The sequence below is a fragment of the Triturus cristatus genome, chromosome 6 (genome assembly GCF_964204655.1).
Source record: "Triturus cristatus chromosome 6, aTriCri1.1, whole genome shotgun sequence".
Lineage (NCBI taxonomy): Eukaryota > Metazoa > Chordata > Amphibia > Caudata > Salamandridae > Triturus > Triturus cristatus.
Genome location: NC_140589.1, coordinates 539354959 through 539499137, shown reverse-complemented (window position 1 = coordinate 539499137; position 144179 = coordinate 539354959).

Here is a 144179-nt window from a genome sequence, read left to right as displayed (position 1 = left end):
CTTCTGACAGATTGCTAAGCATTGGGGTGTCTCATACTGTCTGGTCGACGCACGTTTCGGTGGCCTAATATTCTTCAGTTGCCACCTTCATCAGGACCTGTTGCTACATGAGTTAATCACGGGCAAGGGTGGGGACCTGAATAATCTGAAATTCAATGAAAATAATGTCACTGGACATGATTTGGAAATACCATCTATCAATCCCACAGGAGAATATGCAATTTGTCTCCAACACATCATTAAAAAACCCCTATAACACTGTCGGGTTAGCAATAGCGCTACTGAATTCATTGCTCTCTAAATGGTATTATTAATTTTCTGGGGTATAGAGAGAAGAGAAAGTGAGAAAAAGTAAGCAAAAATAAGAAACAAGTAAGAAAAAAGCCAGGATATGTGAAAGGTTAAATGGAGTGTATAGTCCAGCTTTTTCTCCGTCTGCCCAATTTTCGTTCTGAAAAGTTTATTCACAAGTTACATTTGGTAGATTTTAAAAGGAAAAAGTATAAATCTACCTTGTACCAATCGAGTTGGCTCACTGGTAATAATATAGAGATGTATAGTTTTCTGGATATCACAGGAAATTCACCTTACTGGCTGTTACTGTGAAAAATAATGGTAATTAGCTTGTCTCTTTCTAATGGGTCTCTCATTGCTAGGCCACATAGTGATCCATTATATCTCTACCCAACATACCTCATATTAATCTGAGTCACTCTCAAACTGTGAAGTGAGGCCGTAGGTACGCCACGTAATCAATTTCTGGTGTCTTGTAGTTTAGGAAGGCTTATTACAACCAGGATACCAATATCTTCGGGGAACCTGTATTAAATTATGAAGACTGGGGGTTATTATCTCTGAGATGTCTCAAAAAAGGGAGAGTTAGGTGGATTGTGCTTATTATCAAAAAAAACTTTTTTGATACTCTTCGAATGAGACCTACTTATTCAAGACTGTTCACAGTTTCGTCTTTTCCGGTATTCTCGGTTATTATTCACTTTTTCCTTTATTTGTCTTGATGGATATGGCTGTCTTCATTGAAGGTCAGCATTTGTATCTCAGTGCTTTAGCCAACGCTGGTAAGGAAATCGAAGTGAAAGAAGGGGTAAAAAACAGCTATATTTATTGCTATTTTCCCCAAAGCCAATATGCGCGCATAAGTTTCTCGACTATGATGTACTCTCATTTACCTTGTTTTTATGGGTATCGTCCCCGACATTTTAGGCTATATATCTTAATAGTGGTATTTTGCCTATGTAGGGACGCAGTGCTCGTAAGATTTGGAATAAGTTCGTTCCCTCCTTCCCCGAGATAATCACCGAGGCATAGTTACCTTGTTTTATCATTACGCCTTATTTTGGACCACAAAACTAGTTTTTTGTTTACTACGCAGTTAGTTCTAAAGTAAAAACAAATTATCCATTCCCTAGAATACCGTTAGAAACCCAGTACGGACGAGTTCATCTGAGGATTACTCACCTTTCAGTCACTGGTATATGGTGTTTTCCGGGAAATCCTGGCGTAGTCCTGCTCCTTATGAGTCCTGAGCAACACTGTTGCTTTTTATATACTTTCTGCGCGGAACTGATTATCCGGTAATTGGTTAATTCAAGACACTTGTGGCTCGCTAACGGCAGGCTGTACATAATTTCCCGATGCTTTCCCTCTGCATGGACTTTTTCTGTTAACGTGTCCTCCATCTTGGAATGGTTTACGATGAATGGTGCCCTAATACAACTATGCTCACTCTCATCCGATTAGTATCCACGTTCCGCTGTGGAACCTGTAACGTGGAGTTATATCCATTGCTTTATCTAGGCCTAATGTTAGTTATTGTTATTCACGGCAACCCCCAAGGCGAACGTTGTGTTATTTTCATCGAAAAACGTAAGCGCCATGTTGGTATGGGTCAGTCCTTGTGATCTGTATTTCATACAGGTTTGACTATTTGTTTGCCTCGAAACTAGGTCAACACGATAGATGAGGTGGATACCAGACATATGTTATTAGTCGTAAAATGATTGGTTAACATAGTTACAAGTATCTGTGCCGAATACTACTCGTATTAGGAGTGCTGTTAACCGTAGTATATCTGTACTAGGATTACCTAGTCAGAACCTTTCATTACTGTTTGTTTAGCAACCCCCAAGGCGAACGTAATGTTATTTTAGTCGAAAAACGTAAGCGCCATGTTGGTATGGGTCAGACCATACGATCTGTATTTCATACAATTTGACTATTTGTTTGTTTGGGTCCATAGCCCAGGTTATAAAGATTGTAGTTTATTGATAAACCCAAAACTGGTTAGAATACAGTGTAGGCTATATGAGTAATAAACTGCGTATTAGTAAAGTGGCTTGTTAAGTCATATAGGTGAAATCAAATGCGAGCCAGTGGCACTATGATGTCATGGAGAACTAGTCTCAGTACTTCCATGTTGGAGTAAAAATAAGATGTGGCCAGATATAGAGGCTAAGCCTGACGTGTCCTGGGTGTACACTCCAGTTGTCAACTAAGAATGTAGATATTCTCCCCGAGCATATATTGGCACGTACATATGAGGTGACATCTAGTTGTTGCACCCCCCACAGTATGTCTCATGCAGATCTGTCTACTTTTTCTATTTTAACGTGACTAAACTGTATAAATGTTTGTATGTGTCTGTGTGTTGGTGTATAAGTGGCGGCATGGTTTTGTGAATAGCTATATAAGTGTCTATATGAGTTATTGATTGCTTGTCTCAGTATCTGTATGAGTTCCTGAGTGTTTGTGAGGGTAAGGTGTGTGTGACTCTGTGCATAGATGAGTTAGTGGGTGATTCTATGAGTGGATGTTTTTAAAAGTGCATCTGTGATGGACTGTATGGTTGAGTGAGTGTATGTATGGCTGTGTTATGGATTGAATGTATATCTCAGTGGTACATTTGTGACTAACTACATATGTGAAAGGCAGTATATATGTGTGTAAGAGTATATAAGTGGCTAGATCTGAGAATGTGTGATTGTGACAGTGACTGTATGGATGAGTCTGTGCTTTTGTCAATGATTCTAATAGAGCATAAAAATGTGATACTATTTTTGTGAGCAAGGGAACTTGAGTGTGTATAACTGCATAGGTGAGTAAATGGCAGTGTGATTATTTGTATGAATGACTTGGTGTGAGAGTACCTCTATGGATGATTGGTAGTGTGTGAGTGTCTATATAGGTGTGTGTATAAATTCATATGATACTTTTTTATGGAGTGACTGTAACTATGAGTGACTTTACAGGTGAGTGTGTGGAGGTGTATGAAGACCTAAAAGTTAATATGTTTGTATGCAGTTATTGGTATTGCATTATTTATGAATATGAGAATGACAATCTGTAATTTTGAGGTAGTATATCAAAGGTTTTATAAGGGTGTGAGAAGATGTGGTAATTTATCACATTGATGACGCCATCAGTGATGTCATCAGTGATGTCATTTGAGATGTCATCAGTGATGTCATAAGTGATGTCACTGACCATGTCATGAGTGATGTAATATGTGACGTCATCAGCAGTGGATTGCGGGTGCGCGAGTTATAGTTAGCTAAACTATCTATAACGGGGGAATTTCAATGTTTTTTTACGAGAGAAATGTCCAGCTAACTATAACGTGTGTGAAACCTATGGTTTTTTCAGTGAATTTGCAAGGTTTTTTAAATGCTAATTCCTAACTATAACATGTGTGAAACCTATGGTTTTTTCAGTGAATTTGCAAAGTTTTTTAAATGCTAATTCCTAAATATAATGTGTGTGAAACCTATGTTTTTTCTGTGAATTTCCATGGTTTTTTAAATTCTAATTCCTAACTATAACGTGTGTGAAACCTATGGTTTTTTTCAGTGAATTTGCAAGGTTTTTTAAATGCTAATTCCTAAATATAATGTGTGTGAAACCTATGTTTTTTTTCTGTGAATTTCCATGGTTTTTTAAATTCTAATTCCTAACTATAATGCGTGTGAAACCTACGGTTTTTTCATTGAATTTGCTTGGTTTTTTACATGATTTATTTTCTTTTTATTTTTTTCCTTTAAACACTATGCTACCTATGTATATATTCATGGATTTAATGCATTCTTCAATATAGTATGATTCACCTTTTTTAAATAAATGGTTAGATATAGTTGTATAACATAGTTAATATTATCAACAAACCTTTTTTTTTTTTTTTTTTTTTTTTTTTTTTTTTTTAAATTTTTACCGTGCGCGTACGGTAAGCTTACTGTAAGCACACGCTTCGCTTTATGTACGGTGAGCGTACGTAATATTTATACTCCGTGTGCGCATGCTTACGCAATTTGCGGACGTGTCCGTACTTCCTACGTGACGCGTAAGCGCATGCTTTATACGCGCACGCGCGCACGTTACGCGGAAGTGTACGAGTGTGCCTGTAATGCGCATGCGCGCGTGCGTGTGTCTTTCGTACGCGTATGCGTACATTTACAGTACGCACTCGGTAAGCTTAACGTGCGCGTACGGTTGGTCATGTGATCAAGAAACAACAGTTTTGATTGGTTTAAACTGCTTTCAGTTCCAGAATCTTCCTACACCACACCCATTCCCCTCATTACTGCTTGTGATTTCTTAGGAGAAGGAGCTGAATTGTCTTTGGGATACAATGGCAGAGCAGCAGTCCTCTTCTGAGAGTGAGCAGGGCAGCAGCATCATCAGACAGAGAAGGAGGAAACAGAAGAGTTCTTTTATTTGGGAGTATTTTACATTTCCTGAGGGGCAGAAAAAGGTAAATGCTCCTTTAGTTACCTGCTCACTTTGTGAGCGTGTGTTATCTAGAGGTAATCCAAGGAAGAAGTATTCCTTTGGTAATCACAATATGTTGAGACACCTTAGGGATGTTCATCCAAGGACTTTTGCTCGACATACTGAAGCAAACCCTTCAGTAAGTCACCCAAGCACATCCGCAGAAGCTCAGCCGAGTACATCTTCAGCAGCTCAGCCGAGCACTTCCTCTGCGGTGGGAGCATCACCCTCTTCTGCTCCTGTGGAAAGGAACCCTCGATTTCAGAGGGTAAAAATGAGGTGCACCAGATGTTATGGTCTAATTGTTCATGGGGAGACCAGTATTTCCCTAATAAACAATAAGATAGACCAGTACATCTGTGGTCCTTGTTAATATTCCCATTCTTTCTTTCCTCTGTCCCTGTATTAACACAACGGCTCTTTTAAGAGCCACCCTTACCTCACAACTTTTTTAATTAATTTTTTTTATGCTTTTTTTACCGTGCACCCTTAATTTTCACCCTACAAGGTCCTTGAGGGAGTACAACGGAAATGAGAAAAGCAGAGAGAGGAGAACACAGCAGATTATCAAAGTCAGAATCTCAGAGCTGTACACCTCTCTCCTCTCACCAGAACCAGTAAATGGCAATGTTTCCCTCTCTTTTTTCACACATATACATGTTACTTACAAATCTCAGTGCTTCCCACATTTTTTCAAATGAAATCACACATTTCTATTGGTTGAAAACTTCAACCCTTTTCCAAATGAACCCTTCCCCCAACTTGACTTCTGCCTGCTACCATAGCAACAGCTCATGGAACACTGGTGTGAGCAGAGAGGTCAGAAGTTCAGCACACAATGTTTCTATTCCAAAGAGCAAGAGTGCTTCACCTTTCAAACCTAACAGCAAATCCAAATTAATCTTCTGTGGGAACACAATTTTCTGAACCAATACAAAACATGCTTCTAAAAATGTACACATACAGCCTAGTTTGAACTGTAAAATGGTTTGAATCAGCCAATAGGTTCTTTTTATTTAAAAAAAATATGTATGCCTCCATTTTACAACTGTCTTTCATTTCATATTGCCATTCTACTACAAGACACCTCCTGAGTGCATCCAGATCTCCTTGAAAGATGTTCACAGTGTGGATTGTAGGTCACAGCTATGTCTTCTGGAGTGAAAAGTATGCAGAAAAAAGAGGTATGGTGAGAGACCTTGCTTTGCCAAATGTAGACATTAAATGGATTGGTCAGAGAGGGTTAAAGTGGCACCAATTAATGCCTTTGGTGAAATCTTTTCTACACCTCCAACAGCCTAACCTTATTATTGTGCACTGTGGTGGAAATGACCTAGGCACTTTAACTGGGGTAGGTCTGGAAATGCTTGTTAAGGACACCTTTGTGCAATTAATGTCGCTTTTTCCTCAATCTGCCTTTGTATATTCTAATATATGCCAAAGGTAAAAGTGGAACTGGTCCAACCAATTTTGTCCACAGATTGACAAAGCAAGAAAGCACGTCAACAAATCTATTTCTGCTTTCCTCAGAGACTATGGTATGGGTTCTATATACCACAACAACTTGCATTACAACATGCAAGGCATTTATAGAGGAGACGGTGTACATTTCACTGATGAAGGCAACAGAGTCTTCCTCTTGAACTTTAGACTCTGCATCGGTACTTACTTGTAGGTACCACAAAAAACCACTTCATTAACACAACGGCTCTTTTTAGAGCCCCCTGATATCTAAACACTTAAATTTGATTTTTACTTCTATTTTAAAAAAAAAAAAAAATTCTGCCGTGCGCATACGGTAAGCTTACCGTACGCGCACCCCGTGATTTTTTTAATAAAATTTAAAATGTATTTTTCATACTTTTGGGACCTTCTTGGACCCCCTGACAAACGCTAGGGGATCAGCAACTCTTTTCGTTGCCCCCTTCTCACGTTCTCCACCTTTGCTTATCAGTGTGAGACACACAAAATGGCGGCCGACACTTCCTGATTTCGACCGATTCGAATGTTTACAGTCATGTAACCACCAATCAGAATTAAGCACGCGCACGGCAGCGTGCGCGTACGGTAAGCTTACCGTACGCGCTCGGAGCGCGCTTATAGATATATTTATATTGATTTAAATGCTATTTTCTTAGGAAATACTGAACAGATTTACACCAGACCTGCAAAAGGCACATCCCTGACCTGAGGACTACCTCTCTGCCACATTTCAAGCAATTCTGTTCAGCCGTTCGGGCTGTAGCTTGGACTAAAGGTCCTATGGAAAAATGCATGGGGAAAACGCGTTTTGGGACCCCCCCTTTTTCTCAGCCCCCGCTTGACGAATCCCCCCGAGACTTTCAGGGTAGGAGCTGAGCGGAGCGCCCCACCTATTTTAAAAAAAATTGCGAGGATTCGTCAATCGGTGCCAAAGTTATTCAAAATAGAATGTTGCGGATTTCCTATGGAAACACGGTCCTAACTATAACTATCTACTGGCGACCGCCAGTAGATAATATATATATATATATATATATATATATATATATATATATATATATATATATATATATATATATATATATATATATTTTACACCAATATTGCCCGCAAGCTGTTGGAAGCGCACACTCAGCAAACTAAACCATCCAGGTTCTTCATTCAAGGCAGGAGCTGGAACTGCTTCCATTGGATTGTATCTCGTAGACCTGACGCGTTTCAAGGCTTGTGCCTATCTTCAGAGGTCACTTTTAAAATGACTCGTGCAGTCAATTCTGGTTGATTTACTTCAGCTGGATTCATGCCACGTTCGGTACTGGACCCGGACTTGAATACGGTTCAGCGAACTAAGGCGAAAAACAGCTTGCACTGCTTTCTGGAGCCCACTGTGGGTGAACAATGCTTTTTTAAAACTGTGACATCGTGGCAGTACCTACTATAGGTGATACACTGTTCTGGACTGAACTACTTAATCCATCATGCACTGCGAGCACTGAGCAAGTCCCACTATGGGCGTGGCATGAATCCAGCTGAAGTAAATCAACCAGAATTGACTGCACGAGTCATTTTAAAAGCGACCTCTGAAGATAGGCACAAGCCTTGAAACGCGTCAGGTCTACGAGATACAATCCAATGGAAGCAGTTCCAAGCTCCTGCCTTGAATGAAGAACCTGGATGGTTTAGTTTGCTGAGTGTGCGCTTCCATTAGCTTGCGGGCAATATTGGTGTAAAATATAAAATATATATATATATATATATATATATATATATATATATGTTTATAGAAGTGTATAAAATATATCATAATATAAAAATGTAAGAAACCAACACCAATGTACATGTGAAATATATATCATAAAAATGTATATATATAAATGACAGTTATGTAACATGTTGCAAATAATAGAGAAATATGCGTATGACATAAGTATGTGTATTTTGCAAATAACAGTACACTATGAGCCTCATTACGATCCCGGCCGGGTCGGCTTCTGCGGTGTTGTCGGAAGCGGTCGGCCCAGACCGCCATATTAAAATACATTTGAATGCATAGATTTATGACCGCCGCAGTCCTGCCGACCCCAATAGGAAATTTTGACCGCGATGGTATCAGAATGGACCCTGGTGCCAGTTGGAGTGTGGACCGCCTTACGAAATGCCTGCCCAATTACGATGCGCCTTTCTGAAGACCTGTCTGTGGTGGTCCAACCATCTCAACAGAGCTGGCATTAAGGGAGGGATATACCTCTTCACAGCTACTCACATCTGGTGCAAACATTCAGCGTATTGCGCACATCCTGACACTGCTCTACTAACTCAATTTCCTCCAAATGTGAAACTGTTGTGGTCGCAATGGCTGGTAAGTTACAACACCCACCCTTAGACATTAAATCAACAACAAGTCGATGATCCGCCATTTAAACACAGATAACAGAGAGCATGTATATGTGTCAGTGTTGGTAGGTAATACATCCCAGCTGAACATATACACACAGTCAAGGTCACCTGATTGAACAAACACCTGGGCCACAATGTCCCACATGTTACATAAACCATGGGCCTGTGACTACATACACCCCTTGTGGAGGCAGGAGACTGTGGATAACGCTAGGGGGCATCCTATCAGTGTTACAAATATATCTTGTAGGCCCATGTATGCAACATAACACAATGTATGTTCCCATCACATCTGCATGATTCCCTCTATTTCCAAGTCACTGACAATGTACAGGCACACTCTCAAAAACTCTAATTGTGAGCACATCTCAGAAGCTGCTGTACTAATGTGTGCAATTAAGTGCCACAGAACAACACCTCCACATGATTGACATAGCAATCATCTCCAGTGACACCCACACATTGCTCATAAACTAGGTCCTGTTTTGACACCCAACGTACATCAGTATGAACGTTTCATGTAAGAAAACACAACTTCACTGCTAAAGCACTGTAATGGGTCCTCACAAATCACCCACATGAAAATGGCAAGTCAGGTAAATGGGATTTCCACAAACCAAGCTGTAAAACAATAGAAGTCCACTGTGTAAAGAGAGACTCCTGAAAGCCTAACTGTCCAGGCCACAGTCCATATTGCAACTGCCTCCAAGTCCCCAATTGGAAAGGGCCTGTGGAATTAGTTGGGACCAATGGAATATGTCACACACTGGCATGAGCATGTGGCTAATTTGTAATTTTTAAGTTCATAACAATGAACACAGCAGCAACAGCAGTTGTCATGCATTTAGTATACGTATGTGGAAAAAACACACATGAAAAAGGGTACATGTGCATCCAAAGGACCCATTAGGTATGACTACACAACAACCTACATTTATACAAAAACAAATACCTACTTTACACACATTAGACACATATCCACCCAACATCTCAAGGAGTACTGCAAGTTGAAAGATGTGGGCATTGGCCAAGGCAAGTTTCAATACTTACCGTAGCATAGACCATCCAATGCAATGTCTGCTCCAGTTGAAACTCATCCCACATATACATCAACTGAACATTGACCCTCAGCCTCTGTAACTCCATAACGTGCCCCAATGTCTGACAATACTTACCTACTGAAAAGGATCAGCTATCATACTGAAACAAACACAACTTTAGTTACACATCCCAAATTACACAATAACAACAATTAGCATCATTAGCAATGGCAGGACAAAGGAGTTCAAAACCAAGCAGGTGCTTTATTACAGAGAACAGATTGGTTACCCAAAACAAAGGCCTTTGGCCAGTCTAAGTATCAGCATGTGGGCCAGCATACTGATGTGCCATCCAAACTTGCCTTCCAAAACACTGGCAGGGATGCTGTTAAGATGAGACACACGGCAGAAAAGGTATGTTCAATCCTCGTTTATTCTCACGCAGCATTCACCACCATGACTGCTACAAGGACCAGCAACTGTCATAGAAAACTGGAACTTAGAACGTTGAACAATCGCATGGCCAGCAAGCGGCTGGGGTGCAGAAAGAATCCATGGAAGGTGGGAAAGAGGAGAAAAGGAAAGGTGGAACATGGAGCAAGGATGTGCATAAGACAAATACCATATAACACATCTCCCTCCTATAAAAACAAGACAAAATGAGCTTAAATTACAGAGTCGTGAGATGCAAGAATTCAACAGTCAAAATAATGGTATATGCATTGTTTGACAGCAATAATCAAGTAATAGCAATAGCACATACAATGCAATATAGCAAAACAATACACCTTGAGAAAACTTTCCCCCAACCCCTGAGCGCACAAAACTTCTAGAAGATGGTTGTGTTGATCTGAAACGAACATGAGGAAGGTTATAATAAGGAGTTTACCAGAACAGGAACAGCATTAATGTGGAACATAATCACTGTGCCACCCCGGAGCTCTGTGTGGTCTCGAACTCCTACGGTCACAACTAGACTTGGAGTCAACCATAGGACCTCCTTCCTGTTCGTCCCTTAACAGGGAAGGGTGACACGCAGTCAATCTATCCATGCTCCAAGTGCATCCATCATTCAGGGTAATCACATTCCTGCCCTCCTCAACCACATTCATGGGTTTTGAAAACTGGCTCCCACCACCATGATGGGATACTGATAAATTTGACAAGAACAGTGTTGCCCACCATTAATCTGCACTTCGCAACACCCTGCTTTGCGTACTATTTCCTTTTGTATCTATTTTGGTGAAGTTCTCTAAACCGAATAATTTCCTCCCTTTCCACCCACTTGAGCTCTCCTTCACCCAACCAGTTAGGTGACAACCTTGTACCTGGTAATCTCCCTTTCAAAACCAGGAACAGAGAGATATTGGTAACCAAATTAGGTGTTGTATGATAGGACCACAACATGCTTTGAAGAGCACAAACTGCAGGATTATCAGATACCAGAGACAATTGTAAGCACTACTTACTCATATGATTAACCCTTAAAACCAATCTGTTTGTCCTGGGGCAGTATAAAGCTGTTTTGAAATGGCAAATGGACCTATTCTTCAGGAACTCACGCAACTCCTCGAACATGAACTGTACCCCATTGTCATTTATGAGAGTGCTGGGAACCCCTTCCAACATGAACCCTTCCTTGAGAAAATTAGTAAGGGACCACGTGTTAATTCAATTCACCACCTTTCTCATTATCCAATGGGAGTGATAATCCACCAACACTAGCATAAACCTCCCTTCCCACATGGGTACCTTGAGAGGCCTAATTATGTCTAAACAAACTTATCTCATGGTTTAGAAGGGACAACAACAGGAAATAGAGGTGTTTTCCGAGTGGACCGCGAATTGTCACTGAGGACATATGACAAACAATTTCTGACCGTCTCCTCCACTATAGAATCCATTCTGGGGAACCAATAGGTGACTTTTACCCCAGTCTTGGTCATGCTTCTGCCTGAATGCCGCTCACAGGCGATCACTGCAATCCTAGCCCACTGTTTCTCAGGAGGAACCAACCTGTCTCCTCTCATGACCTTATTGTTAAAAATTCTTAATTCATGTTGCACGATCCAATAATCCTTGAGGCCGTTGCTTAAAGTACCAGGTTTGATGGGCCATCCCTGAATGATCTTACTCTTGACTTATTTGAGGATCTCATCTTCTTTCATCCCGATTCCCACTCCTACTCGACAATTCCTGGGACTTCCATCAAAGTCACAATCTCACCATCCTCAGAATTGGCAGGATCAACACTTTTTTTGCAAGGTAAATGTGAGAGACAATCTTCTACCCAATTCCTGTTGCCAGGCACATTTTCCATGGTAAATTTATACCCTTCTCGGCTTAGAGGTCACTTGGCATCCCTGGTTGTCGTGGTGACCCTTCCTTGGATTGAGAACATGAATATCAAAGGCTTGTTGTCTGTGCGCACTGCAACAGAATGTCCCCACAAATTTATTTTTTAAATTATCAATAGCTTCCCTCCCAACCATTGTGTAGTTACGTTCAGCTTCCCTCAAAGCCCTAGACGCATAAGTCACAACCACTTCCTCACCCACAACAATTTGCGTAAATGCTGCCCCAACACCAATTCCACTCACATCCGTGGTCAAAATTGTCTTACGTGGGTATCACAACAGCCTAAAAAAAGGAGCACTAGCTATAGCATCCTTAATATCCTCAAATGAGTGCAGACAATCCTGTTACCAGAGAAAAGGAACCCCCTCTTTTAAAAGATTCCTTAAGGAAGCTGTTACGTCCGCAAATTCCTGACATACTTAGTCATATATTCTGCCAATGCCAAAAAGGACCTCAACTCATCCTTTTTCCTTGGAGGGGGAGCTTCTCTCACAGCTTTGACAAGATTTAGTTTGGATTGGAAACTATGCCTAGAAATGGTATGCCCCAAGTAGTCTACAGAATCAACCCCAATCCTACATTTATCCTTACTCACAGTGAACCCAGCTTCTTTTAGTGCCTTCAACACCACCCTTAAAGTGATAGCATGATGTTTATCTTTTTTTTAAAATATATTTATTATTTATCCCAGATAACGCAGCGGTTTACGGTACATGTAAAAAAAAAAATAACAAGAAAGCACAGTGTAGCTAAGATCATACAAAAGCTAAGAAAGACGGACCAATGCAAAGGGTAAAACATAACAATGTATGAAATGGTGTATATAAAATAGGATGATTCGCTCATATAGGGGGCATAGAGTATACATTTAAGAGAAAAGAGGAGCATCCATCTCCAAATTTCAAGAGAAGAAAAAAAAAAGATAGCTAGATAGATAACGCAAAGCACCTAAGCTTATTCCATTTATATACATTATTATACATAGCTAATACAAGTCCATACTAAAAAATAGAGTCATCCAGTGATTACATTTTTACAATATGCAAAGATTAACTTGTTTATTAATGGAATTAGCTCCTTTACGTACCTGACTAAGCGAGAAAACAGTTAAGGGGAACCTGATGGTCCTAGTTTTTTTAAAGAGGTGTTAGGTAAGCATAGGACCCCAGATCTTACCGCCACGTTTCTTAGATCTCCGCTCCTTACAATTGTATATAGCGACCTTCAGATTACAGATGTGAAGCATCTGGGTATTCCAACCAGATTAAGAAGGGGGGTCCGAGTCCTTCCACCTTGACACAATCAACAATCGGGCTACTGCCACCGAGATAAAGCAAAAATATTTGTCTGTTCTAACTGTTCCTTCTCATAGTAGCCTAATATCATCATAGTTGACGTAATGGTCACCCCTCTTCCTAATGTTTTTTGCAGAAATATTTCTATCCCCCTTTTTAAGGGGTCTAGTTAGCCACAGTCAAAGAACATATGGATCAGATCTGCGGGATCTTGCCCACATCTCGGACACTGGTCGTTTTCCCCACCCAAAAAGCTTGGCCAGAGTGAAGTACAGATTGAATACCATTTTGTAGAGTTGGGCCTTCAAGTTGGCCAAGAGAAATATCTTTTTGGAAAGAGCGAGTGACATACACAGATCTGTGTCTTCATCGCCTAGCTTGTTAGCCCAGTTAGTTTCTGTTTTTGCTAAGTTGTCCGAAGCAGCTTTTATAAAAATATTATATATATTCTTTATTCTATAGTCTTTATACAGGATGACTTCCAGCAGAGGAATCTTGTCTATTGATGTTATTCCAGTCATAGCAAATCTGAGGTTTCTTTAATTTGAACATGCTTAAAGTGGGACTGTGGATCGATATCATAGTGCTCCTGTAGCTCGGCAAAGGAGATCGTGCCGTCCGTACCCACAATATCCCCTATACTATTAATACCCACTTGCTCACAGAGTTTCCCTATCCCATCATAGCAAGGGGTCAAAATGATTGGTGAGCGCCAAAAGAGTACATCATTATGAAGCCTAGGTATCTTCAACAATCTGCTAGCCTTATGCCATACATTTCATGCGGCTCTAAGGGGCTTAACTCGTGTCTTCCTGTAGTAGCTGGCTTCCAGCTGCCGTAGCAATATCCCACATGCTGCAGTTCATATATAGTTGGGGGGACTTCAGCTTCATGCGTTCCCATATGCCTCTCGTCGCCTTTATCTGCCAAAAACAGAATGCCCATATGTTTTAGCATTGTAGCCTAGTAGTAAAGTTGATTTGGAACCGCCCATCCCCCTTGCTCTTGGGGGTGGTTTAGGAATGTAAGTGAGCATCTAACTATCTGATAGTGCCAAATAAAATTTGAGAATAGTCCCTCAAGTTTTTTAAAGAAGACAGGTTCAGGTTCAAGCGGAATACACCGGAATGAATGGAGTATTTTGGGGAACATTGTCCTTTTGAGGACATTGGACCTGCCGATTATTGAGCGGTGTAGCTTGTCGATTCTTTATAGATCTCTATTGATTGTATCTATCAAAGGAATGATGTTTCTTGCCCAAATAGAACCCACATTCGGAGTTATATCAATCTCAAGATAAGTGGCTGATTTGGTTCTACCAGGATCCTGAAGGGTAATATTCTTAGTGCAGATGATCTTGGTTTTATCAGTATTTAGAAGGTATTCCGAGTGTCTGCCGAATTCCTTGGCCAATAGTTCTACCTGTGTAATTGCCACCTGTGGGTCAGAGGTAATAATAGCTGTCGTCGGCATATGCTAATACCTTAGTGCTATATCCCCTGACCGATACTGGCTTGATCTTCTGATTGAGCAAGATTGTAGCATGATGTTGTTCAGATGATCCATAAATCAAAATCTCGTCCTGAAAGCCAAGGATAATGGCAATTTTCCCCAAGATGCTCTGCATCACATGCTGAAAAACAGCAGCAGCAGTTTTGCCAGGCCAAAGGGAATGCGGTGAAATGTGTATGATAGATCAATAACACTAAAAATCTCCTCTTTACCAATCATGCTGATCATGTTGTTGATGGCAGGGGGGAGAAACCTGTCTACCCAAATGTTTGCATTCAGATCTCCAAGGTCTACAGAGAGACGCAAAACTCTACCTCCTGATTTCTGAGCAACAATGATCAGAGCAAGCCATTGGGAACTTTCAATATGCTCAATAATGCCTTGCAACACTAACTTGTCCAACTCTTCCCTTAACAGTGCTTGCATGAGGTTGGGAATATGCCAAACTTTATGAAATACAGGTACAGCATTATTTTTCAGCGTAATTTTATGCTGGAATCCTTTTAAGTGGCCCCGTTCTTCACTGAACACTTCTGAAAAATTGGAAAATCATCACAAATAGCTTTGAGCTCCTGCTTGCCCTCTTCCAATGCAAATACAGGCTCAGCTTTGTTGGGGTCTAATCTGATACCCAGCTCTTTCTGATGAGCCCACCCCAACAAACAGGACCCCTTTTTAGTCAGATAAACCTTTCCTTGTGTTGACCGATCTTTGAATTTATTTTGCATAGATAACATGCCTTCCAGAGGAATGGGATCCTTGTAGTAACCCAGTGGTTTTATATCGGGGAACATCAATATGTAACTCTAACCATGAAACGTATCCTTAAAGATGTCATAATCAATTAGGATATATGGAGAGCAAGAATCAACAAACACATTGAATTCTACTCCATCAAGAGAAATGTTGCATTTAGGATTATCATTACCGTTGCTCAAAGTGCCCTTATTAATATGAAAGACGTCCATGTTGTTAACTCTATCAGCAACCTCATCTATTGCATGAACATTTTTCTTTTCCACATTTATATTTTTGCAAAATCTGGCAAAATGCCCTCTCTTGTTGCACTTCCCACATACTATGGACCGAGCGGGACAACTTATGTTGTTGGCTAGGTGATTGCCGTTTCCACAACGGAAACACATTAATCTATTGACCGTCTAGCCTCTAAAAATGTATTACCTTGAGGTTCATCTCCTTTCTTGTTTGAGCCACACTCCCTTCCAACCAAATCAGGATCAGGTTTGCTTTTCATCACATGCATAGTCTCACCCCCAATACTTTGTTTATTCTCTCTAATACTTTCAGGTATATGCTCTTAGCAATTTCCACTGCAACCTTAAAGTCAGGACTCCCTGTTAGGAACTTTTCTTGAATTTTTGGATTATTTGTGCAGCGAACGAGCTGATGCCTAATTGGGGAGTCACCCAGAGTACCAAAGTCACATAAGTTGGCAAGACCTCTCAAAACAGTTATGTAAGACGTGACTTTTTCTGTTTTTCCTTGCATTCTGCAAAAAAATGTACGTCTTTTTAATACCACATTCACTTTTCGTCCAAAGTGTCTCTATAATTTCCTCAGAGTTGCAGTGTAAACATCACAAGAGCCTTCTCCTTTTGAATCACTATCGGAATCCAATAAATTCTCATAGACTTTCCTGCCCCGAATACCAATGTTGTGTAAGAGGATATATTGCTTTCTTGAAGGAGAGAATTCTTCTCCCCCAATTGTACTGAGATAAGACACAAAAACTTTTTCCCAGTCTTTCCAGGCTATGGTAGGTTTCCCCACATCATCTATGAAAGGTGGAGGTTGATTCATGTTGGGCGGGGCCATGGTGGATGGAAAAGAAGGTAAAACTATGCTGTTGCAAGGCGTATCCCAATTTAAAGAAAAAAGCAGAAGAATGTTTCACACCGACTAAATTATACGGAATGAAGCTGAAGTGCTGTTAACTGCTGTGCACATCAGCATGGGAAACACAGAACACAGGGCGGTTGACTCCACGAGAGCTTACGAGGGCAAGCCCAACAACAAAGTCTAGGTATGCACCTTCAAGGACTCCTTTAGACTGTACTCGTCAGCAAAACAGGCAAAACTTGTGTTAAAAAAGTAGCCTGTGGCCACATAAATGACATAACTACTACTTGCAGTGCCTATCAATGTGTCATATGTAGTAGAGACAAAGTGCCTGACAACGTGCTGAGTTCTTGAAATCCCAAAGACCAGGCTACATTTTTAATAGAAGCTGTGCCCGTCAGCGTGACAGGTTACAGATATCCAACTGTGAAGCGGGAGGTCCCTGCAAAGGCTCAGGAGGGTAACAGGCAATGCCATAGTTGAGCGGGACGTGCACCATATTTAGTCAGGAAGATGTTTGGGTATGACGCAGTGCTTCCCGAGAGCGTTCCCACCACTGCTCCTCACCTTACAAAGGTCAAGACTACTTCCTCACCGCTTCCACCACAAACCAGCACTGCGGCGATGGTGTGGACACTCCTCCACGCACTGGAACAAAGAATAAGGCAACCATGAGGAGAACAATGTTGGACCTGACAAAGATAGTCTCGGGGAGGAAGCTGGAAATGCTGTCCCTGACCAGCTTATCATTGCCAATGTTAAGATGTGACACGAGGCGGAAAAGGCAAGTTTGATCCTTGTTTATTCTCACACAGCCTCAACCACCACGACCGCAACAAGGACAAGCAACCATCTTAACTGGCAATTAGAACATTGAACAATTGCAAGGCCAGCACCCGGGCGCCACGTAAGAAGAATCCATGGGAGATGGGAATGAGGGGAAAAGGGAAGGTGGAACATGGAGCAAGGATGTACATAAGACAAAGACCTTATAACTGATACCTCCCCTGGAAGGGGCATCTAGTGGGCAGGCCAGGCACTCAAAGGGCACTCAATGATGTAAGTAACTACAATGGGCAGTGTTGGACCTTGGGAGGGCTAGACTCTGGATTGGGAGAGGCAGGTAGGTCTGTGGGAGGGTTGGGTTTGGGAACACTGAATTTCACCATTCTGGGGATTTTGTAAGCAAGGGTATGGAAAGGGGGACACTGGTTTAACTTTTTGATTTTCTTCCCATTAGACGAGCTGCGGTGGGGTGGGGAAGAGGTCCTTTGGGTTTTAGGAGGGGGTGGGGTGGTGTCAGGATGGGTAGTTTTAATATTTGCATGGCCTTGCAGGGTAGGTGGGGATTTAGTATGAGGGTTACAAATGCAAAAAAACAGTTGATGGACAGAATGCAGAAAAATGTCATACATTCACCACAGTACAGAGATCTGGGCCTAAATCCATTCGTTTTTTTGCTCACCATGCGGTTCCAGTTTGAACCCAGCCATATGCAAATCAGTCTTGACCCTGTGCCTCATGGGAACAGTCCAGCCCAAACTGCCAAGCCAGGTCCTCCCTGTACTGGAAACAAGCATCCTCGGACCGGTTGACGGGGGGTGAATGTATGATTCATTAAGCATTCCATCCATCATATCATTATGTAGTACTTTTCGCCATAAGTGCGATAGGTATGCCCAGACGTGGGTCCCTTGCTCACTGTGCCACTGGATTCAAGCTAGCCTGGCTGAATAAGGGTGACATACCCTGAAACCTGTCCCAGGATGCTTGTTTCCGGTCCAGGGAGGACCTGGCTTGACAGTTCGGTCTGGACTGTTCCCATGAGGCACAGGGTCAAGACTGATTTGCATATGGCTGGGTCTAAAATGGGGTGGCATGGTGAGCAAAACAACCATGGATTTATCCCAGATCTCTTGACTGGGGGTGAATGTATGATTCATTCAGCATTCCCTCCATCATTTGTTTGTGTAGCACTTTTCGCCCTATGTGGAATGGGTATGCCCAGACGTGGGTCCCTTGCTCACTGTGCCACTGGATTCAAGCTAGCCTGGCTGAAGAAGGGTGACATACCCTGAAACCGGTCCCAGGATGCTTGTTTCCGGTCGAGGGAGGACCTGGCTTGGCAGTTTGGTCTGGACTGTTCCCATGAGCCACAGGGTCAGAACTGATTTGCATATGGCTGGGTCTAAACTGGGGTGGCATGGTGAGCAAAAGAACGATGCATTTAACCCAGATCTTTTGACTGGGGGTGAATGTATGATTCATTCAGCATTCCATCCATCATTTGTTTGTGTAGCACTTTTCGCCCTATGTGGGATGGGTTGAAGAACCAGAAACCTTATGGGCCTGGCGGCGCTGGGTACGCCTTAATCTCCTGGGTTCTCCTGCTTCAGCTAACAGAGACACGGGGACACTCTGTCGGTGTAAAAGATCAGATTTTATTAGCTGCAGCTAGTACAGTTGTCCTAGAAGTACACGCGTATGTTCTCAGGAGACTGCCACTTCACTCCGTGGTGCACAATCTTTTATAGTACATAGGTGACATATACGTTAACGAAGGATACACCTAAAACATACATGAAAGACCAATAGGAATAGTCTGAAAGTAAGTCAAAGCCTCTAGAAAGAATTGGAAAACAAAAGTATCGAGTAACCCGAAGAAGTCTCTCCTCCAACTGTGTTTGCCACCCCTCCCACAGGTTAAGGTATTAACGTGTCTGTAACTGACTTGCAGGTGGCAAGATACGTTTGTGTGTTTTGGAGGACAGTTGTGAAATGAGAGAATACGAGCAGAGGACAGCGAAGGCCAGAAGATAAGATAAAGTCAGGAGAGATTAGTGTGAACCAACAGATAGTTAAGACAGGGATTAGAAAAACCAGACAGGGATTAGTGTACTCGGCCAGTCTCTAACACCAGCTTTGTAAACAGAGGCAGAAGGCTATTTTGACACGATACTGCAGGAAAAGCAGAAAAGACTTTGTTCGTCACGCTGCCTGAGTGTGGGCAACACAAAATGGCGGCGGAGCACAAAATGGAGGCTCAATACAATCGTGATCGAAAATCGAATTTCCTCAGACCCTCCTTTTGCCAGAACTCAGGCAAGATACACAGACTCACGTTAATCTGAGTCGATGTCGATGGCCATGATGTCATAGAGTTGTTGCTGTAACATCATTCTAATATTCTCTGTTCTTTTTGTCTTAGGTTTTGGGATGCACACAGTAGCACAAAGGTCACAGAGGGCATACAAAGACAACAAGAGAAAACGATGGCTAAAACCATACCAAGGAATGTTAGCACTTTCCAACCCCATTTGGACAGTAGTCCCCAAAACCATCCCAATAACGACCAATCTCCTTCGTCTTGATGAATTGACTCGGAGATTATATGTAATTTAGAGATGGCCTGGTATACTGTCGAAGCATCATCAGGTATATTAATACAGCAACTTGATTTGATCAATTTACAGACTCCACCACGATCTGCAAGAATAACATCGAAGGCAACTCGGTTCTGTAAAGTCATAAGACGATCCGCCTGTAGTTCCGCTATACTATTACTCAAAGCTTCTACAGGGATGTCTATGGTAGTCTCTACAACACAAACCAGTTGTCTCAAATTCCTGCTGTTTGCCATAGGACCCCAAAAAGGAAGAAATCCTTTCAGGAAATCTCCTCCCTCTTGTCCTGCTGTGTCTTTGGAATCAATAATTCCTCTGCCGTATCTGTTTTTATGAAAATTTGAAGAAGCAGTGTATGTAGGGGGAAGAAGAAAAGCTATATAGCAAGTTCCAGAAAAACTAGTCGGCAACCACGTATAGGCTCTATCGTGACAGATGAAATACGTGCCCTGAGATGGCACTAACGGCGGGGAATACTGAGATGAGTGGATGTATGTATGGGAACAAAAACTTTTTCTCTGTTTGGTGTAAGTAGTTTGCCCATTTATTTGCAAACAGAAATTGCCTTGATGAGGTACAGTACAAATTGGTGGAGATTTTCCCTGTTTAACCTTATCACTAAGGCTAGTGATATAATGAGTGACGTTCCAAATAGTATATGCTTTTCTCTCATCAACAGAAATTTTACTATTTTCCATGATTTTAGCCATAGCTACCATTCCCTTTATCAATGAACTATGACTGAAATCTGGTCCACCAATATAAGAACTGACAGGTCGTTTAAATCAGCTTTGATAGTCGTTAGAGAAAATTACAAAATAAGCCCAAGCAGAACCTTCATAAGAGAATGGGAGGACTAAATATGGCATCCCTTTTTCTGTGGTATGAGGCATTAGTCCACACACCCAACAATCGGTTGTATTAATTACTAATTGGTGTTGGTGCAATAACTGGATAAATGAATTATTGTAATATTCGGTTCTTCTAACGAGTTCATGCAGAGGAAGTGTATGAAATAGATGCGGAGAGATAGTAGAATAAGAAGGCACAGTAATAGAAGAAGGGACAACTTTTTGCTGTATAGCATAAACAATCCAACCTATACACGCCAATAAAATACATAATAATATAAAAACACATAAAGTTATACCACAACAACTGTATATTATTTTACAATGATTGTTTTTCATTTTGCTCCTTCTCTCTCTTTCGCCTAATGTAGTTTCCATCTTCTAAATGGATGCTCACGGCAATCTTCCTTAATCACTTGGTCACGATTGTCTGCTGTCCTATGACACTGCAAGTCCTGCAGACCTATTGCCACTACTCAGATCACAACCAAGACTCATACCGTGACCCTGCAACCGGGATAGAAACTACATAGAAGAGAGAATCTCAAGTTTACTTCTTCAGTCTGGGTCTTAAATCGTAATGAGCCTTATCAGGTATAGTCTGATCCTGAAACAATGTTCGTGGATTTGTGGTGTTCAGACGAAAGTGTGGTGGTACAGCTTCTTGGAGAATGTCGTCGTTTTCTTTTTCCGACAATGTTTCATTCAAGCGTGCATCACTAAAAGGTATAAATCGTGCAACTTTCTCGCTTTCAGAGTCATTTATACCCTTGCGGACCCACTGATCAAAGGGCAAAGGCAAAGGAACCTTCTTGCAGTGCACGCCGTGAATCCAGTTTTTCTTTCCTTCAACTTTTACTGCTGTACGAGTAGTCAGGAGAACCTGACGGGGTTCTCTCCAGCGAGGCTCCAAATTTTTCGTCCTTTGGAAATTCTTCACACAAACCCAGTCACCTGGTTGGATGGAATGACCTGAGTCTGTGGAGGCCTCTGGCAAAGTGCTCTGAACCTGTTGATCGAGAACACGCAATTTAGTTGTAAGGTCATGCAAATAATCAATCAACATTGGATATGGCAAGTCTGAATACTTTTTAGGGCGAGGGACTCCCCATATATTAGCTGGGCGTCCGAAAACTATCTCATAAGGGCTAAGTCCCAAACGAGAATGCACAGCCGTTCTGGTGGATAGAAGAGCCAAAGGTAGGGCATCGGGCCAACTAAGGTTTGTACTAGCTTGTATTTTAGCAAGTTTGAGTTTTAGAGTGCCATTATAGCACTCCACCAGACCCGCTGACTGTGGATGGTTTGCCGCATGGAACTTCTGTTTTATACCAAGACCTGCACAAACTTTTTGCATGACTTGGCCCACAAATTCGCTCCCAATGTCACTCCAGACAATGCGCGGCAAACCAAATCTAGGGAAAAACTTTTTTAGAAGTACTTTGGCTGTAGATAAAGCAGTATTGTGTTTCAGGGGGTAAGCCTCTATCCATCTGGAAAAGGCACATACCACCACTAGAACATATTTGAGATTGTTGCATCGTTCCATGTAAATGTAATCGATTTGCAACACCTCAAATGGATAGGTCGGAGGAGCAAAATGACCTGCTGGAGTTGGGGTTCCCTTTCCTGGATTGTACATTAAGCAAATAATGCAATGTTTCACTACATTGTCTGCGCACTTCGGGATTCCTTCGTTTTGCCACACTGGAGCCAGAAGCTTGCATATTCCCTTCGCACTTAGGTGGGCTGGACCATGCGCCATAGTAACTACAGGTAGTACATAGGCATCTGGTAACAGCCAACGTTGGTGCTCGGACAATTCCACCCAACATCCCATCTCATCTAACATTCCTGTACTTTCTTTCCACTTTCTCAATTCTTTCTTTGTAGCCTCTTCTTGAATTGATTTCACACTTTCTACTGTGTCCTCATACATTCCTCTTTCCCTGACCCAATTTGCAGGGCCCGTAACATACATGCGACTTGTAGCATCTCTGGCTGTCTTTTTCGCTACCTCATCCGCAAATGCATTCCCACGACCAACATCGTCAGTAATCTTCTTATGCGCACTACACTTCACAATTGCTATCTGGCGAGGCAAAGCAAGTGACTCAAGGAGGTCAGTCACCAACTGACCATGTTGTATCTTAGTGCCGTGGGAAGTAAGGAATCCCCTTTCTTTCCTCAAACATCCAAAATTGAATGCCACACCAAAAGCTGAGGTTCCGTGTGAGACGGGACGGCACTTTTTGAGTGGTGACGAATATGGCTGAGTTTGGTATCTGCGAACCGCAAATGACGAGTATAGTGGGTGTACGAAGTTTCGCTATGCAGCCACGTATGGTTCGTCTCATTTTTGGGTTTGTTCATCCGAACCCTCGGGTTCCATTTTAGATACAGCATCCATTTTGTTTCTTGCCCTCAGGTAGCCAGCGAACGGGCTTCTTGTCCGCTTTGTGACCCTGGGACTCTCAAGCTAGTACGAAGGACACGTGTTCCTTTGAGGTGACTTTTATGATGAGGGGAATGACACGAGTGAGGCAGATGGCCCCGCTCAAGGCCCATCTTGCCGCTCCGGTCTATTGTTTCAGCCACGCATACATTAGACACAAGGTCTTTGACCCCTCTATCAAGTTTCCTCTATTGCCCTCACACTCTTTTCTAACCTGTTGTGCATCCTTGTCTTTTCCTCGCATCTGTTTTTCGTCCTTCCTCTTAATGTGTTTATGGTTAGGATGGAATGTGTTTATTGCGGAGGGGATATGTTTTTACAGTTGGGAACCGGCAAGACTGTTGTAATTATGTTCCGGCCTCCTGAAACATGAACGCGACCCTTTTGAAGTTTATTGTGGGAACTGAGTTGTAACCTTTGTTCACCATACTGTGCTATGGCCAAAACCTGTATAAAAGGAGCGATCCACTTCTACGAATTTGAAGCAGTCTCCGAGAACCTACACGTTGTGTACTTCTTGTGACTTCTGTATCCCTGCAGTAATAAACGCTGATCTCTGACGTCGCTGGAAGTGTCCCGTGTCTCTGTGTTTGGTACGCCAGAACAGGTAACCCGCGAAGGTTTCAGGTGTTGTTCCCTGGCACCGCTGGGTCTTAAGAATAACCCAGTCCTTCAGTTGGCGCCCAACGTAGGGCGACATCAACGGTACCGGTCCAAAGCCCGACGATCGTGAGGAACTTCGTGTGAAATCTCCGAGGGAAGGTGCACCCCGCTTCATCGATCCAGTTGTCGAAATAAGTGGCCCGACGTCTTTTCCCGCGAAGATCCCCGCCTCCTGACGGCTGCGACGGACCGATGCCCTGACTGTCGACCTGTTTTGGCGCCTGGCGTAGTCCTTTGTACGGCGAGACGATCAACGGGCCTTCCTGGTGACGCCATTGTTCTCTCAGTTAAGTATTTGTGGGTCGCTCCCAGTGTTGCTTTGTTGTTTGCATGGTTCCATAGCATTCGTGGTTCTTAGTTGTTGGGTTTTATTTGACGATTGCAATTGCCAAAAACCGAGGGTCTTGCATTTTTGCGAGGACATCGTAATTCGATAGCCCTTGAAGTTTGTATACTCGGTTAGTGTGCACGATGCCTGGCCGTAGTACTTTGTTTGGGTTTCTCAAATGTTGCAGCATGGATTCCCGGCTGGAGGATTCATGTCCGATACCTCCGGCTGGAACTCCGCTTTACGAGCTCTATAGTCGTCATGGCGTGGGTCCTATCGTATATAATGAATATTGGGTTCGTTACACTAAAAAGGATGGCGTCCTTAGTTGGCCACCTCATGGTAGTTTCGAGACTGCCATTTTAGATAACTTGGAAGCTAAATTATTTAAAAGGAAAGCTAGGCCGGCCATGTTTGATTCCTTCCGGTTATGGCGGAAAGAGGCCAAACAGAAAGAAATCAAACAGAATAAGAAAAATAAACGAGAAGGTGTTATTACGGTGATGCGGAATGCTGAACAGTATCAGTTAGACAAAGATGAGAAAGAGCAGGAAGTTAGTGCTCGGCTCCACCACATGGCAGTGGACAAATGTTATCCGGCGCTACCTTCTACGATCGATAAGACAGGAGAAGAATCGATGGAGGATTCGCTTTTGTCTTATCTGATGAAATCGCCACCTCCCTATGCTCCCGATGTTATGGGTCCCGTTCGTCCACCCCTTCCTCAACCCGCTGTTTTGGCGGCTGCTGGTCAGCCCGCCGTTCCTCCCGTACTCCCGAATCCCCTTGGGCCACAGATCGTACATCCTCTTGTTCCGGCTTCTCTCCCCACTGCGCCTTTCCAAGTCCCTCCTCAGCCTGTCGTTCCCGCTACTCCTGCTGCTGCGTCTACTTCTACTGTTTCCACCCCTATGGCTGCTACGCCTGCATCTTCTTCCTCTTCTCCTTCTGTTCGTAGTCGTCTCTTGACTGCTGTTGCTTCTCTTTATTCTCCGCTCTTTGGGCCGATACTTGGTTCGACTCTTTCAGATGTTGCTCAAAGACGCAGCCAGCTTCCTGATGGTAGGGAACGTGAATCGTTGGTGAAAACGGCACGTAGATGGATTCGTAACCCTGTTAAATACACCCCACGTGTAGTGTTTGAAACGTTTTCTCAGTTTAATGTGCCCACGCAACGATTTGTGTTCGAAGAATTGTGTAAGTCATTGAAAGAGGAGTGGGACGATGATATAGCTGATGATATACCACCTGAGGTTTCCGAGCTACAGCTTCGGTTTGCCACGGGTATAATCGTAGGTGACAAAGTTCGAGAGGCTCTGGAACGCTTGTTATCCTTTTGATGTACAGTGCAACCACGTGCACTGTTTAAGGACACGACCGCGGAATGGATGGCACAACCTGGTCAATATCCTATGCGGGAAGTTCCCCCGGTATGGATGCCAGGTGATGCTGCTGCTAACCCTCCTGTCCCAGGCCATTTCCAGAGAGTGTGGATACACCTCCCTTGGAAGCGATCGGAAGTTTTGCAAGTGAAACAATCCCTACCTGATCCCCGTAAGAATCCTGCGGGTTATTATAAGGAGCTGTCCCAATTGGTGGATGCTACTGTTATGAACCTAGCCGATATTGATATGTTGTTCGGCAATGTGGTGCCTCAGCCGATTTGGGCGAAAATTCGTCACGAGAATCACGTAGCCGAGTTAGGCGGTGACTGGGCTGCCCTTACAGCGGCAGATGCCCGACAGGTCGGTGGGGCTAAACCTGAACAGATTATTGTGGCTTTGCCCCAGAGGATAATTACCCTCATGAAAACGCTTATGCCAGCGATGCGCGTCAATTGGGACAAATTATCAGCGTGCAAGCAAAAGAGGGATGAAAGTGTTTCCGATTTCTTTACGAGATTTGAGGAAGCGTTCATTGATCATAGTGGTCAGGACATGGGTTCCGAGGGTGGTCAGCGGCTGTTCGTTGATAAGTTTGTATCAAATTTGTTGCCTGACCTTAGCAACAAGTTGAAGAATTCTGAGAGTGCGTGGGCTGTTTCTACCACTGCCCAAATATTGGCTACGGCCCAATATTACGAAAATAGAGAAAAAGAGGAAAGTGAGCGTGCAGAAAAGAAAACGAAGGATCTCAAAACTAAGGTCTTGTTGCAGCAAGCCTATCCACCGCGTTCGAATTTCAGTGATACACAGCAGCCAAACAGATCGCAATCACAGTTTTCCAGATCGCAGACGCGAAATGCTTCTCCCGCACCTCGCTTTGTGTTGGGATATAATCAATGCGCATATTGTCGTGGGGAAGGCCATCTGAAGTTTGACTGTCCGGTTCTCCGTGATAGGACCAATGGTGTGTCGGCTCGAGGAGGACGTAGTGGTCCTCAACAGGTTTCTCGTGGTAGAGGTCGTGGAGTTACTCAGAATCAGGCTGACCGTTTTTCAACGTCTGCGGACTCGCAAAATTGTTTCGATCGGCGCGACCTGCCGTCCGGTCGGTCTGCACAGTATCATGTGGATGACTGCTATGTTGGGTGTGATGTTGATGCGGATGGTATCTACTAGGACAGCCATAGACAAAGGAAGGGAGAAGTATCAGTTCCGGTTGATCAGAGAGGGCCTTATGTTGCAGTAGCCACTTTGGGCGTTGTTGAGCCTTTTCTGTTGGACACTGGTGCAGCAAAAAGTTCCATCATGCATTCAAAACTCCCTGGCGCGCCTTTGTCTGGCTTAACGAATGTTTCCGTTGGATTTTCTGGCGCCCCCGATAGCAATCCAGTTTCTAGCCCTTTGCCCCTTACAATTGGGTCTCATGAGCTGGAAGCTCCTTTGATTTTGACTACTGGTTGTGGTGAGAATCTTTTGGGTTTAGATTTGTTGAAAAGGTTACATGCGACTTTGTACTGTTCTCCTACGGGTGTGGAGCTTACGTTGGGTAAGAGCGTGATTTCCCCTATGTATTTATCGATCGACAAGCTCCCATCGGAATTGAGATCTCTTCCAGACTCCTTGTGGGCGACAGGTCCCAATGACGTGGGCCTGTTGGATATACCACCTTATGTTGTCCAACTAAAAGTTGGTGCGCGTTTGCCACGTATACCTCAGTATCGTATTTCCCTTGATGGTGAAAGGGCACTGTTAGCGATCATTTACGATCTGATCGGCAAAGATGTTATTGAGGAGACACGAGGTAATGTGTGCAATAGTCCCGTGTTGCCTATTCTGAAACGAACGGATCCCTCCAAGCCTCCCGTGTATCGTCTAGTTATCGACTTACGGGAGGTAAATAAAGTCGTTGTTCCGCAGTTTCCTGTGGTGCCAGACATTACAGCTTTACTGACTCTGATTCCAGCCACTGCATCATGGTTCTCGGTGATCGATCTGAAGAATGCGTTCTTTAGCATTCCGATTGCTGAGGAAAGCAGAGACTTGTTCGGTTTCTCATTAGGTGGTCGCAGCTTCAGATTCAAACGCGCTCCACAGGGCTACTGTGAGAGTCCATCAATCTACAGCCAAGCTCTTAAGAGTCAACTTGATGCATTTGTGTTACCGGCTGGTGCAGCCTTGATTCAGTACGTTGATGATCTGTTGGTTGCTGCTGACACTGAACAGCTCTGTAGAGCCGCTACAGTGTCCTTGTTACAGCATCTCTGCGCTTTGCATCATAAAGTGTCCCCTTCCAAATTACAATATTGTTGTCAAGAAGTTACCTATCTCGGTCACTTATTGTCAAAGGCGGGAAGAAGGTTGACCCCTGAACGAATTGCAGCAATTGCTCGAATGACTGTGCCAGCAACTCAGAGAGATGTGCGTGCCTTTTTAGGTATCACATCATACTGCAGACAGTGGATCCCGAACTTTTCACTGTTAGCGAAGCCATTGGTAGCTCTCACGTGCAAGGACGTTTCGACTCCTTTGCCTTGGACGGAGGAATGTCAGAAAAGTTTTTCTGAACTACGTGATGCGCTGTGTTCGGCTCCTGTGTTAGGTACTCCTGATTACAGCAAGCCTTTCACATTATACGTCCATGAGAGGGACGGTTGTGCGTTGAGTGTTCTAACGCAACAATTTGGTGATAAGCAGCGTCCGTGTGCATATTTTTCCTCGACCTTAGACCCGGTGGCTAGAGCGTTGCCAAGTTGCTTGAGGGCGACAGCGGCAGCTGCGGCGTCTATTCGGCAGTCCGCAGGTCTGGTCATGGACAATATGCTCATAGTAATGGTTCCGCATGCAGTTGATACGCTCTTGAATCGGACAAAGACTCAACATCTGACGAGTGCAAGGTTGTCTGGTTACGAGCTGACCCTCTTGGCAAGTCATATACAGATCAAGCGTTGTAATGTACTAAATCCGGCGACATTGTTGCCGATTAATATGGAATCAGATGATGTGCTGCCCCATGATTGTTATTTACGGACTGAGGAAGAAACAAAAGGTCGTGTGGACCTGAAAAACACTCCCTTGTCAGATCCCGATGGTACTTTGTATGTGGATGGCTCTTGCTTCAAATTGCCGAATGGCGATGTGACGACTGCGTATGCTGTGGTGACGTTGAGCACGGTGGTGGAAACTGCGAGATTGAACCAGAATTCTGCGCAAGCGGCAGAGTTAATTGCATTGACAAGAGCGTGTGTTCTGTCGAAGGGAAAGCGAGTGAATGTGTTCACTGACAGTCAATATGCATTTGGTGTTGCGCATAACTTTGGAAGATTGTGGAGAGAAAGAGGATATATGACATCGCATGGTACGAAGATCCAACACGGGCATCTCGTGAATGATCTTTTGGATGCACTTACGTTGCCTAAACAAGTGGCGATTGTTAAATGCAGTGCACATCGAAAAGTGACGGATGATGTTGGTCGTGGTAATGCATTTGCGGATGAAATCGCTAAGGAAACGGCTAAGAATATTGCGACTCGAATGTATGTTACGAGTTCAGTAAGGTGGCCGACGGAGACTGGTATGTGTGAAAATACTATTGAGAGTGTGAAAGCAATTCAGAACGAAGCTACTGAAGCCGAAAAGACCAAGTGGAAAGAAAGTACAGGGAAATTGGATATGCATGGATGTTGGGTTGACCTGACGGAATGTCAGAGGTGGATGTTACCAGACGCGTATGTATTAGCTGTTGTGACGATGGCTCATGGGTTGTCACATATTAGTGCGAAAGGAATATGTAAGTTCTTGTCTCCTGTATGGAGGAATGATGGTATCGCTAAGTGTGCCGAAAGAGTGGTTAAGAATTGTATGGTGTGTTTGATGCACAATCCCGGAAAAGGCACCCCCACTCCACCTGGTCATTTCGCTCCTCCTGCCTGTCCCTTTGAGGTTATCCAGCTGGACTTCATCCATATGGAGAGATGCAATAATCTGAAGTATGTTTTGGTTGTGGTTTGCGCGTTCTCCAGATGGATTGAGGCCTATCCTCTTAAAGATAATACTGCCCTGTCCACAGCAAAAATCCTGCTGAAGGAATACTTTCCTAGGTATGGAATGCCGCGGATTGTGTGGTCGGATAATGGAAGTGAGTTTGTGGGAAGTGTAATGAAGAGTGTGTGTAAGGGCCTTGGAATTCGTCAGAAATTCCACGGTGCTAATCATCCTCAGGCAGCGGGTCTGGTTGAAGGGTACAATGGTACCCTGAAGCTGAAACTCGCTAAGATTCAAGCTACGACTAGTCTGTCATGGCCTGATGCCTTGCCTCTGGCTCTCCTATCGACCAGAGCAACCGTACACTCTCGAGTAGGGCTCAGCCCATATGAGATTGTGTTCGGTCGCCCTGCGAATATTTGGGTAGTCCCGAGGCCTAGGGCTTTTGATAGTCTTGAATATCCAATGTTGATCGATTACTTGCATGATTTGACCACTAAACTACGGTTAATTCATCAACAGGTCTTTGAAGCTCTACCAGCGCAGACAGAGGGTCCTGGACACCAGCTCCGGCCAGGAGACTGGGTGGTTACCCGAAACTTTGGTCGAAAGCGTAATTTGGAGCCAAGATTCGTCGGACCCCACCAAGTCTTGTTGACGACGAGGACAGCGGTTCGACTGGAGGGCCGGAAAAATTGGGTGCATGCCAGCCACACAAAGAAGGTACCGATCCCCTTACCAACCGACGGTTGGGTGAGAACTGGGATTTCGGCCGCAGAAACTGAGACTCCTTTGCGCTTTGTGCCATTTAGCGATGCTCAACTTGTGGAGGAGGATTTGTCATTTCCAGATCCACAAGTGGAGTCATCAGTAGCAGAGAACCCAAGGTCCGACTCGTCATCCACTTCATTGAACACTGTTGCGCCAGCTGAACAATTGTTCGTAGAGCAAACTCGACCTGGAAGAAGTCGATACTTTCTTCGTTCAAGGACTAATAAAAATTAACAGTATAGTGGTTTTTTTTATGTTACGAATATTATGGACAATTACATCCTTTCTTTCTGAGTTTTTGTGCTTTCCACTGCTAAGAGACTTGTAATAAAATTGAACGTTTCGAGGAAACCTCGCCATCCGGGTCACCGTAGGGCCGTGCGGGTACTTCTTTCTGTTTAGCAGGTTTCTGACGCTAGGTTGGTTACTTTTGTCGATCTCTGGGAACTCCTGGGGATTGATAATCGCTACTCAGAACGAAGTGCGTCAAGTACGTCACGGACGGTTTGTAGAGGATGGCATTCTCTAAGCTAGTGGACGAAGAAAGGGTGTCAGCACAGAGATCAGAGTTATGGAGGGTTGTACGAACAAAATGTTTTCTGTTTCAGGTGTTTCTATTGTTCCTAACTGTATCTATGTTATGGGTGGGTGGAGTGTATTTCGGAATATCGTTGTTCTTGCCTTCTGTTTCACCTACCTCTTCTCTTAACCTAAGTTCCCTCACCACTGTCTCCCCACATTCCTTTCATCCTTTGCCTCAACATGAGCAGGTTAGACGTGCGGAATTCATGAATAATTCCTTTGTTCAACTCCTACATCAGCATCAGTTGGTGGTGAATACTACCAATTGTTGGGTATGTGGGTTAATGCCACACACCATGGATAGGGGTATTCCGTATTTGGTCCTTCCATACAGTTCCCAGGGTTCAGCTCGAGCATTCCAAACTATGTTCCGCAGTGCACTAGATTCCTACCCCAGTCGAGAGCCACGGTCTGTCAACTTTGGTCCTGGGCCGTACCACAAGCCTTTGGCGATAGCCATAGCAGATCTGGATAGAGATGTTTTTGATGCATCACTCATTCCAGATGAAGAAGTACAGGCCTATAAGGACCTGAGTGAGACTGAGTATAGTACATCAGTGGGTGATAGACAGCTTAAGAGCTCGTCCCCAATATGGATTGTACCGCACCTTGGAAATTTCTGCTTGCAGGGTTTGGGTCGTAATCCGAGAGCACAACTTGGGAACAGTGCTTGCACTGAAACGTATGTCCTACCGATGCTCTCCTCCCCTGTTTTTCTGACTGCTAAGGGCACCTATTTTGTGTGTTATGAACGCGCATATACATGGTTACCCCGCGACTTTTCGGGTACCTGTTATATTGCGAATCTTTTACCTCCGACCTTCACAGTTGCTTCGGACTACCACAAAACTAGAGTCGTGAGAGGCGTCATTAGCAAAGAGGATACTGCTGGTCAAGAAGCAGGAGACTTCTTTAAGGGTTTCTTGCCGTTTTGGGGACCTATGGTTAATAGTAGGAACCTAAGACAGTTGACCCGTGTGGTAGAGTCGACTGCTAATATTACTGCAAATGCCCTTGGTAATCTAACAGCTGAACTACAGGCGGATAGACTCATGACGTTGCAGAACCGTATGGTTCTAGACGTTGTTCTTGCAGATAGAGGGGGTGTGTGTAAAATTATCCATTCGAGTTGTTGCATTTTTATTCCTGACAATGCTCCAACTGTTTACCAAGCCATCTCGAAGTTGCACAAGATTTCCGAGTCCATACACGTGGACGAAGGTAATTGGACGCTCCTAGGATGGTTTTGGGGCCTGATGTCAACCTGGGGTTGGAAGATTCTAATGATCGTAGGGGCTGTTGTAGCGTTTCTGTTTACGTGTTGTCTTTGTGTACAGTGTGGTCCTGCCTTATGTGGCTTATGTGCTGCGACGTGTATAAGGCGGCCATCTGTTACTAAGGAGACATTGATGAATAGAATGATGTTCCAGCAGCAGCTGAACGATCTGATGAATATTGATATAGATTCCGATCTTGACTAGTGCTTGCCTACATGAGGGCAAAAGGAGCGTCTGAGGTTCCGTGTGAGACGGGACGGCACTTTTTGAGTGGTGACGAATATGGCTGAGTTTGGTATCTGCGAACCGCAAATGACGAGTATAGTGGGTGTACGAAGTTTCGCTATGCAGCCACGTATGGTTCGTCTCATTTTTGGGTTTGTTCATCCGAACCCTCGGGTTCCATTTTAGATACAGCATCCATTTTGTTTCTTGCCCTCAGGTAGCCAGCGAACGGGCTTCTTGTCCGCTTCGTGACCCTGCGACTCTCAAGCTAGTACGAAGGACACGTGTTCCTTTGAGGTGACTTTTATGATGAGGGGAATGACACGAGTGAGGCAGATGGCCCCGCTCAAGGCCCATCTTGCCGCTCCGGTCTATTGTTTCAGCCACGCATACATTAGACACGAGGTCTTTGACCCCTCTATCGAGTTTCCTCTATTGCCCTCACACTCTTTTCTAACCTGTTGTGCATCCTTGTCTTTTCCTCGCATCTGTTTTTCGTCCTTCCTCTTAATGTGTTTATGGTTAGGATGGAATGTGTTTATTGCGGAGGGGATATGTTTTTACAGTTGGGAACCGGCAAGACTGTTGTAATTATGTTCCGGCCTCCTGAAACATGAACGCGACCCTTTTGAAGTTTATTGTGGGAACTGAGTTGTAACCTTTGTTCACCATACTGTGCTATGGCCAAAACCTGTATAAAAGGAGCGATCCACTTCTACGAATTTGAAGCAGTCTCCGAGAACCTACACGTTGTGTACTTCTTGTGACTTCTGTATCCCTGCAGTAATAAACGCTGATCTCTGACGTCGCTGGAAGTGTCCCGTGTCTCTGTGTTTGGTACGCCAGAACAGGTAACCCACGAAGGTTTCAGGTGTTGTTCCCTGGCACCGCTGGGTCTTAAGAATAACCCAGTCCTTCAAAGCGTACTGACTATCGGTGTACACGTTCACTCTTTTTCCTTTGGATAACACACACGCTCTGGTCAAAGCTATTAGTTCAGCTGCCTGAGCTGAATTATGTCTGATGCGCGCTGTTTCCACGACTGTATGCAAGGTAGTAACAGCATAGGCGGAAGTTGTTTCTCCATTAGGAAGCTTAAAACAGGAACCATCTACCCATAGCGTTCCATCCGGATACACTAATGGCGTATCTGTTAAGTCAATTCTACCTTTTGTCTCTTCCTCAGTACGGAAGAAACAATCATGTTGTTCTTGAACACCTTTCTCTTCTGGCAGAGGCAACAAAGTAGCTGGTTTCAAAGTATTGCATCGTTTGATTTGCACGTGGCTAGCCAAAAGCGTCAGCTCATATCCAGACAAACTAGCACTCGTAAGATGCTGTGTTTTTGTTCTGTTTAGCAAAATATCCACTGCATGTGGCACCATAACAATGAGAGTATTATCTAGCACCACTCCAGCCGACTGTCGAATAGAAATTGCTGTTACTGCTGTCGCTTTAAGACAACTAGGCAATGCTTTAGCTACTGGATCTAACGTAGCCGAAAAATAGGCACATGGTCGCTGTTTATCTCCAAATCGCTGTGTTAAGACTGACAACGCACAACCTTCTCTTTCATGAACATAGAGCATAAAAGGTTTACTGTAATCAGGAGTACCTAGTACAGGAGCAGAACACAGAGCAGCATGTAAGTCAGTAAAACTCCTCTGACATTCATCAGTCCATGGAAGGGGCTGAGGCGTATCTTTCAAAGTGAGTGCCAACAAAGGTTTGGCCAACAGAGAGAAGTTAGGGATCCACCGCCTACAATAGGAAGTAATGCCCAGAAAGGCACATACCTCTCTTTGTGTGGATGGCACAGACATTTGCGCAATCGCGTGGATACGTTCTGGGGTTAATCGTCTTCCCTCCTTTGATAAGAGATGACCCAAGTAGGTAACCTCTCGACGAACATATTGTAGCTTAGAAGGTGAGACCTTATGATTAAGATTGGATAATTGTCGCAACAATGCAACCGTCACATTCTTACATATATCCTCTGAATCAGCAGTGATTAACAAATCGTCCATGTACTGAATGAGAGCAGCACCAGACGGCAAGGAAAAGGCATCAAGATGACATTTCAAAGCTTGACTCTAAATAGAGGGACTTTCACAATAGCCTTGAGGTGCGCGTTTGAACTGGAAGCTTCGGCCTCCAAGAGAGAAGCCAAAAATATCCCTACTCTCTTCGGCAATGGGAATACTAAAGAAAGCATTTTTCAGATCGATAACAGAAAACCAAATTGCTGTAGAAGGTATCATCGTCAATAGCGCAGTGATATCTGGGACAACAGGAAACTGTGGTACAACAATTTTGTTTACCTCCCGAAGATCAATTACAAAGCGATAAACAGGAGGCTGAGAAGGATCAGTGCGTTTAGGAACAGGAAGAATAGGGCTATTACATATGTTACCTCTCGTTTCCTCAACCACATCTTTCTGAATCAAATCATTTAATGATTTCCAAAAGCGCTCTTTCACCTTCAGTGGAAATTCTATATTGAGGAACACGTGGCAATTCAGCATTGGGCTTGAGAGTAACAACATAAGGTTGAATTTCAAGACAACCAACATCATTTGGACCCGTGGCCCAAAGCGTTGTAGGAAGAGAGAGCAATTCAGATGGGAATTGATCTTTAGACAAATACATTGGGGAAGTCAGTTTCTGTCCTAAAGTAAGATATACACCAGAGGGAGAGCAAGATATCGTTGCATGCAATCTTTTCAATAGATCCAAAACCAATAGATTCTCGCCGCAACCATTCGTTAAGAGAAGCGGAACTTCTAAATCATAAGGACCAATTGAAATAGGCAAAGGGCAAGAAACCGGATTACGAACTGGGGCGCCAGAAAAACCTACAGATACATTTGTTAAGCCAGACAAAGGTGCCCCAGGGAGTTTTGAATGAATAATAGAACTTCTCATCGCACCAGTATCTAAAAGAAATGGCTCTGAAACACCCATTGCAGTGACATTAACATAAGGTCCATTCTGATCTACTGGAATCAACACAACTCCCTTACTTTGTCCATGGCTGTCCTAGTTAGCATGAAGACTTTCATTCTCGCCTTCAACATCACAATCCTCATTGTAATGCTGTGTAGACCGAGCGTTTTGCTGATCAAAGTAGTTCACGGAATTAGAAGGAGGAAGGGAACGCTGTTCTTGGGTCAACATACCTCGCCCTCTACCTCTGTTTGCTGACTGGAGGCCACCACAACCTCGTGGAGCAGATAGTGTGCCATTACGCTGCAATAAAACCGGACAACTATTCTTAAAATGACCTTCCTCTCTACAATAGGCACATTGATTGGGACCTAACAAAGGTCGCGGAATATATGGTTCAGGCTTTTGATACACCCTCTGAAACTGTGGAGGCTGTTGAAACTGGAGCTGAGCATAACGAGGTGGATAAGCCTGTTGTAAGAGAACCTTAGTTTTCAATTCTTTAGTCTTTTTCTCTTGCTTATCCTTTTCTTCTTTATCTCTATTTTCATAATATTGAGCAGTAGCCAATATCTGGGCTGAAGAGGAAACAGCCCATGAACTCTCTGAGTCTTTCAGCTTATGCGATAGCTCGTGAAGCAAATTAAATACGAACGTAATATCTACAAATAATCACTGTCCACCCTCCGTAGTCATGTCCTGACCACTGTGATCAATGAATGTCTCCTCGAAACGAGTGAAGAAATCGGAGACACTCTCATCTTTCTTCTGTTTACACGCGGCTAGTTTATCCCAGTTAACTCTCAAGGCAGGCATCATTGTTTTCATTAATGTAATATTCCTACATGGGAGTTCTGAAATCAAAGCATCGGGCTTCGCACCACCCACTTGGTCTCTATCTGCGGCAATTATAGCATCCCAGTCTCCACCTAATTCTTGGGCATGATTCTCTTTACGAATCCTAGCCCATAACGCTTGTGGGACTATATTCCCCATCAACATATCGATATCTGCTAAATTCATGATGCAGGCATCAACAGTCTGTGACAACTCTTTATAAAAACCTGCAGGGTTCTTACGAGGATCCGGTAGAGACTGTTTAAGAGCCAAAACTTCAGATCTTTTCCAGGGGACATGTACCCATATTCGCTGGAAGTGAGCAGGAATAGCTTGATTAGCACCTGCTGCTGCAACCTCCTTTCTCTATACTGGAGGAACCTCTCTCATTGGGTAATTTTTCAGTGTCAACCTAACTGAGGGATCGGAGTCAGGAAAAGTCTGTGAGGTAAATAAGGTTCTAAAGGTAACAAGTGTCTTTACAGCGTCCTCAACCTTAGAACCCACAATGAGTCCCTTATCAAAATTTGCCTGAATATCTAACAGACCCTGAGGAACCGAACCCAAGTCCATATCCTCCCAACCTTTAACAAGAGTATCACACATAACATTGAAGACATATCTCTGCGTAGGCGCATTCCACTGTGAGAAGGTAGGCATAATGTCGGGTACACTATACCGAGGACCCTTCTCAATCCATTTGCGAGCGAGAGAGTCCAACCTTTCTCGTTCTTCGGAAGCTGGGAACTGACTACGAGACTGTCTTCGAGAAAATGCCGGAGACACATTTAACGCCTCAAAGAAAGGCAATAAAAGACCAGAGACCGTATCTGTAAGTCGTTTACGCATAGACGGAGAATTGGACATAAGGATAGGGGACAAGGTATTAGGCGAACTAACTGAAAAGAAATCAGTAATTACCGAGGAAGCAGATGGCAAAGAAGATGAAGGTAAAGGAGTCGAAGACAAAGCTGGCAGAGGCGGCAATACTTGAGGGGGCAAATGTGGAAGAGCCGGAGCAGGCGGAGGCGCAACTGGCGGCTGATCAGGTTGTAACAACGGGGATGCATTAGCACCTTGTACATAGGGCGGAGGCAATCTCAATAGATGAGACATCAAGGGATCTTCCTCTAAATCCTTTCTTTTATCAGAAGGGGAAGCTGGCAACATCGGATAGCATTTATCTATCGCCATACGATGCTGTCTTTCTGAAATTTCCATCGCATTATCAACTTCATTATTTTTAAGTTGCTGAGCAGCCTGTATAATTGTCATACCCTGTGCTTTCCTATCTCGTTTTTCTTGCTTAATTTTTCTCTATTTGGCTTCCTTACGCCAAAGGCGGAAAGAGTCAAACATTGCCGGCCGGGCTTTTCTTTTAAATAAAATAGTTTCCAAATTATCTAATATGTCAGGCTCAAAACTACCATTTTCTGGCCATTTTAAAACACCATCATTCTTCGTGTATCGGATCCATGTCTCATTAAAGGCAATGGGGCCAACACCATGTTTAGAATAGAGCTCATAAGTGGGAGTTCCAACTGAAGGAATCGGACAAGAGTCCTCCAGCCGGGAATCCCTATTACAACCAAAGCAACAAAGTTTCTTAAACTTAGTCAGACCAGGCATCGTTATTTCACTGGACTGTTCACAAACATCAAGGGGTTAACTCAATTAACACAGCACAAATGTACTTACCCCTTGGCTTCGGTTATTGCAATACCCGAATCAAAGACCCTAAGAACCTAAGAACCAAAGAACCAAAGAACCAAAGAACCAAATGTGGGAGCGACCCACCAATACTTAACTAAGATGTCTTCTTACACCAACAGAGGCCCGTCTATCGTCTCGCTTTACCATACATCACCAAAAAGAGGGCCAAAGCAGGGCGGCAGTCAGGGCAGCAGTCGTCAGTAGCCGTAAGGAAGGAGTAACCACGCTGCAAAAGACCTTCGGACCACTTTCGACATACAGGGGTCGCTTGACGTGGTTCGCCATTCCTCCAGAATTTTCTTGCGGGGATCCTCACAACCTTCAGGCAGAACCACTACCTCTGAAGCCGGCCAACATTGGGCGCCAGTTGAAGAACCAGAAACCTTATGGGCCTGGCGGCGCAGGGTACGCCTTAATCTCCTGGGTTCTCCTGCTTCAGCTAACAGAGACACGGGAACACTCTGTCGGCGTAAAAGATCAGATTTTATTAGCTGCAGCTAGTACAGTTGTCCTAGAAGTACACGCGGTATGTTCTCAAGAGACTGCCACTTTACTCCGTGGCGCACAATCTTTTATAGTACATAGGTGACATATACGTTAACGAAGGACACATATGAAAGACCAATAGGAATAGTCTGAAAGTAAGTCAAAGCCAATAGAAAGAATTGGAAAACAAAAGTATCGAGTAACCCGAAGAAGTCTCTCCTCCAACTGTGTTTGCCACCCCTCCCACAGGTTAAGGTATTAACGCGTCTGTAACTGACATGCAGGTGGCGAGATACGTTCGTGTGTTTTGGAGGACAGTTGTGAAACGAGAGAATACGAGAGAATACGAGCAGAGGACCGCGAAGGCCAGAAGATAAGATGAAGTCAGGAGAGAATAGTGTGAACCAACAGATAGTTAAGACAGGGATTAGAAAAAGCAGACAGGGATTAGTGTACTCGGCCAGTCTCTAACACCAGCTTTGTAAACAGAGGCAGAAGGCTATTTTGAAACGATACTGCAGGAAAAGCAGAAAAGACTTTGTTTGTCGCGCTGCCTGAGTGCGGGCAACACAAAATGGCGGCGGCGCACAAAATGGAGGCTCAATACGATCGTGATCGAAAATCGAATTTCCTCAGGGTATGCCCAGACGTGGGTCTCTTGCTCACAGTGCCACTGGATTCAAGCTAGCCTGGCTGAAGAAGGGTGACATACCCTGAAACCGGTCCCAGGATGCTTGTTTCTGGTCCAGGCAGGACCTGGCTTGGCAGTTCGGTCTGGACTGTTCCCATGAGGCACAGGTTAAAGACTGATTTGCATATGGCTGGGTCTAAACTGGGGTGGCATGGTGAGCAAAACAACAATGTATTTAACCCAGATCTCTTGACTGGGGGTGAATGTATGATTCATTCAGCATTCCGTCCCTCATTTGTTTATGTAGCACTTATCGTCCTATGTGGGATGGGTATGCCCAGACGTGGGTCCCTTACTCACTGTGCCACTGGATTCAAGGTAGCCTGGCTGAAGAAGGGTGACATACCCTGAAACCGGTCCCAGGATACTTGTTTCCGGTCCAGGGAGGACCTGGCTTGGCAGTTCGGTCTAGACTGTTCCCATGAGGCACAGGATTAATACTGATTTGCATATGGCTGGGTCTAAAATGGGGTGGCATGGTGAGCAAAAGAACGATGGATTTAACCCAGATCTCTTGACTGGGTGTGTATGTATGATTCATTCAGCATTCCTTCCATCATTTGTTTGTATAGCACTTTTTGCCCTATGTGGGATGGGTATGCCCAGACGTGGGTCCCGTGCTCACTCTGCCAGAGGATTCAAGCCAGCCTGGCTGAAGAAGGGTGACATACCCTGAAACCGGTCCCAGGATGCTTGCTTCTTGTCCAGGGAGGACCTGACTTGGTTGTTAGGTCTGGACGGTTCCCATGAGGCACAGGTTCAAGACCGATTTGCATATGGCTGGGTCTAAACTGGGGTGGCCTGGTGAGCAAAACAATGATGGATTTAACCCATATCTCTTGACTAGGGGTGAATGTATGATTCATTCAGAATTCCATCCATCATTTGTTTGTGTAGCACTTTTCGCCCTATGCGGGATGGGTATGCCCAAACGTGGGTCACTTGCTCACTGTGCCACTGGATTCAAGCTAGCCTGGCTGAAGAAGGGTGACATACCCTGAAACCGGTCCCAGGATGCTTGTTTCCGGTCCAGGGAGGACCTGGCTTGGCAGTTTAGTCTGGACTGTTCCCATGAGGCACAGGGTCAGGACTGATTTGCATATGGCTGGGTCTAAACTGGGGTGGCATGGTGAGCAAAAGAACGATGGATTTAAACCAGATCATTTGACTGGGTGTGAATGTATCATTCATTCAGCATTCCATCCATCATATGTTTGTGTAGCACTTTTCGCCCTATGTGGGAAGGGTATGCCCAGAAGTGGGTCCCTTGTTCACTGTGCCACTGGATTCAAGCTAGACTGGCTGAAGAAGGATGACATACCCTGAAACTGGTCCCAGGATGCTTGTTTTGGGTCCAGAGAGGACCTGGCTTGGCAGTTCGGTCTGGACTGTTCCCATGAGGCACAGGGTTAAAACTGATTTGCATATGGCTGGGTCTAAAATGGGGTGGCATGGTGAGCAAAAGAACGATGGATTTAACCCAGATCTCTTGTCTGGGATGAATGTATGATTCATTCAGCATTCCGTCCATCATTTGTTTGTGCAGCACTTTTCGCCCTATGTGGGATGGGTATGCCCAGACGTGGGTCCGTTGCTCACTCTGCCACTGAATTCAAGCTGGCCTGGCTGAAGAAGGATGAAATACCCTGAAACCGGTCCCAGGATGGTTGTTTCCGGTCCAGGGAGGACCTGGCTTGGCAGTTTGGTCAGGACTGTTCCCATGAGGCACAGGGTCAAGACTGATTTCCATATGGCTGGGTCTAAACTGGGGTGGCATGGTGAGCAAAAGAACGATGGATTTAACCCAGATCTCTTGACTGGGGGTGAATGTATGATTCATTCAGCATTCCATCCATCATTCGTTTGTGTAGCACTTTTCGCCCTATGTGGGATGGGTATGCCCAGATGTGGGTCCCATGCTCACTGTGCCACTTGATTCAAGCAATCCTGGCTGAAGAAGGGTGACATACCCTGAAACCAGTCCCAGGATGCTTGTTTCCAGTCCAGGGAGGACCTGTCTTGGCAGTTTGGTCTGGACTGTTCCCATGAGGCACAGGGTCAAGACTGATTTGCATATGGCTGGGTCTAAACTGGGGTGGCATGGTGAGTAAAAGAACGATAGATTAAACCCAGATCTCATGACTGGGGGTGAATATATGATTCCTTCAGCATTCTGTCCATCATTTGTTTGTGTAGCACTTTTCGCCCTATGTGGGATGGGTATGCCCAGACGTGGGTCCCTTGTTCACTGTGCCACTGGATTCAAGCTAGCCTGGCTGAAGAAGGGTGACATACCTTGAAACCAGTCCCAGGATGCTTGATTCTTGTCAAGGCAGGACCTGGCTTGGCAGTTTGGTCTGGACTGTTCCCATGAGGCACAGGGTCAAGATTGATTTGCATATGGCTGGGTCTAAACTGGGGTGGCATGGTGAGCAAAAGAACGATGGATTTAACACAGATCTCTTGTCTGGGGGTGAATGTATGATTAATTCAGCATTCTTCCATCATTTGTTTGTGCAGCACTTTTCACCCTATGTGGGATGGGTATGCCCAGACGTGGGTCCCTTGCTCACTTTGCCACTAGATTCAAGCTAGCCTGGCTGAAGAAAGGTGACATACCCTGAAACTGGTCCCAGAATTCTTGTTTTCGGTCCAGGGAGGACCTTTCTTGGCAGTTCTGTCTGGACTGTTCCCATGAGACACATGGGTCAGGACTGATTTGTATATGGCTGGGTCTAAACTGGGGTGGCATGGTGAGCAAAAGAATGATGGATTTAACCCAGATCTCTTGAATAGGGGTGAATGTATGATTCATTCAGCATTCCTTCCATCATTTGTTTGTGAGGCACTTTTCACCCTATGTGGGATTGGTATGCCCAGACGTGGGTCCCTTGCTCACTGTGCCACTGGATTCAAGCGAGCCTGACTTAAGAAGGGTGACATACCCTGAAACCAGTCCCAGGATGTTTGTTTTCGGTCCAGGGAGGGTCTGGTTTGGCAGTTCGGTCTAGACTGTTCCCATGAGGCACAGGGTCAAGACTGATTTACATATGGCTGGGTCTAAACTGGGGTGGCATTGTGAGCAAAACAACAATGGATTTAACCCAGATCTCGTGACTGGGGGTGACTGTATGATTCATGCAGCATTCCGTCCATCATTTGTTTGTGTAGCACTTTTCGCCCTATTTGGGATAGATATGCCCAGACGTGGGTCCCTTGCTCACTGTGCCACTGGATTCAAACTAGTCTGGCTGAAGAAGGGTGACATACCCTGAAACTGGACCCAGGACGCTTGTTTCCAGTCCAGGCAGGACCTGGCTTGGCAGTTTGGTCTGGATTGTTCCGATGAGGCACAGGGTCAAGACTGATTTGCATATGGCTGGGTCTAAACTGGGGTGGCATGGTGAGCAAAAGAACAATGGATTTAACCCAGATCTCTTGACTGAGGGTGAATGTAGGATTCATTCAGCATTCCATCCATCATTTGTTTGTGTAGCACTTTTTGCCCTATGTGGTATGGGTATGTCCAGACGTGGGTCCCTTGTTCACTGTGCCACTGGATTCAAGCTAGACTGGCTAAAGAAGGATGACATACCCTGAAACTGGTCCCAGGATGCTTGTTTTGGGTCCAGAGAGGACCTTGCTTGGCAGTTCGGTCTGGACTGTTCCCATGAGGCACAGGGTTAATACTGATTTGCATATGGCTGGGTCTAAAATGGGGTGGCATGGTGAACAAAAGAATGATGGATTTAACTCAGATCTCTTGTCTGGGGGTGAATGTATGATTCATTCAGCATTCTTCCATCATTTGTTTGTGCAGCACTTTTCGCCCTATGTGGGATGGGTATGCCCAGACGTGGGACCCTTGCTCACTGTGCCACTGAATTCAAGCTGGCCTGGCTGAAGATGGATGAAATACCCTAAAACCGGTCCAAGGATGGTTGTTTCCGGTCCAGGGAGGACCTGGCTTGGCAGTTTGGTCAGGACTGTTCCCATGAGGCACAGGGTCAAGACTGATTTCCATATGGCTGGGTCTAAAATGGGGTGGCATGGTGAGCAAAAGAAAGATGGATTTAACCCAGATCTCTTGTCTGGGGTGAATGTATGATTCATTCTGCATTCTTCCATCATTTGTTTGTGCAGCACTTTTCGCCCTATGTGGGATGGGTATGCCCAGACATGGGTCCGTTACTCACTGTGCCACTGAATTCAAGCTGGCCTGGCTGAAGAAGGATGACATACCCTGAAACCGGTCCCAGGATGGTTGTTTCCGGTCCAGGCAGGACCTGGATTGGCAGGTTGGTCTAGACTGTTCCCATGAGGCACAGGGTCAAGACTGATTTGCATATGGCTGGGTCTAAACTGGGGTGGCATGGTGAGTAAAAGAACGACGGATTTAACCCAGATCTCATGACTGGGGGTGAATGTATGATTCCTTCAACATTCCGTCCATCATTTGTTTGTGTAGCACTTTTCGCCCTATGTGGTATGGGTATGCCCAGACGTGGGTCCCTTGCTCACTTTGCCACTAGATTCAAGCTAGCCTGGCTGAAGAAAGGTGACATACCCTGAAACCAGTCCCAGAATTCCTGTTTACGGTCCAGGGAGGACCTTTCTTGGCAGTTCTGTCTGGACTGTTCCCATGAGGCACATGGGTCAGGACTGATTTGTATATGGCTGGGTCTAAACTGGGGTGGCATGGTGAGCAAAAGAACGATGGATTTAACCCAGATCTCTTGACTAGGGGTGAATATATGATTCATTCAGCATTCCGTCCATCATTTGTTTGTGAGGCGCTTTTCACCCTATGTGGGATTGGTATGCCCAGACGTGGGTCCCTTGCTCACTGTGCCACTGGATTCAAGCTAGCCTGACTTAAGAAGGGTGACATACCCTGAGGCCAGTCCCGGGATGCTTGTTTTCGGTCCAGGGAGGATCTGGATTGGCAGTTCGGTCTATACTGTTCCCATGAGGCACAGGGTCAAGACTGATTTGCATATGGCTGGGTCTAAACTGGGGTGGCATTGTGAGCAAAACAACAATGGATTTAACCCAGATCTCTTGACTGGGGGTGACTGTATGATTCATTCAGCATTCCGTCCATCGTTTGTTTGTGTAGCACTTTTCGCCCTATTTGGGATGGGTATGCCCAGACGTGGGTCCCTTGCTCACTGTGCCACTGGATTCAAGCTAGTCTGGCTGAAGAAGGGTGACATACCCTGAAACTGGACCCAGGACGCTTGTTTCCAGTCCAGGCAGGACCTGGCTTGGCAGTTTGGTCTGGATTGTTCCGATGAGGCACAGGGTCAAGACTGATTTGCATATGGCTGGGTCTAAACTGGGGTGGCATGGTGAGCAAAAGAACGATGGATTTAACCCAGATCTCTTGACTGAGGGTAAATGTAGGATTCATTCAGCATTCCATCCATCATTTGTTTGTGTAGCACTTTTTGCCCTATGTGGGATGGGTATGCCTAGACGTGGGTCCCTTGTTCACTGTGCCACTGGATGCAAGCTAGACTGGCTGAAGAAGGTTGACATACCCTGAAACTGGTCCCAGGATGCTTGTTTTGGGTCCAGAGAGGACCTGGCTTGGCAGTTCGGTCTGGACTGTTCCCATGAGTCACAGGGTTAATACTGATTTGCATATGGCAGGGTCTAAAATGGGGTGGCATGGTGAACAAAAGAATGATGGATTTAACTCAGATCTCTTGTCTGGGTGTGAATGTATGATTCATTCAGCATTCTTCCATCATTTGTTTGTGCAGCACTTTTCGCCCTATGTGGGATGGGTATGCCCAGACGTGGGTCCCTTGCTCACTGTGCCACTTAATTCAAGCTGGCCTGGCTGAAGAAGGATGACATACCCTGAAACCAGTCCTAGGATGCTTGTTTCCGGTCCAGGGAGGACCTGGCTTGGCAGTTTGGTCAGGACTGTTCCCATGAGGCACAGGGTCAAGACTGATTTGCATATGGCTGGGTCTAAACTGGGGTAGCATGGTAAGCAAAACAATGATGGATTTAACTAGGGGTGAATGTATGATTAATTCAGCATTCCATCCCTCATTTGTTTATGTAGCACTTTTCGCCCTATGTGGGATGGGTATGCCCAGACATGGGTCCCTTGCTCACTGTGCCACTGGATTCAAGCTAGCCTGGCTGAAGAAGAGTGACCCACCCTGCAACCGGTCCAAGGATGCTTGTTTCCGGTCCAGGGAGGACCTGCCTTTGGCAGTTCCGTCTGGACTGTTACCATGAGGCACATGGTCAAGACTGATTTGCATATGGCTGGGTCTAAACTGGGGTGGTATGGTGAGCAAAATAACGATGGATTTAACCCAGATCGTTTGACTGGGGGTGAATGTATGATTCATTCAGCATTCCATCCATCATATGTTTGTGTAGCACTTTTCGCCCTATGTGGGATGGGTATGCCCAGACGTGGGTCCCTTGTTCACTGTGCCACTGGATTCAAGCTAGACTGGCTGAAGAAGGATGACATACCCTGAAACTGGTCCCAGGGTGCTTGTTTTTGGTCCAGAGATGACCTGGCTTGGCAGTTCTGTCTGGTCTGTTGCCATGAGGCACAGGGTTAAAACTGATTTGCATATGGCTGGGTCTAAAATGGGGTGGCATGGTGAGCAAAAGAACGATGGATTTAACCCAGATCTCTTGTCTGGGGTGAATGTATGATTCATTCAGCATTCTTCCATCATTTGTTTGTGCAGCACTTTTCGCCCTATGTGGGATGGGTATGCCCAGACGTGGGTCCGTTGCACACTGTGCCACTGAATTCAAGCTGGCCTGGCTGAAGAAGGATGACATACCCTGAAACCGGTCCCAGGATGCTAGTTTCTGGTCCAGGGAGGACCTCGCTTGGCAGTTGGTCAGGACTGTTCCCATGAAGCACAGGGTCAAGACTGATTTGCATATGGCTGGGTCTAAACTGGGGTGGCATTGTTTGTAAAAGAACAATGGATTTAACCCAGATCTCATGACTGGGGGTGAATTTATGATTCCATCAGCATTCCCTCCATCATTTGTTTGTGTAGCACTTTTTGCCCTATGTGGTATGGGTATGCCTAGACGTGGGTCCCTTGCTCACTGTGCCACTGGATTCAAGCTAGCCTGGCTGATGAAGGGTGACCCACCCTGAAACCGGTCCAAGGATGCTTTTTTCCGGTCCAGGGAGGACCTGGCTTGGCAGTTCGGTCTGGACTGTTACCATGAGGCACAGGGTCAAGACTGATTTTCATATGGCTGGGTCTAAACTGGGGTAGCATGGTGAGCAAAAGAATGATGGTTTTAACCCAGATCTCTTGACTGGGGGTGAATGTATGATTCATTCAGCATTCCGTCCATCGTATGTTTGTGTAGCACTTTTCGCCCTATTTGGGATGGGTATGCCCAGATGTGGGTCCCTTGCTCACTGTGCCACTGGATTCAAGCTAGCCTGGCTGAAGAAGGGTGACATACCCTGAAATTGGTCCCAGGATGCTTGTTTCTGGTCCAGGCAGGACCTGGCTTGGCAGTTTGGTCTGGACTGTTCTCATGAGGCAGAGGGTCAAGACTGATTTGCCTATGACTGGGTCTAAACTGGGGTGGCATGGTGAGCAAAAGAACGATGGATTTAACCCAGATCTCTTGACTGGGGGTGAATGTATGATTCATTCAGCATTCCATCCATCATATGTTTGTGTAGCACTTTTCGCCCTATGTGGGATGGGTATGCCCAGATGTGGGTCCCTTGTTCACTGTGCCACTGGATTTAAGCTAGACTGGCTGAAGAAGGATGACATACCCTGAAACTGGTCCCAGGATGCTTGTTTTGGGTCCAGAGAGGATCTGGCTTGGCAGTTCGGTCTGGACTGTTCCCATGAGGCACAGGGTTAAAACTGATTTGCATATGGCTGGGTCTAAAATGGGGTGGCATGGTGAGCAAAAGAAAGATGGATTTAACCCAGATCTCTTGTCTGGGGTGAATGTACGATTCATTCTGCATTCTTCCATCATTTGTTTGTGCAGCACTTTTCGCCCTATGTGGGATGGGTATGCCCAGACGTGGGTCCGTTGCTCACTGTGCCACTGAATTCAAGCTGGCCTGGCTGAAGAAGGATGACATACCCTGAAACCGGTCCCAGGATGGTTGTTTCCGGTCCAGGGAGGACCTGGCTTGGCAGTTTGGTCAGGACTGTTCCCATGAGGCACAGGGTCAAGACTGATTTGCATATGGCTGGGTCCAAACTGGGGTGGCATTGTGAGCAAAAGAACAATGGATTTAACCCAGATCTCTTGACTGGGGGTGAATGTATGATTCCTTCAGCATTCTGTCCATCATTTGTTTGTGTAGCACTTTTCGCCCTATGTGGTATGGGTATGCACTGATGTGGGTCCTTTGCTCACTGTGCCACTGGATTCAAGCTAGCCTGGCTGAAGAAGGTTGATCCACCCTGAAACCGGTCCAAAGATGCTTGTTTTTGGTCCAGGGAGGACCTGGCTTGGCAGTTCGGTCTGGACTGTTCCCATGAGGCACAGGTTCAAGACCAATTTGCATATGGCTGGGTCTAAACTGGGGTGGCATGGTGAGCAAAACAACGATGGGTTTAACCCAGATCTCTTGACTGCGGGTGAATGTATGATTCATTCAGCATTCTGTCCCTCGTTTGTTTATGTAGCACTTTTCGCCCTATGTGGGATGGGTATGCCCAGACGTGGGTCCCTTGCTCACTGTGCCACTGGATTCAAGCTAGCCTGGCTGAAGAAGGGTGACATACCCTGAAACTGGTCCCAGGATGCTTGTTTCCGGTCCAGGGAGGACCTGGCTTGGCAGGTTGGTCTGGACTGTTCCCATGAGGCACAGGATTAATACTGATTTGCATATGGCTGGGTCTAAAATGGGGTGGCATGGTGAGCAAAAGAACGATGGATATAACCCAGATCTCTTGACTGGGGGTGTATGTATGATTCATTCAGCATTCCGTCCATGATTTGTGTGTGTAGCACTTTTCGCCCTATGTGGGATAGGTATGCCCAGACGTGGGTCCCTTGCTCACTGTGCCACTGGATTCAAGCTAGCCTGGCTGAAGAAGGGTGACATACCCTGAAACCGGTCCCACGATGCTTGTTTCCGGTCCAGGGAGGACCTGGCTTGGCAGTTCGGTCTGGACTGTTCCCTTGAGGCACAGGGTCAAGACTGATTTGCATATGGCTGGGTCTAAACAGGGGTGGCATGGTGAGCAAAAGAACGATGGTTTTAACCCAGATCTCTTGACTGGGGGTGAATGTTTGATTCATTCAGAGTTCCGTCCATCATTTGTGTGTGTAGCACTTTCGCCCTATTTGGGATGGGTATGCCCAGACGTGGGTCCCTTGCTCACTGTGCCACTGGATTCAAGCTAGTCTGGCTGAAGAAGGGTGACATACCCTGAAACTGGACCCAGGACGCTTGTTTCCAGTCCAGGCAGGACCTGGCTTGGCAGTTTGGTCTGGATTGTTCCGATGAGGCACAGGGTCAAGACTGATTTGCATATGGCTGGGTCTAAACTGGGGGGGCATGGTGAGCAAAAGATCGATTGATTTAACCCAGATCGTTTGACTGGGGGTGAATGTATGATTCATTCAGCATTCCATCCATCATATGTTTGTGTAGCACTTTTCGCCCTATGTGGGATGGGTATGCCCAGACATGGGTCCCTTGTTCACTGTGCCACTGGATTCAAGCTAGACTGGCTGAAGAAGGATGACATACCCTGAAACTGGTCCCAGGATGCTTGTTTTGGGTCCAGAGAGGACCTGGCTTGGCAGTTCAGTCTGGTCTGTTGCCATGAGGCACAGGGTTAAAACTGATTTGCATATGGCTGGGTCTAAAATGGGGTGGCATGGTGAGCAAAAGAACGATGGATTTAACCCAGATCTCTTGTCTGGGGGTGAATGTATGATTCATTCAGCATTCTTCCATCATTTGTTTGTGCAGCACTTTTCGCCCTATGTGGGATGGGTATGCCCAGACGTGGGTCCCTTGCTCACTGTGCCACTGGTTTCAAGCAATCCTGGCTGAAGAAGGGTGACATACCATGAAACCAGTCCCAGGATGCTTGTTTCCGGTCCAGGGAGGACTTGTCTTGGCAGTATGGTCTGGACTGTTCCCATGAGGCACAGGGTCAAGACGGATTTGCATATGGCTGGGTACAAACTGGGGTGGCATTGTGAGCAAAACAACAATGGATTTAACCCAGATCTCTTGACTGGGGTGAATGTATGATTCAGTCAGCATTCCGTCCATCATTTGTTTGTGTAGCACTTTTCGCCCTATGTGGGATGGGTATGCCCAGACGTGGGTCCCTTGTTCACTGTGCCACTGGATTCAAGCTAGACTGGCTGAAGAAGGATAACATACCCTGAAACTGGTCCCAGGATGCTTGTTTTGGGTCCAGAGAGGACCTGGCTTGGCAGTTCGGTCTGGACTGTTCCCATGAGGCACAGGGTTAATACTGATTTGCATATGGCTGGGTCTAAAATGGGGTGGCATGGTGAACAAAAGAATGATGGATTTAACTCAGATCTCTTGTCTGGAGTGAATGTATGATTCATTCAGCCTTCTTCCATCATTTGTTTGTGCAGCACTTTTCGCCCTATGTGGGATGGGTATGCCCAGACGTGGGACCCTTGCTCACTGTGCCACTGAATTCAAGCTTGCCTGGCCTGGCCTGGCTGAAGAAGGATTACATACCCTGAAACCAGTCCTAAGATGCTTGTTTCCGGTCCAGGGAGGATCTGGCTTGGCAGTTTGGTCAGGACTGTTCCCATGAGGCACAGGGTCAATACTGATATGCATATGGCTCAGTCTAAACTGGGGTGGCATGGTGAGCAAAACAATGATGGATTTAACCCAGATCTCTTGACTGGGGGTGAATGTATGATTCATTCAGCATTCCATCCCTCATTTGTTTATGTAGCACTTTTCGCCCTATGTGGGATGGGTATGCCCAGACGTGGGTCCCTTGCTCACTGTGCCACTGGATTCAAGCTAGCCTGGCTGAAGAAGAGTGACCCACCCTGAAACCGGTCCAAGGATGCTTGTTTCCAGTCCAGGGAGGACCTGCCTTTGGCAGTTCGGTCTGGACTGTTACCATGAGGCACATGGTCAATACTGATTTGCATATGGCTGGGTCTAAACTGGGTTGGCATTGTGAGCAAAACAACAATGGATTTAAGCCAGATCTCTTGACTGGGGGTGAATGTATGATTCATTTAGAATTCCGTCCATCATTTGTTTGTGAGGCACTTTTCACCCTATGTCGGATTGGTAAGCCCAGACGTGGGTCCCTTGCTCACTGTTCCACTGGATTCAAGCTAGCCTAGCTGAAGAAGGATGAAATATCCTGAAACCGGTCCCAGGATGCTTGTTTCTGGTCCAGGGAGGACCTGGCTTGGCAGTTTGGTCTGGACTGTTCCCATGAGGCACAGGTTCAAGACTGATTTGCATATGGCTGGGTCCAAACTGGGGTGGCATGGTGAGCAAAAGAACAATGGATTTAACCCAGATCTCTTGACTGGGGGTGAATGTATGATTCCGTCAGCATTCTGTCCATCATTTGTTTGTGTAGCACTTTTCGCCCTATGTAGTATGGGTATGCACAGATGTGGGTCCTTTGCTCACTGTGCCACTGGATTCAAGCTAGCCTGGCTGAAGAAGGGTGACCCGCCCTGAAACCGGTCCAAGGATGCTTGTTTCTGGTCCAGGGAGGACCTGTCTTGGCAGTTTGGTCTGGACTGTTCCCATGAGGCACAGGGTCAAGACTGATTTGCATATGGCTGGGTCTAAACTGGGGTGGCATGGTGAGCAAAAGAACGATGGATTTAACCCAGATCTCTTGACTGGGGGTGAATGTATGATTCATTCAGCATTCCATCCATCATATGTTTGTGTAGCACTTTTCGCCCTATGTGGGATGGGTATGCCCAGACGTGGGTTCCTTGTTCACTGTACCACTGGATTCAATCTAGACTGGCTGAAGAAGAATGACATACCCTGAAACTGGTCCCAGAATGCTTGTTTTGGGTCCAGAGAGGACCTGGCTTGGCAGTTCGGTCTGGACTGTTCCCATGAGGCAAAGGGTTAATACTGATTTGCATATCGCTGGGTCTAAAATGGGGTGGCATGGTGAGCAAAAGAACGATGGATTTAACCCAGATCTCTTGTCTGGGGGTGAATGTATGCTTCATTCAGCATTCTTCCATAATTTTTTTGTGCAGCACTTTTCGCCCTATGTGGGATGGGTATGCCCAGACATCTGTCCCTTGCTCGCTGTGCCACTGAATTCAAGCTGGCCTGGCTGAAGAAGGATCACATACCCTGAAACCAGTCCTAGGATGCTTGTTTCCGGTCCAGGGAGGACCTGGCTTGGCAGTTTGGTCAGGACTGTTCCCATGAGGCACAGGGTCAAGACTGATTTGCATATGGCTGGGTCTAAACTGGGGTGGCATGGTGAGCAATAGAACAATGGATTTAAACCAGATCTCATGACTGGGGGTAAATGTATGCTTCCTCCAGCATTCCGTCCATCATTTGTTTTTGTAGCACTTTTCGCCCTATGTGGTATGGGTATGCCCAGACGTGGGTCCCTTGCTCACTGTGCCACTGGATTCAAGCTAGCCTGGCTGAAGAAGGGTGACATACCCTGAAACCAGACCCAGGATGCTTGTTTCCAGTCCAGGGAGGACCTGCCTTGGAACTTTGATCTGGACTGTTCCCAAGAGGCACAGGGTCAAGATTGATTTGCATAAGGCTGGGTCTAAACTGGGGTGGCATGGTGAGCAAAAGAACAATGGATTTAACCCAGATCTCTTGACTGGGGGTGAATGTATGATTCATACAGCATTCCGTCCATCATTTGTTTGTGTAGCGCTTCTCGCCCTATGTGGGATGGGTATGCCCAGACGTGGGTCCCTTGCTCACTGTGCCACTGGATTCAAGCTAGCCTGGCTGAAGAAGGGTGACATACCCTGAAACCAGTCCCAGGATGCTTGTTTCCAGTCCAGGGAGGACATGGCTTGGCAGTTCGGTCTGGACAGTTCCCTGAGGCACAGGGTTAATACTGATTTGCATATGGCTGGGTCTAAAATGGGGTGGCATTGTGAGCAAAAGAACAATGGATTTAACCCAGATCTCTTGTTTGGGGGTGAATGTATGATTCATTCAGCATTCTTCCATCATTTGTTTGTGCAGCACTTTTCGCCCTATGTGGGATGGGTATGCCCAGACGTGGGTCCCTTGCTCACTGTGCCACTGAATTCAAGCTGGCCTGGCTGAAGAAGGATGACATACCGTGAAACCGGTCCAAGGATGCTTGTTTCCGGTCCAGGGAGGATCTGGCTTGGCAGTTTGGTCAGGACTGTTCCCATAAAGCACAGGGTCAAGACTGATTTGCATATGGCTGGATCTAAACTGGGGTGGCATGGTGAGCAAAAGAATGATGGATTTAACCCAGATCACCTGTCTGGGGGTGAATGTATGATTCATTCAGCATTCCATGCATCATTTGTTTCTGTAGCACTTTTCGCCTTATGTGGGATGGGTATGCCCAGACGTGGGTCCCTTGTTCACTTTGCCACTGGATTCAAGCTAGCCTGGCTGAAGAAGGGTGACATACCCTGAAACTAGTCCCAGGATGCTTGTTTCCAGTCCAGGGAGGACCTGTCTTGGCAGTTTGGTCTGGACTGTTCCCATGAGGCACAGGGTTAATACTGATTTGCATATGTCTGGGTATAAAATGGGGTGGCATGGTGAGCAAAGGAACGATGGATTTAACCCAGATCTCTTGTCTGGGGTGAATGTATGATTCATTCAGCATTCTTCCATCATTTGTTTGTGCAGCACTTTTTGCCCTATGTGGGATGGGTATGCCCAGACGTGGGTCCCTTGCTCACTGTGCCACTAGATTCAAGCTAGCCTGGCTGAAGAAGGGTGACATACCCTGAAACCTGTCCCAGGATGCTTGTTTCTGGTCCAGGGAGGACCTGGCTTGGCAGTTCGGTCTGGACTGTTCCCATGAGGCACAGGTTCAAGACTGATTTGCATATGGCTAGGTCTAAACTGGGGTGGCATGGTGAGCAAAACAACGATGGATTTATCCCAGATCGCTTGACTGGGGGTGAATGTATGATTCATTCAGCATTCCGTCCCTCGTTTGTTTATGTAGCACTTTTCGCCCTATGTGGGATGGGTATGCCCAGACGTGGGTCCCTTGCTCACTGTGCCACTGGATTCAAGCTAGCCTGGCTGAAGAAGGGTGACATACCCTGAAACTGGTCCCAGGATACTTGTTTCCGGTCCAGGGAGGACCTGGCTTGGCAGTTCAGTCTGGACTGTTCCAATGAGGCACAGGATTAATACTGATTTACATATGGCTGCGTCTAAAATGGGGTGGCATGGTGAGCAAAAGAAGGATGGATTTAACCCAGATCTCTTGACTGGGGGTGTATGTATGATTCATTCAGCATTCCGTCCATCATTTGTTTGTGTAGCACTTTTCTCCCTATGTGGGATGGGTATGCCCAAACGTGGGTCCCTTGCTCACTGTGCCACTGGATTCAAGCTAGCCTGGCTGAAGAAGGGTGACATACAATGAAACCGGTCCCAGGATGCTTGTTTCCGGTCCAGGGAGGACCTGGCTTGGCAGTTCGGTCTGGACTGTTCCCTTGAGGCACAGGGTCAAGACTGATTTGCATATGTCTGGGTCTAAACAGGGGTGGCATGGTGAGCAAAAGAACGATGGTTTTAACCCAGATCTCTTGACTGGGGGTGAATGTTTGATTCATTCAGCGTTCCGTCCATCATTTGTGTGTGTAGCACTTTCGCCCTATTTGGGATGGGTATGCCCAGATGTGGGTCCCTTGCTCACTGTGCCACTGGATTCAAGCTAGCCTTGCTGAAGAAGGGTGACATACCCTGAAACTGGTCCCAGGATGCTTGTTACTTGTCCAGGCAGGACCTGGCTTGGCAGTATGGTCTGGACTGTTCCCATGAGGCACAGGGTCAAGACTGATTTGCATATGGCTGTGTCTAAAATGGGGTGGCATGGTGAGCAAAAGAACGATGGATATAACCCAGATCTCTTGACTGGGGGTGAATGTATGATTCAGACAGCATTCTGTCCATCATTTGTTTGTGTAGCACTTCTCGCCCAAGTGGGATGGGTATGCCCAGACGTGGGTCCCTTGCTCATTGTGCCACTGGATTCAAGTTAGCCTGGCAGAAGAAGGATGTCGTACCCTGAAACTGGTCCCAGGATGCTTGTTTCCGGTCCAGGGAGGACCTGGCTTGGCAGTTCGGTCTGGACTGTTCCCATGCGGCACAGGGTCAAGACTGATTTGCATATGGCTGGGTCTAAACTGGGGTGGCTTGGTGAGCAAATGAACGATGGATTTAACCCAGATCTCTTGACTGGGGGTGAATGTATGATTCAGACAGCATTCTGTCCATCATTTGTTTGTGTAGCACTTCTCGCCCAAGTGGGATGGGTATGCCCAGACGTGGGTCCCTTGCTCACTGTGCCACTGGATTCAAGCTAGCCTGGCTGAAGAAGGGTGACATACCCTGAAACCGGTCCCACGATGCTTGTTTCCGGTCCAGGGAGGACCTGGCTTGGCAGTTCGGTCTGGACTGTTCCCTTGAGGCACAGGGTCAAGACTGATTTGCATATGGCTGGGTCTAAACAGGGGTGGCATGGTGAGCAAAAGAACGATGGTTTTAACCCAGATCTCTTGACTGGGGGTGAATGTTTGATTCATTCAGCGTTCCGTCCATCATTTGTGTGTGTAGCACTTTCGCCCTATTTGGGATGGGTATGCCCAGATGTGGGTCCCTTGCTCACTGTGCCACTGGATTCAAGCTAGCCTTGCTGAAGAAGGGTGACATACCCTGAAACTGGTCCCAGGATGCTTGTTACTTGTCCAGGCAGGACCTGGCTTGGCAGTATGGTCTGGACTGTTCCCATGAGGCACAGGGTCAAGACTGATTTGCATATGGCTGGGTCTAAAATGGGGTGGCATGGTGAGCAAAAGAACGATGGATATAACCCAGATCTCTTGACTGGGGGTGTATGTATGATTCATTCAGCATTCCGTCCATGATTTGTGTGTGTAGCACTTTTCGCCCTATGTGGGATAGGTATGCCCAGACGTGGGTCCCTTGCTCACTGTGCCACTGGATTCAAGCTAGCCTGGCTGAAGAAGGGTGACATACCCTCAAACCGGTCCCACGATGCTTGTTTCCGGTCCAGGGAGGACCTGGCTTGGCAGTTCGGTCTGGACTGTTCCCTTGAGGCACAGGGTCAAGACTAATTTGCATATGGCTGGGTCTAAACTGGGGGGGCATGGTGAGCAAAAGATCGATTGATTTAACCCAGATCGTTTGACTGGGGGTGAATGTATGATTCATTCAGCATTCCATCCATCATATGTTTGTGTAGCACTTTTCGCCCTATGTGGGATGGGTATGCCCAGACATGGGTCCCTTGTTCACTGTGCCACTGGATTCAAGCTAGACTGGCTGAAGAAGGATGACATACCCTGAAACTGGTCCCAGGATGCTTGTTTTGGGTCCAGAGAGGACCTGGCTTGGCAGTTCAGTCTGGTCTGTTGCCATGAGGCACAGGGTTAAAACTGATTTGCATATGGCTGGGTCTAAAATGGGGTGGCATGGTGAGCAAAAGAACGATGGATTTAACCCAGATCTCTTGTCTGGGGGTGAATGTATGATTCATTCAGCATTCTTCCATCATTTGTTTGTGCAGCACTTTTCGCCCTATGTGGGATGGGTATGCCCAGACGTGGGTCCCTTGCTCACTGTGCCACTGGTTTCAAGCAATCCTGGCTGAAGAAGGGTGACATACCATGAAACCAGTCCCAGGATGCTTGTTTCCGGTCCAGGGAGGACTTGTCTTGGCAGTATGGTCTGGACTGTTCCCATGAGGCACAGGGTAAAGACGGATTTGCATATGGCTGGGTCCAAACTGGGGTGGCATTGTGAGCAAAACAACAATGGATTTAACCCAGATCTCTTGACTGGGGGTGAATGTATGATTCAGTCAGCATTCCGTCCATCATTTGTTTGTGTAGCACTTTTCGCCCTATGTGGGATGGGTATGCCCAGACGTGGGTCCCTTGTTCACTGTGCCACTGGATTCAAGCTAGACTGGCTGAAGAAGGATAACATACCCTGAAACTGGTCCCAGGATGCTTGTTTTGGGTCCAGAGAGGACCTGGCTTGGCAGTTCGGTCTGGACTGTTCCCATGAGGCACAGGGTTAATACTGATTTGCATATGGCTGGGTCTAAAATGGGGTGGCATGGTGAACAAAAGAATGATGGATTTAACTCAGATCTCTTGTCTGGAGTGAATGTATGATTCATTCAGCCTTCTTCCATCATTTGTTTGTGCAGCACTTTTCGCCCTATGTGGGATGGGTATGCCCAGACGTGGGACCCTTGCTCACTGTGCCACTGAATTTAAGCTGGCCTTGCCTGGCCTGGCTGAAGAAGGATTACATACCCTGAAACCAGTCCTAAGATGCTTGTTTCCGGTCCAGGGAGGATCTGGCTTGGCAGTTTGGTCAGGACTGTTCCCATGAGGCACATGGTCAAGACTGATATGCATATGGCTCAGTCTAAACTGGGGTGGCATGGTGAGCAAAACAATGATGGATTTAACCCAGATCTCTTGACTGGGGGTGAATGTATGATTCATTCAGCATTCCATCCCTCATTTGTTTATGTAGCACTTTTCGCCCTATGTGGGATGGGTATGCCCAGACGTGGGTCCCTTGCTCACTGTGCCACTGGATTCAAGCTAGCCTGGCTGAAGAAGAGTGACCCACCCTGAAACCGGTCCAAGGATGCTTGTTTCCAGTCCAGGGAGGACCTGCCTTTGGCAGTTCGGTCTGGACTGTTACCATGAGGCACATGGTCAATACTGATTTGCATATGGCTGGGTCTAAACTGGGTTGGCATTGTGAGCAAAACAACAATGGATTTAAGCCAGATCTCTTGACTGGGGGTGAATGTATGATTCATTTAGAATTCCGTCCATCATTTGTTTGTGAGGCACTTTTCACCCTATGTCGGATTGGTAAGCCCAGACGTGGGTCCCTTGCTCACTGTTCCACTGGATTCAAGCTAGCCTAGCTGAAGAAGGGTGAAATATCCTGAAACCGGTCCCAGGATGCTTGTTTCTGGTCCAGGGAGGACCTGGCTTGGCAGTTTGGTCTGGACTGTTCCCATGAGGCACAGGTTCAAGACTGATTTGCATATGGCTGGGTCCAAACTGGGGTGGCATGGTGAGCAAAAGAACAATGGATTTAACCCAGATCTCTTGACTGGGGGTGAATGTATGATTCCGTCAGCATTCTGTCCATCATTTGTTTGTGTAGCACTTTTCGCCCTATGTGGTATGGGTATGCACAGATGTGGGTCCTTTGCTCACTGTGCCACTGGATTCAAGCTAGCCTGGCTGAAGAAGGGTGACCCGCCCTGAAACCGGTCCAAGGATGCTTGTTTCTGGTCCAGGGAGGACCTGTCTTGGCAGTTTGGTCTGGACTGTTCCCATGAGGCACAGGGTCAAGACTGATTTGCATATGGCTGGGTCTAAACTGGGGTGGCATGGTGAGCAATAGAACGATGGATTTAACCCAGATCTCTTGACTGGGGGTGAATGTATGATTCATTCAGCATTCCATCCATCATATGTTTGTGTAGCACTTTTCGCCCTATGTGGGATGGGTATGCCCAGACGTGGGTTCCTTGTTCACTGTACCACTGGATTCAAGCTAGACTGGCTGAAGAAGAATGACATACCCTGAAACTGGTCCCAGAATGCTTGTTTTGGGTCCAGAGAGGACCTGGCTTGGCAGTTCGGTCTGGACTGTTCCCATGAGGCAAAGGGTTAATACTGATTTGCATATCGCTGGGTCTAAAATGGGGTGGCATGGTGAGCAAAAGAACGATGGATTTAACCCAGATCTCTTGTCTGGGGGTGAATGTATGATTCATTCAGCATTCTTCCATAATTTTTTTGTGCAGCACTTTTCGCCCTATGTGGGATGGGTATGCCCAGACATCTGTCCCTTGCTCGCTGTGCCACTGAATTCAAGCTGGCCTGGCTGAAGAAGGATCACATACCCTGAAACCAGTCCTAGGATGCTTGTTTCCGGTCCAGGGAGGACCTGGCTTGGCAGTTTGGTCAGGACTGTTCCCATGAGGCACAGGGTCAAGACTGATTTGCATATGGCTGGGTCTAAACTGGGGTGGCATGGTGAGCAACAGAACGATGGATTTAAACCAGATCTCATGACTGGGGGTAAATGTATGCTTCCTTCAGCATTCCGTCCATCATTTGTTTTTGTAGCACTTTTCGCCCTATGTGGTATGGGTATGCCCAGACGTGGGTCCCTTGCTCACTGTGCCACTGGATTCAAGCTAGTCTGGCTGAAGAAGGGTGACATACCCTGAAACCAGTCCCAGGATGCTTGTTTCCAGTCCAGGGAGGACCTGCCTTGGAACTTTGATCTGGACTGTTCCCAAGAGGCACAGGGTCAAGATTGATTTGCATAAGGCTGGGTCTAAACTGGGGTGGCATGGTGAGCAAAAGAACAATGGATTTAACCCAGATCTCTTGACTGGGGGTGAATGTATGATTCATACAGCATTCCGTCCATCATTTGTTTGTGTAGCGCTTCTCGCCCTATGTGGGATGGGTATGCCCAGACGTGGGTCCCTTGCTCACTGTGCCACTGGATTCAAGCTAGCCTGGCTGAAGAAGGGTGACATACCCTGAAACCAGTCCCAGGATGCTTGTTTCCAGTCCAGGGAGGACATGGCTTGGCAGTTCGGTCTGGACAGTTCCCATGAGGCACAGGGTTAATACTGATTTGCATATGGCTGGGTCTAAAATGGGGTGGCATTGTGAGCAAAAGAACAATGGATTTAACCCAGATCTCTTGTTTGGGGGTGAATGTATGATTCATTCAGCATTCTTCCATCATTTGTTTGTGCAGCACTTTTCACCCTATGTGGGATGGGTATGCCCAGACGTGGGTCCCTTGCTCACTGTGCCACTGAATTCAAGCTGGCCTGGCTGAAGAAGGATGACATACCGTGAAACCGGTCCAAGGATGCTTGTTTCCGGTCCAGGGAGGATCTGGCTTGGCAGTTTGGTCAGGACTGTTCCCATAAAGCACAGGGTCAAGACTGATTTGCATATGGCTGGATCTAAACTGGGGTGGCATGGTGAGCAAAAGAATGATGGATTTAACCCAGATCACCTGACTGGGGGTGAATGTATGATTCATTCAGCATTCCATGCATCATTTGTTTCTGTAGCACTTTTCGCCCTATGTGGGATGGGTATGCCCAGACGTGGGTCCCTTGTTCACTTTGCCACTGGATTCAAGCTAGCCTGGCTGAAGAAGGGTGACATACCCTGAAACTAGTCCCAGGATGCTTGTTTCCAGTCCAGGGAGGACCTGTCTTGGCAGTTTGGTCTGGACTGTTCCCATGAGGCACAGGGTTAATACTGATTTGCATATGTCTGGATATAAAATGGGGTGGCATGGTGAGCAAAGGAACGATGGATTTAACCCAGATCTCTTGTCTGGGGTGAATGTATGATTCATTCAGCATTCTTCCATCATTTGTTTGTGCAGCACTTTTCGCCCTATGTGGGATGGGTATGCCCAGACGTGGGTCCCTTGCTCACTGTGCCACTAGATTCAAGCTAGCCTGGCGGAAGAAGGGTGACATACACTGAAACCTGTCCCAGGATGCTTGTTTCTGGTCCAGGGAGGACCTGGCTTGGCAGTTCGGTCTGGACTGTTCCCATGAGGCACAGGTTCAAGACTGATTTGCATATGGCTGGGTCTAAACTGGGGTGGCATGGTGAGCAAAACAACGATGGATTTATCCCAGATCGCTTGACTGGGGGTGAATGTATGATTCATTCAGCATTCCGTCCCTCGTTTGTTTATGTAGCACTTTTCGCCCTATGTGGGATGGGTATGCCCAGACGTGGGTCCCTTGCTCACTGTGCCACTGGATTCAAGCTAGCCTGGCTGAAGAAGGGTGACATACCCTGAAACTGGTCCCAGGATGCTTGTTTCCGGTCCAGGGAGGACCTGGCTTGGCAGTTCAGTCTGGACTGTTCCAATGAGGCACAGGATTAATACTGATTTACATATGGCTGCGTCTAAAATGGGGTGGCATGGTGAGCAAAAGAAGGATGGATTTAACCCAGATCTCTTGACTGGGGGTGTATGTATGATTCATTCAGCATTCCGTCCATCATTTGTTTGTGTAGCACTTTTCGCCCTATGTGGGATGGGTATGCCCAAACGTGGGTCCCTTGCTCACTGTGCCACTGGATTCAAGCTAGCCTGGCTGAAGAAGGGTGACATACCCTGAAACCGGTCCCAGGATGCTTGTTTCCGGTCCAGGGAGGACCTGGCTTGGCAGTTCGGTCTGGACTGTTCCCTTGAGGCACAGGGTCAAGACTGATTTGCATATGGCTGGGTCTAAACAGGGGTGGCATGGTGAGCAAAAGAACAATGGTTTTAACCCAGATCTCTTGACTGGGGGTGAATGTATGATTCATTCAGCATTCCGTCCATCATTTGTTTGTGTAGCACTTTTCGCCCTATTTGGGATGGGTATGCCCAGACGTGGGTCCCTTGCTCACTGTGCCACTGGATTCAAGCTAGCCTGGATAAAGAAATGTGACATACCCTGAAACCGGTCCCAGAATGCTTGTTTCGGTCCAGGGAGGACCTGGCTTGGAACTTTGATCTGGACTGTTCCCAAGAGGCACAGGGTCAAGACTCATTTGCATATGGCTGGGTCTAAACTGGGGTTGCATGGTGAGCAAAAGAACAATGGATTTAACCCAGATCTCTTGACTGGGGGTGAATGTATGATTCAGACAGCATTCTGTCCATCATTTGTTTGTGTAGCACTTTTCGCCCTATGTGGGATGGGTATGCCCAGACGTGGGTTCCTTGTTCACTGTACCACTGGATTCAAGCTAGACTGGCTGAAGAAGAATGACATACCCTGAAACTGGTCCCAGAATGCTTGTTTTGGGTCCAGAGAGGACCTGGCTTGGCAGTTCGGTCTGGACTGTTCCCATGAGGCAAAGGGTTAATACTGATTTGCATACCGCTGGGTCTAAAATGGGGTGGCATGGTGAGCAAAAGAATGATGGATTTAACCCAGATCTCTTGTCTGGGGGTGAATGTATGATTCATTCAGCATTCTTCCATAATTTTTTTGTGCAGCACTTTTCGCCCTATGTGGGATGGGTATGCCCAGACATCTGTCCCTTGCTCGCTGTGCCACTGAATTCAAGCTGGCCTGGCTGAAGAAGGATCACATACCCTGAAACCAGTCCTAGGATGCTTGTTTCCGGTCCAGGGAGGACCTGGCTTGGCAGTTTGGTCAGGACTGTTCCCATGAGGCACAGGGTCAAGACTGATTTGCATATGGCTGGGTCTAAACTGGGGTGGCATGGTGAGCAACAGAACGATGGATTTAAACCAGATCTCATGACTGGGGGTAAATGTATGCTTCCTTCAGCATTCCGTCCATCATTTGTTTTTGTAGCACTTTTCGCCCTATGTGGTATGGGTATGCCCAGACGTGGGTCCCTTGCTCACTGTGCCACTGGATTCAAGCTAGTCTGGCTGAAGAAGGGTGACATACCCTGAAACCAGTCCCAGGATGCTTGTTTCCAGTCCAGGGAGGACCTGCCTTGGAACTTTGATCTGGACTGTTCCCAAGAGGCACAGGGTCAAGATTGATTTGCATAAGGCTGGGTCTAAACTGGGGTGGCATGGTGAGCAAAAGAACAATGGATTTAACCCAGATCTCTTGACTGGGGGTGAATGTATGATTCATACAGCATTCCGTCCATCATTTGTTTGTGTAGCGCTTCTCGCCCTATGTGGGATGGGTATGCCCAGACGTGGGTCCCTTGCTCACTGTGCCACTGGATTCAAGCTAGCCTGGCTGAAGAAGGGTGACATACCCTGAAACCAGTCCCAGGATGCTTGTTTCCAGTCCAGGGAGGACATGGCTTGGCAGTTCGGTCTGGACAGTTCCCATGAGGCACAGGGTTAATACTGATTTGCATATGGCTGGGTCTAAAATGGGGTGGCATTGTGAGCAAAAGAACAATGGATTTAACCCAGATCTCTTGTTTGGGGGTGAATGTATGATTCATTCAGCATTCTTCCATCATTTGTTTGTGCAGCACTTTTCACCCTATGTGGGATGGGTATGCCCAGACGTGGGTCCCTTGCTCACTGTGCCACTGAATTCAAGCTGGCCTGGCTGAAGAAGGATGACATACCGTGAAACCGGTCCAAGGATGCTTGTTTCCGGTCCAGGGAGGATCTGGCTTGGCAGTTTGGTCAGGACTGTTCCCATAAAGCACAGGGTCAAGACTGATTTGCATATGGCTGGATCTAAACTGGGGTGGCATGGTGAGCAAAAGAATGATGGATTTAACCCAGATCACCTGACTGGGGGTGAATGTATGATTCATTCAGCATTCCATGCATCATTTGTTTCTGTAGCACTTTTCGCCCTATGTGGGATGGGTATGCCCAGACGTGGGTCCCTTGTTCACTTTGCCACTGGATTCAAGCTAGCCTGGCTGAAGAAGGGTGACATACCCTGAAACTAGTCCCAGGATGCTTGTTTCCAGTCCAGGGAGGACCTGTCTTGGCAGTTTGGTCTGGACTGTTCCCATGAGGCACAGGGTTAATACTGATTTGCATATGTCTGGATATAAAATGGGGTGGCATGGTGAGCAAAGGAACGATGGATTTAACCCAGATCTCTTGTCTGGGGTGAATGTATGATTCATTCAGCATTCTTCCATCATTTGTTTGTGCAGCACTTTTCGCCCTATGTGGGATGGGTATGCCCAGACGTGGGTCCCTTGCTCACTGTGCCACTAGATTCAAGCTAGCCTGGCTGAAGAAGGGTGACATACCCTGAAACCTGTCCCAGGATGCTTGTTTCTGGTCCAGGGAGGACCTGGCTTGGCAGTTCGGTCTGGACTGTTCCCATGAGGCACAGGTTCAAGACTGATTTGCATATGGCTGGGTCTAAACTGGGGTGGCATGGTGAGCAAAACAACGATGGATTTATCCCAGATCGCTTGACTGGGGGTGAATGTATGATTCATTCAGCATTCCGTCCCTCGTTTGTTTATGTAGCACTTTTCGCCCTATGTGGGATGGGTATGCCCAGACGTGGGTCCCTTGCTCACTGTGCCACTGAATTCAAGCTAGCCTGGCTGAAGAAGGGTGACATACCCTGAAACTGGTCCCAGGATGCTTGTTTCCGGTCCAGGGAGGACCTGGCTTGGCAGTTCAGTCTGGACTGTTCCAATGAGGCACAGGATTAATACTGATTTACATATGGCTGCGTCTAAAATGGGGTGGCATGGTGAGCAAAAGAAGGATGGATTTAACCCAGATCTCTTGACTGGGGGTGTATGTATGATTCATTCAGCATTCCGTCCATCATTTGTTTGTGTAGCACTTTTCGCCCTATGTGGGATGGGTATGCCCAAACGTGGGTCCCTTGCTCACTGTGCCACTGGATTCAAGCTAGCCTGGCTGAAGAAGGGTGACATACCCTGAAACCGGTCCCAGGATGCTTGTTTCCGGTCCAGGGAGGACCTGGCTTGGCAGTTCGGTCTGGACTGTTCCCTTGAGGCACAGGGTCAAGACTGATTTGCATATGGCTGGGTCTAAACAGGGGTGGCATGGTGAGCAAAAGAACAATGGTTTTAACCCAGATCTCTTGACTGGGGGTGAATGTATGATTCATTCAGCATTCCGTCCATCATTTGTTTGTGTAGCACTTTTCGCCCTATTTGGGATGGGTATGCCCAGACGTGGGTCCCTTGCTCACTGTGCCACTGGATTCAAGCTAGCCTGGATAAAGAAATGTGACATACCCTGAAACCAGTCCCAGAATGCTTGTTTCGGTCCAGGGAGGACCTGGCTTGGAACTTTGATCTGGACTGTTCCCAAGAGGCACAGGGTCAAGACTCATTTGCATATGGCTGGGTCTAAACTGGGGTTGCATGGTGAGCAAAAGAACAATGGATTTAACCCAGATCTCTTGACTGGGGGTGAATGTATGATTCAGACAGCATTCTGTCCATCATTTGTTTGTGTAGCACTTCTCGCCCAAGTGGGATGGGTATGCCCAGACGTGGGTCCCTTGCTCACTGTGCCACTGGATTCAAGTTAGCCTGGCAGAAGAAGGATGTCGTACCCTGAAACTGGTCCCAGGATGCTTGTTTCCGGTCCAGGGAGGACCTGGCTTGGCAGTTCGGTCTGGACTGTTCCCATGCGGCACAGGGTCAAGACTGATTTGCATATGGCTGGGTCTAAACTGGGGTGGCTTGGTGAGCAAATGAACGATGGATTTAACCCAGATCTCTTGACTGGGGCTGAATGTATGATTCATACAGCATTCCGTCCATCATTTGTTTGTGCAGCACTTTTCGCCCTATGTGGGATGGGTATGCCCAGATGTGGGCTCCTTGCTCACTGTGCCACTGGATTCAAGCGAGCCTGGCTGAAGAAGGGTGACATACCCTGAAACCAGTCTCAGGATGCTTATTTCCGATCCAGGGAGGACCTGGCTCGGCAGTTTGGTCTGGACTGTTCCCATGAGGCACAGGTTCAATACTGATTTGCATATGGCTGGGTCTAAACTGGGATGGCATGCTGAGCAAAAGAACGATGGATTTACCCAGATCTCTTGACTGGGGTTGAATGTATGATTCTTTCAGTATTGCGCCCATCATTTGATTGTGAGGCACTTTTCGCCCTATGTGGGATGGGTATGCCCAGACGTGGGTCCCTTGCTCACTGTGCCACTGGATTAAAGCTAGCCTGGCTGAAGAAGGGTGACATACCCTGAAACCGGTCCCAGGATGCTTGCTTCCGGTCCAGGGACGACCTGGTTTCGCAGTTCGGTCTGGACTGTTCCCATAAGGCACAGGGTTAATACTGATTTGCATATGGCTGGGTCTAAAATGGGGTGGCATTGTGAGCAAAAGAACAATGGATTTAACCCAGATCTCTTGTTTGGGGGTGAACGTATGATTCATTCAGCATTCTTCCATCATTTGTTTGTGCAGCACTTTTCGCCCTATGTGGGATGGGTATGCCCAGACGTGGGTCCCTTGCTCACTGTGCCACTGAATTCAAGCTGGCCTGGCTGAAGAAGGATGACATACCGTGAAACCGGTCCAAGGATGCTTGTTTCCGGTCCATGGAGGATCTGGCTTGGCAGTTTGGTCAGGACTGTTCCCATAAAGCACAGGGTCAAGACTGATTTGCATATGGCTGGATCTAAACTAGGGGTGGGCGGAATTTGCGTAATCGCGTTACGCAAATCTCCGCGAAACGGTAAAAAATCTCCGCGAACACGCAGAAATTCCGCGAACACGCGGAATTGCTTGTTCGCGATACTTTTTTCCTGTTCGCGATCGCTGTTTGCGTGCTCGGGGTGAAATATCTCGCGAACACGCATATTGAGAACGCGAACAAGCAAAAAATTTCGCGAAGTCGCGGAACGCAGATTTTTGGGCAATTTCGCGTTCTCCGCGGAACGCGAAATTACCCAAATTCCGCAAATTCCGCGAACGGAACGGAATTTTCCGCCCAGGCCTAATCTAAACTGGGGTGGCATGGTGAGCAAAAGAATGATGGATTTAACCCAGATCACCTGACTGGGGGTGAATGTATGATTCATTCAGCATTCCATGCATCATTTGTTTCTGTAGCACTTTTCGCCCTATGTGGGATGGGTATGCCCAGACGTGGGTCCCTTGTTCACTTTGCCACTGGATTCAAGCTAGCCTGGCTGAAGAAGGGTGACATACCCTGAAACCAGTCCCAGGATGCTTGTTTCCAGTCCAGGGAGGACCTGTCTTGGCAGTTTGGTCTGGACTGTTCCCATGAGGCACAGGGTTAATACTGATTTGCATATGTCTGGGTATAAAATGGGGTGGCATGGTGAGCAAAGGAACGATGGATTTAACCCAGATCTCTTGTCTGGGGTGAATGTGTGATTCATTCAGCATTCTTCCATCATTTGTTTGTGCAGCACTTTTCGCCCTATGTGGGATGGGTATGCCCAGACGTGGGTCCCTTGCTCACTGTGCCACTAGATTCAAGCTAGCCTGGCTGAAGAAGGGTGACATACCCTGAAACCTGTCCCAGGATGCTTGTTTCTGGTCCAGGGAGGACCTGGCTTGGCAGTTCGGTCTGGACTGTTCCCATGAGGCAAAGGTTCAAGACTGATTTGCATATGGCTGGGTCTAAACTGGGGTGGCATGGTGAGCAAAACAACGATGGATTTATCCCAGATCGCTTGATTGGGGGTGAATGTATGATTCATTCAGCATTCCGTCCCTCGTTTGTTTATGTAGCTCTTTTCGCCCTATGTGGGATGGGTATGCCCAGACGTGGGTCCCTTGCTCACTGTGCCACTGGATTCAAGCTAGCCTGGCTGAAGAAGGGTGACATACCCTGAAACTGGTCCCAGGATGCTTGTTTCCGGTCCAGGGAGGACCTGGCTTGGCAGTTCAGTCTGGACTGTTCCAATGAGGCACAGGATTAATACTGATTTACATATGGCTGCGTCTAAAATGGGGTGGCATGGTGAGCAAAAGAAGGATGGATTTAATCCAGATCTCTTGACTGGGGGTGTATGTATGATTCATTCAGCATTCCGTCCATCATTTGTTTGTGTAGCACTTTTCGCCCTATGTGGGATGGGTATGCCCAAACGTGGGTCCCTTGCTCACTGTGCCACTGGATTCAAGCTAGCCTGGCTGAAGAAGGGTGACATACCCTGAAACCGGTCCCAGGATGCTTGTTTCCGGTCCAGGGAGGACCTGGCTTGGCAGTTCGGTCTGGACTGTTCCCTTGAGGCACAGGGTCAAGACTGATTTGCATATGGCTGGGTCTAAACAGGGGTGGCATGGTGAGCAAAAGAACAATGGTTTTAACCCAGATCTCTTGACTGGGGGTGAATGTATGATTCATTCAGCATTCCGTCCATCATTTGTTTGTGTAGCACTTTTCGTCCTATTTGGGATGGGTATGCCCAGACATGGGTCCCTTGCTCACTGTGCCACTGGATTCAAGCTAGCCTGGATAAAGAAATGTGACATACCCTGAAACCGGTCCCAGAATGCTTGTTTCCGTCCAGGGAGGACCTGGCTTGGAACTTTGATCTGGACTGTTCCCAAGAGGCACAGGGTCAAGACTGATTTGCATATGGCTGGGTCTAAACTGGGGTTGCATGGTGAGCAAAAGAACAATGGATTTAACCCAGATCTCTTGACTGGGGGTGAATGTTTGATTCAGACAGCATTCTGTCCATCATTTGTTTGTGTAGCACTTCTCGCCCAAGTGGGATGGGTATGCCCAGACGTGGGTCCCTTGCTCACTGTGCCACTGGATTCAAGTTAGCCTGGCAGAAGAAGGATGTCGTACCCTGAAACTGGTCCCAGGATGCTTGTTTCTGGTCCAGGGAGGACCTGGCTTGGCAGTTCGGTCTGGACTGTTCCCATGCGGCACAGGGTCAAGACTGATTTGCATATGGCTGGGTCTAAACTGGGGTGGCTTGGTGAGCAAATGAACGATGGATTTAACCCAGATCTCTTGACTGGGGCTGAATGTATGATTCATACAGCATTCCGTCCATCATTTGTTTGTGCAGCACTTTTCGCCCTATGTGGGATGGGTATGCCCAGATGTGGGCTCCTTGCTCACTGTGCCACTGGATTCAAGCGAGCCTGGCTGAAGAAGGGTGACATACCCTGAAACCAGTCTCAGGATGCTTATTTCCGATCCAGGGAGGACCTGGCTCGGCAGTTTGGTCTGGACTGTTCCCATGAGGCACAGGTTCAATACTGATTTGCATATGGCTGGGTCTAAACTGGGATGGCATGCTGAGCAAAAGAACGATGGATTTAACCCAGATCTCTTGACTGGGGGTGAATGTATGATTCTTTCAGTATTGCGCCCATCATTTGATTGTGAGGCACTTTTCGCCCTATGTGGGATGGGTATGCCCAGACGTGGGTCCCTTGCTCACTGTGCCACTGGATTAAAGCTAGCCTGGCTGAAGAAGGGTGACATACCCTGAAACCGGTCCCAGGATGCTTGCTTCCGGTCCAGGGACGACCTGGTTTGGCAGTTCGGTCTGGACTGTTCCCATAAGGCACAGGGTCAAGACTGATTTGCATATGGCTGGGTCTAAACTGGGGTGGCATAGTGAGCAAAAGAATGATGGTTTTAACCCAGATCTCTTGACTGGGGGTGAATGTATGATTCATTCAGCATTCCGTCCATGATTTGTTTGTGTGGCACGTTTCGCCCTATGTGGAATGGGTATGCCCAGACATGGGTCCCTTGCTCACTGTGCCACTGGATTCAAGCTAGCCTAGCTGAAGAAGGGTGATATACCCTGAAACCGGTCCCAGGATGCTTGTTTCTGGTCCAGGGAGGACCTGGCTTGGCAGTTTGTTCTGGACTGTTCCCATGAGGCACAGGGTCAAGACTGATTTGCATATGGCTGGGTCTAAACTGGGGTGGCATGATGAGCAAAAGAATGACGGTTTTAATCCAGATCTCTTGACTCGGGTGAATGTATGATTCATTCAGCATTCCGTCCATCATTTGTTTGTGTAGCACGTTTCACCCTATGTGGAATGGGTATGCCCAGACGTGGGTCCCTTGCTCACTGTGCCACTGGATTCAAGCTAGCCTAGCTGAAGAAGGGTGACATACCCTGAAACCGGTCCCAGGATGCTTGTTTCTGGTCCAGGGAGGACCTGGCTTGGCAGTTTGTTTTGGACTGTTCCCATGAAGCACAGGGTCAAGACTGATTTGCACATGGCTGGGTCTAAACTGGGGTGGCATGGTGAGCAAAAGAACAATGGATTTAACACAGATCTCTTGACTGGGGGTGAATGTATGATTCATTCAGCATTCCGTCCATCATTTGTTTGTGTAGCACTTTAGTATGAGGGGGCTGTTTGTTTTGGGTTGGACATGGAAGAGCAGGTAGGGGTGGGAAAGTAGTCCTTTTGTGGTTGGGGAGAGGTGGGCCAGGCAGCTTAGCGAAGAGGTAAAGGGCAATCATGTGAAGATTTTGAGCAGACTTGAGAGAAGGTGAGACAAGTGCTGGGGTTTTGTAGGTAGAGGGATGTGATGTCTGTGATGTGTCTATGGCTGTTGGGGCTGTGTCTGTGAGTTTGGTTTCTGTAGTGGCTGTGTATGCTGGTGTGGTGTTTGCCTGTTCGTCTGTTGTGGGTGTATGTGGTGCAGTGGGTGTGGTATCTGCCTGTATATCTGTAGTGGAGATATGTGGCACAGTGGGTGTGGTGTCTGCCTGTATTTCAATAGATTTGGTAGTGAGGCTGTGGAGTGCCTGGTGAGTGAGTGGGTGCCTGTCTTTTGGCTTTTGTTTTTGTTTTTGTGCACTGCGTGTAGATGTTGAGGTAGATTCATGCTGATGTTTCCGTCTGCTTTGGGTTAGTACAGGAATAGGAACTGTGGATAGGGAAGAGGCAGGAGAGGAGTCAAAAGCTGGAATTGGTGGAAGCCTGCAATGATTGTTGAAGCTAAAGTCTGAAACGATCTCTGTAGGGAAGACATGTCAGAGTGAATGCCCTCCAGGTACAACACCATATGTATCAACGAGGGGCTTTTCACCTGGAAGGCATTTAGCGCTGCTGTCTGCTCCACAGAGATATGCCTCAGGATGTTATTGTTAATTTCCTCCACACTTAGGGCAGCAGGGGAGACAGAGGCAGGAGGTGAGGTGCCTGGCACAAAGTAGACTCATCCTATCTTAAGAGAGTGGGCCCAGACAACTAACTGAGGAGCAGCAGGGAGTGTGGAGGTGGAACGGGATATTGGACATGGATGTTATAGACTCAGGTTGAGGGGACTCCCCCACCACCTGGGAGTGTTCACTGTAGCTCGACTCAGACAAAGATGACAATCCAGTAGTGTCATATGGTGGTCCTCTGGCAATATATGTGCCGTCATGTGCTCCAACACAATGTGGTTATTGGGCCAAAACATGCTAGTCTTCCTTCATATTGGCTAAGTCCCCAATGTATATGAACTGGATGTAGCAGTTGAAGTGTCTCATCATTGTATGTCACAGTGCTTGTGGCAATCCACTGACATAGGTTGGTGACATTCCACCTGATGCAGCAAGACTGGATTATAATGCACTTGTGCTGAGAAACTGAAGTACTGCAATGTTTTGGTTTATTTTTTCTAATGATGTGGAATACATTTTGTGAGCTTGTGGATGTGGCCCCAGCTGATGACATGAACCAATTATCTGCTGCCTATCCTATTTGGCATTGCCAGATGTGTCTTCACCTATCATGTTTTTGAATTATGCAGATGACATTTATAGTCACTAACAGATTTTTTGGAATGTGTTGTTTTGCTCTTTTTTGATATTATGACCGCCTAATGTTTGGGGCTATGGAATGAAGTTGTCCTGGAACTGTACACCTGTATGTCTGTCTTGGGGTGGCATTGTTGAGTGAGTGTGTAGCACATTGTTGATAATACACATGTGCATGCTTACTTAAGTAGCTTACCTCTTCATCTGAGGGATCACATGTTAATTACAACACAATTTGCTATATGTAAGTGATATGACATGAGCTTTCATTGTTGTGAAAAGTGAATTTTGCAGAGCATATGGTGAGAACAAGAAATGAAAACAAAATTAGACATAAAATGAACAGAATGGAGAACAGTTGCCAATGTTGGTGGATTAATCCATTGATATGAGAGCCACATTGCCCGGAGTCCAAAGTCCAACACACTTCTCCCATCAGAAGTTGGTATGTGTACAGGAATAGTCAACAAAGTGAACAGATTGAAACACAAAGGAGGAAATCAGGAGTACAGTTTCTTACTGGCAGTGGTGTGTTTCTTACCATCTGACCCTCCTGAAAATTTCCTGGGATGTCCCACCCTAGGTAGGGTGTGGGATCCACAACTGCAGGGTCCTGAGTGTCTGAGGAGTCTCAGACTGACAGGGCTTCCCTCCCTGTGGCTGTCACAGATGTTGAAGGGATAGATGTAGTTGTGCCACTGGGAGTGGTAGGTGTCACTAACACAGAGGGTGGTATTACTGTCCCTCAGCACCCCAATCACCTGGTCCATTTAGTCATTATGCCTATCCGTTCCATGGTCTAAGGACCTCTGCAGTTGATTAATGTCCCAGAGTTCCTTAGGCACCTGGCCCATCGCTGCCTGGTATCCCTCATATGTACTCATAATAGTTTAAATGCACACCCTAGTTAATCCATTTTTATCAAATGTTACTATTTATTTTATGTGACGGTCTCAAGGCGGGTTTTTTTTGGCGTTCACCTCCTGTTACGCATGCTCTGCCCAAGCATTCCAACAATTTTACAAACACCCAGTACATGAACTTCTGCACCAGTACAGGATGCACAGCCAGAAATCGGCCCTAGGGCCATAGTATTGCGTACAGTCTCATTTATCTCCATTTTTATCCATTTTCAATCCATATTTTTTCAAAAGTACTCAAGTAATCCAAAAATAAGCCAGTAATGTTCAAGTCTTCTTCCACGGGTTTATTATCAGTTTGATGATTCCATTAAAATGATTGCAATGCTGGTTTGTTCGATAGTCATAAAACACAATGCATTTTGGGAAATCTTTCCTTTATCAGGGGTAACTGCAATACAAACATTTTGATAAATGTTTACAGGTACTTTCACATTACACATCAGAGAACTTATATAACACAAATGCATTGACACAAAAGTGAACATTAATATTCTGACTTAATGTGCTCACACGGTTTCTCGTAACCATCGGGCAACCTTTAAAAAGACCTATTCTCCTCCCATAACTAAAATCAGTGAATTGTGTGTATGCTTAATTCAAAACCCCATTATCATTATTGTGACGGTAAAAAAGACTGGCGTCCGGGAGAACCAGTCTCTCGCACCTTAGTTGACCTCACTAACCCAGAAAGTCGAAGTTGGTTCAAATGCAACCAATTTTTCAAGACGTGCCTCCCATTTGAACCACCTGTCTATAAAAATTCAGCACCAGTGTGTATCCTTCTGTAAACGTCTCTCTGAGCCAAGCTATTTAAAATGAGGTTGTTCAGAGGTCAAGGTATTGTGCCTGATGATTGTTGTAGTCATTTCAAACATTTCCCCTCCCCCCCCAGATGAGCAATGGTTAACTGTGAGGTGAACCTCAATAGTGAGATGGCTGACAAATGAGTATGGAGAAAAAACACTGTGTCCTCCTGTTCAGTGTTCGAGGTAGAGTGCCTGATGGTAGTTGTAGTCATTTCAGACATGCCCCCCACATAAGCATTGGCACTTGTGATCTTATCTGCACGGTTACTGATTGTCACTATTGTTAATACATCTCATAAACTTTGCCCACAACATATTTGAGCAATAGATGTGCAACACTTTGGCAAGAACTTTGAAGTTGTGCTAAGGGAACAATGATATATTGCGACAGTTGTTGAGGTGTTACTTACCAGACTCCACTTCCACAGGTATTCCTGTCACGCCCTCCGAATGTTGTAATGGTGGGCCGGGACGACCACCACCAGTCTTCAGGACAGCCAGGTGGTGCCTGTTGTACCGGGCTTTGACCTTGGCCTTCAGATTGTGCCACCTCTTCCTGATGTCCTTTTTTGTGTGCAGGGTGGTACCTACAGAGGTCACTTTTTTGACTATCCTGTTCCACATCTGATTCTTCATAATGACATGAGTTTGTTGGACTTGGGCTCCAATAATCAGTGGTTCTACTCCAATGATTTCCCCCACCATCACTGAGAACTCGGTGTCCGAAAAACTTGAATTTTTTTCTTTGACATTGTGTGATTTGCAGTGATTGAGAGTGACATAGAAAGAAAAGGGGTTTACAGGGAAAAACGTAACCAAGTATAACCAGTGAATGGTGCAATGAAGATGTGTGGAGTATGAATGTGTGAAAAGGGTTGGCTGCTCTGAAACAAAAGAAGCAGTCAGTCCTGCTGTGCTGAAGGGTGGTGGCAAAGGATTACGGTCTGGGACGGGGTGTGTTTTAGAGTTTGAATAGTAGGTGTGGCCACGTTGCCAATTGGCATCAGCCGTGTAGTTTTTTCTAGGTATACAATGGGTAGTGTTGTGTGGCTTAGCGGCAGCAGTACTGCGGCGGTCTTGAGATGAAGTGTAACAACCGACATGGAACCGCCAAGGTATCGGACATATCATAATCTGCTTGGTGGTGGAACTACAGTCATGACTGCATCAGAATTCCTATCAGCATCCTTTGTGACTGCTGCGATCCATGTGGAGTCAACTCGGATCGCCAGGGTCGGCAATTCGGCTTGGATACAGCATAATTCAGTGGGGAAGAAATCGTAAACTCGGTGGTCAGAATCAAACTCAGTCCACGGTGGTCGGACAGTAGACCTGACTGGCATCGTAATAGAACCCTATGTTTCTAATTATTAAAACAATTATGAATATACACGAAAACACAAAAATGTTAAACATAATACATTTTTATGTTAAAACTGTAAATATTACAAATAAAGTATCAAAATAGACAAGCAGCAAATATTACAATTTTGCGAATAAAATGTATGTTAAACATTCAAATTGCCCTTTTTAAATTTAAAAACAACACCACATCTTAATCAACTGTAAATAATAAAATAAAATAATTGTTTTCTTGGTAAATCACAGACATACATGCTCTAAAATCCCAGGAAGGAAACATTAAAATAATGCAATATACTTTACACCCCAATGTATTTTTTCAAAGCTGTTATACACTAACGAAATCTGATAAGCCATACCCACTCCAATAAAAGGCATTTGGGGATGGTGTTGGACACCAAAGGGATCAGATTTACAATTTTAACTCCAACAAAAGCCAGTTTGGGGAAGGCAGAGGACACTAAAGGGATTGGATGATACATTCCTACTCCAATCTGTGTCATTTTGGGGAAGGTGTAGGATACCAAACAGTTGTGATATACAATTCCTACTCCATTCTAAGCCATTTTGTGGAAAATGTTTTACACCGAAGGGGTTAGATATCCTATTTCTACTTCCTTATATGCCATTGTGGGGAAGTTGTTGGACAGTAAATCATTCAGGTTTACTATCCCCACTCCAATCTAAGCCATTTTGGAAAAGGAATTGCTAAGGGGGTCAGATACACTAGTCCTACTCTAATTCAATGCATCTTGGGGAAGGGTTTGGGCACTAAAAGGGTCAGGTTTATTGTTCCCACGCCAATCAAAGGAATGTTAGGTAAGATGTAGAACACTGAAAGGGTCAGGTTTACTATTCGCATGCCAATCCAAGCCATTCTGGAGAAGAAATTGAACATTAAAAAAGTCAGATATTTTATTGCTACTCCAATCTAAGGCATTTTTGGGTCAGGTATATTAGTCCCGCTGCGGTCTAAACCATTTCCAAAAACACTCCTTAACGCAGCATTCAGATAAAGTTTCTCTCCCAAAGTAATTACAGAAACTGCGCCAGAAGTGCCAACAATTCTAGCTTCTTCAAATGTGAGCTCAAAATGGAACACTACCTTGTTATATCAACCTCCAATCAACAACCTTTTCAGATTTCCCCATTCAGGGTATTAAACAATGCTTACTCAAGTCGGTTTTGCCTCTAAATCAGGGATCTTCAAATTAGGCCCCGATGGACCAGATGCGTGCCAGAGTTTTAGAAACATCATTGACTATGTTAACGTGTTCCTTTTATACTAATTGCATACACTTTTATGTTACACGGATCTCCTGAAAATCTGGTGTAGATCCAGGACTCATGACTTCCCAACTTGGGGAGGTTGTCTATTAGCCCTCCCAGGTGAAACCTTGGATTCTGTCATGAATGGGCCCTATCATGATTACTCTCAGAGTGTGAGATGTGTGTAGTTTATTGAGGAGTGCCTGTCGGGTTTGGAAACCCAAGTTCACAGACTTAAAGTGTATGTGTAATTCCAAGTAGGTGTGTTGCCTTGTTAGACAGCAGAGTTCTTGGGACAGCTGTGTTTCATGTCTTTCCTCACTTAGCTTTCAGCATACAGAATTCTTCTCACTTACCCAAACTTTCACGTGGTAACACAAAATGATACCTAGCAAAAACAACAAAAAAGTACACTGGATATAGGACTAGCAAACTCATCATATTCCATAATAACTGTACATATGAGAATCTGAATATTATATCAAGACTGGCAATTAGTATATATATTTTACTTCACAGTAGGAATTAAGTATAATCTTATTAATAGTAAGACATGTAACTCAATGTTAAGATAAATATAACAACAATGCAAAGATCACCCTTGTCACATGGTCGGTTATCAAGTGACACTCATTTCTTACTGTTTGCAGGCACTCGGGGTCAACTAAACACCTTTGTGGTTGATTCACACCATCAGTGGTTCCAGTAATCTGTACTGTATTTTGATATCTTCTGGACTTATTTCTAAGAGTGTTTTTTTACTAGATGTTTTATTATTATCCTACACAAAACCAATCCCATGCCCATTACAAAAAATATGTGGAAATATATTAGAAGGGCTCTAAAATGAGGATCTTGCGGACTTTTGTGCACAAAGTGGTCTACTAATCACACCACAATTTACCATCCATATAATAACCAAGCAGCATTGTGTTTGAAAAGTGCTTGAATGCAATATCCTCTGTTGGATCCAGCAAGTGGCACACTGGTCAGTGAGCATCACAAAGGAAAGCAGATGTTCTAAAACTTTTAATTTAGCAAGGTGATGTCATATAAAAAAGTATAATGTGTGCATACAATCGTGACAGCAGCAACTACATCACATATTCAAGTGTTTAAAACTCTGAGCATAAGCACTTAATATTTCTTAGTCTTGCTTGTGAGATCTCAGGCCATTTTGGACTTCACACCATTCTAAGATGGCCACAACTGCTGCAAATCTGTCTTGAATAGACCTATTAATTAGTCATGGAAACAGCTGATTTTGCAGATGAAAGCCACGCAACACAATGTCTCCTAATGGCACTAGCACATCATTGCCACTCAGACTCATTGACAGCACTACATAAATTAGAGAAAGTAGGCACTAGAGAAGGATATGTATACAGATGACACGTGAAACAAATTCCTATCAAAACTGCATCTGCAGTTGTAGTAAATAGAGGAGGCAGGGAGCAGTCGCAAGGCAGGCAGATGAAGCTGGAGGAAATATATCCAAGCTTTCCTTGCCATACTCATGAGTGCCTAGTTCCTTTATCAGGATGCATGCGTTGTGGTCCGGGCTGAGATTATGTTTCCTGCTTTTGGCTCACCTGCAATAACAACGCCATATCCAAGTACTACAGCTTTGTGCCTTGCCCCAACATTCCAGAACTCATAAGAAGCTACAAGTGGTTACATTGGGTGAAGCCAAAGGAAATTACTTTTTTGACTCATCAAAATATTTAAAGACACAGTAATTAGTGCAATCAATTATTGTCCATATTTGCTCAAAAGCTAAAGTAATACGCCCCAGAAGATTTACGATGAATAAATATTCAATTTAATTAATATCACGTTTGTTCTTCCAAAGAAACAAATTTGAATAGGCTGTCAAACAAACACAAAAGTAACAATAACATTAAAAAAAAAAGTGGTTACAATGACAAGTAGTGAAACAAAAAGTAACATGCCAGATTCAAACCAAAAAGAACAATAACATAGAGTTCACCGTCCTTTCCTGGGTTCCAACTATAACTTGCAATGTCCATCAAGTGTATAGCTATAGTGGACCTGGACATGAAATTGTTAAGTGTCAATGTTTCGACTCTATAAGATATGTGTGCGTAGATACATCCAGTAGGGTCTTCCTCAGCACAAAAGACCAAATGACAGCCCCAGGAGTCCAAATGGCCAAAGACAAAAACTCTCCTCTGTACGTTGAAGGAGTATTTTCAAAGTGGGAGAATTTTCACCTGTGAGCGACCATCAAATGGAGGTGGGTTCACAAAGTGCCTATAGGAGAGTTCAAGCACACTGTGTTCTGTCTGGTACAAAAGGCACAAGTCACTCCTTTGTGATAAAAGATAACACAGCCCCCTGGTGTAGTCCCACTGGTCAGGGAGGGAACCCAAATTTTAATAGGGCCACATTATCATTGATAAGATCCTTTAATTTGGGGGCATAAAAATCACCATTCATCAGCATCACCAGCAGTCAATTTCTTATATCCGACAGCATGGCATGCTCGATCCCGGCTCGTAAGTTACATTCCGAGACTCAGCAGTGGAAAGCACAATGCTGATTTTAGTTGGAATATAGCTATACCTTCATAGGTAGCACATTGGTCCTAATGATGCATTTCTGCATAGTGCAGAGTAGCTTTAGATGGACGTGTTATTCTAAATCGCGTTTGGGCTCCTAGATCTTATTAACAGAACAATACTTTGAAGAATAGGTTGAAGTACCACAACCAAGTGGATAATTCCACCTCGCTGGGACAGTTGGGACAAAGGTGTCCTAACAATAAATGTTTTTCTATTTGTAGGGATTTATTTTTTTATTATTTTATTATTTTTGCAATGATAATTTGTAAATTTTTGCAAAGATGATACTTGGGATTATCACCCCCAAAAATTCTGATATTTTGCTAGTTGAAGATTCAAATTTAGGAGAATGCATGAGATGATATTCTTTTGCAGGCAGACAAAATAGCCAGCATTGGGTTATAGGGTTAAAACACCTGACATAACCTGACTCTCCTAATAATTATGGAACTTTGCACAGATGTTTAGGGGCATATTTTTGAGTGCCTTGTACTGCCAGAGCATCACTTTTTCTGACGCTCCGGTGCACAAATTACAAATTTATATCTATGAGGCCACGAATATTCGTGGGATTGAATGGGCTCATAGATATTGAGTAAAGCAAGGCAGAACAAATTTCTGTGTTGACTTACTTTCACTCGGGAGGCATTCCATTGGCTTTGCTGTTGGTTTTCCCATGCAACACCCATGGAGTTTGATGCTGCCACAGATTTACAAGAGCATGAAACCCAGGGAAGAACCAAATCCTAATGCCCTCTGAAGTGCGGTGTAAGGAGGAGAAATAACTTTATTTCTTCTTGTTTTTCCTCTTTCAATGTGTTCTGCATTCTGCAGCACACATGGAAAGAGGGATACGACTCTTAAGGGTATCGGTGCAGCAAGGTGCCCCTTTCTGCATACAAACAATCCTGCTGACAACACAGACACCCTTGCACCATGGAATGCATAGTATTGCATAAAAGCAGTAAATTCCTGCCCTTTCACTTTGGTGTAGGGCAGCACAGCTAGACAACTTGCTGCACTGCCCTATACCAAATACCAAATGAGGGCATTGGTAAAGAGCAAATATTTGTAATATACAAAGTGTGAACTTAGGGGCATAATTATGAGCCCCTTGCGCCACCAGAGCATGGCATCCCAAAACTTGAAATCATATCTATGAGGCCATGCAAAGCCAATATGTGTGGCTTTGTATGGCCTCATAAATATGGAGTAAGGTAAGGCAGTGAAAATCGCTGTGTTGCCTAACTCTGTGCTTCGGAGGTGCTCCATGGACTTTGCAGTGGGTGGTCCCATGCCACACCCATGGATTTTGATGTTTCCCAGATTTTCATAAGTATGTAAACCTAGAGATGCACCAAAACATTACGCCTCCTGAGGTGAGGTGTAACGAGGAGGAATACGTTTGTTTCTTCTTGTTTTTCTCTTTCCATATGTGCTGCATTCTGCAGCACATATGGAAAGAGGAAACTGCCCCTCTGGATTGATTTTGTGAAGGATGGTGCCCCTTCCTGCACAAAAACAATCGTGCCTACAACACGGATGCCATTACACAATGGAGAAAGGGTGACCTGCGTTGTGCTAGGCTGCTAAAACGACTCCAGCAGAGGGGGGGAGGTTAGGAATGCACTGTATTGGATAAATACAATGCATTCCAGCTCTTTCACTTTGGGGTAGGGCTGCGCTGAAAGGTGACTTGCTGTGCTGCCCTATGCCAAATTCCCATAAATGAGGGTCTTAATCTTCAGTTATCATGTCGTGTGAACATATTCTAGTTAATTGCAACCAGTGCTTCATAACATAGTAGTGGGAAACCATCCTATCGACCTTCATCAAAATCCCTTGGATAACTGTTAGAAATACAGCCCATTAATATCCAGAACGTTCTAAAATGCACATGTCAAGAATGCAGTAAGCCCGCAGATATTACTTGTAGTTTTTTGAGGACCTCACCTTAAGTGAACTTTTGGGATTGATGATTGTTTTTCAACATTTCCAATTAAGTACAACATAGATTTGGAGTGTATTCAAGAATCATTTCTCACAGATGAAGCAAAACGCTATGATATATACTTTAATTTCCTGCCAAATGATATGTTGCCATTTGCACTCTGTACTTTGGTAGCTGACTTGCTTTCCTTTAAGCACTTTTGAACAGCTAATTAATTGACTCTTTTAAACAAATTCCCATAAATGTCGGTTGGCATTCTGGTGGAAATATTGCAACAGGGGTGGAAGTAAATTATGTTTTTGTGCAATAACCGTTAAGTATCCTATCTAAATGAAGGAGCAACATAAACAGATGACTAACACCAATTGTACTGTAAATGCAAACTCATGCATTTTTGCAGAGGAACAGCTTTTCGTCAATGTGCAGGGCATGAAAAGAACCATTTATTTTGGCTAATGAGTTCAATTATGCAATTGCACCACTATTTAATGATTCTTAGTCAGAGATTTGTTAACATTTAATTTGTGAATTCATCAGTAGCAAGTACGTGAACCAAGCAAGCACACTATCAAATACAAACACATGCCAAGATTTATATTTTATACATTTTTCACAAGATCATTACAATTCTGAGTTATTAATAAGAATTCTCTTTCATTGCTACTAGAGTTGTGGAGTATTTCCTCTACAGCACTTTTAATCAAAGGGGCAGGTCAGGGAATAGTGTCATTGCACGACTGTACCTTTTAGTAAAAGAAATGATTTACTTTAGGCAAGTTCAGTTTCTAGTAGCCATCATGCCTCATCCTAAAGCATCTAGTGGGTAATTGATATAGAGACACAGGGGCCGATTCACAGAATTAACTTAAGACAAAATCCTAAACTTACTACTTTTGGTATTCACAGAAGTTAGGATTTTGTCTTAAGTTTGTCTTAAGACAAACTTAAGACAGACTTAAGACAGACTTAAGTTAGGATTTTGTCTTAAGTTTGTCTTAAGTCTGTCTTAAGTCTGTCTTAAGTTTGTCTTAAGTCTGTCTTAAGTCTGTCTTAGGTCTGTCTTAAGTCTGACTTAAGCTTGTCTTAAGACAAACTTAAGACAAAATCCTAACTTCTGTGAATACCAAAAGTAGTAAGTTTAGGATTTTGTCTTAAGTTAGTTCTGTGAATCAGGCCCGCAGTTCTAGAATTCTGCAAACTAATGTTAAACTCATAGGGGCAGATTTATAATTCTTTCACGCAGCGTATCACAGCAACCACCTTGCTGCGCTGTGCTGCGTGAAAAGGAAAGGACTGGAATGCACCACATTTACCATTATGCGGAACATTGTAGAAAGGGTGCTTGCATTGTAGGCAGGATTGTTTTGTGCAGGAAGGGACATGTTCCTGCACAAAAACAGTGCTCAGAGGCATTTTCCTCCTTCTAAGTATGCTCAGTGTCATAACAAAAGCCGCCACAGCCCCCATGGTGCTGGGGGGGGGGGTGAGCTCCAGAGGCCCCCTCCTGCACTGGCAGGTCCCTGGTCTGAGAGCACCGGACTGGTTCCGGAACCTAGGGGCACCCTGCATGTACTATGCAGGAGGGCCTCTTCGGTTTTGTTATGCCACTGAGTGTGCTACAGAATTCAGCAAACTTAGAAAGTGAAAGGAACGAGGAAGAATAAAGATATTTCTTCTCATTGTGCCTCTGGTGGGGAGGCGTAGAATTCAGATGCCACTCAGGTCTACCAATGTTGGTAAATCTGGAAATGTGTCCGAATCCATGGGTGGATTTGAGGGGACACCCATGTTCCACCCATGGAACACCTGTCTGCCACAGAGTCACACAAGGCAGCAATTTGCGTTACTCCAAGGTTATCAAGCCTCTCAGGGCCACGCAAGCTAGCCTTGCATGTCTTGACCGCCTTGCATCACCCTTGCATCCCCTTTCATGGTGCAAGGTGATGCAAAACCTTAATAAATATGTCCCCCAGTATATTGTATCCATCACAACCACCCTAAACCTACTACAAACTAAATGCACACCTCTTTAAAGAACGCTACATCCTAACTAAATGCCAGTCTAACACTAGTCCCAAAATTCTATCCAACCATTCCTTTACTCAGGCTTTTCGCGGCCTGGACCAGAACCTAATCAGGGCCCATGTGTGACTCTCTTGATGCTTCGTCCATTTTGGAATCAACTCCTGTTTCAAAGCTATAAAGTACATGTAGTCCAGGCAGAGGGAAAAATCTAAATTTTTGCACCATCTAGTGTTATGTCCTGGTACGCTGCCTCATTATTCATAAGAGGTCACGTTCAGGTTTCTTTGCATTTAGAAGTATATAAGTAAATTTGGCTGAAGGGGAATGTACCCTAGAAAGCATTGGGACTTGTAGTATAATGTGCACTCTTCCTTCCATGTGATGGCCCTTCATGTGTCTGCTTTTGACAATGTACACCACTGTGCTGCCTGTGGTTAGGTTTGTGATATACAAATACAAATACCACATACATACATACATTACATACTAGAAACTACATACCAAACACATCATTTATTAGACTATTCAATATCTTCCAAGTCTTTTAACACAGAATTACTAATAAATTCTGCTGCTCTGCTACAGCAGTAGAATTAATCAGCACTGGACTGGTTACCTAATAAGCCTTAATACTTTGTATAGTCAGGCATAGCTTCAGGTGATGGTGTCAAGAGTATACAGACAGCCGAATGGCTAAATGAATTTCTGATTGTAATTTTCTCCAGGAAACCTCCATGTCTGAGGCCAGGAGTGATAGCAGACATGCAAGCTGGTGGCATCCCATGGAACCTTGCAAGCTGGTTTTAATATATTTCTATTTGAAATTGAGGCATAAAGATAGCAGCAAGGAGAAGGGGAGTGTGTTCCCTGATGAATCTTGTACAATACCATGCCTCTTCATGTATTGCAGCCACTGTTCCAACTTTTATGTTTTGAGACGATCGAGATACATGTAATGTGTATAATGTAGCGTATACAACAATAGATGTAGGTGCATGGTTAGGTCCCTTGATTCTGGGGCATGTAAGGATAAATAGGTTGGGTATTGCCATTAGAGCTATTCCATTGTATAATGGGCACATGACAACACAATGTGCAAGAAAAATACCCTTTGTGTATTTCTGTAATGCTCAACATAGTTAATCAAAAATACCATTGTTTGCCCTGGTCTCTGTACTGAGACAACAACACTTTTTTGTCATTTGATGCTTGTGAACTTGACTGTGACATGCCATGCAATACATCAAGGTAGCAGGCAATGTGAAATGCAAGCATTGGTAAGTAGCGATTGATCTTTGTGAAAATGTTTGCAAACAGCACTGGTGGCAAATTTGGACATATGTGTACTGATATCGCATGTCAGACTGGAACTTACCATGAGTGAGTGACAGGATACATCCTATCTGATTTTGACTAGATTGAATGTTTTGGACTATGTGTAGGTGACAACAGATGTCTGTGAGTGGCTGACAAAGTAGGTAATAGCATGTAACAGGGGGTAAGTACATATATGTGAAAGTTACACATTCCTAATGGAATTGATGGTTGTTACCAGGGCCATTAATAATTTCAGAAAACTAAATCCATGGTTTAGCACTATAAATCGGATATGTGGCTTAACTGACATCTGAGAAGGGCAGATATATTCAGGTGTAGGACAGAACGGCCTCTAAGCTGTAGAATATGTGAATGATGATATTTATCAGGGAGGGATATGCTGACTTGTCCCTGTGCGATGTGGACATCAGCAGGATTTACACGATAGTAAGTAGTGTTGTCAAAAGTTATCAAGTTAAATGTTCTTCACTTCTATTGTGGGAACACAATGATTCTAACTGGCATGGTGGTATAGTAGGCCAAATGTCCCTAAAGTAATATGCATTAATTGTCATTGGCAGTGTGATAAGCTGTGTTTACATTCCAAACTGTTAAAAGTTTTGCAACTCTCATAGAGTAAATTAGAAAATTTCACTGTGCTGACATGACACATTACTTGTTGACATAAATGTTTACATTGCTATGCCTAAATCCTATGTGTGACTTCTAATGAGTTACACATGTGACACTTAAAATTGTTTCATCTACTAATGGACAGATGTGGAACTGGAATGTGATCTGTGTGAAATAGCCTGTTCCATGACTCCTACATCTTGATGGTGACTCATCAAAATATGTTAACTGAAGCAGGGGACCTGGTGTTCCTCAAGCTCTGGATTAGTGATAGCTCACTATGTGATGCATGTAAAGGCTGCAGTGCTATTCCATTTCTTAATGAAAGATTTATTCTCCTTTGGACCACATGGAGTAAGTATGATATACTACAAGGGTATCAGGAGTGAGAGACAAAACAGCAGCTGGTTTATGAATGTCTGTAAGATATTGAGAAAGTGAAACATGAAATTGCATCAAACTAGGTTCCTGACACCATTATATGAGATTGTGCACAGGTCTTGTAGCTTTCACTAATGTGCCATTGACTTAATGTAAACAAATGTTGAAATCCAAGTACAAATTATGATGTTGGCCAATCTGGGTAGAATTGTTATTACACCTATGTACCAAGTACATATCAACATCTCAAATATTTTTTTTAATCTATTTTTTAGCATCAGACCAAGGCATCGAAGGAGACAGTATCATAAATGTTGGGGAAGCAGCAGGCTACAGTGGTTCTCGTGCTGCCAGTGAGCAAGAGGTGAAGAACCGGGATTTAAACCCAGCGGCGCAGGGGACACGCCCGAAGTCTTCGGGTTCACCTGTCTTGGAGTACAGAGACACGGGATTCTTCTGTTGACATCAAAGATCAAATTTATTAGCTGCAGCCAGTAACAGAGGTCCTAGAAGTACAACACAGTGTATGTTCTCAGGAGACTGCTCAACATAATAGGGCGGAGCATCGTCTTTTATGCCAAAAACAACGTTCCTGGCTAGCATCAATTATTAACAAATTTGACCAATCAGAGGATGATATTTACAGAGGCATCACATAACGACAAACCCACTTTCAGTTATCCAACCCATCGCCAATGACAAGGCAAAAATCCAGCATTCTTGCTCGAACAGGCCGGACGGGCCCATCATAAAAGTCCTCAACCCAAATCAATAATTAGGCCATAGGGCCATAAAAGTAAGGAGCAGAAACAGATGAGAAGCAAGATAGAGGGGTGTGTGCGTGTGCCTTAGAATCAATAGTGTCCTGCTCTTTATCTGACCAGCTGCTCAACAAGGTACTGGCTCAACAAGTTTAGCCTCGGGCAACAGGGTCAGTTGACTCAGGTCAAACAGGAGTCAACACAAACTCAAGCTAAGGTGTATGCGTCCCTAGAGGCTCGCTTGGCCACAGTCATCCTGTAGTCATTAGCCTATGTGAGGGCAACCACAAAATGGCGGTTATGCGCAAAATGGAACCCAAGGGTGCAGACTAGATCGTCAAATACACAGTGAATCCATCGGTGTAGCATGACTGAAACGCTTACGCATACCGCACTTGTCAGTCGCGGTTCGCTGATACCAAAACCATCACGATACGACAACCTTCATTGAATGGGTTCAGAATTCACGGAACCACAGACCCTCCTTTTGCCCTTACATAGGCAATAACCTAAACTCACGTCAATCTGAATGCAGGTCTATATTCATCAGATCATTGAGATGTTGCTGTAGCATCATCCTGGTACTTAGTTACTCTCTCTGGACAGGTCTCCTCGAGCACGAGGTAACAAAAAGGCCACAGATAGCAGGAGCACACTGTATACAAAGACAGAACAGGAAAAGGATAGATAATACCATCCCAATGACCATCAGAATCTTCCATCCCCAGGTGGATAACAATCCCCAGAACCATCCCATTAATGACCAATCTCCTTCGTCCATATGTACGGACTCGGAGAGCTTATGTAGCTTGGAGATGGCTTGGAAAACTGTCGGAGCGTTGTCTGGAATGAAAACACAACAGCTTGATTGGATCAATTTACAGACCCCTCCTCTATCTGCAAGTATGACATCTAACGCAACTCTGTTCTGAAGAGTCATAAGGCGATCCGACTGGAGCTCAGCAGTCAAATTACTAAGGGCGCCGGCAGTCTCGACTATGGTGGACTCAACTACTCTCGTCAATTGCCGTATGTTCCTGCTGTTAACCATAGGTCCCCAAAACGGCAGAAAACCCTTCAAGAAATCTCCCAATTCTTGTCCTGCGGTATCTTCCTTTCTGAAGACACCTCTAATGACTCTCATCTTGTGGTAATCTGCCGCAGCTGTAAATGTAGGAGGTAACAAGAACGAGACAAAACATGTGCCAGAGAAATCAGGGGGCAACCATGTGTACGCTCTGTCATGGCAAATGAAGTAGGTACCCTTAGCTGCTAGAAACGGTGGGGAAGTCTGGGATGCAAAAACATATGTCTCAATGCAAAAACTCTTCCCTAGCTGAGCTCTAGGATTCTTGCCATTACCTTGCAGACAGTAATGACCCTGATGGGGTACTATCCAAATCGGAGAGGATCTCTTCGCTCGCTGGTTCCCACTCAGACTAGCTCCATATCTAGTAACGTTCCATCCAATATACGCTAGCGTCTCATCTCTCGGGATAGTCTCATAAGAACCTATTCCTCTAATCATGTCGACTATTCCCTTGACCAGAGCACTATTCTTCGGATTATCCTTCACAGAACGTAGGGGGTTAACTTCACGGGCATAAATGAGCATTGTTCTGTATGCCCACACAGAACCATTGTAGCTAAATGGCAGGACCAGGTAAGGAATACCTTTATCGGTAGTATGGGGCATAAGGCCACACACCCAACAATTAGTTGTGTTCACTACTAGCTGGTGTTGGTACAGAAGCTGAACAAAGGAATTATTAGCGAATTCCATTCTCCTAATGGACTCATGTTCGGGCAGAGGGTGAAAAGAATGCGAAGAAACAGTAGGAGGAGGCATGGGTTGTGCAATGGGCATGAATGTTACTTGAATAGAGAATGTCACATATCCAATTAAAAACATCATTAAACTAAACAGTATAAACAGACATAATATCAAAAAACGTTTTCTACTCATTATTATACACATTTCGTTCTTGAAGCTCATTCTTTTAGTAGGTCTCTCCATCCCGAAAAACTCCATCCTCTAATCGTGCTGCTCGCGGCGGATGGGTGTTCCGTGCTAAGGAATGCGCCTGTCGGTCCAGGGAACGCCCTTAGACCAACCAGAACCGTCGATCTAACGTCTTCGGCTTGCACTCCAAGGACTTGGCACCGCGACCCTACAGCTGAACCCGGATGGTGGTTAGAAAAACAAAAATCAAAATAGTTTCTCGGAGGGGAGCTAACCTTAAAAAAAGCAAAGAAGGAACTTAATTTGTTATTTGTCCCGCGACTCTTGGTCGCAAATTATAACGCTCTTTGCCAGTCAATGTCTGTTCTCGGAAAAGTAGCTCAGGTTTAATAGTGTTCAAACGGTTCGATGGAGGCACATCTTCTTGAAGAAGATTATCGCTTTCTGGCTCAGTGTTTGTTCCAATCAAATGGGCATCGCTGAAAGGCAGAAAACGAGGCACGGTCTCAGTCTCGGAATCAGGAAGTCCTTTTTGGACCCACCGGTCGTACGGCAGAGGCAACGGGGCCCTCTTACAATGTACGCCGTGAATCCAGTTCTTTTTACCGTGCACTCGTACCGCAGAACGGGTGGATAATAACACCAGGTAAGGTCCTGTCCAGCGGGGCTGCTCGTTCTTGGTTCGCTGAAAATTCTTCACGAGCACCCACGTGCCAGGTTCAATGGTGTGCCCTGGATCTTCAGAGACCTGTGGCAAAGTATCATGAACCTGTTGATGCAGAACACGCAATTTAGCCGTCAATTCGTACAGGTAGTCAAGCAATACAGGGTGTTGTATCTCACTAAATTTTGTCGGCCGCGGCACTCCCCAAACACAACCGCATAAGGACTCAGACCCATTCGCGAATGCACAGTCATTCTTGTGGACAGAAGGGCTAACGGCAAAGCATCAGGCCATTGTAGACCAGAGCTCGCTTGAATTTTGGCCAATTTCAATTTTAACGTGCCATTGTAGCACTCAACTAGACCAGCTGACTGGGGATGATTGGCAGCGTGGAACTTCTGCCTGATTCCTAACCCATCACACACTCTCTTCATCACTTGACCCACAAATTCACTCCCATTGTCACTCCAGACCATTCTCGGCAACCCATACCTAGGGAAAAATTCCTTAATAAGGGCTTTAGCTGTGGACAAGGCAGTATTGTCCTTCAAAGGGTAGGCTTCCACCCATCTAGAAAAAGAGCAAACAACCACTAAGACATACTTCAGGTTGTTGCACCTCTCCATGTGGATGAAATCTAGCTGCAAATCCTCAAACGGATACGTGGGAGGAGCAAAATGACCAGCTGGAGTTGGAGTTCCCTTACCAGGATTGTACATCAAACAAACCATACAGTTCTTGACCAAATTCTCTGCACACTTAGGAATTCCAGCATTTTGCCATACTGGGACCAACAACTTACAAATCCCTTTCACACTAATATGGGCCATTCCATGTGCCATCGTAACCACTGGAAGTACATACGCATCAGGCAACAACCATCGCTGATGCTCTGACAACTCAACCCAACAACCATTCGAGTCCAATTTACCCTTGCTTTCTCTCCATTCATTCAACTCTTTCTCTGTAGCTTCAGCTTGGATGGATTTCACACTCTCAATCGTATCTTCACACATACTTCTATCTGGAACCCATCTCGCCGAACCCGCAACATACATGCGACTCATCACATCTCTCGCAGTCTCTTTTGCGACCTCATCTGCAAACGCATTACCACGACCAACATCATCCGTGACTTTCTTATGCGCACTGCATTTCAGGATCGCAACTTGCAACGGCAGAGTAAGAGATTCAAGAAGTTCAGTCACCAATTGACCATGTTGGATCTTGGTCCCATGCGAAGTCAGAAACCCACGTTCTCTCCACAATCGTCCAAAACTAAGAGCAACACTGAACGCATACTGGCTGTCAGTGTACACAGTCACTCTTTTCCCTTTCGACAACACACACGCTCTTGTCAATGCAATCAACGCGTGTGCTGAATTATGTGGGATACGAGCAGCTTCAACGATCGTATGCAAAGTCGTAACCGCATATGCCGCAGTCGTATCACCATTCGGAGGCTTGAAGCATGAGCCATCAACCCATAAAGTACCATCACATTCTGCAAGAGGAGTGTCCCTAAGGTCTATCCTCCCTTTTGTTTCTTCCTCAGTCCTAAGAAAACAATCATGCTGTTCGGTATCATCTGTCTCAGTTGAGATCGGCAACAACGTGGCTGGATTCAACGTGTTGTATCTTTTTATATGTACATGACTTGCTAACAAGGTCAATTCGTAACCTGACAACCGAGCACTAGGTAAGTGCTGTGTCTTGGTACGGTTCAGCAAGGTATCCACTGCATGTGGAACCATCACAGTCAGTGTATTGTCCATCACCAAACCAGCAGACTGTCGGATTGAAACAGCCGCTGCCGCTGTAGCTCTCAAACAACTCCGCAACGCTCTAGCTACCGGATCCAAAGTCGATGAAAAATAAGCACATGGACGTTGCTTATCGCCAAACTGTTGAGTCAAAACTGACAATGCACATCCCTCTCTCTTGTGGACATACAATGTGAAAGGTTTACTGTAATCGGGGGTACCCAACACAGGAGCCGAACACAGGGCATCACGCAATTCTGAAAAACTCTTCTGACATTCGTCAGTCCAAGGAATAGGATTCGGAGTATCCTTAACAGTAGGAGCTATCAAAGGTTTTGCAAGCAACGAAAAAATAGCAATCCACTGTCTACAGTACGATGTAACACCTAGAAATGCACGCACTTCTCTCTGTGTCGTAGGCACACTCATTTTCGCAATCGCTTGAATTCTTTCTGGGGTCAATCTTCTTCCCTCCTTCGATAAGAGGTGTCCTAAGTAGGTAACTTCTTGTCGGCAATACTGCAACTTCAAAAGAGAAACCTTATGATGGAAATCAGACAAGTGACGTAACAACGACAGAGTAGCCTCTCTACAAGTCTCTTCATTGTCAGCAGCGACTAATAGATCGTCAACATACTGAATAAGGGCGGCACCATCAGGTAAAACCAACAAATCAAGTTGCGTCTTCAAAGCTTGACTATAGATCGATGGACTCTCACAATAGCCTTGAGGAGCGCGTTTAAACCGGAAACTTCGGCCTCCTAAAGAGATGCCAAAGATATCTCTACTCTCCATGGCAATTGGGATGCTGAAGAAAGCATTCTTCAAATCAATCACCGAAAACCATGTGGCTGTAGCCGGAATCAAAATCAGTAAAGCGGTGATATCAGGCACAACAGGGAATTGTGGAACAACGATCTTATTCACCTCGCGAAGATCGATCACAAACCTATATACAGGAGGTTGTGAAGAATCGGTTCTTTTCAGAACAGGCAACACCGGACTATTGCACACATTACCTCTCGTTTCCTCAATCACACCTTTCTCAATTAGATCAGAGATGATCGCCAAAAGTGCTCTTTCACCATCACTTGAGATCCGATACTGTGGAATGCGTGGCAATCTAGCATTCGCCTTCAATGTCACAACATATGGCGGAATCTCCAAGAGACCCACATCATTAGGACCAGTAGCCCAAAGGGAATCAGGAAGAGAAGACAATTCAGCTGGAAGTTGGTCTTTAGCCAAATACATCGGAGAGAACACTGTCTTTCCCAATGTAAGCTGCACTCCTGAAGGAGAACAATAAAGTGTCGCATACAATCTCTTCAACAAGTCCAATCCCAACAAGTTCTCACCACAACCTGTCGTCAGAATGAGGGGTGCTTCGAAGTCACACGGTCCAACAGAAAGAGACAAAGGACTAGAAATCGGATTTCTAACCGGGGCGCCAGAAAAACCTACTGAAACATTCGTTGAGCCAGACAAAGGTGCGCCAGGGAGTTTAGAGTGCATGATAGAACTCTTCGCAGCGCCAGTATCCAACAGAAAAGGCTCTGACACACCTGATGCAATCACTTCAACATAAGGTCCACTCTGATCTACTGGAACTGAAACGACTCCCTCTCTTTGTCTGTGGCTGTCCTAGCAATCATTACCTTCCATATTCTCCAGACGCACCATTCTGTTGATCAAAAAATTCTTCGAATTCTGCGGAGGCAAGGAACGCGCAATCTGAGACATACCACGTCCTCGAGCTCGCGGAGTTTGTTGAACACCTCGACCTCTCATACCAGAAACACCATTCATGCGCTGTAATAAAATCGGGCAACTATTCTTGAAGTGACCCTCTTCTTTGCAATACGCACACTGATTAGGGCCTACAGAAAAACGCTGTTGAGAAGACTCGAACCTTTGCGAGTTTCTCTGATATTGTTGGGGTTGCTGATAATCACGCTGGGTATTGCGAGGTGGGTATGCTTGCTGCAAAAGAACCTTAGTCTTCAATTCTTTAGTCTTTTTATCCGCTTTCTCTATCTCATCCTTATTTCTATTCTCATAGTACTGGGCAGTAGCCAATATCTGTGCTGACGAAGAAACAGCCCAGGCACTTTCAGAATCCTTCAACCTATTGCACAACTCGGGAAGCAAATTATGCACAAACTTGTCAACGAACAACCCTTGACCACCTTCTGTACTCATGTCTTGACCACTGTGGTCTGCAAATGTCTCTTCAAATCGAGTGAAAAAGTTGGACACAGTTTCGTCTTTCTTCTGCTTGCATGCAGACAACTTGTCCCAATTGACACGCATTGCAGGCATCAAAGTCTTCATATAATCAATAATTCTACCAGGGAGATCAGCAATCACATTCTCCGGTTTAGCACCACCTATTTGCCTTTCATCTGCAGTTCTAAGGTTATTCCATGTATCACCTAATTCCTGCGCATGATCCGTATGACGAATCTTACTCCATATAGGCTGTGGAACAACATTCCCAAATAACATATCTATATCAGCCAAATTCATAATACATGAACCCGCAGTTTGAGATAGCTCTTTATAAAACCCCGCAGGATTTTTACGTGGATCAGGCAGAGTCTGCTTTAGAGCTAGGACTTCGGCACGCTTCCATGGAACATGTACCCAAACGCGCTGGAAATGTGCCAGAACAGGTGGATTAGCATTCGCATCACCAGGTCTCCAAACGGGAGGAACCTCACGCATCGGGTATTGACGTGCCTTTCTCCTAACTAAAGAATCAGGCTCAAATAATGACTTAGAAGGAAACTCACTCCTAAATGACAACAATGTCGCAACTGCTCTTTCAACATCAGGACCCACTATAGTTCCTTTCGCAAATTCGGACCGCACATGGAACAACTCATGCGGAGTCTGCCCTACCTCACTATCTTCCCACTGTTCATGAAGGAAAGAACACATCATATCAAATACGTATCTCTGTTTCGGTGCTTCCCATTGATGGAAAACATCCATAACACCCTCAAGATCATAGTGCGAAGGAAAGGTAACCCATTTAGGTGCCAAGTGATCCAACACTGTCCGTTCATCAGGACCAGGCAATTGACTACACAATTGCTTACGCTCTACAACAGGAGACATACCCAATGAACCCATTAGAGGAGAAAAAAGACTAGCAACCGCATCAGTCATTCTCCATCGAGCAGAAGGAGAAGGTGAAAAAAGAACAGGAGACAAAGCAGAATGAGAAGGAACCAAAGTCGGAACAGTAACAGAAGGAACAGACAACACAGGTATAGGAGTAGCAGACAAAGGGGGTAGCAAAGACGGCAGCCCTTGAGAAGACTGCGCCGAAGCAGTAGTAGCCAGTAGAGGGAGAGCTGGCTGTTGAGGAACCACTGGAGGTAAAACAACCGGGGGTTGCGCAACTACAAGTGGCGGAGGTGCGGTAGCACTCTGAGCATAAGGGGGTGGTGAACTTAATAGATGCGACATTAAAGGATCTTTCACAAGATCTTTCTTTTCTTCTTGCTGTTGAGGCGGCAAAGCTGGATAACATTTGTCTACCGCTAATTGACGTTGCCTAAACATCTGTTCGCTTTCTTGCTCTTCCTCATTATCCTTAAACTGTATAGCAGCCTGCAACATCGACATACCTTGTGCACGCTTATTTCGTTTCGCTAACTTAATTTCCTTCTGTTTGGCTTCTTTTCGCCAAAGGCGGAAAGAGTCAAACATTGCCGGCCGGGCTTTCTTTTTGAAGAGTCTAACTTCTAAATTATCTAAAATCTCCGTGTCATAACTACCATATTGGGGCCATTTTAGGACACCATCCTTCCTAGTATTCCTAATCCATACATCATTATACGTGATGGGGCCCACGCCGTGTTTTAAATAGAGCTCATAGGTCGGAGTTCCAATCGGAGGCACCGGACACGAGTCCTCCAATCGGGAATCCCTATTACAACCTTAACAGAATATCTTTCCAAGTCTGCAAAGACCAGGCATCTTCGCTCACTAGTCTAGCTTCAAACTTCAAGGGAATATCAAAACGATAGTCTCGTGAATACACGAGTCCCTCGGCTTTGGGGCCTGCAGGTACCAAATCAAAGCAATCCCGAAGGATACCAAAACAAACTAAGGACTGGGAGACGCTCCACTCATACTTAACTGAAATATCGATGACGTCGCCAGAAGACCTGTCTATCGTCTCGCTTTACAAGTCATCAAAGGGCTCCAAAACAGGGCGACAGTCAGGGCAGCAGTCCTTTCTAGCCGTCGGAATGCGGGGAACTTCGCAGCAAAGACTTACGGACCACAACGACATTCAGGGGTCGATGAAGTGGTAGGCCTCCCTCCAGAATTTTCACACGAAGCTCCTCACGATCTTCAGGCTTGGACCAGTACCGCTGAAGTCGCCCTGCGTTGGGCGCCAACTGAAGAACTGGGATTTAAACCCAGTGGCGCAGGGTACACGCCCAAAGTCTTCGGGTTCACCTGTCTTGGAGTACAGAGACACGGGATTCTTCTGTTGACATCAAAGATCAAATTTATTAGCTGCAGCCAGTAACAGAAGTACAACACGGTGTATGTTCTCAGGAGACTGCTCAACATAATAGAGCGGAGCATCGTCTTTTATGCCAAAAACCACGTTCCTGGCTAGCATCAATTACTCACAAATTTGACCAATCAGAGGATGATATTTACAGAGGCATCACATAACGACAAACCCACTTTCAGTTATCCAACCCATCGCCAATGACAAGGCAAAAATCCAGCATTCTTGCTCGAACAGGCCGGACGGGCCCATCATAAAAGTCCTCAACCCAAATCAATAATTAGGCCATAGGGCCATAAAAGTAAGGAGCAGAAACAGATGAGAAGCAAGATAGAGGGGTGTGTGCGTGTGCCATAGAATCAATAGTGTCTTCCTCTTTGATCTCTATCTGACCAGCTGCTCAACAAGGCACTGGCTCAACAAGTTTAGCCTCGGGCAACAGGGTCAGTTGACTCAGGTCAAACAGGAGTCAACACGAACTCAAGCTAAGGTGTATGCGTCCCTAGAGGCTCGCTTGGCCACAGTCATCCTGTAGTCATTAGCCTATGTGAGGGCAACCACAAAATGGTGGTTATGCGCAAAATGGAACCCAAGGGTGCAGACTAGATCGTCAAATACACAGTGAATCCATCGGTGTAGCATGACGGAAACGCTTATGCATACCGCACTTGTCAGTCGCGGTTCGCTGATACCAAAACCATCACGATACGACAACCTTCATTGAATGGGTTCAGAATTCACGGAACCACAGAGGGAACTAGTGGCACCATGGGTGATAGGAGTGCAACAAAGGAGCTGACCGGCGTGACAGCTGTAACATCTTCATCAGAGTCCAGTTTCAGTGAGGCCTCCCTGGTGGTGGTGGATCTCCCTGGAACTGTGTCCACTCCATCTGAGTCTACCACCCCCCCTACCATCACCGTCCTCACAGCTCCTCTCCAGGCTTCTGTCTGTGGCCACATCCCCTAAAAGGGGAGGAGTCTCGTATCTTACCAGGCACCCCACCCCCTGCCTCTGTCTCCCCTACTGCCCTGAATTCGGAGGCCATTGACCTCCTGAAGCAGATCTCTGTGGTTCAGACAGCAGTGCTGAATGTCCTCCAGGTACATGCCAATCAGCAGACCTAGATGTTATCATACCTGGAGGGAATTCACTCTGACATATCTTCCCTACAGAGATCCATTCAGGCTCTAGCCTCCACACTCACAGCAGCATTGTCCCAAATTCAGCTTTTCAACCCTTTATACTTCTTCCCCATCCACAGTCCCTATTTCCATACCTGACCAAAGCACAAATAAACCTGACCACGTAGCCACATCAACATCCACACACAGCATACAAGCACACAGACATAAGGCCAAAGACAGACATACATGTACTCAACAGACACAAGACACCCTCTCTTCCACATCCACTGATAAGAAGGCAGACACAAAACCCACTGCACAACATGGCTCACACACAGACAAGCGGGCAGACAGAACAAAATCACAAACAGCCACCACAGACACCACACCAGCACACACAGACATGCCACATACTTTAGTATCCTCTGACTCCATACCTACATTGCCTCTCCTCATACTCACTCAGCCCAGAAACTCCACCTCATTGCCCCTAACCTCTTGTTTTCCCAAACTGACCAACCCCCTCCCATACCTAAAAATGATGACCATGCCACTGCTGCCATACCCTTCCACATCCAACCCTAAAATACCTACCCAGCCCCCAAAGGAAACCCAACCTAAACATAAAGAAACCTGGAAGAGGAAATCACCCTGTCATGCCAACACCCCACCCCCTCCTGAAACCAGAAGATCATCTTCCCCATCCTACCCCAGTACTTGCACGGGGAAGGAAAACTAAAGGGAAACAAAAGTTTCCCCCTCCCTATTTACTTCACCACCCTTCAGGAATATAAAATCCCAAACATGTTGAAACCCAGCCCTTCTCCCCTACATCCTTTTGTCCCACTGACCTAGCCAACCCCACCAATCCTGAGCTCTGCCCTCCCAAGGACCAACACAGCCCACCCTCGTTTTTTTATATTTGTGCCAAGCCTGCCCCCTAGATGCCCCTTCCAGGGGAGGTATCCGTTGGCAGGATTACTGAAGGCAAGTTTGGATGGGCAACACTTTGCTGTCCCGCAACATTGACATTTCGACTGCCCATTGGGCTTTGATTTCTTCACGTCACTATGGAGCTCAATAAAGCTTTTTTTTGGCTTTGGTATTCCTTAGTCCAAACACCGCTCTTGCTGTTAACTATCATTCGTTAGTATTTTGTGATGTGTGAGTACAGTTTCGTTAGTATTCCAATCATAGCATATGGTTCATGGAGTAGGTAAATCTATTGGGATGCTGTGTGGATTTGTGTACCTACATTGGCTGGGTGTCAATATCCGCATGAGGTTTGTGTAGGAGTGTGGTGTAAAGGGCCAAACCTTGCATTGGATATTGTATGCATTTATAGTTTAGGCAGATTTCTAAGTCCAATGTGCAAGTGTGTCAATGGACAATGAGTGTGTGTTGCATATGTATTTGATGTGTGCAAGTGATTCTTCTTGTCAATACACTTGGAGGCATTTTGACTCTACATACATGGTAGTTACTTTAGCCACACATGTACACAGAGTATTGAGTAAACTGAAAATTGTGACTTAATAGAAATGGGATTGCTGTTCCTTCAGTGGATCTTGAAAAGTACTTCCAATGACAAATTTGACACATGTGGATGCCACTTTGTGCCAATACCCATTAGTCCCAGTTGAGACTGATTCTCAATATCCTGTCCACATGGTGAGTGTGAGGTAGGTACAAATCAGATGGTGTCCTGTCCCTGATATCTTCCAGGACTCCGCTTAAATTAGTGATCCATTTTATGCAAGATGTCTATGCACTACAGCCTCCTGTGTAGCAAGATGTGGATGGTTGTAATGCCATTCACATTAGTTGCCTATTTCATGTGGATGGTGTATGTGGGTCCACAACAATGGTTAGTGTGTTAGTATGTGCACATAAATTATCTGAACATAGACCACATCATGCTGACGTGATGTGCCTTTATATTCTGTCTTGGTGCACACATGGCCCCACATTTGATCTGCTAGCCAAATATATAATGCACTATAATTGACCATGGTTACCTGCATGATAGGGGATGTATGTTCTATTAGAGGTCAAGTCAAGTCAAGTCAAAAAGCTTTTATTCGGTTAGTATGAATACAACCATATAAGCTGAACACACATAATAATATACAATAAAAATTTGTGACACATATTTGACTTAATTACAATCTAATGACAAATCACTGAACCGAGACCAGTATCTCGCACGGAGTGATAAAGCACCATACATAAATACACATCAATAAAATAAAATCCGTCAGATGTCGCTAATAAGTAAATAGATGGTGCAAGGTAAACTTGGAATCAAACGGAATTATAAACTCCACCTTGCTGATAAAGTGATATGTGCATAGTACAAAATTTTGGCATTCATATTTACATCAGTATATTATTACTCAAGGAACAAGAATTCCGTAATTTAGGAATCATCACATACCAGAAATAAAGTGACGTGTGCCTAAGTACAAAATCCATGACATGGTAGAAGACTCCACCATGCCATAGTAAAAACTAATGCACAAATTCAAAACGTAGCAGGATAACCTTACACATGTTATTACAACAATGTAAAAGATAGCATATAAAAACATAAAACTGTCTAGAACACCGCCATACAATCATAGTAAACTTGTACACATCTGCATAATGGCCATTACAGAACGCATTTCTCATAATCATAAAATTATGGATTTCCTGGCAGCTCTACACTTCAAAATAAAAGATGCAACATAGAAGCAGACGTCTGGGCTTTGAAGGGAACATAATAAGTTCATAGCGTCTGCTGTTAAACGGATATTATATTTTAAAAGGATAGGTTTCAAATAAAACTTCCTTAAGAAAACATAAAACTTGCAGAATAGCAGGAAATGGCTACAGCTTTGTTTAGAGACGTTATCACAAGGGCAATTTAAATTGGAACCTGCCCCTATTACAGGGAAGGATACAAGGTGATGTACAATGCCCAATCTTAAACGTACTAATACAAATCGGTGCGATTTATTAGTCACTTCCACCAAGTACGACTGAAGCCCACTCTTAAGGCTAAGCTGCCTATAAAATACAAAAGTTTTTTGGGTCCGAAGTTGTTGACTTCTTTCTTCCATCTTATATAATATAAATGTGTCTTTAATTTCCTTCTTTGAAAGAGGTATTATATACTCTGAATGAATATTAATTCCAAACAATGTATTATACCAAAAGATGATATAATTTAACCACGGAATACGATGACAGAGATCTAACTTAAGGCAGTCTTTAATTACAGACTGCGTAAACGCAGTTTCCTTTTTATGCCATATTGCACGCCATAGTAATAGGGGGCGCTCTGCAGCCAGATCGGATATATATTTAAGGCCAGTTTCCTGATGAATCAAGTCTGTAGAAGCTGCAGCCAAGACACATAGCAGTCGTTTAAGGAAATTGTTTTCATTTATCTGGAGTTGGGCAGTGGAGGAATAACCCCATAATCCAGCTCCATATAAAGCTGAAGAGACACATCTCGCATTATATATGGTGACCATGTCCTTTATTCTATGGTCCCCTATTTTCGTTGCAAAACAAAAAATACCATTGGAATTCCTATTCACTTTATGTCCAATATTTACTTGCTCGTTGGTCCATTTGCCGTTACCATCGAAATTGATACCTAAGTAGCAGAATGTCTTAACAGCTTGGATCTTTGAACCTTCTAGAAAAAGGACCGTGGTGACTTCAATTTTTTGCCGCATGTCATGGTGAAAGTCTTTGATTTATTAATTAGCAATTTCCTACCATTTATAAAAAGAGTAAAAGCGTCGATGAGACGTTGTAGTCCCAAAGGGGTGCGGGAAATTATGACGGCGTCGTCCGCGTATAACAATACCGAAACGACCGTATTGTCAATTTTGGGGGCATCGGCAGAAATATTGTTTAAAATTGAAGCAATTTGATTAATAAAAAGAGAGAATAAAAAGGGTGCCATAACACATCCTTGCCTTATGCCTCTACGCACAGTAAAGAAGGGAGTTCGCTCGCCAGTGGGCCCATAGCGTACACTGCAAGAAAGTTTTTCGTATAGCCTTGCTAGAAAAAATACAATCTCCTCCGGTGCTCCTAAGTCGAGCAGTACTGACCAAAGGAGCGAATGGTCCACTAGATCAAATGCGCTGCTCAAGTCAGCGAAGCATAAAAACAAATTACCTCCTTTCACTATAGTATATTTATTAATAAGCAAATCCAAATTTAGGCATTGTTCGATAGTCCCGATGCCTTTCCTGAACCCATATTGAACTGGGGTCAATACATTTGAATCTGCAGCCCAATCTTCCAATCTTTTTAAAAGTACCCTACTTAATACTTTAATTGAAGAATCTAACAATGAAATTGGACGGTAGTTACATGCTTCAGATCGTGATCCCTTCTTATGTAGGGGGACAATCAATGATTCAGCCCATGATTTTGGAAAGTTCCCCTCAGAGGCAGCATTAAAAATTCTTGTCAGGATTGGTGCCCAGAGATCCATTTCGTCTTTATATAAATCAATCGGGACACCATCCGGGCCTGGTGCCTTGCCCCCTTTGCTGTTTAACATCCCTTCTCGCACCTCATCAACGCAAATCATTAATGGCATAAAAGGCCAAATAGGATCATTTGATAAAAACGGATCTAAGAAAACCTTATCTGGGTTAAAAATGTTAGAAAAGTGTTTTATCCACTCCGTGCAGTTGACATAGGACGTCAGCTCAGGGATATGATCATCCTTTAAAAAGGGACTATTTATAATTTACCAAAAAAGTTTAACATTTTTAGTATCACTTGCAAAGCCTAACTTATCCCAGGCATCTATTCTCATCGCCTTTTTATGGGCAAGGACAGCTTGTTTATAGGCATATCGCAATTTACGGACTAAGATTTGGTCACGGGGCTTGGACCTTAAGGCTGACTTTAGATTAGTTAGTATCTCCGTACATTCGGAATTGAACCACTTCTTTCCGGCTTGTCTTGGACCTTTGGATTTCCGAGTTAATATATCCCTAACCACATTATTTATATTAGAAAATTACATACATAATTTGCCAGGGGTAACCTCATCCCTTAAACAGTAATTAATACTGTCTCTACAGTTACTAACCACAGCCGATTGGATCTTATATGGGTCTACACCATCCCATTTAATTCTCATACCGTTCGGCCTGATAGGGAGAATATCTGTAATTGTATAATCAATATTAGTCAGTTTGTTACCCCATGCCAACAGGTCTATGGAGATACTGTTGTGGTCACTAACCACCTGTTCGGTTATCCAAAGGTCCATATATGGACTATTCCTTGTTAGTAAGATGTGATCAATATTACTATTTGCTTCCCTACCAGTGAATGATGGACATTTGATATGGCCCTTTCTCTCGGTGCAATCTAATAGCTCAAGATCGAATTTGGCCATTAAAGCATTAAGGGTCATGCCATAATCACAATGTGGGAAATGTAACATATCATCCTTAGTCCCTGCAGTGGTCAAGTAAGACTTCAAATAACCACAAGAGTTAGTAAATGTGGTGGGACAAGCTTGAATATTAAAATCACCCGCCCACACAACAACCGCCAGCTTAAGTGAAATATTTAGTACCCTGTCCAACTCTTTTTCCAGTGAAACTAGAAAAGCTCCCCTATCCTTGCGAAAATTATTATTGTAAAAGTTAATTAGTACCAAATCCTTTCCGACAGGAAATGATAGTCGCAAAACTTGACTATGGATGTCAATGAAAGAATAAGAAATAATTTTACAACCAATCAATTTAGTAGAAATAAGCAACAATAATCCACCCTTGGCTCTACCCATTAAGGAGGGTATCGCATTAACACAATATGAGGTATAACCTTCCACAGCGACATAATCTGTACTCCATGTTTCTTGTAAACAAATTATGTCACTTCCGCGGGTAATGAAATCTTGCCAAAAGGGAGTACCTAATTTATTCCCAAGACCTGCGATATATACAGACTGCTCCTTCTCAATATGCTTTAACTTGCTTTTGGCCTTTTGCCCTCTTGTTCTGACCGGTGAAATAACAATATGAGTCGTGGCCAGCTGTGGAACATTAGGCAGCAGATTAATATTATTGCCATCTAGATCAATAATATCATTGGATAGTTGAAATCCTGTGCTTGAGTCCTGCCCCTGGAGAACAGGTGTGGTCGAAAGTCTGCTTACCCTGGGCGACAAATCAGATTGTACAATGTGAGTCAGTGTTGATGGCTCAGAGATTTTATCAGGGCCTGGTAATCCGACATAGGAGGTCAACAGCATGGAATCGCAAGAATTAGCCATAGTAATAGATGAATCAACCGACAGTACATGAAGGGCACAGCCAATAGGGAGTGAGAGGCGTCTTTCTGTGTTCTCTATTGCTGATGCAACAACCCCAATGGTTTTTTGAAGCATGCGGTCTATGGCTGTTAGACTTGGGAGTGGAGTATTAGTAGATATATTCTGTCTGGTATTAGGCCGAGTGGGTCCACTAATAGGCACAGTTTTCCCCATCTTCCTAGTAAACTCGGAAGACACGAACACAATAGCAACAAATTATTTCACACGGTCTTACCTATATTACAAGTCCATGTAATCAGGAGATCATAGGGGGTGGCCCAGCCCAGCCTCTCCCTGCCCCGGATGGCCACAGACGGCCCGCCCTTTGCCCGGGCTTAGCCCGCGCGCGAGCCCGCGATGCGGGGAGTGTGTCCGGCTTTAAAGCGCCTCCGGGCGCGGGGGTGGTAACACTGCTTCCGGGATGGTATCAGCTGAGGAGCCTGGGTATTGTAGTCTCTCCCTCCCTCCTCACTGCGGCCACGAGGTTATTAACGCGGCGGCGGGAGGGAGGAGGCGGCAGGAACAGTAGGAATGGCAGCGCTCGAAGGGGACCTACGAATGAGTTCAAGTTCCAACAATCAGGTAACCGAGTAAATGATAGTGGATGTATTTTCTATTAAAGGACATTTTTGTTGTTAAGTGTGCGTCAGGGTTGTCAAAGAGTGCTTGAGTGTCAAGTGATGTTGACTGTGTGTATATGTCCAGGCATGATGTGTCACGTGCAAACAGTGGCACAGCCACAAGCTTTAGGATTTACAGCTTGTGGTAGAGTGGATCAGTCTATTGATCTTTGAATTGTGACTGCTTTATTTTGTTTGTCACAAGATGAGTTTGAGTAGCTTTGTTTACCAAGGAAATTGGGGTGGGGACTCATAGAGATGTGTATTCTGTCTATGTGGCCACCTTTTTCAGACAAATGAGCCACATGAATGTGCTTTTCACGTATTACTGAACATATGATATGTCAATACTTCTGGCATATGACAAGATCTTGATGGGTGAATGCACACCTTACATTGTACATAAGATGCCTGAGTGTTTGACATTGGGAAATGCTGTTATTGACAATTCACTTTGGTGCCACAAATGTGACTACAATGCATAGGGATTTGTAGTCAGCCCAATGAAGACAGTAGGAGATTGTGCTTGTAGTACTACAGTTATCTCAGCTAATAGTTCTGGGGCACTGGTAGGTGATGCAGCTGCAAAATATGCTTTCTGTTTTTTCAAGATGTTGCTGCACTCAATGTATTTTGGATGGTAGCTTTCTGTGCATGCAATTGCCATTATGGTAATGCTATGCACTATCATGTCCAATTACTATTCAAGGCCTGATATACATTTGTCAGTGCATGATCCTCCAATGCATCTTCAAGCCCCCTCCTCTGGTACATCTTATGATATACCTTTTCAGCGTGACACTGCACTGTGACACCCTCCTTCACAGTGCAGTTTAGGAGATCAGCTGGACCTTCAGTCTTTGCTCCCAGCAGTGGTGATGAGGGTAGTGGGTTCAGGGAGGATGTTGTGTGCCAGTATATGGGTTTCTGTGGCACATACTTTTATGTGTGCATTGATGTAATATTGCAATAACATTTGGCACATAGAGCAGTGGTGAGCTCATCCATCCATAATCCTGTACATATATCTGAGTGCCTATGCCCATCTCGATTCCTACCTTTATATTGGGTCTGTCCCTATATTTCCAGTTCCCACTGTGGATACCCAATGCTGACATTCCCTCATTCTGCATGCTCAACATGGAACAGGACACTTTCAATTTACTGTGCCTTCGTTTTGTGGTCGTATCAATGTGTAGGGCAGAGGTATACAAACTGGGGGGCGGGCCTCCGTGGGGGGGTATTAAGTGATCTCAGGGGTGGTGCTTGTCTGTTTTGTTTTCAGTGTTAAAACATGAGCAGCAGTAAGCCACCTTGTAACGGGCCATCACTAACAAATTTTGTAATTTTTTCCTACCTGGGAGTATGTGTAAAAAGGGGTAACAGAGCTTGACTACATTATTTAGATATATTTTGACACATTTAAACATTGCCAATTTAGCAGTATAATTGTGAATAAATTGAGGGGGGCCCGTAGGGATAGGTGTGTCACTTACCAACGGCGATGTCGGCCATCGTTCAGATTTTGCTGATCATTGAGTTGGTACAGTAGTGGTATTATGTGTCCAATGGGTTCCATAACTGCACAGGAAATGTGGAAACTTGTTGTGGTGAGTTTCAGCCTAGTGAGCCTGCCCTTCCGCCAGCTCAGATGAGGTGAATGGACGGACACAGACGGCACATTGGAAATACGCATTGTCATAGTGCAGGTCATTTTAGGGCCAGACAGCGCTCCGATCTGCTCTATTGGACCTTTCTGAAACCATTGAAGTTGGAATTTTCTGTCGGAGTTGGAAGAACTGTGTTGGTCAGTAAGCCATGCATTTTAGTGCATAATAATACTGTGGTTGAAGCGACTGCCTCCTACGTGACATCAGGTGGACCAACCGACTCCGACAAGCCCGCGGAGGCTTTCCAATTGACATCATAATAAGCCCCATTGTCGATCTTTGCAAGAAAGAGTTGTTGCTTCAATATAAATTTACCTTAAAGAAATGAAAAGACAAGAGGTGTTTGGCAAAAAAGGAACACATTGGTTTAATTAAACGCAGTGGCGGGGAGAGTCTAAACAGAATGCGTCTGAGGAAAGTTTCTTGTTGTACAAAGTTCGGCTGACATTATATATATCTTGTGGGATCCAATAAAACAATTTCTGCATTTTTGAAAATGCATCTCAGTCATAAATTAACAAGTTTGGGCATCTGATAGATCACAGATGGCTCGCGACCTCCGAGAGAGCTAGTGTGGGCCAGTGTGTATGTGTCCAGATGTCTGGTGTGGGGAGCGCATGATCACTATGTGTGGTGGGAATGTTGTGTCCTGATTGGCTGAGTGTTCTTATCCATATGTGGTATCTAGCTTTGTGGTATTTTTGGGAATGCAAGCCTTTGGCCAAACATGTTTTATTGAGGCCAATTTCCTCGGGTCTGTCTGTGGGTCAACTGTCTATTTGTGGGATAGTTCAGGGTTTTCCCTGGGTGCGCATTCATCTTTGGGCTAAGTAAGAACCCCCGTGACCTGTCACTTGATAGGCATGGGTTGTGGTCGCAGGACCTGTCTGACCATGTATCACTGACTCTAGGGAGGTCACCTTGGGTGAATTGGACAGCAATAATGCAAATTCATTAGAACTTCTATAAATAATATGACAGTCATTGATATCCTTCTTATCAATGTCCTCAAATTGTGCGTACAGTTGTCTTTGTGTACATCGACATTGTCTTTCCTGATATTGACAAAGTTATGCGTGTCTAGATCATGGCATACATCGTCATTATTTCATTTGGTAACAGCATTGTTATGCGTGCATTATAGCATACAATGACATTGTTACTGCCGGTATCAACACTCTTGTGCGGGCACAGATTATGGCATACATTGACATTGCATTTATGTCTAATGACTATTGACATTGTTATGTGGGCACAGGTTATGGCATACGTTGACATTGCATTTATTTGTATTGCCATTGTCGGGCCTGCACATATTATGGTATTCATTGACATCATATTCACCCAATCCAACAGAGTCTTTGAGTTAAACTAGAGTGACCTATGTTCATCTCATAAAGTTTGAAAAGAATTGGAGCAAGGACACACACTTGTTTGAGACCTGTATTTGTGTTTATTTTCCTTGAAATAGCAGAATTCCCATTTAACTTTACCTGCACTTATGTGTTGCATATAGTGACTGCATCATTTTCAAGAGTGAGAATGCCCCAATCATTTAATTTTAGCCCAAGATGTCCACTGTTTACACATCAAATAAAGATTTAAAACTAATTAAACTGGGAACAAGTTGTATAAATTAATTATTGTTCTTTCGATTCATTAATATGGCCAAAGTTAATCAATGCTCTGAAACCATTTTGAACCCATGAAATCATATTTTTTGCATACATCCAGATCTGTAGATCTTGTAACTGCTAGGAGGCAAACCCCTGGTTGTCAACATTCAGCTCTTTTTTACCCTTTTTAAATCAGCTGAATTATTGCACTTTTCAATGAATAAGGTATTAAAGACATGGATTAGGATTCATTACACATAAATGTTAGATATTGATCTCAGAGTTCTTAATTGTGTCAATTAGTTCTGGCAAATGCCATTCGAACCAACAATCAACACTCAATATTGTATCGTCCAACACGTCCTCCATAGAGGCTAGTAAGGAGATTATTTGCGCCCACTAAAATAGGTTTATTATCAGAATTGGAAGACAGTAGTGATGACTGAGTTCACACTAGCTTTTTGGGCCTCCTGTAATGGCTTGCCATTTATTGGAGTAGAACTCAAGCCCAATCATCCCAAGCATATGCAAAACCAACAGTTAATACTGATTTTTAACTGGATGATTAAACATAACTCGCCTGCAGTTGGAAGTCTGCTCTGTAGTGCCAGAGTCCCGAAGACAATGAACAGCCTTTAGGACATTAGCTGATCAGCCTTACTAAGGATGTTGTAAAAAAATTAATATTCACTTCCCAGCATTATAAGCAGAATAATATCATGAATTTAAAATGTAATTAGCAGTCTGACGAGCAGACGCAAAACCTTTAATAAACGTTGTCAAATGTTTTAGGATCTTGTCACTGGGTGAATTTATGGGAATGTGACTTAGTGTGGAAACCTGCCAAGCCCATATAAACCAAAGGTGTCTTTCTGTCAGTTGTTAGACCCATGTATTCGCATCTGGGACCAATGCCTTAGAATAGAGTGGAAGGCAGGGCCTCCAGTGGTCAAAGGGCAATGTGGCCTATCCAGGATTCTCTGGCTGTTTGTGGCTGTAAACCGGCATGTACAACGTTATAAGTAACAACTTTACACATGTAAATCCTGATACTTAAGGCTCCTCCATGCACTGGAGACAAGTAAGGCAGCACCTAGGTGCCGATTCCAATCCTGTAAAACCCGGGTACGAATGGTCGTACGGAGCGTATTCTCCATACAACTCGTACCCGGGAAATCCACCTTACAAACCAGCAAGTACGATTCGTACAGAAATACCATTTCCGTACGATTAGTAAAAAACTACGTATGGCAGCGTTTTACGGACCAGCAAGTACGATTCGTGCCTACGTCACTCCGCACAGCTAATTTTTTACGGCAGCGAAAAACTCCCGGGAAATTGAGTACGACGCGATTAAGGAGCACCGGTACGCAATGGACAGCAATGGACCCCATCCTACGTGTCATCCCGGCCCTCCTAGCCTACGACCTGGTGCACCGAACCCGACGCAAACGCCGCAGAAGGTGAGAACAACACCCATGGGTCAAGGGGGGGTGAAGGGCATGAAACATACCACCTACACAAATTTAAAAAAACACTATATGGAGGACATACATTATCTCCAGGGTCTGGTCACTTCGGGGGGCGTGTCCACCAATCCCTGCGCACCGCAACAACGGAAGTGGACGTGTACGCGTACCCGTCACCACAACAATGGTGTGACGGACTGTACCACACCCTCAGAGCTTGGGTACGGTCCGTACCACCATTGTAGTGGTGACGTAGGGGTACGCGTGGTACGGACCGTACCCACGCTCTGAAGGCGTGGGTACGGTCTGTACCACCATTGTAGTGGTGATTTAGGGGTACGCGTGGTACGGACTGTACCCACACCCTCAGAGCTTGGGTACGGTCCGTACCACCATTGTAGTGGTGACGTAGGGGTACGTGTGGTACGGACCGTACCCACGCTCTGAAGGCGTGGGTACGGTCCGTACCACCATTGTAGTGGTGATGTAGGGGTATGCGTGGTACAGACCATACCCACGCCCTCAGAGCGTGTGTATGGTCCGTACCACCATCGTAGTGGTTACATAGGGGTACGCGTGGTACGGACCATACCCACGCTCTGAGGGCGTGGGTACGGTCCGTACCACCATTGTAGTGGTGATGTAGGGGTACGCGTGGTACGGACTGTACCCACACCCTCAGAGCGTGGGTACGGTCCGTACCACACGTACCCCTACATCACCACTACAATGGTGGTACGGACCATACCCACGCTCTGAGGGCATGGGTATGGTCCGTACCACCATTGTAGTAGTGACGTAGGGGTACGCGTGGTACGGACCGTACCCACCCTATGAATGCGGTGGTACGGACTGCATCACCCATACCCCTAGGGCACCAGTACATTTGTGATACAAGGTGTACACACGCCACAAATGTTGGCTTAGGGCCTGGTGCAGCATATAACCAGTATATTGGGGTGTGTGTATGCCCAGGACAGCAGTGTACTGCACCAAGGGTGCGGGTGGGTGGGCGGGTGGCTGCCTAGGATTCCCAGCAGTGGACAAAGACATGTGAGGGGTGGGTGCCTATCACTCCCAGCAGTGGACAGAAACATGGGGGTGGGTGCCTATCACTCCCAGCAGTGGACAGAGACATGTGAGGGGTGGGTACAGAGGAATACCAGCAGTGGACAGAGACATGGGGGTGTGTACATCATTATCAGATGACCACAACTCCATGGGTGTATGTACGCATCCCTAATTTTCGACTATGTTGATAGTGCCATAACAACACATCACTGACAGCAGTGTCCCACACCCATGAGGATGGATGTCTTTCCCCCACTGCATGACACACCACATGTGGGTGTGAGAACAAATGACACATGCATACCCACCCCTGGCGGATGCAGCACAATACACACACAGAGATCATGCAACAAGACTGAATAGTCATGTCAATGCCTACTAAACTAAGAGAGCCAAAGGGAACACACACTGTCACGCACATCCCAGGACTGATAGGAATGTACAGGTGCTGGGACAGCCACCAAGATGTTGTCTCTCATGGAAGGAATAGGGTGGAGTTCCCACAGATACAATGCCCACAATTGTGAGTCAGGTGCCCAAATACCCTGCAGAACAAGTACCATATGTGTGCTAGGCTGGGATTACACACATGCATAGTGCGAAAAAGGGAGAATTGCTCCATGAAGGCATGGCAACATACTCAATACACAAGTATAGTGACTAGCAAGGATGGCACAGACGATGCAGCCGGAGACATTGCTGAGCAGGCATGGCCATAGTTGAAGGGATCCGTCACCAACAAAGGGAATGTATACACAGCTCAGCACAACAATTGTGCAACTCTCTGCAGGGAAGATGTCAGGTGCCACGGAGGAAGGGACACTCCTTGGTACAAGGTATCAAAAAACAAATAACACACACAACCAAAGATCCTTTGCAGAGACCTTGTGATGGCACGCAGATCCCATGGTCCACCTCATGACCATCAGACTCGAACCTTTGCCAGAAACATAACACATTACCACAACCCCAACTCCTGGAGCATCAGCACCAACATCAATACCTGAAATCCAATAGTTTTCAAAGTAAAAAGAAAATGCTTTAATCAGCATAATTTTTTTTTTTCAAGAACACTATATACAAAGGCCAATGGCCAGTCCAGAATAGAAGTCCTTGGGGGGACACATGGGCACGCATCTCCCCTAGCTTGCCTGCACATTTGAACCCTCAGGTTCTTCGACTGGGGGGGGGCATCATGTGGGGAAGGACCAGGCACCGCAGGGACAGGAGGTGTAAGGGTAGGTGTGGTGGGTTCAGGGCCAGACGCCTCCATCACAGGGGGTGGGGCAGCGTCAAAGGTGGAGGTGAGCTTGGCGCTGCACACTTCTGCCAGCGCGTCCAGAGTATCCCCTGCACCGGAAGAAACCACAGGCACAAAGGAGGGGGGGGTCAGAGGGATGGGGTGCAGCGCTACTGGGGGAGGGGGTGGACATGGGGGGGACTCAACTCCCCTACCCGGGGAGTGCCTTGCCCGTTTGCGGGCTGATGACCCAGTGGGGCTGAGGCCCGGCACAGACATGTAGCTCTCCTTGTCTGACTGTGTGTCAGGGGAGCCAAGGGGAGTGCTTTTGCAGGGACTGGGTAGTGAGGCATGCGGACTCAGACTGTGGCTGTGTGTATGTCTGTGTGCCCCAGACCCAGTGGGTGTGCCTTTATCCCCCTGAGTGAGCGTTCCAGGAGGTGTGTGCTTGCCCTTACGTGTTGGTGTGCTGCCTGTGTCTGGTGGGATGCGTGCTTGGGAAAGTGTGGGTGTGCATGGGACAGGCATGGGAGTGGGAAGTGTGGATGGGTCTGGGGTAGGGGGGGACGAAGCGCTGCAGGAGACTCACTGCTGCCGTCGGTGAAGAGTCCATGGACCTCAGCAACATCCGTTGGTCAGACATCGCTGCTGACATACCCTCCATGAACGACACCATCTGTGTCAGCAGTCTGGTGTGGCCATGAAGGACGTTCAGCATCGATGTCTGGCCAACCTGCAACTGCCGCTGAATGTCCACAGACTCTGCAGTGAGGGCAGCATGGGTGACAGGGGCAGGGGGTGCGGTGCCTGGCACGAAGGAGACATGGTGGTGCCCTGCACGGACAGAAGGGACCGGAGCAACTGGGAGGGCGGTGATGGGAATGGAAGAGGTGGGGACAGATGTTGTGCTGCTGCCAGGTGTTGTAGCAGCCTCCGGACCCTCGATGAGTTCAGCCTCGGACCCGTCAGCGTCGTAGTCGGTGTCGCCACCAGACAGGTCCTCCGCCTAACTCCCCTCGCCCTCCGTGCCACTTGCTCCCGCAGACTCGCCAGCACTGGTGTAACCAGTGCTGGATCCCTCCTCCAGGTCCGTGCAGGTGTCTCCCTCAGTTTCCTACGATGATGCTGTGGGCAAGGTGAAGATATAGAAAATAATCAGTCACCTGTATACATCTGACACATGAGTCCAAACAAAATAGGTCACAGTGCATATCAGGCAATGCATCATGAGTAACATCTAGATTACTCCGCACATATTTAACCCTGTACTCCCCAGTTGGTTGACCCACCATGCCACTTGGAAACAAGGAAAAATAGGACACAACAGCCAAAAACTTGATTTAGAAATATACTGAGAAGCTAGTGTCTGGGAACAGTTGAGCACAGCAATACTATGAAGGCATGCCACCTCTTGTTTAATGTTAAAGAACCAGCATTGGTGCACCCAAGGCTAAATAACAGGCCTCAATGCTGAAGGTGTCCCCACACTCAGAGACCTGTAAGTACTTTGGAAACCCAAATGAAATACATTGTGATCCCTTGGGTATAACACCACTTTACACAATCTACATGTTTAGAATGTGTGAACAGAACACACATGTGCCTGTATAAAAGAAGTCACACAAGGAGGTGCACACAAAACTACATTTACACAGTCATTGTATGAGCTGCCAGCCTTATTCAAAGAAGCCACTGTTAGAAAGAAATGGGGTTTCAGTAATTACATATACATGGCACCACGGTGGTCTGGATGACTTGACACTCGTAAGTTGGTATCAGCAACAAGCAAGGACTTACCCAAATGCCACCACACTGTGGGAACATGGATATGTATAATATGAAAAACAGTCTTATTCGAACTGTGCATTTCTTTAAAATGTGCCAGTGTGTCCCCTGAAAGTGTAAAGGTGGTTTCTTGTGCACTTCCTTGGGAGACATCTGTCATGCAGGCACATTATTGTCCTTCACAACAAAACATCAAAGTCAAGCATTGAAAACATGAAGGCATGTTGACAAGTGTAGTGAGTGCCAAGGTACAAGACTTCTTGACTAACAACTTGAATCATGCCACCTGTCACATGGCCATCCGTACCATGATGACACAGATGGCAACACATCTGACCCACTGCCTGTCATGTGGAGTGGCACACATGTCCAAACACAGGACAATGCATAAGCTAATGGGCCTGCAAGTGTGTCTGAATAAGGCACACCTGCACTGAGGAGACACCCTCATGGCAAGCAAGAATGTCCACACAGATGTCAGCACACAAAGACAAAACTACGTAGCATCTGGACCACACACTGGTGCCAACAATGGATGAGCAGGAATCATGTATTTAAACTTTTGACACATGCTGCAAAGCACAAACATTAAAGCCTGCACAACAGTGTCTGTCCAGACAATTATCATACACAGGTCAGACCTGGCAAGGAGACATAAGGTTGGGACATGTAGGCCTCGCCCGCACAAACCCCCCATACCTGAGACAATGTGAGTGAGACAGATCAAGAAGTGACACCTCTTAATCAGGGTTTACAAAAATGTGCAGAAAGAATTCCAAAATGTACTCCACATCACCTCGTGAGGCTGTCAACACATATTCGTGACAAACAACGATCAACAGATAGTTGTAAATAGACACACAGGCACTGCCCAGTGTGAGTATGCACAAGCCAAATGGGGTCACCCTGTCCAGTGGACACATGTAGCACACTTTAGATAAATACAAATGAGGCCAGAGAACAATGCCCCAGAGGCCAACCTATGCTGAACACACAGAGAATGGGCACAGTGTTGAATGACACACATGATTCCGAGGCACAGTTGTCTCAGGGGACTGTAGTGGGCACACTGCTCCATGGCCCTGGAATGATCTGACTGTAACATGAGCAACCGTCCCGGCACTCTGCATATCTACCACTCATGCACATCATGTCTGAGGCCACAACATCGGTCATGCATGCTGCAAGTCTGTTAATTTGAAAACTCACACTCCTATGTTGAGACTCAGCATCAGTGGCAACAAATACGGACCCTCAAATGACTGAACAGGACAGGGCACAGGCAAGGTACCAACACATGTCACAGACCACCCCCACACATGATGCAGAAAGCAATGTGCACTTGGATTAACTGGCAGCCTAGATGACCATGTGCAATAGTAATTACACAGACCAGGGAACACATGTCAAGGAGGGGAAGGGAGGAAGAACAGCACCGGTTGACTTGGGGGAACAGGATATGCACTGCACATGTAAACCCTGAAAGTGTATCCAGGCGACTGAGCACTTCCAAAAGCTGGTGACACACAACAAACACACATGTACCTACCCCCTCCTTGCTGCTGTCTCTCCTGTAGCTGCCTATCCATGTCAGGGAAGACCACCGCCAGGACACGCTTCATTTGGTGGGTCAGGCATCGGCGCCTGCCATGGGGGCGTGGAGGTGAGACCCCCAGCAGGACCCGGACGATCCTCCGGGTACAGCACCGGATGTCCTGCCACCGTTTTCTGACTTGGGCTAGACGCCGACTGCGACCCTCCACCGATCTCACTGCCCTGACGGCCCGCTTCCAGATCTCCCCCTTCTCGTAGGCAGTTATGAGGATGACAAAGTGAGACAACATCACTAAACCTGCTCCATGTCAGAGAGACACACATTTGAACATCTTTGATATGTTGAACAGGGCATAGGATGCTGCCAAGGAATAGCATCTTTGTCATGTGGACACTGGCCTCTGTGGAAGCCCCAGTGCACTACATGGCATTGAAAGTACACAGGTGGCATGAGGGGTGCGACACACTCCATGATCATGGCACACACTGTGCATCACAAGCAACACCAGGCTAATGGACAGCACCTCCAAGCAGTTACATGCCCCAGGCCACTGACGCAACCTCAGCAGGGTACACAGACACACACAGGCACAGATCAATCACATGCCGTTGGCAACAGCGGATACAAACCTCACTCTGCACATGTGCCACTTGCCTGTGGGGTGTCACAGGTGTGGGGCGAGCTCAGCAAGTCAGACACACAGCATGGCTTACTTCTCACATCAGATGGGTAGAGCTGTTGCCTCCTCCATGCAGCTGTGGTGCAACACTTCACATAGACACTCACCCACATGACAAGGGACATTCACACACATCAATGTCCAGGGGGCGTACACATCACTTGGACACTCTCACCACAGCTCCACTCAACTCACACACATCTGTGGGTACAGTCACCTGTCACACCGGGGGGACCAATGAATCACCTCAGGACTATAGACAAAAATGCCACAAGCATTAGCCAGGCTGAATGTGTCATGCACTATGCAGTGAATGTCACAGTAAGCACAATGCAAGTGAGGAGTGCACACATGAACTACATCATGCTCTGCATGGGAGACATAAGCCATTCCCCCCCCTGGGACCCACTCTAAACAACATTGCATGTCTGTCACACCTGGACACAATGCCAGAAGTGCCAGTCACAAAAAAGGTGCACAGTCAAAGGTAGTGAAGTCAGCACTCACCTGCTCCCCTGGTCTCCCATACAGGCTGGTGTACTGTGGGAGGATGACATCCAGCAATGCCTCATTCTCCTCCTGGGTGAATGGCTGGGCCCTCTCCACAGACCTTGACATGGTGCCAGAGGAAGCACAGACAGCAGCAGTGTTGTCAACAGGAAAGTTGTGCAGGCAAGTGCCCTCTCATGGGTTCTGGCTGACTTATATCTGTCTTGCTGAGGGCATTCATTTGGAGGAGTACATAGTGATTGGTCAGATTCATTCGCATCTTACGTTTACTCCAATCCCTTTCCACATACACCAGTGAAAGCATTTGCATTGTTCAAATTTAGAGCATCATGTCAAGTCAACAACCACTTTGCAACATTGTATTTTGTGGCCAACTGACTTTTCCAGGACACCTGATGGAAACATTTGAACTGAATAATCTGTATCCATGACAACCAGCATGCAATTAGTGCCTAATACTTGTCCCTTATGTGTCCCCTATGTAATTTTCAAATCCACACACAGGTACGCTGCGTTTCACACGTACCCCTACGGCACCAGTTGCACAGTGCGTTTGACACGTACGTGTAGGCACTGGTAGTACACGTACGGGTACGTGTACTAACAGTGCCTACCCGTATGTGTACTACCAGTGCCTACACGTACGTGTACTACCAGTGCCTACACGTACGTGTTCGCACCGGTAGTACACGTACCCGTACGTGTACTACCAGGGCCTACCCGTACGTGTACGTACCGGTAGTACACGTACCCGTATGTGTACTACCAGTGCCTACACGTACATGTACTACCAGTGCCTACATGTACGTGTACGCACTGGTAGTACACGTACCCGTACGTGTACTACCAGTGCCTACACGTATGGGTACGCACTGGTAGTACATGTACGGGTACGTGTACTACCAGTGCCTACACATACGGGTACTACCAGTGCCTACACGTACGGGTAGGCACTGGTAGTACACGTATGGGTACGTGTACTACCAGTGCCTACACGTACGTGTACGCACTGGTAGTACACGTACGTGTAGGCATTGGTAGTACACGTATGGGTACGTGTACTACCTGTGCGTACACCTACGTGTAGGCACTGGTAGTACACATACCCGTATGTGTACTACCTGTGCCTACACTTACGTGTAGGCACTGGTAGTACACGTATGGCTACGTGTACTACCAGTGTGTACACGTACGTGTAGGCACTGGTAGTACACGTACGTGTACACACTGGTAGTACACATACCCATATGTGTACTACCAGTGCGTACCCGTACATGTAGGCACTGGTAGTACACGTACCTGTACGTGTTCTACCAGTGCCTACATGTACGGGTAGGCACTGGTAGGACACGTACGGGTATGTGTACTACCAGTGCCTACACGTACGGGTACACTCAGGTAGTACACGTACGGGTACGTGTACTACCAGTGCCCACACGTACGTGTACTATCAGTGCATACACGTACGTGTATGCACTGGTAGTACACGTACCCGTACGTGTACTACCAGTGCCTACACGTACATGTACTACCAGTGCCTACACATACGGGTACGCACTGGTAGTACACGTACGTTTAGGCACTGGTAGTACACGCATGTGTGTACGGTCCGTACCACGCGTGCTCCTACGGCACCACTACTATAGTGATACGGACCGTACTTGCACGGTCCGTTCCACGCGTATTCCTATGGTCACACAACTCTAGTGATACGGCCCGTACACATGCTCTCAGAGCATGTGTACGGTGCATTTCACACACTTACACTGTTGATAGGATGCGCACACGAAAGGAATGGAGGTCTCAGACTCGCACAAGGATGTACATCAAGTCATTGTCATTGCTGTCCTACATGTGCAGGGCCTAGGTGTGTCAGGCAGTGATATTGCACATGTCTCCTCATGTATTTGCACAATTGATGTGTGATGACCTGTGTACACATGTCATGTGTGATGGGGCACTATGTGGCACACTTCCCCTTCACACTTTGCACATGTGTGCATGTAGTACAAACGTGTCAAGCACAGCATCACTGGTATGGCACAGTCACCACCATCCGCAACTGTCCCCTGATGCCAGGGACATGGACACTAACAACCGACATTTAACGACCGATGTGACTGTGTCATGTGTTCCCATGAGCTTGCTGTTGGTGTTCCGTCAACTGCATCTGATGTTGCTGCATCCAACATGTGTCTGTGTGTAGATGGGCATGGCACACATCTACACACACCAGGCCACATGTGGATTTCCAAGTAACGTGTGTCTGTATGCATCAAACATGATATTTTGACATGAGGACATATCTGCGTCGTCTCAATGTCTGTGTTTTCTGTTTTCACGTGTACCCCTTCATCGCAATGTGCGTGATCTGTACATTTGACATTCCATGTGATCTGTGCGTCTAGCTTGCCGTCAGCTCTCTGTATGAGATGACATCCTTCAAATGCTGATATGTGGATGTATGTCACTCTTGTGATGTCTCTGGCTGTTCACTGACACTGGCCCACAGCTCGTTTCAGGGCATGTCATGTAGACTTGACAATCAACGGGTGTAGCTGGCTTCTCGTAGGAGTATCACCTGGCTGGCATACGTGTCCTGGATGTATTGCACAGACCAAACTCTGTATTTAGCAGATGTGTATTAGCAGTTGAGCATGTGCTCAGTTCATTGATATTGATGTTGTTATGTTCTCACTGTTCATTATTCATTCCAATTTTCTGCAGGGCATCGCCTGTCCCCAGACCAATGCCAGACTTGGGTGCCATGAGGGAACGTGACTGCATACGCCATTACAGATTCACCCAACAGTTGATTGAGGACTTGACCGCCAAGCTGGCACCACACCTCCAACCACGACACAGGTATCCTACTGCGCTGGCCCCCAAGATGAAGGTGATGGCAGCCCTACATTTTTTTGCCACAGGTACGTTTCAATTCACCATAGCTGATGTTGGTGGCATGTCACAGACGATGTTCAGCTGTGTCCTGCATGATGTTTTGGCAGCCATGTTGGAGCACCTGGATGAATTCATCCATTTTCCGACTCCTGAGGAGTTGACAGGTGTCAAGGGTGATTTCTATGCCCTGGGAGGGATGCCCCATGTCATTGGGTCCATTGATGGGACACATGTGGCTTTGGTACCACCACAGGCACAGGAGGTCGCCTATCGCAACCGTAAACATTACCACTCTATAAATGCCCTTGTGGTGTGTCTTGCTAACATGCTGATTTACCATGTCTGTGCACGTTTTCCAGGGTCAGCACACGATGCCTACATCATGAGGCGTAGCAGGGTGCCACAAATGATGCTGCGGCTGCACAACAAATGAGCATGTCTTGTTGGTGGGTATACTCTGTTTGTCCTGTGTTTTGCGGTATCTTTGTATCTTACAGCATCACCTGACCCACTTATTTACATGATGTTTCCATGTAGGGGACTCTGGCTATCCCAACATGCCATGGCTGATGACGCCTCTCCGCAACCCAAGATCAGCTGCAGATCACCGTTACAACAATGCACATGGGCAGACCAGGCGAGTGATTGAGAGGACGTTTGGCCTCCTGAAGAGCCGATTCCGGTGCCTTCACAAGACAGGCGGGTCCCTCCCATATGCACTGGAAAAGGTCTGCAAAATCTTCCTCGTGTGCTGCATGCTGCACAACATTGCAGTGGAGAAGGCAGTGCCACTCATCCCGGAGCAGCATGAGCAGGAACATCCACCCGTGGAGGATGAAGGGCTTGGTCATGAGGCAAGTGAGGAGGAGGAGGAGGAGGAGGAGGATATCCGGAGTCAGCTCATACGCAACTTCTTTCATAATGGTGAGTCACTGGGTCTGAGTGTGCACGCTTGGAGCCTTGTGTGGCATGTGTTGCAATGTGTGTGTCCAGCTGACTGCAAGCTAAGTGACTTAGATGTGTGTTCTGATGTGTCACTCGAGTGATGATGTCATTCCACTCATTTTAGCTGAGACACTACATTTTCTGATCGCATGGTGACAACATTATTCCTGTAGAGTAAATGACCATGTATGCGGAAAACAATCTTTTAGCTGACTTCTTGTGTGTCTGTCATCCACAGGTTCTTGCGCATGTTGTCTGGTCGTGTCATCGTTGGCCTCCTGCTATTCCTCATGAATATTGCAACGTGTGCTGAATCAGCATTCCATGCACGGACATGGGGATAAGTCATTTTGGGTGAGGATTGCAGCAAGGCATTTTGGGGGTGTTATGTGTTTGGAATGTGTGGGGACTGCTCCTGTGCATGTTGGGTTACCATGCATACATGTCGACTCACCATGGGGCACATGACATGTAGCATGACTCCCATGAATTGATAGTCAACCTTCGTGACAGTCATCTGTAATGGTTTGTGGATTCTGATGAAGGCATCAATGTGTGTAAAACTTTCCTCAGAAACATACGGGATGCTACAGGTGGACATAGGTTGGGACATCCCCATAAGAGGCTCAATGGGGAATTGCAGCCTCTCCGTGTGCAGCAGGGGGTGTTTGGCTTATCCCCTTAACTTGTGTGCCAGGCCATTTGGATTTACTACATCTGTGTTGTGAAGCGGTGCCCAGTGTAGGTCTCACATGTTCAGCCAAATGACCTCTGAATCTGTTCATATTGATGCATTTCCCTTAGTGTGAGCCTGAGCAAGGTGCCTCATCTCTGTCAATGCAGGTCTCTTGCCACTTTGCATGCGGCATCTCTGGCATAGTTGTCAAAGATTGTGCATATGAGTCTATGAATAGTTTGGCTACATACATGCAGTCCTTCATGGGTTAAAATCTCGATTGTGCATGAAGTCCATGGTTGTGTATGTATTTGGGCATGTTGGTCCCCACGACGGGCCGTCAACGCCTGCTGAGGGTGTGTCTCCTGTGCGCAGCTCGGCCTTCTGTTTCCTGATCCTGTGTCAGTCATCTTTGGTGATTGTGCATCCATTTTCTCTGGGTGTGCCATGGTTAACCGGACACTCCTTCCTTTACATACGCCTGTTACAGTTTTCCTTTCTGACATCCTTGTCTTTGTGTGCCACTTTTGGAATAGTTTCCAGGACATGCCACCTGCTGCTGCGGCCCCTGCAGCAAGGGCACACAAAGTAGCGGGATTCGGCAACACACACGCCTCAAAGATGCTCCTTCCTGCCTCCCTCCACCCATTCATTTGGCTGTCATCATCTTGTCTGTGCCACTGTTGCGGCCACGTGGTGCCAAAGGCAGGACTGTCAGCACATGCAACGTGCACATTGCACGACCCTCATGTCCTTGCATGACCCACATCACACTACAGTCTGATCTTGCAGCCACCCTCCAAGCAATGTCTATCCGAAAATCAACCGCCTGCTCTCAGGCATACCCTAAGCGCACACACAACACCTTTGCATGTTGAGTGTGCAACTCCACCTGCCTACACCGCGCTGTCCCGCCTTCCAGGCCCTGTCACACCAACCAGATCATGTCCCTCCTGCTCCACACCGGCTCCGTCCACCAGCAAGGCAATGGGAGTGGGACTCAAGCCTTCAGCATGTAGTATAGTGGCGTCATCTGGCACATGGCCCAGGGATCATCTCTCAGCGTGTCAATCTTCAATGTGTCCAGGACCCCCCTCTCCACCATCACATGCACACACAACCTCATCATCATGTCGTATGCCATTGACATCCAGGTGCTCCTTACCCTCACCAAAGACGCAGCCATTGCCAGTTCCAACATTCAAGAAGGCATGAGGTCCGTGGATGAATGGCTGAACATCAGCCACCTGAGGCTGGACTTGTACCGGACTGAGGTAATCATCTGAGGATTGTCCCCTTACAGCTGGCTCTACTCCTGGTGTCCCACCCGCAGGGGCCCTACACAAGCACCCAGTGGCCACGCACACAAGATGGTGTGCATTATGGATTTGTCACTCACATTTGCCATGCAAATCACCAGCATCTGTACCTCATGCTGCAACACCCTCTGCATGATGCACATGATCCACAGATAGATCCACTACAAGGAAAGACAGACCATCCCCCAGGTCCACGACACCAGCCGTGAAAACTACTGCCCCGCCCTCTACGGAGCAAGTACATCCAAACTCACGGGAAACTTGTCCACATCCAGGGTGCCTCTGCACAACTCAGCTTCAACATCCCGCACCCCATCCACATCACCGTCCACCTGAGATAGCTGCAAGGGATCACTGTGTGCTGCAGGATGACCTTCACACTCCTCACACACACTCAGGAGGCAATCAACAACCCCAGGCCCCAAAATCAACCTTGTACGTCTGTCATCCAAGACCCCGTTGGCCCAACTCTATGCATCCGAACTTGGCCTGGCCACCATTCTTCACATCCACAACACTCCAGCATGAAGGCGATGGTTCTCCCACCTGGACAAACATACCTGGAACTCCTTCCCCGGGAACCTCCACATGAGCCATGACCTCTAGGCCTTCATGATCCTCTTCCTGATTGGTGTGTCCGCACAGTATTTTAAGCCCCCCCTCAGCAGCTTGAGGCCATCACGGGTGAGTATTGGGCTCCCAGGCTGTATCGGATGATACATTGTGACCCATGTGTGTCCTGTACCGGACTAAGATCCCAGGGTATGGAGTTAGTTCAACACTCCGGCATAATTTGACATTTACCCACACGTATGTTGTAGACTAATGCAAAATGACTGCAACATCTAATGACAAATAAATAGTTTTATTCTCGGTGGGGTGCGTGTTTTGTTAGAAAAAATAAGGTGCTCTACCAGGTGCATAGAATCCAAAGTTCACAGGGGGAGATGGGATCCTTGGCATTTGAAGCCATCAGAGTCCAGACCACAGTGTTGGTCATCATTGGTCAGACTGTGACCAGCAAGTCCATGTGGCAGAGAATGTCAGTGAATGATGTGCTGCTGTTGCGCATGAAGGCCAGGCCAGGTGATCTGGGAGATGTGGATGGTCCGCTGCCTCTCACGGTCTTTTCCGTGGACGACCCACCTTCCTCCGGGGACCCTCAGATGCAGGCCTTGACGATGCTTGGGACGCTCCGTCGGACGAATCCTCCTCCTCCTCCTCCCTCCCTGTGGCTGGTGCTGGTCTGCTCCTGGTGTCACAGGGAGGGTTGCCCATGTTGTCAGTGATCCGACGGAGTGAATGGCTTATGTCCCTTTGCACCGCCAGGAGCTCAGCCAGTCTTGCCTCCATCCGTCCTTGGTGTTGTTGTTGACTGGCATGTTGCTCAGCCTGTTGATTCTTAATGTCTGTGAGGGTCGCCACTACCTGACTGATGGCCCTGGTGTCACGCCAGTATGCCTCCATGATGTTGCGTACGTGTGACATACCGGTCCCTTCAGCTGTCTGGTCAGGTTCTCGCCTCCGCCTGACTCCTCTCCCACCACCTCTGCCCACATGAGCCTGGCCTGCCGTTGTGGCACATCGGGTCTACGGGACCCCTGAGGGATGGCAGTGTCTGTGTTGGCTGCCTCCTCCTGGGTGCCCGGCGAATCTTGTCCCTCCAGGTCAGACTGGCTCAGTTGTTCAGTGTGGGCAGGGCTCCTGGGTGTCTCCTGGGATGTGGCAGTAACGGGGGTGGTGGTTGGCACAGATGTACCTGAAGCAGGTGCTGCAGGGGCTTGGACACCAGATGGGCCAGGTGGGTTGGGGTCATCTGCGGAGTGTTGTGAGGTGTCGCTGCCGGTGGGATCAGGTTCCTCCAGAGCCTGGGACTGTGGTACTTCCCCCCCATTATTGGGGGAGATCCATGACGTTGCCCTGTGTGTGAGAGAGAGACAATGTTAATGCGACATCCATGTTTCATACATATTCTAGTTGCCACAGTTCCTCCAGGTAGTTGTATGTGCCTAGCATTCACATCAATTTTCACTTGTGGATGGGGATGTTGCAGGGGACTGATTGAAATGTTCTGCAGGGTGTTTGACATGCCAAATTTGGGCTTGGATGCTTCTTTGGCTGTGGCTTGATCTTGTTGTGTCACATGTCCATTGTGAGAGTGGGTAACTCCATTGGCTGCCCCGGGGGTGTGTGCTTGTGTAAGGGGTGAGTGATCATCCCTCAGCCCGACGCTGTTCAACATCCACATGGCCCCCCTCACACAAGTGGCCCGCCACCACAACCTCAAAAACATCTCCTACGCCGATGACACCCAGCTCATCCTCTCCCTCACCAAGGACCCTCACACCACCAAAACAAACATCCACGAGGGTCTGAGGGCCATCGCCGACTGGATGAGGAGCAGCCATCTGAAACTGAACTCGGACAAGACGGAGGTCCTCATCCTCGGACCCACACCCTCAGCCTGGGACGACTTCTGGTGGCCGATCGCTCAGGGGACAGCACCGACACCCACCGACCACGCACGCAACCTAGGATTGATCCTCGCATCCTCCCTCTCCATGTCCAAGCAGGTCAACGCCGTCTCCTCCTCCTGCTACGACACCCTACGCACGCTCCGCCGGATCAACAGGTGGATCCCGACCGAAACAATTAGAACAGTGACACAGGCCCTCGCCAGCAGCAGACTGGACTACGGCAACACACTCTACGCAGAACTCCCATCCAAACACCAACGGCGGCTACAACGCTTCCAAAACGCCTCCGCACGACTGATTGTCAACGCCCCCGCCACAGCCACACCATCCCCCTCCTGAGTGACCTGCACTGGCTCCACATTGAGGTTCTGTAGCGATCCGAACCCGTGAATTCGGTATCGTAGTACTGACACGGTTTTGGTACCAATGAACCGCAAATGATCCATTACATGCATGACAGTGTTTTCGCTACGCAACTAGCATGAATTCACTGAGAAATAGGGCATTCTGTTGTAAAGTCATGGCATCCATTTTAGTTACGGCATCCATTTTGTTTCTTGCCCTCACATAGTCAATGAACGGGCGATGACCCCGGCAGAGTCACCTTGTTAAGGACACGTAAGCCGAGCCCCGAGAAAGGCTGACACTACTTGACTAGGCAGAATCAAGCTGCCTCCCCTGCCTGAGGCCAGCCCTGCCATACTGGTTCTCGTGTCCGTTGTCCTGACTGAAAGGCCGAAGACGGTAGCCATGCCCGTTTATGATCCATAAACACCTCTTATCCTCCTTTTCAATCCTTTGCACCTGGCTCTACTCCTCTCCTTCTGGGCTTTTACAATGGGGAGGTTACGATTTTTATGATGGGGAGGATCGGGTAAAGAATGGAAAACTGACAAGGGGATCTGATCGAATACCGAAATCCTACAAATTATTGTTTGATGTCTATTTACTGTTTGTTTGGGATACCGGGTTGGGCATGAGAAATATTCGTGTAATGTAGCCTAAAGACATTTTGCGTGTATTTAAAGAGTAACCCACTTAACGCAATTTGAACAGTCTCGTAGATTCTGCCTCTGTGTGGTTCCTATGACTTCTGTGTCCCTGCAGTAAATAAACCTTGGTCTTTGACGCCACCATCGAGAAGCCCGTGTCTCTGTTTATTTGTGCACCGAGACAGGAGGAACTCAGGGGTCTTTGGGTGTTGCTTCCCTGACACCTCTGGACTCTTAAAAGTCCAGAACCTCAAATTGGCGCCCAACGTGGGGCGACGTCATCCGGTACCGGTCCAAAGCCTGAAAAGTTCGAGAAGTTTCGTGTGAAGATTCCGGAGGGAGGTACCCCGCTTCATCGATCCCTGCATGTCGTAAAAGTGGCCCGACGATCTCTTCCACGAGGGTTCCCGTTCCCAGACGGCTACAGAGGACCGCTGCCCTGACTGTCGCCCTGTCTTGGACCCGAGGTGCAGACCTTAGTACGGCGAGACGTAGACGGGTTCTCCTTGGTGACGTCTTCCACATTTCAGTTAAGTATTAAGTGGGTTACGCTCAGTTTGTTTGTTCCTTGTTGCTCTGGTTTAATTTGTAGATTATCATTGGTTGCTCTTGTCTAGATAATCTTTGTTTTGGTATTAGTTCATTTTGGTAGGCCTAAGTTCTTTGCGCATTTTGGTTGCAATTTGTCTTTGTTTGTCATGACTACCAGTAGTAATTGTTTCCTGTCCTGGTTATGTTGCAACGAGGATTCCCGGTTAGAGGATTCGTGTTCGGTTCCTCCGATTGGAACTCCTACATATGAGCTCTATTGTAAACATGGTGTTGGTCCTATTACGTATAATGAGGTATGGGTCCGTTATACCAGAAAAGATGGTGTCCTTAGTTGGCCACCGCATGGTAGGTTCGAAACCGAAATTCTAGACAATCTAGAAAAGAAGTTGTTTAAGAGAAAAGCCCGGCCGGCAATGTTTGATTCTTTTCGCGTATGGCGTAAAGAAGCCAAACAGAGAGAAATTAGGAAGACGAAGAAAGAACAGAAAGAGAAAGGGTTGACTTTAATGGAGTCTGCTAGGCAGCTGCATGTCAACGAGACTGAGAAAGCAATGGAGATGGCGAATAGAAAATATAATTTGGCAATTGATAAATGTTACCCTGTATTGCCATCTTGTCCTACTAAGCTGATGGAGGATCATGAGAAGGATCCTCTGTTGTCTTACCTGTTGAATTCACCTCCACCGTATGCACAGGGTATTACAGTACCACAGTTACCACCTGTTGTACAGCCAGCTGCTGGTCAGCCTGGAATAGTTGCTCCACTTCCTTTGATTCCAGCTCCTGTCCTTCCCGTGGTTAATGTTCCTTCGGCACCCCCTCTTCCTGGGTCGCCTGCTCCGCCTTTTTCTGTCGTTTCACAAACTGCTTTACCTGCTACTCCTACCCTTACTATTTCATCTGCTCCAGCTGCCCTGTTCCCGAACCCTGTGAACATTCTGACTCCGCTTTCCGTTCGTCGGAAAATAACCGACTCTGTAACTAACATTTTAACTCCTCTCAACAGGTCTTTAATTGGGGCCCCCGTTTCTGACTCTATACAGAGACGTAGCCAGCTTCCTGGTCCTCAGGAACGAGAAATGTTAGATTCGACAGCTCTTAGGTGGATGTCGAAAGCTGCGAAGTATGATGCACGAAGAGTGTTAGATACTTTTATGCAATGGAATGAACCTACTCAACGTTATGTTTTTGACGTGATGTGTTCTCTTGTGCGTGAAGAATGGGAAGATGATGACTTAGATTCCGTCCCCTCTGATTTGATAAATATTCAACAGAAGTTCGCCGCAGGAATGGTGATATGTTCAGAAGTAAGGGGAGCGATAGAACTGATTTTAGCTCATAGGGATGATTCCCCTCTTCGAGCGACAAGAGACCCTGATGGTTCACCGATTACTACTAGGAAAAAACGAGGTCAATATCCGATGAGGGAAGTTCCGCCGATATGGCGTGATGCAGTTCAAGCTGATGGGGCTAATAATATTGTAGCTGCCCCGGCACATTTCCAGAGAGTGTGGATACACATCCCTTGGAAACGGGCCGAAGTGTTAGCAGTAAAACAAGCGTTACCAGACCCACGTAAAAATCCTGCTGGTTATTACAAAGAGTTAACGCAGACAGTTCAAGCGTGCATCATGAATTTGGCAGACATTGAAATGTTATTTGGTAATGTAGTGCCACAGCCTATATGGGCCAAAATTCGGCAAGAGAACCACCCAGTCGCCTAAGGAGGTGATTGGCCAGCTATTGTAGCAGCAGATGCGCAACAAGTTGGCGGTGCTAAACCTGAACCTCTGATTGCTGCCCTACCTGGCAGAATAATTAATCTGATGAAAACGCTGATGCCAGCATTACGTGTCAATTGGGATAAACTATCGGCATGCAAACAAAAGAAGGATGAAAGCGTCTCTGACTTCTTCACTAGATTTGAAGAGACCTTCGTAGACCACAGTGGGCAAGATATGAGTACTGAGGGAGGCCAAAGGTTGTTTGTCGACAAGTTCGTATTTAATTTACTACCTGAGCTTAGTAACAAGTTAAAGGATTCTGAAAGTGCATGGGCAGTGTCGACGACAGCACAGATACTTGCAACTGCTCAGTATTACGAGAATAGAGAGAAAGAAGAGAAGGAAAAGTCAGAAAAGAAAACAAAAGATTTAAAGACTAAAGTTCTTTTGCAACAGGCGTATCCGCCTCGCTCGAATCAGTCAGATTCACAGCAGCGACCCCAGTTTCAGCAACAGCCACAATTCCAGCAAGGGACGTCCCAAAGATCTATTTATGGTTTTTCCCGACAACAGTTAGCATGGAATCAGTGTGCCTATTGTAAGAAGGAGGGTCATTATAAGAATGAGTGTCCGGTACTGCACGCACAGACTAGTGGTGTCCCAGCTCAGAGAAGTACTGTTGGATTTACGCAAGCTCCTAGAGGTAGAGGACGTGGTACTATGACACCACAGGCCGATCGCCAATCGAATTATTTCGATCAGCGAAATGCACAATCTGCGCAAACAGGTAGATCTCCACAGTATCATGTTGAAGATTACTATGATCATAATGAGGAGATTCAGAGAAGCGAGTACTAGGACAGCCACAGGCAAAGAAAGGGAGTAGTATCAGTTCCAGTTGATCAGAGTGGACCTTATGTCGCAGTAGTTACATCAGGCGTGGTCGAACCGTTTCTGTTGGATACTGGTGCGGCAAAAAGTTCAATTATGCATGCGAAACTCCCTGGCGCACCTTTGTCTGGCTTAACGAACACTTCAGTAGGTTTCTCAGGCACCCCTGTTCACAATCCTGTTTCTAGTCCTTTATCAATATCTGTTGGGCCATGCGAACTAGAAGCACCCCTTATTCTAACAACCGGTTGTAATGAGAATCTGCTTGGTTTAGATCTGTTGAAACGCCTACATGCGACACTGTACTGTTCTCCTTCGGGAGTGCAGCTCACATTAAGCAAGAGAGTCATCTCTCCAATGTATATGTCGATGGATAAGCTCCCACCGGAGCTGCGTTCTCTCCCTGATACTCTTTGGGCAACTGGTCCTAACGATGTAGGCCTCTTGGAAATTCCCCCTTATGTGGTAAGTTTGAAAGCGAATGTTAAATTCCCACGAATCCCACAGTATCGGATTTCGAATGAAGGGGAACGAGCACTCTTACTGATTGTGAAAGACTTAATACAGAAAGATGTGGTTGAGGAAACTAAAGGAAATGTCTGCAATAGTCCTGTTTTGCCGATTTTGAAACGTACTGACCCATCCAAACCTCCAATCTACAGATTTGTGATTGACCTCAGAGAAGTTAATAAAATAGTGATTCCACAGTTTCCTGTGGTACCAGATATCACTGCATTATTGACGTTGATTCCTGCCTCAGCCTCATGGTTTACAGTTATCGACTTGAAAAATGCATTTTTCAGCATTCCCATAGCCGAGGAAAGTAGAGACATTTTTGGTTTCTCCTTAGGAGATCGCAGTTTCAGATTCAAGCGCGCTCCACAAGGTTATTGTGAGAGCCCTTCAATTTACAGCCAAGCATTAAAGAGTCAATTAGATGCTCTTGTACTTCCTCCTGGTGTTGCCCTGATCCAATACGTAGATTATCTTTTACTGGCTGCTGATAACAAGGAAACTTGCAAAACAGCTACAATTTCTTTATTACGTCATTTGTCAGACTTACATCACAAGGTGTCACCTTCTAAACTGCAATATTGTTGCCAAGAAGTGACCTACTTAGGTCATCTTTTGTCAAAGGAGGGAAGAAGGTTGACCCCAGAGAGAATCAAAGCAATCTCGCAGATGACTGTACCAAGCACACAGAGAGAAGTGCGTGCGTTTTTGGGTATTACGTCATTCTGTAGGCAATGGATCTCAAATTTTTCTCTCATGGCAAAACCATTGGTGGCTCTGACTGGAAAAGGTGTTCCGAGTCCTTTGCCATGGTCTGATGAATGTCAACAAAGCTTCTCGGAATTGCGTGATGCGTTATGCTCAGCTCCTGTGTTAGGTACTCCTGACTACAGTAAGCCGTTTACACTATATGTCCATGAAAGAGAAGATTGTGCGTTGAGTGTTTTAACGCAACAGTTTGGTGACAAACAGCGGCCTTGTGCATATTTCTCATCCACATTAGATCCGGTAGCCAGAGCATTGCCGAGTTGTTTGAGAGCTACAGCAGCAGCTGCAGTGTCTATTAGACAGTCTGCTGGACTAGTCATGAACAACATGTTAATAGTCATGGTTCCACATGCCGTGGATACACTCATGAATCGAACGAAAACTCAGCACCTCACCAGTGCTAGACTATCAGGCTACGAGCTGACACTTTTGGCAAGTCACATTCAGATCAAGCGATGCAACATACTGAATCCAGCAACGTTGTTGCCGACTACTCAGAAGTCGAGTGATTCAGAGCCCCATGATTGTTGTTTCAGAACTGAGGAAGAGACAAAAGGTCGGATTGATTTAAAAGACACTCCGTTGCCAGATCCAGACGGCACTTTATATGTCGATGGGTCTTGTTTTAAGTTACAGAATGGTGATGTGACGGCCGCGTATGCAGTTACGACTTTGAGTACGATTGTTGAGACTGCAAGAGTAAGTCAGAATTCTGCCCAAGCTGCAGAATTAATTGCACTAACAAGAGCGTGTGTTTTAGCTGAGGGAAAGAGAGTGAATGTGTTTACTGACAGCCAATACGCCTTCGGCGTATCACATAACTTTGGACGTCTCTGGAGAGAAAGAGGTTTTCTCACATCCCATGGGACTAAAATCCAACATGGACAGTTAGTCAGTGATCTATTGGAATCTCTGACCCTAAAGAATGAAGTTGCGATTGTGAAATGCAGTGCACATCGGAAGATTACGGATGATGTTGGCCGTGGAAATGCGTTTGCTGATGAGGTCGCCAAAGAGACGGCCAAGAACATGACGAGCCGAATGTATGTTGCAACGTCTGCAAGATGGATTGCTGAATAAGGGATGTGTGAGAATACGATTGAAAGTGTGAAGGCAATCCAGAATGAAGCAACTGAGAATGAGAAGAATGAATGGAAGGAGAAAACGGGTAAAATGGATTCAAGTGAATGTTGGGTTGATTTGTCCGAACAGCAACGTTGGATGTTACCTGATGCGTATGTACTTGCGGTAGTCACGATGGCGCATGGAGCGGCGCACATCAGTTCGAAAGGGATCTGTAAAATGTTAGCTCCAGTATGGAAGAACGATGGAATTACTAAGTGTGCGGAAAGAGTGGTGAAAAACTGCATGATATGCCTGATGCATAATCCTGGCAAGGGAACCCCAACCCCAACTGGTCATTTTGCTCCCCCTTCTTGTCCCTTTGAAGTGATTCAGTTGGATTATATCTAGGCCTGGGCGAAGCACTACGCTACGCTCGCGTAGTTTGCAAAGTTCGCGCTACTTCGCACTACGCGAACTGCACGTAGCACAGTGCGAACACGCGTAGCGTAGTGTTGCGTAGTGCTGCGGTCATTTTTTGCTTGCTCGCGGTCCTCAACGTCAAGTTGGCGACCGCGAGCAAGCAAAATGACATCCTGGCGAGACTTTTTCCTTGTTCGCGATCGCGAGCATGGAAAATAAACCTCCCGGCGAGATTCCCAACGCGAGAAGGTCAGGTTTCTCATTGCGAGGGGTCGCGTATGCTCGCGACCGCTCGCGATGAGAAACTACCAGTTCGCGTTGAGAAAGCTGCAGCTCGAGGAAAAATCTACTCGAGCAGCAGAAAACTACAGCTCGCACTGTGCAAGATGCCATTTTCAATGATTGCACAGTGCCGGTTGCTTGTCCGCACTGTGCAATCATTGAAAACAACATCTTGCACAGTGCGAACATGTTACTTCGCAGTTCGCGAAGTGCTACGCGTAGCTCGCGTAGTGCGAACTTCACTTTGCGTAGCTTCGCGAAGTAGCACGCCCACCCTTAATTATATCCACATGGATAGGTGTAACAATCTTAAATACGTCCTAGTGGTTGTCTGTGCCTTTTCAAGATGGATTGAGGCATATCCGTTGAAGGATAACACTGCTATGTCCACTGCCAAAATCCTCCTCAAAGAATACTTCCCCAGGTATGGTATGCCACGGATTGTTTGGTCGGACAATGGAAGTGAGTTTGTAGGGAAAGTTATGAAGAGTGTGTGTGCGGGTCTGGGTATTAATCAAAAATTCCACAGTGCGAATCACCCACAGTCAGCGGGTTTGGTTGAAGGGTACAATGGCACCCTGAAGCTGAAACTTGCTAAAATTCAAGCTTCCACTGGTCTCTCTTGGCCAGACGCACTGCCTTTAGCTCTACTGTCCACCAGAGCGACTGTACACTCTCGAGTAGGGCTTAGCCCATATGAGATTGTGTTCGGTCGTCCTGCTAATGTCTGGGGAGTCCCTAGGCCAAAGGAATTCAAACAGATTGAATACCCAATGTTGATTGATTATCTTTATGATCTGACTGCTAAATTAAGCCTTATTCATCAACAGGTATTCGAATCCTTGCCTAAACTGCCAGAGAGTCCAGGCCACACGTTGAAACCAGGCGACCAAGTTGTAGTTCGGAACTTTGAACGAACTCGAAACCTCCAGCCAAGATTCGTGGGTCCGTTCCAGGTACTCCTCACAATAAGAACTGCAGTCCGCCTAGCTGGAAGGAAAAACTGGGTACACGCTAGCCATACGAAGCGTGTCCCTCTCCCACTCCCCTATGACAATTGGGTTAGACAGGGACTTGGTGTATCCGAGACAGAACCTGTTCCTAGGCACATCCCTTTCAGTGATGCAGAGTACATAACGGACCACCCACGAACTGAAACACAGAACTTTGACACCTCAGCAGGAACCGCTCCTTTGAATCCTGGACCGAGTATTGCACAAAGTGAACATTTGCCACCTGTGGAGTCGAACATTTCCGCACCTGTAGACCAGCTATTTCAAGATCAGACAAGACCCGGAAAGTACAGATATAATCTACGTTCTCATGTTATGAACCAATGACATTGCATAATTGCCTTTCCGTTTGAAAATTGTTTTGATCTTACTGCATTCCATTCAGTCAGGAAGTTTGCTCTAAATTTTTATCTTTTTGTTTTTATTGTTTCTCTCACCTTGCCGTCTGGGTTACCGTAGGGTCGTAACGTGTGCCTTGTTTTAATTTGCAGGGAATCAGACATAAGGTCGGTTTCTTCTGTCTATCTTGGGAATCCCCGGGGTAAACAGAGGCAAGTTTTTAACAGGTACAAACCATCCGTTGCGAACGGTTGTAGAAGATGGAGCTTCCTGAACTGCGACGGGTTAATGTCATAAATGTGCACAAGACAAAGCTATATGACATATTGTATAGCAAATGTTTTCTAATGCAATGTACTCTGACACTTCTAATTGTTTTGATAACTTTGGTAGGAGGAATTATTTTTGGTATTCAGTTGATCTTTACACCTGTTACATCTACAGTATCCCCCCATGTTCCTGTTTCTCCGACTGTTGTTTCTCTTCATTCTTTCCACCCTTTTCCTGCCCACGAGCAAGCTCGACGCTCTGAGTTTATAAATAACACTTTCATTCAACTCTTGCACCAACATCAACTAGTGGTTAATACAACAAACTGCTGGGTGTGTGGCTTGATACCACATACCATGGACAAGGGCATCCCTTATCTGGTCCTGCCCTTTAGTTATAATGGATCATTCTGGGCATTTCAGACCATGTTCGCTTATGCCCTAGAGACCTATCCTCCACGACCTCCGCGTTCCACTCGGTATAACTCTGCTAATAGAGCCTTGGTAAAAGGAATCACTGACATGGTTAGAGATGTCAATAACACTCCGTTCATTCCCAAGGATGAATTGCGAGTTTACATGGGTTGGAATGTTACGGAATATGGCATTACTCTGGGTGAGAACAAACGTAAAAGCTCGACTCCGATCTGGGTCGTACCCCACCAAGGTCAGGTCTGTTTGCAAGGAAATGGGAGGAATCCGAAAGCTCGACTAGGGAAGAGTGACTGTATCGAAACATATGTTTTCCCGTCACAGTCTTCCCCTGCATTCTTAGCTGCTAAGGGTACTTATTTTGTTTGCCAAGACAGAGCATACACATGGCTGCCTGCTGACTTCTCAGGCTCATGTTATATCGCTCAACTGCTACCTCCGACATACACTGCTACACCGGACTATCATAAAACTAGAGCTGTGAAAGGTGTTTTCAGTAAAGAAGATACTACTGGCCAAGAAGCAGGAGACTTCTTCAAAGGTTTCCTTCCGTTCTGGGGGCCTATGGCCAACAGTAGAAACTTACGTCAACTAACACGGGTAGTTTTTATTTTCGTGCTGTCTCATTGTTCAGTGTGGTCCTGCCTTATGTAACGTCTGCATTTCAACATGCGTAAGAAGACCACCTGTTTTTAGAGATACGCCACGGGATAGAGTAATGCTCCAACAACATATCAGTGACCTGATGAACATAGAAATGGATTCTGACATAGAGTGAGTTATTGCCTATGTAAGGGCAAAAGGACGGTCTGAGGTTCTGTAGCGATCCGAACCCGTGAATTCGGTATCGTAGTACTGACACGGTTTTGGTACCAATGAACCGCAAATGATCCATTACATGCATGACAGTGTTTTCGCTACGCAACTAGCATGAATTCACTGAGAAATAGGGCATTCTGTTGTAAAGTCATGGCATCCATTTTAGTTACGGCATCCATTTTGTTTCTTGCCCTCACATAGTCAATGAACGGGCGATGACCCCGGCAGAGTCACCTTGTAAAGGACACGTAAGCCGAGCCCCGAGAAAGGCTGACACTACATGACTAGGCAGAATCAAGCTGCCTCCCCTGCCTGAGGCCAGCCCTGCCATACTGGTTCTCGTGTCCGTTGTCCTGACTGAAAGGCTGAAGACGGTAGCCATGCCCGTTTATGATCCATAAACACGTCTTATCCTCCTTTTCAATCCTTTGCACCTGGCTCTGCTCCTCTCCTTCTGGGCTTTTACAATGGGGAGGTTACAATTTTTATGATGGGGAGGATCGGGTAAAGAATGGAAAACTGACAAGGGGATCTGATCGAATACCGAAATCCTACAAATTATTGTTTGATGTCTATTTACTGTTTGTTTGGGATACCGGGTTGGGCATGAGAAATATTCGTGTAATGTAGCCTAAAGACATTTTGCGTGTATTTAAAGAGTAACCCACTTAACGCAATTTGAACAGTCTCGTAGATTCTGCCTCTGTGTGGTTCCTATGACTTCTGTGTCCCTGCAGTAAATAAACCTTGGTCTTTGACGCCACCATCGAGAAGCCCGTGTCTCTGTTTATTTGTGCACCGAGACAGGAGGAACTCAGGGGTCTTTGGGTGTTGTTTCCCTGACACCTCTGGACTCTTAAAAGTCCAGAACCTCAACATCAACAAGAGGATCACCTTCAAGCTCCTCACCCACGCACACAAGGCACTCCACAACGCCGGACAAGCTTACCTGAACATCAGACTCAGCTTCTACACCCCCACCCGCCAGCTCTGCTCCGACAGCCTCGCCCTCGCAGCTGTCCCCCGCATCCAACGTACGACCCCCTGCGGCAGATCCTTCTCCTACCTCACCGCCAAGACCTGGAACACCCTCCCAACCCACCTACGACTGACCCAAGACCTACTTGCCTTCAGAATACTCCTCAAGACCTGGCACTTCGAGCAGTAGTGGAACCCCCCCCTCAGCGCCTTAAGACCCTCACAGGTAAGTAGCGCATCTTACAAGTACCCTGATCGATTGTTGATTGATTGACGGTGCCTGCTGGTGGGTGTAGTGTGATTTGGCAGTGGGTCTCCCAGGTGATGTATCTGTCCCCCCATGGAGCATGCTGCCATGTCAGTGAGTGAGAGTTCCTGTCCTAGATATCTGAGCTTGTTGTGTTTGTGTTCGAGTTTGCAGTGGTCACAGGAGGGCCTTGTGCTGCCTACAGCAGGGCCAAGTGTCAGCTACCTTGTCAGTACTTTGCCAGTCCCTGTGCATTGAGCATGGTGCATGGGTATGTACCTGGGCAATATGGGCTGAGGGCAATGGTGTCTGTTTCTGAGTTGTACAATATGTTTAGTGATCCCCACCCTCCCAGCATCCCGGACATCCAGTCTTGGGTTTGTGGTTTGTGTAGGCTGGGACATGGCATGGCCTTGCTTTGTGAATGGGGCATACACATGTTAGTGGCATGAGCGTTAATTTTGAGTGTGGTTGTGTCCGGTGAGGGCTTGGGGGTAGGTGAGTACATTTGTTGTAGTTGGGGTGTGGATGCCATTACCCCCATGTTACGTAAGTTGTTTGTGTACTCACCAGGCTTGGCAACTCCTTCGACTCCGTGTACTCCCACCGGTGGAAGCAGGGCCATCACCTTCTCCTCCCAGGGATGGTAATGTAGCGGTCTGCGGGGCAGCCCACCTCCAGTGATGTTACTCTGGGCGTAGTCCTCGTTTATTTTGCGCTTGGCTGCCCTCTGCAGATCGTACCACCTGGCTTGGCATTCATTCCTGGTCCTTCTGATGGGCGCAACAGCATTCACCCGATCGACGATCCTCTACCACAGGCGTGATTTTTTGGCTATGTTGGTCTGTCTGACCAATGTTCCAAAGAGCTGGGGCTCGACTCTGATGACTTTGTTGACAAGGATGTCCAGCTAATCCCTTGTGAACTTTGGATTCTTGTCTGTGGGCATGGTGTGGGGTGTGGGTGTGGATGGTTGTGGGTGTGTGGGTGTGAATGTGTAGGTGTGTGTGTGAATGTGTAGAGGGGGTATCTGTGAAGGAGGTTGTGTGAAGGTGTGTAAGTTAAGGTGTATGGGTGCAGTTGTTTGTGTGTGGTGTCTGTCAGCAGTGGGTCTGTTGCAAAGGCTCATGGTTTGTGAGTGTGGGCCCTTTTTATTGGTCCATTGGTCAGTGTGGCTGGGTCTGAAATTTTGGTGGGTCTGTTATAAGAGGTGGTTGTGAGTGTCATGAGTGATGTAATATGTGACGTCATCGGCAGTGCATTGCGGGCGCGCGAGTTATAGTTAGCTGAACTAACTATAACGGGGGAATTTCAATGCTTTTGTACAAGTGAAAAGTCCAGCTAACTATAACACTCCTGAAACCTATGGTTTTTTCTGTGAATTTCAAAGGTTTTTTAAAAGCTAATTTCTAACTATGCCTACAGAGATAGGACATGTGAAGAAAGAAGAAAAAATGCACAGAAAGAAAAAAAAGAAGTGCAGAAAGAAGCAACAGAAGTCCTCAAAGACGAAGAAAAGTGCAGGAAGAAGGATAACGTGCAGAAAGAACAAACAGAAGAGCAGAAAGAAGCCTTGTTGCAAAATCATCCTGTACCCTCAACTTTTTCAGACGGATACTGGTGGTAACTGAGTCTGACTAACCAGTCCTAGAGCCAGTGCTATGTTAAAAGACACTTAGAATACAGTGAAAACACCTACATACACTAGGGAACATTATGCGTTGGGGTCCCCCTGTGATTAGCATGACCTCCTCTGTAAGCCCCTAGTATATAATAGGGCAGGGGGATTAAAACTACCTCTTAAAACAGGCCACAGGGCGTTTTTGCACACGTTAACTCAGGCCCTGTCCCCTCCCTTCACCGCTGTGTAAACACGCCCTGTGTCCGTTTTTAGTTGGGAGATTAAGTTCATTTGAATCCTGAGGGTCCCTAGGGTCCAAATAGCCCACTAGGTACCTCCAGTAAGTGCCACAGAGCTGCGTTGCAGAGAGGTGTAAGAAGTGGCACGGCCTGGACCACCTCTCTGCAATGCAGCTCAGTGGCGCTTACTGGAAGCACTTGGTGGGCTAGTTAGCCCCCAGGGGCCCTCAGTATTGAAGGAAAATTATATCCCCAATTTAAAACGTGCCATAGTGTGTGTTTGCACACGTCACCTCAGGCCCCGTCCCCTCCCTTCACCACTGTGTAAAAGCGCCCTGTGGCTGTTCTAAGTTGAGAGATTAAGTCCCCTTGAATCCTAAGGGTCCCTAGGGTCAAACTAGACCACTAGGTACCTCCAGTAAGCACCACAGAGCTGCGTTGCAGAGAGGTGTAAAAAGGGGCTTGGCCTCAGAACACCTGTCTGCAGCGCAGCTCCCTGGCGCATACTGGAGATGCCTGTTGGGCTAGTTGGCCCTCAGGGACCCTCAGTACTGAAGAGGAATTAATTCCCCAACTTACAACTCGCCAGGGGGCGCGTTTGCAGAGTGCTGCAAGGAGGGGGCGTGGCCTCCGGCACGATGCCAGTCTTTTATTTATTTTAATTTTTTAAGAAGGGGGGCTGTGTGGTTCCCCTTCTTATTCTAATTTATTGGCCCTGATGACCCCATCCCCCAGGGCCTGTCTCCTAATTATATTTTTTTGACCCCAATCCCCAGGGCCGGCCACTGTTTTTTATTATTTTTAAAAATTATATATTTATAGACACACCTAGGTCATGCTGGACAAACCGTACGTACCTATCACCATGACGATTTGCGTGATATTCATTAAAAGGCGACTATGCATACAATGAATCCACGTGGAATGTATTTACACCGCTAGTGAAGCTCTGACATGTCTGATGCCCTACCGTGCCTAATCCCGGTAGACTCCCTTGTCGTTTATTTATACAAACATGGGTAGCTATTGACGGGCACATTTAATACACATGCTCACCAAGCCATTCAAATGGGATTCGACAAAAATTCAACCAAAACTATGCAAGAAACCCCCCTCACGGTTAATAAAACACACATCCACTGCCGGATGTGTAAAACTTTTTATTTTACTCTCTGGAAAGGGGACGAACATCACTTGAGAGTCACAGCGCACTCCTGGCAGAGCCCAATGCTGTGTTACACCCACCATTGCCTGCTGAGTGCCACACACCTCTGTGTTGTATTCCACTAGCTAGTGCATATGCTTTGACACTCTCTAGCCCATGTGCACTGTAACACCACCCCGTGAATATGTCATGCCACACTTGTCTTCGCACAGGTTATATTGCCTCATCTAACGTGCCTTCCTCGATGCCTATGTTATAACGTACAGTGCTATGCCATACATATTACAATCTGGGATCCATATCTTTGTCACAGTGCATATGCAACGTTACACTCCCCAGCACATATTTTATATTACAACTTTAGAGACTAGTTAGGTTACACAACACTGCCCTGTGCATATTACACTCCAAGGCGCATATCGCATAGCACGCGCTAGTGCCTGTGTTATCTCACTCTCTCCAATGAATCTGTCATTGCGCACAATGTATTGCATATTATATTTCACGCCCGGTTCATCTTATATCACCCTTTTTGGTGCATAGTTTATACCATACACTATATCTAGTTTTCATTTTCAATCGTGCTCTAAGGACTATGTTCCATATAACACTGTGTTCACCTTCCCTTTTCACGGGCATTACATTTTGCGATAGGGGGTGGAGGGTCAGGGAGTGTTTCTGCCAAGTGAGCCCGGAGTCACAGTCACAAACGTCCTCTTCTTCCTTAATAAAAGTGAGATTATGCTGCATACTTGTTCATATTTTAAGTAGTTCGCACAGACACACGTTTTAAAAACAATAAAGTTCCTAATAGCCGCCTTCTCTGAACAGTTAGCTTGCTGCCCCATCCCCCTTCTCCCTATCCTCTGTTGTGTGAATCCATGGACTAGCCTCCTCCCTCCTGCCATGCATGGTCTGATGTGCTGCAGCTTTCTCTCCTGTCTGTCCATTATGGTCAGCTAGCTACCATTGCCTCTTGCCCCTCTGTTCTCTGTTGTCCATGTACATGGTCCTGTCCCCTCCCTCTTGCTTTCTATGGATTGTTGTGCTGCACTCCCATCCCGCATGCCCTGTGTGGTGTATTGTGCTGCTGCAAACCCTGATGCCTGCCCTGCAGGGTCAGTTTGGTGCACCTCTCCATGTCCCTCCTGTCCTCTGTTATCCAAGTCCATGTCCCTACTCCATTTCCTTCCATGATCCAATGTACCATACTTGCGAACATTTTGAACTTGGTAAGAGGGAGATTTTGAAAAATAACTGGGGTATTGATTTTCTCCTTTGAGTTACATTGAAAAAGAGGAGATTCTAGACAGGAGACAGATCAAATAAAGCCCATTTGAGCTTAAAAACATTGGACGTTTCCTGGCTGAATCGGGTCTGTTGGCATGTATGGTTGTACTACCATTGCCTCTTCCTTCTGCCCACAATGGTCTATTACATTGCCACAGCCTCTCTTGCAAGTCATGTATTGTTGGTTTATTGCCCCTGTCCCCCTTTCCACTGCCCTCCATAGTCTGTTGTGCTGCCACGGCCCTTCCTGCCTGCTCAGTGTGGTTAAATTGTTGCCTTTGCACCCTCCTACCTGTCTTCAATTTTCAGAGTCCGTGCCCCTGGCCTCTGCCTGTCAACAGTATCCTAATGAACAACTAGATTGCTAACATTCTATATTTATTACAAAAGTGTGGAACGCCTGACGTCATCTTGATGTAATCAAAACTGTAATACCTAGAGCATTTCCTTTAGAAATTACATGTATGAGAGGGTCTTATTGGCATCAAAATGATGGTTAGTGCTCTAAAAGACTAAAATAAGGACATATTTTCTGAGTTTTCAAATAGCGACAAAGCACTTTTAAATTATTTGTTACCTTTATGTTTTTTTATACAGTTGACCACTTTATTAAATGTTGCACTTAGGGGAGAGGATGTGGTGTTACTTCCAGAACTGCAGACTTTGCAACTGGGGAACCAGGTTGGAGTTTCTGCTTCAGCTCGACATTCTGTGATTCTGGTCAAATCACTTAGTCTCCCCATGTCTACAACCAAAATGAATTTGTTCTTGTGTGATGTAACCAATGCTCATGTAAAGCACCCCAATACCTGACAAGTCTGCTCTATATAACACTGCAAAAACACAAAATAATAAGTGTTTTGCACACTCCTGTCATTGGGCTATATTTGGGCTACATCTGGGTGATTTTGGGCTACATTTGGGCTCTTTTGTCTCCGGTGGCCATCTTGGGAGATTTATTTGTTATGAAGTTTCCTAATTTCCTCATGTACTGCACTCTCCTCAGTAGGAAATGCTTTCAGTTTTTTACTTTGATTCCATCATGAAGGTATTCAGATATGTCACACATTTGCCATAAATTCTGAATGTTAGCACTCTAGTTGCACATTAGATCACTGTAGTAAAACTACTGTCCACCATGGAAGTCTGCTCCTGGTATTAAAAGTGCATGTTTCAGTCTGCATGTCAGAATTTTTTAATGAAATAGAAGAGGATTTGAGACGTCACTCAAAATGTGCCCTCCTTTTCTTTCTTCAGCATTAATCATAATTTCTATGGCAAAATGAACCCCCTCATTGTGTTCCTTTTTAAATTAAATGTTTTAAGTGTTACCAGTTTATTCCAATCAAGATGGCTTCAGGTGTCCCATACTTTTTGTCATAATGAAGACAGTAAGCGCTCTAGTTGTTTTTAAGAACACTCTGGGACATTCTGTCATTGGGCTATTCTTGGGCTACATCTGGGTGATATTTGGGCTACATTTGGGCTCTTTTGTCTCTAGTGGCCATCTTGGGAGACTTATTTGTTATGAAGTTTCCTAATTTCCTCATTTACTGCAGTCTCCTCAGTAGGAAATACTTTCAGTTTTTTACTTTGATTCCATCAAGAAGGCATTCAGATGTGTCACACATTTGCCATAAATTCAGAATGTTAGCACTCTTTTTGCTCATTAGATCACTGTAGTAAAGCTACTGCTCACCAGGGAAAACTGCTGCTGGTATTGAAAGTGCATATTTCATTCTGCATGTCAGAATATTTTAATGAAATAGAAGAGGATTTGAGAAGTCACTCAAAATGTGCCCTAATTTTACTTTCTGCAGCACTAATCATACTTTTTATGGAAAAATGAAACCCTCATTTTGTTTCTTTTTAAATTAAATGTTTTAAGAGTTACCACTTTAATCCAAGCAAGATGGCTTCAGGTGTGCCATACGTTTATCATAAGTAGGACTGTTAGCGCTCTAGTTGTTCTTTGGAACACTCTGGGAAGCTGCAGTGGAACACAAAGGAATCAACTGACAGTCTCTGCCCTTGTTGGATGTACATGTTTTACTGAGAATGTCAGACTTCATTCTCACATGACTGAGAAAGATAATGTGAATTTACAGAAAATAAGCTCTCAGTTTAGCTTATAGATCACCTTCCAAACCTCTGTGGGAAAAGCATGAGAAAATATTTTTCTCTCAATCATGATATCCCAGCAGAAGGCTTTTTCACATGGTGATATCACCTTAGAACATACCACAATTCCTAAAATGAGTATGGTACCATCAACAAATGATTTATAATGTAACTTAAGTCTTAAAACCTTCTATTAACTGCAATGCTTTTTAATAAGGTGCTATCATGTATATTGGTCCCAAGATGGCTGCCAACACTTCTTGGATGAAGTGCTGACAGCCAATCAGATCTCAGGATGAGATGTGTGGTTAGGCTCCGCCCACATATATATGATTTTATTTTTGATTTTCTCAGGAACTACTGAACAGATTGACTCCATATATGCAAAAGGCACATCCCTGAGCTGAGGACTACCTCTCTGCCAAATTTAAAGTAATTCTGTTCTGCCGTTCGGGCTGTACCTTGGACTAAAGGTCCCTATGGAAAATTGCATGGGGAAAACACGTTTTGGGACCCCCCTTTTTCTTAGCCCCCGCTTGACGAATCCCCCCGAGACTTTCAGGGTAGGAGTGGAGCGGAGCGCCCCACCTATTTTGAAAATTTCGCGAGGATTCGTCAACCGGCGCCAAAGTTATTCCAAATAGAATGTTGCGGATTTCCTATGGAAACACAGTCCTAACTATAACTATCTACTGGTGAGTAGATAATATATATATATATTTACATATATATATATATATAACCTACTGTTGGTCGCCAGTAGGTAGTTATAGTTAGGACCAATTATCCATAGGAAAATCATAACATTCTATTCCCAATAACTTTGGCGCCAGTTGATGAATATTCGCAAAATTTTCAAAACTAATGGCCCGTTCTGGTCAGCTCCTATCCTGAAAGTAATTCGTCAAGCAGGGGCAGAGAAAAAAGGGGTGTCCCAAAACGCGTTTTCCCCATGTTATTTCCCATAGGAAATTTTAGACACGGCTACAGCCCGAATTGCTGAATGGAATTACACAAAATTTTGCAAAAGGGTAGCCCTTGGTTCAGAAAGCGCCCTTTTTTTTTAAATGATGTAAATCCGTTCAGTAGTTCCTGAGAAATTCAGAAAATAGTGGTGAAAAAATCATTTTCCAATAGGAATCTTTAGACACTGTTATAGCAAAAACTGCTTAACAGATGTACACCAAATTTGACAAAAAGGTACTGCCTGGCTCAGAAAGTGACCTTTCTAAAAATGGTGTAAATCCGTTGGGTAGTTTTTGAGAAGTTAAGAAATAAAGATAGTGATATCTAGAGGCAAGGAGGATTCGCGCACCCTCCCGATCCCGAGCGTCATGCTAATTGGCTGTCAACACTTCAATCCAGGAAGTGTTGGCAGCCATCTTGTGCCTCGGTAGAACTGAGGCACAAGTAAAGCTAAAAACAAAAGCGCAAAACACGAAAAGGGGGCAGGGTAGAAACACCCTGACCCCCTAGGCCTGCTCAGGGGGCCCCACAAGGACCCCCAGGGCCCCCGAAAAAAATAAAAAAATTTAAATCACGAGATGCATGGAGGATCCGCGGATCCGGCCACGAAAATAAAAAAAATAAAGCGCTGGCTCCCGCGCTTCGCTTAAATAGAGCCTCCGGGTGGGCCAGGTCCTGGGGCAGAAATAAAAGTGTGGGGGGCCCCAATCCCCCCCACACTGTCCCGGGGACCGACACCCCCAGGGTTTTGCAGAAAGATTTGCGGGGGGCTCACGGCCCGCCGCAGTCCCGGGGACCGCCAGCCCCCGGGGCTTTGATTTTTTTCCTGAGGGGCATCCAAGCCCCCCAAGCCCCGGGGACTGCCATCCCCCGGGGCTCTCAATATAAAAATTCGGGGGTCCGTGACGGACCCCGAAGCCCTGGGGACCACCACCCCTGGGGCTTTGCAAATGGTGGAGGGGGGCTGCGTAGCCCCCCTTCTGTTGCCTTTGATGGCCCTGGGGCCCGCCACCCCCCAGGGCCGGCTACTGCAGTGTCCCGGTGTGCCCACCCCAGGACACTGCTGTTTGCCATGCAGGGCGGGAGTCTCGCGGCTCCCGCTCGTTCGTACCAAACTCTGCTTTGGTTTCTGGAAGAGAGAGCAGGGAAACCTGCTCTCTCTTCCAAAAACCAATGCCGATTGCTTTTCCACATGGGGAGCTGCATCTTAGCAGCTCCCCATGTGGAAAAGAAATGCTGGCTCCCGCAGGAGGCGGGGAGCCGGCGGGACCCTCAGGATTGAAGAGAAATTAATTCCCCAATTTAAAACATGCCGCAGGGCGTGTTTGCACACATGTTACCTCAGGCCCCGCCCTCTTCCTTCACGATTGTACAAACGCGCCCCCTGGTGAGTTGTAAGTTGGGGAATTAATTCCCCTTCAATACTGAGGGTCCCAGAGGGCCAACTAGCCCACCGGGTTCTTCCAGTATGCGCCAGGGAGCTGCGTTGCAGAGAGGTGTTCAGAGGCCACGCCCCTTTTTACACATCTCTGCAACGCAGCTCTGTGGCACTTAGTGGAGGTACCTAGTGGGCTAGTTGGACCCTAGGGACCCTCAGGATTCAAGGGGACTTAATCTCCCAACTTAAAACGGCCACAGGGCATGTTTACACAGTGGTGAAGGGAGGGGGACGGGGCCTAAGGTGACGTGTGCAAACACACCCTGTAGCGCGTTTTAAGTTGGGGAAATAATTCCTCTTCAATCCTGAGGGCCCCTGGAGGCCAACTAACCCACCAGTTGCTTCCAGTAAGTGCCACTGCACTGCGTTGCAGAGAGGTGGCCCAGGCTGTGCCCCTTTTTACACCTCTCTGCCACGCAGCTCTGTGGCACTCACTGGAGGTACCTAGTGGGCTACTTGGACTCTAGGGACCCTCAGGATTCAAGGGGAGTTAATCTCCCAACTTAAAACAGCCACAGGGTGTGTTTACATGGTGGTGAAGGGAGGGGACGGGGCCAGAGATGACGTGTGCAAACACGCCCTGTTGCGCTTTTTAAGTTGGGGAAATAATTGCCCTTCAATCCTGAGGGCTCCTGGGGGCCAACTAGACCACCAGGTGCTTCCAGTAAGTGCCACTGTGCTGCTTTGCAGAGAAGTGGTCCAGGCTGTGCCCCCTTTTACACCTCTCTGCCACGCAGCTCTGTGGCGCTCACTGGCGGTACCTAGTGGGCTAATTGGACTCTAGGGACCCTCAGGATTCAATGGAAGTTGATCTACCAACTTAAAACGGCCACAGGGCGTGTTTACATGGTGGTGAAGGGAGGGGACGGGGCCTGCGGTGATGTGTGCAAACACGCCCTGTGGCGCTTTTTAAGTTGGGTAAATAATTCCCCTTCAATCATGAGGGCCCCTGGGGGCCAACAAGACCACCAGGTGCTTCCAGTAAGAGCCACTGCACTGCGTTGCAGAGAGGTGGTCCAGGCCGTGCCCCTTTTTACACCTCTCTGCAATGCAGCTATGTGGCACTTACTGGAGATACCTGGTGGGCTAGATGGACCCAAGGGACACTCAGGATTCAAGGGGACTTTATCCCCCAAATTAAAACGGCCACAGGGCGTGTTTGCAAACATGTCACCTCAGGTGCCCCCCTCCCTTCACCAGTGTGTAAACGTGCCTCTGGCACATTTTAAGAGGTAGTTTTAATCCCCATGCCCTATTATGTACTAGGGTCTTACAGAGGAGGTCATGCTAATCACAGGGTTACCCCAACGCATAGTGTTCCCTAGTGTATGTAGGTGTTTTCACTGTATTCTAAGTGTCTTTTAGCATAGCACTGGCTCTAGGCCTGGTTAGTCAGAGTCAGTTGCAACCAGCACCCCTCTGAAAAAATTGTGGGCACAGGATGATTTTTCAACAAGGCCTCTTTCTGCTCCTCTGTTGGTTCTTTCTGCACATGTCTTGCTTCTTCCTGCAATTTTCTTTGTCTTTGTGGACTTCTGTTGCCTCTTTCTGCATTTCTTTTGCTTCTTTCTGTGTGTTTTTTCTTCTTTCTTCACATGTCCTACCTCTGTAGGCATAGTTAGAAACTAGCATTTGAAAAACCTTTGAAATTCACTGAAAAAACCAAAGGTTCCAGGCACATTATAGTTAGAAATTAGTTAGTATTTAAAAAACCTTAGAAATTCACTGAAAAAACCATAGGATTCAGGGGCGTTATAGTTAGTTGGACATTTTACTCATACCAAACCATTGCAATTCCCCCGTTATAGTTAGTTGAGCTAACTATAACTCGTGCCTCCGAAATGCACTGCTGATGATGTCACATATTACTTCACTTATGACATGGTCAGTGACATCACTCCTGTTCTCGGAATTGCACAGGTAACATACTCTTCAATAAAAGATGAAACAGTCTCATCCGAACCAGTTCCAAATTTGGGTGCATTTTTGATCCATAAAAGCATATGTATATGAGGAGCTTGGTATTCTTTTCTCCCAAAAAATAAATAACTTCGCCAATAGGTGGATTTTTTTTTATTACAGATCAAATCTATGATTAAAATATCTGCAGACATTTACAGGATCTAGGGAACACAGTTCTCCAAGTGTCTTCAATTCAATATTTTCTATATTTGAATTTGCTTCTCGTAGAAAATCCAGTAAATCATCCCATGCGTACTTAGCACAAACCACGTAGGGATTC